At 50.2% G+C, this 141,533-nt stretch overlaps 4 protein-coding genes across 4 annotated transcripts in view; 3 read left to right on the top strand and 1 right to left on the bottom strand.

The window, feature by feature from the left end:
* The first annotated feature begins 35,901 nt into the window (after nt 1–35,901).
* FRMPD1 (FERM and PDZ domain containing 1) lies at nt 35,902–72,700 on the top strand. Its single transcript, XM_065406863.1, has 15 exons — nt 35,902–36,002; nt 42,387–42,544; nt 44,710–44,812; nt 46,381–46,426; nt 49,630–49,737; nt 53,292–53,387; nt 54,425–54,550; nt 56,888–57,007; nt 57,951–58,087; nt 59,084–59,210; nt 59,829–59,924; nt 65,034–65,216; nt 66,371–66,518; nt 67,524–68,333; nt 70,293–72,700. The coding sequence occupies exons 1-15, from the start codon at nt 35,902–35,904 to the stop codon at nt 72,698–72,700; spliced, it is 4,767 nt and encodes a 1,588-aa protein (XP_065262935.1).
* A 5,360-nt stretch (nt 72,701–78,060) lies between these two features.
* Nucleotides 78,061–93,612, bottom strand: TRMT10B (tRNA methyltransferase 10B). The gene is made up of 9 exons (XM_065406704.1): nt 93,513–93,612; nt 91,647–91,879; nt 90,536–90,644; nt 87,901–88,025; nt 86,439–86,591; nt 83,172–83,250; nt 82,048–82,115; nt 80,016–80,139; nt 78,061–78,546 (listed from the first exon to the last, which is right to left on the bottom strand). The coding sequence occupies exons 2-9, from the start codon at nt 91,839–91,841 to the stop codon at nt 78,440–78,442; spliced, it is 960 nt and encodes a 319-aa protein (XP_065262776.1). The 5' UTR covers nt 91,842–91,879; nt 93,513–93,612; the 3' UTR covers nt 78,061–78,439.
* A 7,856-nt stretch (nt 93,613–101,468) lies between these two features.
* On the top strand, nt 101,469–117,436 carry LOC135880266 (uncharacterized). Its single transcript, XM_065406502.1, has 5 exons — nt 101,469–101,566; nt 107,338–107,514; nt 109,222–109,321; nt 111,847–111,977; nt 115,559–117,436. The coding sequence occupies exons 1-5, from the start codon at nt 101,522–101,524 to the stop codon at nt 115,835–115,837; spliced, it is 732 nt and encodes a 243-aa protein (XP_065262574.1). The 5' UTR covers nt 101,469–101,521; the 3' UTR covers nt 115,838–117,436.
* Nucleotides 117,437–118,271: 835 nt separating this feature from the next.
* Nucleotides 118,272–141,533, top strand: part of DCAF10 (DDB1 and CUL4 associated factor 10) — a 27,391-nt gene continuing 4,129 nt past the window's right edge. Inside the window, exons 1-6 of the mRNA XM_065406140.1 lie at nt 118,272–118,585; nt 124,520–124,633; nt 133,891–134,088; nt 134,587–134,789; nt 136,958–137,068; nt 140,319–140,464. Coding sequence (XP_065262212.1) covers nt 118,272–118,585; nt 124,520–124,633; nt 133,891–134,088; nt 134,587–134,789; nt 136,958–137,068; nt 140,319–140,464 — 1,086 coding nt within the window. The remainder of the gene's footprint in view (nt 118,586–124,519; nt 124,634–133,890; nt 134,089–134,586; nt 134,790–136,957; nt 137,069–140,318; nt 140,465–141,533) is intronic.

Genomic DNA, 141,533 nt, shown 5'->3' on the forward strand with positions numbered 1-141,533 from the left:
GGCTGTCCCGGGGGGAGCGGGGTTGGGGGGCCCAGGCGGGAGGGAACGGGGTGTGGCCAGAGGGGCTGTGCCAGGCTGGGGGGGGCTGTCCCAGGGGGTGCCCAGGTGGGAGGGAACGGGGTGGGGCCAGGGGGGCTGTGCCAGGTTGGGGGGGGAGGCGGGAGGGAACGGGGGGGCGGGGGGTTGTGCCAAGCTGGGGGGCTGTTCCGGGGGGTGCGGGTTTGGGGGGGCAGGCGGGAGGAAAGGGGGTGGGGCCGGGGGGGCTGTCCCGGAGGGGCTGTGCCAGGTTGGGGGGCAGGCGGGAGGGAACGGGGTGGTGCCGGGGGGGCTGTCCCGGGGGGGTTGTGCCAGGTTGGGGGGGGCAGGCGGGAGGAAACGGGGGGGGCCGGGGGGGCTGTCCCGGGGGGGCTGTGCCAGGTTGGGGGGGCAGGCGGGAGGGAACGGGGGGCGGGGGGGCTGTGCCAGGCTGGGGGGCTGTCCCGGGGGGAGCGGGTTTGGGGGGGCAAGCGGGAGGGAACGGGGTGGGGCCGGGGGGGCTGTCCCGGGGGGGCTGTGCCAGGTTGGGGGGGCAGGCGGGAGGGAACGGGGGGGGCGGGGGTGCTGTCCCGGGGGGAGCGGAGTTGGGGGGGCAGGCGGGAGGGAACGGGGTGGGGCCGGGGGGGCTGTCCCGGGGGGAGCGGAGTTGGGGGGGCAGGCGGGAGGGAACGGGGTGGGGCCGGGGGGGCTGTCCCGGGAGGAACGGGGTTGGGTGGGGGGCAGGCGGGAGGGAACGGGGTGGGGCCGGGGGGGCTTCCAGGCGGGGCGGGGGGCAGGCGGGGCCCGCTGGGAGCCCCGCCCCCGGGCCGAGCTCCGCCTCCCCGGGGCACAGGCAGCACCTGCCCCGCCGCCGCCGCCCGCAGGCTCCGCTCGCCGCAGCGCTCCGGCCACCCAGGTAAGGCGGCGCCGATGGGATGTCGGCTCCGGGTGTGGCCGGGGGAGAAGCGCCGGGGCCGGGGCGGGGAGCCCGGCTGCCCCGGGCGGGGAGCGGGGTGTCCAGCCGGGGCGATCACTGCGAGCCGGCGGGGCTCCGGGTGTCCGGCGCGGTCCTTGTCCTCCCGCCGCCAGAACCAGCCCTGGCGGAGTCTGTGCCGGCGGCGCCGCCGGGGGACAGAGGAGCGAAGTCAGATGCCCCAGGGGAAACGCCGGGGCGGGGCGGGCCGGCCGGTCCTTCGGCCTCTCGGCGAGGGAGTGGGTGAATCGGGACCCATTCAGCACCCGGGGTTTGTTTTCCCTGCTCCAGACTCCGCTGGGTGACTAGAGCCAACAGACTATGTGGTTAGCTGCCCCCTGCCAGTCCGCCTGCTTCTTAACTCCCCTTCTCAGGGCCCGGGGCTGCCCTCAAAGACAGGGGCCGAGCCACTCTGCGAGGTGACCATGTGTTCCCAAATGGGGTCTTTTACCTGCTAAGTAACTTGGTAACATCATCATTCTGGCTGTGCTCTTAGGCGTAGAATGGTTAAAAAAAAATAAGGTGCGTGTCTCGCTTTCTCCAGAGCAGCCCTCTTCTGGCTCTGGGACAATACAATAATCCATACCCTCTTTTGCCAGTGTTCAGCAGGACTGCAATGTGATGTATAAATCTTGGTAAATGGACTCTCTTCCGGTAGAGCAGCGTCTCCACTAGCCTCATCATATCAGACTCCTGCTAATGTGAGAGGGAGCTGCTGGAAAAAGTTATTTCCCCTCTGAAGAGGGCTGTTTGTAAGTAGCAGAATGTATGTACTCACTGTGCAGACAGTACACAGGGCCCAATCCTGAGGCACCCAGATCCTCAAAGGTATTTATGTGCCTAACTCCCATTGAAATCATAATTTGGACAAGAGCGGCGAACAACTGCCTGAGTAGTGGTGCCCATGTTGTTTGTTAGGCTCTTGCATCTTGTGAAACTTCTAGAGTTCGTTGCTACCCAGTTTCTGTTCATATTTTGCTGTAGATCCCTCCCTCCTGCTTATTACAATTATCTCCCAATTTATTGATCTAGTCTGTTTCAGCATCTTGGCAAACAACCACTCCTGACATGCAGCAGGCTGGGTTCAAAGAGGGAGAAGGTTGTATTCAGCGTTCCGGTGGATAAATGGTGGCTTATGTATGTATTTAGAGTTTCCAAAGTGATTATTTCTGGACAAGGAAGGCATTATGGAGTATCTTCAGTCAATTCTGAGCGAAACCTGCTAATGCTTCTTGAAAAACATCTCGCAAATTGCTTTGCTGATCCTGCTACACCAAGCTTCTGTAAGTCAGTGGAAAGAACTCCCCCCGTTCTCCCCCTGATGTTAGTGAGCTTTGGGTCAGACAGAGCTGGATGCATTTATGAATGGGATGTATGATGGGGTTGCTTATGATGGTGCAGGCAGGGCTTGGCAGCTTTGGGGCTCTCTGCTAGTTTTTGTGTAACGTTCTGAAAATCTCATGCTTTAGGGCTTCAGATAGTCCCTGCAGGGACGGTTTTTTGCTCTCAGTGTATTCCGGGGTTTGAGGGGAGGGGATCTGTGTCCTTCCTCCAAAGCATCATGGCTGGAGATGGGACACTGGACAGGATGGGCCAGGACTCTGAGGGGCAGGGCCGTAGCAACAAAGAACGTGGCCCCCTCCGAACGGTGGACCCCTCCGAACATGGGGTCCGGGCGGGGCCCCTTACAATGCAGAAACTGGAATACGGTATTTATTTTGCCACTTTTAGGGGCCCCTTTCCTTGCGGGGCTCCCTCCGGTCGGAGGGTACGGAGGGCGCTCGCTACGCCTCTGCTGAGGGGGCACCAAACATTCTCTCCCTCAGGTGCTTGGCTGGTTTTCCAGGGTCTAACTGATCGCCATATGTGGGGTCGGGCAGGAATTTTCTCCGGGGTTAGCTTGGGTTTTTTTTTCACCTTCCTCTGAAGCATGGGGTGCGGGTCACTTCTGGGATTATCTCAGTATATCTCACCTAATGATTTCTCTGCCATGGCAGGGCCTTGGGCACTGGTGTACCTCAGACCCTCCTATTCTCTGTTTGTGGCACATAATAGTCTAGTATCCGCGGGGCTGTATGACTTTGGTCTAATTTTGTTTCTTGGGCTTAGTGTGCGGGTGTTGGTGGCTGGATGATCTGGTGGGCCCTTCTGGTCTTAACCTCTCTGAGACCCACAAACAGTGAAAGGGTAAAGAGTGAGATTTTTGCAGTAAGATCCAACTGTCTAACAAGAGTCCAACGTTCTCAGGTTTTGATCTGATGTCCCATCATCACGTCTCATCCAAAAATAGCCCCTGGCTGCACAGCAGCCTTCTTCTGCTGTGTCTGAGTGAAATGTTATTGACCTTGAACGTGAGACGCTTTCTTTCCAGTGAAGTGCTTTGAGTTGGATGGCTTCTGGCATGATTTCCCTCTGTCACTGGGCCACACTGAGTCCTGCCTAGGGAAAAACCTACAAGAGAACAACGAATTCCAGGAGAGGGACTTACATGATTGAAAGGGAAAATAGGAGATCAAGAACTCGCAGAGATTTTTCTCCAACATGGAGGTTGGAGTGACTGTTGCCATTTGGATGGTGTGTGCTCTGGGCTGAAGATTACTAGACTAGACCTTCTCAGCTGGGATGGTTGCTGGCTCCAGGCCTGAGACTCCCTGCGGGCTAAAGACGGTGCAGCGGGAAGGTGAGGTCTGCAGGAATGGTCATGAATAAGGTTTATAGTGCTTGAGTCGCAATGGTTAGCAAGGACACAGAGCTCTATAATGAGGATGGTGGCATCTGTTCAGTTCAGGCCTGGTAATAAAAACCTCCCGGAGGTTCCCCTTGAGTAGCTATCACCAGGGAGAGTCAAAGCAGGGTCTGCATCTCCCTTCCCACGCACACAGAATGGGCAGGGGTCTTGGGGGAACCATGAGAGGCAGTTGCCTATGGCTCGGCACTGCTTCCTGACGGCCACTGGTCCATGACTCCCTTGTTGGGGATGGGGGCTGCCTGCACCCAGAAGGAAAGCTCTCCGGCTATTACTGGCTGAGGGCCCGATCCTGTGATTGCCGCACTTGTGGCTACAGCCTGGGGATTGAATTGGGGACGGTACGTCCAGAGCTAAATGTGTGAGCTGCTGCAGATTGAGGTGAGGAGCCAGAGCTTCCTAGTCGCATCCTCTGTGGGTAACACTGGCATGTGCGTAACTTCCTGTGCAGCCCAGGGCTGAGTGGCTGCAGCAGCAGGGTCAGTCAGTGCTCCCTTAGGCAGCGCATCCTTCTGGAGTTAGTAGAAGGGCAATGCCTCGGCGAGTGGGCCTCGCCCTCCCCAGCTCTGCCCCTTCCCTGGCAGCAGGTTCCAAGCCCTGTGAAAAGGCTTCTGTGCAGGGCGGGAACTGGTGTGTGCCTCACCACAGTGCTGGGTTTACAATGGTGCCAGTGGCCGGGCCCATGCTCAGAAGGGGCCCCAGCCTGCTCTGCTTGGCTCCTCCCCACCCACCACTTACTCTTCTCGGCCTGCAAGGTTGTGCAGAGCTCTGCATTTGTCGGGGGTTTTGTGGGGGCTCTGGCCATAGGGAGTTGGGGGGGAGGTTGTTGTAGAGGTGCTGAATTTCTGATTTCCCCATGGGTGCTTGATCCTAGCTTTGTCCCAAGCCCCACCCCCACTCCATCCTTTCCCTCTAGACCTTGCCCCCCCACCTCTTCCTGCCTCTGCTCCACCCCTGCCCCGCCTCTTCCTGCCCCATTCCGCACCCTCCCCAGAGTGTCCCCACCTCTTCCTGCCCCTGCTCCTCCCCCTCCCTCCCAGCGCCTCCTGCCCGCTGCTGAACAGCTGATCAGTGGCGGGTGGGAGGCTCTGGGGACGAGGGGGAGGATCTGATCGGCAGGGCTGCCGGTGGGTGCTGAGCACACGCTTATCTTTTCTGTGGATGCACCCACGGAGTCGGCACCTATGGGGTGTTGGGCAGGGGGGTGGTGTGGCATGGCATGGGCCCACCCCCGAAGGGAAGGGGCACCCTGGCAGCATAGGGCTGGGTGGGCCACTGTGTGTCTGGCAACTTCCGGTTTGTAAATACTGCCTCACACTGGGCTGGGCAGAGCGGGGCCGCCCCTTCCATGCCATGCCCCATTGCCCCTGGCTGGCGCCTTGCTCTGGGGACTGACCTCCCTGCGCCATGCCCCATTGCCCCTGGCTGGCGCCTTGCTCTGGGGACTGACCTCCCTGCGCCATGCCCCATTGCCCCTGGCTGGCGCCTCGCTCTGGGGACTGACCTCCCTGCGCCGTGCTCCATTGCCCCTATGGGGGCCCACAAATATGTTTGACGCTGGACCCACAAAATATTAATCCGGCCCTGCCTCACCGCGTAGCATTACAAAGCAAGCACTGGAAAAGCAATCTGAGAGCCTCGCTCTCCTTTTGCTGTGTAAATGCTGTAATCCTGCTTTTCACTGTCCTCTCCGTTGGCTCCGCTGGACGATATCTAACGTGTGTGGAAGCGTTGTTGCTTTGGCCCCAGGCGGTGCTTTTGGAGCTGTTATGGTACTGGCCAAGTGCCAAAAAAGAGAGGGGTCCTGATGCTGCAGTCTTCACTTACATAACGTCCTCATTGACGTCAGTGGTGGTTGTACCCAAACGGGGACTAATGCCTACTCCACATTCCCTTTCCCAAGCCAGCAGCCCCAATGTGAAACTGACCTGACTGGGAGCAGAGTAACTCCCACTCTTAGAACCCCTGGCCAGGATCATGTGTTATAGTGATGAGCAGAGGCAGGCAATGGAGGGATTTGTGGGTGTGTGGGAAAGAGTCAAGCTAAGAACGGACGTCTCCGCACCCAGTGTCAGAGCAGCAAGGAGGCTGGGAGAAGGGGAGAGGATGCAACCATTCTCTCACTAGCTGGGAGGGCCTGGAAAAGGGGGGGGGGGGGTGAAAGAAGGCAGAAGACCTTCTAGCAGTCCCAGGCCATTTGGGCTGGGGCGGGGAGGTCCGTTTGCACAATCACAGACTGTATCAGCCAGAGGCTGATATTCATCGTTCCCTGTAGAACGCAGGCCAGGGAACTGCCCCACACTCATTCCCACAGCAGGTTTGTTAGAAAAACTTCCAGCCTTGATTTAAAAATGGTGGAGAATCCACCCTGGCCCTTGGTACATTGCTCCAGTGGCTAATTATTCTCAACGTGTAAAAACAATTTGCACCTTATCAGGGAGAGGTGCCCTTGAGCAGGATCCATCACAGCTGGGGGAAGCTGGTTGGTAGGGACGCCCCGTCCTGCATGTTTGAGCCTCTGGCGAGTCGGGGTCTGGGTAATGGTTCCAAGTGCCATACTACGGAATCTGTCTGGGATTTTGCACCCCTGGGATTCTAGCAAACTATCTGCTGGAATTCTTACTAAGCAACCTTCTAGCCAGGGGAGTGCAAATGCCGAGCTTGAAAATCACCTGCTGTAATGCTGAAAAGAGGGTGACATTTTCCAAGCTCCGGAGGAGCCAGGAGGCTGTCCGTGAAATGGCTCCACACGGAACTGCAATGTCAATGCTTTAAGGTGGGTTTAGTTTTCCCTGCCATGTTTGCTTGCCTTGTTGACAAGCAATTACATTTGACAGGAGTTTGTATGGTGGGAAATTACAACCGGCATCATTTTCCCACTCAGTGAAATCCCAGCCAAAGAGAAAGAGGCGTGGCGGAACCCGTTACAACGTATGACCCCAATCCTGTAAACCCTCATGCGTGGGAGCAAATTTACTAATCCTCTGAAACCGAACGGGACTACTCACGTGAGTAAAGCTACTCATGGGTGAAAGTGCATGCAGGATCAGGGCCTCTATCAACACACCCAGGTCAGTAGCAATGGGTGGGGCTTTGCATAGCCTTCCTTTGTGCTGCACAAATGGAAAATGGCCTGGAAATGCTGCTGATAGACCCTGTACCGAGCGGGTGCTGCCTGGCATTGCTGTATTATGCAAGGGAGGCACAAGAAAGAGAACCAACTGCAGTCAGGGAAGATTGCTAGCATGTCTCAGCAAGGAAGGTTATTAAGGAAAGATGAGTTAGGAAGGGAAAAACTCCAGAATGCTCTGCACTGCACACTCGCTGTTCTTGTCCAGACGGATATTGTTGCAGGAATTCAGGTCTCCATCACATTTGCACACTGGGATATTTTTAGAAGTGAAAGCTATTTAGAAGGAAACTTATTGATTTCCCCTCTCCTCCCCCCACCTTGAACATTTTGTTTATAATTTTCTACATTTCGTCCGTAATGGCCCCTGAGTGCAGCTATTCTCAAGTCTGCCCCTTCTCGTGTTCTCTTTGGGGTCTAAATGTATTAGCTCGCCTAGGATGTGGCTTTTGCTGAAATGGTAACTCGGTTCCAGAATTCTTAGCACACTGTGTCCCTCGCCTTGTATTGTAAAACTACTTTAGTCATTAAATACCTCAAGTCTTGACTCTGTTGTGTTGGAGTGAAAGATCTGCTGGGATGGGTCAGACGTATGAGAAGCAGAGCAAAGGCGAGAAGGTACCTGCAGACTGACTGGGCTGGAATAGGCTAATTCAGTTTCACTTAATTTCACTGAGACTTTGAGAAAGTGATGCACTTTTCAAGTGCTGCCAATCTCTCTTCTAGCCCATTAGTTGTACAGTCTTTTTCTCTGGGTTTATACTGTGCTTTTCACATTTTCCACTTCTAGTTCTGTAGACTTTTAAGGCCAGACATGAGTCTTCTGACCTCTTGCATTAGAACCGAACAGAGAATTTCACCTAGTAGATTCCTGCAAAAAGCCCAGATGACCAGTCCTGATTGAAAGGTACCAAGTGATGGAGGATCCACCACATCCCTAGGTGAGTCTATGGGTTGTTCGAATGGTTAATTACTAGGGCCCTACCAAATTCACAGCCCATTTTGGTCAATTTCATGGTCATAGGATTTTAAAAATAGTAAATGTCATGATTTCACCTATTTAAATTGGAAATTTCACGGTGTTGTAATTGTAGGGGTCCTGACCCAAAAAGGAGTTGTGGGGTCACAAGGTTATTGTAGGGGGGTTTGCAGTACTGGTACCCTGACTTCTGCGCTGCTGCTGGCAGCGGCGCTGCCTTCAGAGCTGGGCAGCTGAAGAGCAGTGGCTGCTGGCTGGGAGCCCAGCTCTGAAGGCAGAGCCGCCGCCAGCAGCAGCACAAAAGTAAGGATATAAGAAATAAGTACTTCTGTGCTGCTGCCTGCAGAGCTGGGCCCTCAGTCAGCAGCCGCCGCTCTCCGGCCACCCAGCTTTGAAGGCAGCGCAGAAATAAGGGTGGCAATACCACAATCCTCCCTAAAATAACCTTGTGACCCTCTTCAACTCCCTTTGGGTCAGGACCCCGAATATGAGAAACTCTGGTCTCTCCCATGAAATCGGTATAGTATAGGGTAAAAGCACACAAAAGACCAGATGTCACGGTCCGTGATGCATTTTTCATGGCCATGAATTTGGTAGGGGCCTATTAATTACCCTCCCTGTTTAAAACAAAAAAACAAAAACAAAAACAAAAAACTGTGCCTCATTTCCAGTTTGACCTTGGATTCCAGCTTCCAGCCAGTTCACGGTGAGTAATTCAGTATTTGGGGACATCTGCCGTAGTAACTTGTGCACGTTTCACTGTCTGCAAATGTGTGACCGTTCTGTACAGGGATCTGTAGCAGTCTAGCTTGTCGGGCACAGTGAATTCATGGGGGTCTCCAAGTAAATGCGAGTATGAAGTGCGGTGATGCCCTTACCTAAATGGCATGGTGGGGTTTGCTATAAATTGTCATGAACTGCCATATCTGATGTACTAGGTTTGCAAGTAAAAAGGTGTCTTTCTAGCTGGTAGCCCCACAAATTGGCCCTGAGCTGTGAAAGTGAAGCTGGGACCTCCCCTTCAGCATGGAAGAGGTTCTGCATGGCAGGCTAGGCTTGCTGCTACATCTGTGCAGCCCCATTGCCTTCAGTTCACGTTGCCGGTGACACGTGCAAATCCATCCAAGGCTAGACAGGTTACACCGGTGTCTCTGAGGCCACCCTTCAGCCTGCAGAGCCTGTGTTCATGGTGGAGAGGCATGAGATGGAAAGATCTCAGCTTGGCTGTCAGAGCCCAGGGTGGACTTGTAAAAATAAAACCTGTATCAGTCCTTAAACTACTGTGAGGATGGCTTGAAGATTCTGGAATCTCTTTACTGTAGTTACTCATGCGCTGTAATCTATATGCACAGAGTTTTCTCTGCTAGACCTGGGCACCAATCCTGTAAGCCTTACTCAGCAAAATGGGGGACTTGGAGTTTTGCCTGAGTAAGGGCTGCAAAACTGGACGCTAGAATAATCTGTTTTGCATCCCCCTTATGCTTGCTCAAATGATTCAAAACCCCTTTAATCGGAGAGATTTAGCATTCAGTCTGGCTGAAAATTTTCCGTCAAAACTGGGTTTATGGAAATTGGACTTTCAATTAAATTAAAGTTTTCATGTAACGTGGCTGTTTTCCACAGAAAATTGTGATTTTGGGGGGTGGAGGTCACACACACACACACACGCACACACACCCCAAAAAGCTTTTGGATTTCAGCTAGAAACCAAAATATCTGGATTTGGCTATGCTGCTGCAGTGTCTCATGGGAATTGTAGTTTGGGGGCCTCATGTTCCCATTCTCATCTATTGGTCTGGCTCCCCAGTTGGACTTCACCTCCCATGATGCACTCTGGCGATGCCACTGCCATGATGCACCACTCCCCATGCCAAGAGGGGAGACTATGGTGCATCATGGGAGATATCCATAGAGGAGAATAGGAGCATGAAGCACCCGGGATACGGCTCCCGTGAGACACTGCAATAGCATTTCTAAATCAAAATATTTCAATTCTCAGCCATAATATTTTGATTTCAGTTTTTTGCAGGAGAAGTCAGAAAAACCGATATTTTCCAGGGTGTGGGGAACGACCCTGTTTTCTGACCAGTTCTATTTAGTGTAAGTCAAACCCCCCTCTTGTCCTTTGATTAAAGCCTCACTAAAAGCAGAAGGCAAATTTACAGGCATGAGATGCAATAAAGGAAAGAAACTGTGATTGTCTTGCTACAGGCTTCTGAACCCCAAGTCTGTTCAGCGCTCCCCCTTCTGACGCTGTGCAGCAGGGTGCGTGCCCGGCCCGTGGCTGGTGGAGAAAGCATTACCCTCTCTTGTAAAGAGAAAGGGCTACAGGAAGTTCCTACCCTTGTGAGCGGGGGGGGGGGGGGGGGCTGGAGAATGAAGGAGGGGCTGAACCCAGCAGGAGACTGTCTTTTTGTTTGGTGTTTGTACAGCGCCTAGCACAATGGGGCCCAGATCTGTGGCTGGGGCTCGGAGGTGCTGCTACTCCTAATAATTGACAATAAAACAGCGTAGGGTGACTCTAATCTTTTCAGTTTCATAGGAGTTTTAAACCTTTATTCTGTAAACGTCTCCTGAAATGGCAAAACCCAAGACATGGAATATGAACTGTGAGCAGGGTTTGAATTGTTCATGATGGGCTGGTGAAAGATGAATTAATTCAGAGAGAAGAACAACTTTATCAGCCCTGCACTCTAACCCAAAACCTGACAAGTGACCAGAGAAGCGTTAAGGCAGAATAACTTCCCCCGCGCGCGGAACGTGTGACAGTCAGATGGGTTGATCTGTTGATATAATTGATAGTGAAAAAGCAGAGCAGATCACAGTTAAGATCTGGCGTTGGAGCACGAGTTTAAAGTTGGCATCTGTATTGGTTCCGGGTATCTGTTGGAGATGGAAGTGGAAGACTTACGGAGCGCATTATGGACAGCGTTGTAGACAATACGATCGTGAAAGGAATGTATGAGTCTTTTCCCCTTCACTCCTGATTTCCCTGCATTTAAGGGAAATGGATGGAGCGTGTCCTGCCAGAATCTTAACTGCCACTAAATGTAGGTTTTGTTTGCTAACGAGTCCTCAGCATAGTGCAACGTGAGCATCTGTCGGCCCAGACAGGTTTCCCGGGACCGGAATGCGGCTGTGGGCTTTGTTCCTTGTTCCTGCAGGCCTGTTGGGGACCACCACGGAGACAAGCCTCGCGGTACCTGCCAAGGGCCAGGCTCTGGCTTTCATTGTACACACCGTGCAGGCATTCAGGGACTCGCCCAGTGTGGGGTCCTTGCTTGATAACCTTGACTGTCACACACATTCTGACCAGCTCCCAGGGGCAAAACTCCCTCTGGTTTGTCTTGTGCTGAAAACAAGGACACCGTTTCAGCACTGGGCTGTGATCCAGACGCTCTCCTGCTCCTTGTGGCTAGTGAGGATGAACAGTGCTGCTCAGAATGGGCGGGGCCGGGTAACCTTCCGAGGTGCCCAGAGAGCTAGATCCTCTTAGAATACAGCGCAGTCAATGGGTTAAAGATACGGAGCCAGATCTTCAGCTGGTGTGAACTGATGTAGCACCATGGAAGTCAATAGGGCCATGCCGAGGATCCCAGCCAGGGTGCTAAATGGGCACTAGTTGCAAAGCCAAAACAAAATGGACTGAATATATAACTGGGCCGTGTTCAGTGAGGGGCCAGCACAGGGAGTACCCAGTGATGGGCTCGTGGAGGCTTCGGTTGCTTGAATAGGTGGCCACTTTCTACTAGGCGAAGCTTCCCAGGGCATGCGGCTTCTTTCCGACATACCAGCTGCGGTAATCAAGCCGGGATGTAACCAGTGTGGCTCACTGTGGCCAAGTCCGTGTCTGATGGGATGGTGCATAGGCTGCTGGCCAGGGAGCGAAGTGCCTGCTGCTTCTACTGCCATTAGGACTTCACCACTGCTGGGTATCCAGTAGCAGTGGTGAGGTCCCCACGTTGTGGAGCCACTTAGTGATCTGAGGTCAGTTGCCCTTGACGCTCGGGGATGTTAGAGGAGAGATGAGAGCCTGGCCTGGGCTCAGCGTTAGCCGGCTGCCCTTCATCCATGTGCCGATTGTGGTAGTGTCTGTAGTGAGACTCCTCTTATCTGCCTGAAGCCAGTTCCCTTCTGATGCTTTGGTTCGTGGATTCAGCCAATGGCACAACCATATTATAAACAGCGAGGGAGGGGGATCGTGTCCCTGCTCTTCCCTGCCCGTTATCAGCGCTTGTGCATTTGGGCTCCCTCCAGAATCCGCACCTGTGCATTTCGACCACTCCCCTAGTCCCAGGGGACAACAAAGAGGTTATAGTTGTCTTGGCAGGTGCACAAATCAGCAGCTGTCTGTCGCTCTCCTTGCCCCAGAGAGCGCCGCGTGCCCTTTGAGGAGTATGCAGTCGAACAAGATCGACGGGAACGGTAATTCGTGTACAAATGCCACTACTGTTCAACACCCGTCAGCTGCTGCTTTTCAAAGGCTGCCGTCTTTGAGCGGTGGCTCCGGACAGGGTGTGTTTGTGTGCGCAGTGAGTTTCTGTGCAGACATTCCGTAGATCTGCCATGGCCTCCTTAACAGATGGAATTAATAAACCGAAGTGTGTTTGGATTTCAGGCTGTTGGTTTTCACAGCCGTAAGGAGGCTACATTAACTATTCTCACAATTAGGCTAACAGCTTCATAACCCCCTTCTCTGCAATTCGCAGCTTTCTTGTCCCTGTGACCTAAGGAGCAGACGCGTTTCATCCTCAGCTGCTTGGCTTCTTCTCAATTAAATGAGCTGGGCTGGAGGACCAATGACGATTAGCCAGTTTGAAGTACAGGCTATCACAGCTGTGGCTTCCTTTCTTTCCAAACGGCTTGTCCTCGGGTACCAAAGTGATTGAAACAAGGCCATCAGCAGTGATCAGATAAGTGCCTGACGTAATAACGCAGAGGTTAAACTATGCTAAATAGACTCTAATCCTATTAGGGAGATTTGGAAATGCTATGCCCTGTGTTCCAGGGGTGGTTTTTCTTGTGGGATGAGAATCCTAAGAGACGGATAGAAACGGCTTCTACCTTCCACTCTGATTTTCACAGACTTCTGTACATGGAGACTGGACCTTATTCAAGTTCAAGAGACAGATTTTTTTTTTTTTTTTTTGCAGTGAGCAGAGAGAATAAAGAAGGGGGAAAGAGCAGCTCCTTCTCTGTGCGACGCCTGATCAAATGAGCACCGGACACCTTTTTTCCTAGGGAAGTCATTTCTGTTTCAGCTCGCCAGGCTGGCTTCTGATCTCAGTGATGCCAGTGAAAAAAACGCAGTGCAACTCTGCTGAAGTCCATGGGAGCGATTCCGGATTTTTTCGGGTGGAACTCAGGTCAGACTCTTGCCCCGTGACTTTAGATCCTTCTCCAGGCTCTGGAAAAAATAAGATCTTATTACCATTTGCACATTTCCCCCCCCCCCCCCCGACCCCAATCGTATTTTGTATTGGAGTGAGATCTGCTGTGATGAGGGGAGGTGGGGGAGGATGGCATATATTTTTTAACTCACGCTCTTGTATGTGGTGGTTTATAATCTTCTGAAATGTGAAAACATTCGCAATGCAGGCATAGTTCAAATAGCTCCTGATCTTCAAAGTAGTGCCACTCCCAGTCTTACCAGCGTCTGGCTTCGGTAGTCTGTTCCCTTACTGTTTTGTATATTTGTTCTGCAGACTTTCTTTTCATTCCTCGTGTAACACCCCTCGAATGAGTTGTCACGCAGTGGGGCCTGAACCCCAGAGATCTAGATCTAGATCTAAAACCAAGAGACTTGACCAGCTGAGCTAAAGGAGCCAGCGTTCTTAGCTCCAGGGCTGTCAATGGTCAGGAATGGGCTAGCCCCTAGAGGGGGACAAAGCCGTGCTGCTTCAAACTGGGTTACAATAATTCGGTAATGCATATGGAAACTGCCAGCTCTGATCTAAGATGCTCTGGGAGGAAGGGCGGTCTTGTGGTGAGAGCACTTGATTTGGGCTTAGGAGTTGAGTTCCGTTCTTGCGTCTACCACAGACGCCCTGTACGACTGGGGCAAGGCACTCCGTCTCCATTTCCCAGCTACAACACGAGGAGGAGAATTCCTTTCTCCCAGCCCTTGTCTATTAGACCGTAAGTTGTCTGGAGCCAGGGGATCTCTCTTACCATGGACCAGGCTGAGTGCAATGGGCCCCGATCTCAGTTGGGGCCTGCATACAATTGATGATGACGAGATGCCTCAGCCGTTTGTGACTAGGATTGATGGGAACACTGGGTTCCCAGCACAGAACAACGAAAAGCCGTATTTCCTGAACCAACTAGCTTACGTTTTGCCCCAGCATGCTGTAGATGGATGCTGGAGCTGAAGCGTTTGTCATACCAGCATGTTCACGGACACCATTTAATCCTTTCACCCACATAGCTGTAAAGCCAGGGGACTGGCTGCATCCCGTGGGAAGCGCGGGCAGGTGTGAAGTCTCCGAAGGCAGGTTTCCTCCTGGGAAGAATTAAAGGCACGCCTGTGTCAGCCTGGCACTTAACACAGACAATGGCTTAAAGGGTTTATAAGGTTATGTATCCGAGCACATTCTGGTGGCAGTCAGTGGTTAGCAGGAACTGTGCCACAGTGCCAGGTTCATGCCATCCCCTGGGCGGTGCCCGATGGTGCCTCTTACAGCCCCTTCGCAGAAAGGCCTGTAGCCGAACGACTTGTCCCCAGGAGGCTGGCAACACGGAGCCGACTTTCTAAAGCTCAGCTACGCCAGAGGTCGCTTGGTAAAGCGTGAGCCCAGGGCTGCCACTAGAACTGTAATGCTTGGTGCTAAGCCCAGGCTGCAAGATCACTGAGTTTTCTGAGCCATCCTCACCTTGCTTCCTTAGTCCCTGCTGGCCGATGGAGAATGGAAGAGTCCCCCGCAGGGTGAAGTCAGTTGGGAAGGGCTGGCCTCGCTTTACCCATTAGCCCACGATGTCTCTGAGCAGTGGGTGGTGTCCGTCAGAGAATGGCAGGCTGCCGGGCGGTCCGTAACATAGTCCGGAAGATCTCTTGTCTGCAGGCTGGTTCCCACCCCGGAGTCAATGAATTGCAGACATGGGCTCCAGCTTTGGAGGTATATCAAGCTAGACTTGGACACACCAGTCATATTATTGAAAATCTCCGTACGTTTCGCTGGGCCAGGCAGGCTTTCACTGAACAAGGGCAGAAGGCACAGAGAGGGGATTTCCTGCCTGCACGCGCCAGTCCTCTTCCCCAGGCTGCAGCTGGCTATGTAGGAGACACTCCGTGACTCTTGGCTGCTTGGGGGCAGACCGGCCAGCGGGAGAGTTAAGCAGCAGGGCAAAGAGGTAGGTGTCACTATGGCAGCGCAGGTTCTCCTGCTGGTGGCAGCATCTCCCACCCCTTGGCCAGCTTTGCGGGGGGAAGGAGACAGCTGGCGATGGGCTCCCAGCTAGCAACAGCTCTTCCGGGGGCATTGCAAGCCCAACACGCCCCTGGGCAGAGGGCTGAGTTCCTATACTTGTGACAACACCTGCTCCATCCCCTTAATCCTCCCCGCTCCGTTAGTCTCCCTTGGGCAGCGTGCCGGCTGGCGGCCCCATCACCCTGCCCAGCTGCTGGAACTCAGGAGGGACCCTTCATCCCAGCTGCTCCAGCCTTCCAAGACCGCAGCAGCTTCTGGCCTCTTGGCCCTGAGCTCGGGGTCAAGGGCCCTGCCCTCCGCGGGGGACTGCAGGCAGGGTAACTGTGAAAGAAACTTGATCTGATCTTTTCAAAGACGACCCCAGGGTGGGCTCTCGCGAGGGCTGGGTTTCTCGTCCGTTGTCGTTTACAATTTGTGTGATCATTGCACCTCCCGGCCCAGCCATGGGCCAGGACCCCACTGTGCCAGGTGCTGTACAGCCGCAGAACAAAATGATGGGCCCTGCCCTAAAGAGCTGCCATCGAAGCAGAAGAGAAGAGGCAACAGGTGGCTACACGGATGGGGGAGCACGAGGACCCAGTGAGACAATACCGGTCGGGCTGATGGGCAGCGGTCTCTGCACACCGGCAGCCAAGCCATTGCCAAGTTCTTGGGAGGTGTCCCGGCGAAGGAGGGGTTTGAAGGAGGACGAGGGGGTAGTTTTGCAGATGCTTATGGAGCCTCCTCCCGAGTGTGGGGGCAGCACAAGAGAGAGCACAAAGGGGCTGGTTTGAAATTGTAACCAGTGGTCAGTGAGCCGTGTTGCCGTGCCTTAGCCTGCCACCGCCCGGGACCCGTGTGTGCTCTTGCCTGGAACTGCAAAACAGGCAGGGTCCGTTGTGAATCTGCTCCCAGGGCGAGAGATGCTGGGGCAGTGGCTGGTACAGCTGAGGGCTTTAGTCTGTTTAGTGGAGCAGTGGAAAGTGTTCTGAAGTGCATGCAAGTAGGAGGTAGGATGGACTAGTGGTCAGGGCACTAGCATAGGGCTCGGAAGAACTGGGTTCAAGTCCCTGCTCCGCCACAGGCTCCCTGTGTGACCTTGGGTAAGTCACTTGGCCTCTCTGTGCCTCAGGTCCCAGCTGCCCAATGGAGATACTAGCCATGCCCTGTTCCCAGGGTGCTGCGAGGAGAAATACAGTAGAGTGTGAGGGCTCGCAACACTGCAGTGATGGGGGCAGAGAAGTGCCTTCCCTTGATAGGTTAAATTGGTGCAACTCACCAGAAAGGATGGGTGTCATTGGCCTGGGGACCCCAGTGTAACCTCATGATCGTAGGTGACAGGTAGCTTGGATTTAAACTTCCCAGGTGGTGCTGTTTGCATAGCTGCCTCCTGCTTTGCTCTCTGGGATCCTCAACGGTGAGTGCCAGGGCACGTCTTCATGAACAGCTCATTCGTGGCGAGCTGGGGTGTGAATCTACCCCGCACTAACTGGCCGCGTGGACCCTGCTGCCGTGTGCTACCAATTCCCTAGTGTGCTTTGATCCAGCCGGCTGTGAAACAGAAGTAGATCAGTGGGCACTAGGGCATTTTTAGTGCCTGCTGGCAGGGTCCACGTGGACAGTTAGTGCGTGGCAAGCCAGGCCATACAGCTACAGTGCACTCACCTGCCACGCACCAAGTTCATACAGACAAGCCCTCACTGGGTCTTCCTTTTGCTCCCGAATGGCCGGCCAGGAGGGAGCTGTCCATCAGCAGGTGGGGGCTTGGGGCAGCCAGGGAGGCAAACCGAAACTCTTTGTCTGCTCTCTGTGTACATGTGCTCCCATCCCCAGAGGCAGCCAGGTGATAACAAAGGCGCTCTGTGTGAACTGTTGGCTTTCCCAGGGTTGCCAACTGAAAGCCCAAGCGGATGCTGCAGGAATCAGCCTGCTGCCGCTGTTCCCACACTGGCCGCCATACGACTGTTTCCAAGTGATAAGGTGCGTGTCTCTGGGGACTGCCACGGCCAGATGGGTTGTCACAGTTCTAACAGCGCTGAGAGCCCCAGGCCTGATGCGGTACGTCACAGGCCATCAGACAGTGATTATCGCAGGCAGTGTGGTGTCTCTAGAGAGCCTGGGAAGCTTTTAAGCGGGGTGCAGCAGTTTGGACCCAAGCGGGACTGGGTTTGTTTACGTATCTTTGCTTTGATGCCCTGGTTTAATGGCTCTGGGGTGTCACGGGGAAGAGCGAGTGGGATGCAATGAAAAGATCTTTTTCCGACAAGGGAGTGCTTGAACTCCTTCGCGGAAGTGGCTTTCATAGCCAGAGATCCCCGGATTCTTAATGTGCTGGGTCCCAGCGGGGGGAGTTTCTGGCAGTGCTGCCAAAGCTGAAATTCCCCGAATTATTGTGTGTGTTAGCACCTAAGAGCCCAGGCATGGAGCAGGACCCTAGTGGGCTAGGTGCTGGAAAAACAGACAGTCCTGGCCCCAAAGAGCTGGCAATCTCTGCATTAGACAAGAGGCAACAGGTGGATACAGATAGATGGGGGAGCACAAGAAACAATGAGACCGTTCTGGGCAGCATGGTGGGCAGTGGTCTCGGCACACCTGTGGCCTAACCCTATTCTGTAGACATCATGGCAAAGGAGAATAGCAAGGTGACTCTGTGGATGGCAGAACTTGTATAGGCAGCAGGTTTAAAACAAACAAAAGGAAGTACTTCTTCCCACAACGCACAGTCAACCTGTGGAACTCGTTGCCAGGGGATGTTGTGAAGGCCAAAAGCATAACAGGGTTCAAAAAAGAATTGGACCTATCCTCCATGAACTTGTCTATCAATGGCTATTAGCCAAGGTGGTCTGGGGGTCCCTATACCTCTGACTGCCAGAAGCTGGGACTGGACGACAGAAAATAGATCATTCGATTGCCTGTTCTGTTCATTCCCTCTGGGGCACCTGGCATCGGCCACTGGGCTGGATGGACCATAAGTATGGCCGTTCCTAGGTTCTAATGGCTATGGGGAGCCTCCTCCCCAGCGTGAGGGGCAGCACACCGGTGCTCGGTTGAACATGTAGCACGTGGGTGCTGGCGGCTGGTTGGAGGTGGGAGTGGACATCTCCGTGAATGATGCCTAGCTCTGAGCTATCTACACCTGTGGAGAGCGGGGGGGAAACTGAGAGTGTTTCTGTGCCTGTATGAGGCCCCCCCCATGCACACACACCCCAAGAGCAGCTTTTGGCCAATTGTTTCAAAGTCCTGATTTTTTGCTGCAGGCGCTGGGACCCTGTCGCATGAAAAGTAGATGCTTTTTTCCTTCCAGTGGACATGCTCACCATGCATGGCTCCCCTTCCTGCCAGGGCCGGCTCCAGGCACCAGCTTAACAAGCAGAAAATCAGATTAGCCTGTCGTCATGATCCCTTCTGGCCTTAAAAATCTCTGTGGTACATGTGGTCCCATTATGGCAACACCTGAGTGCCTCACAATCTATAGTGCATTTATCCTCCCCTCACCCTGGGATGGGTGACAGGACTAGTATCCCCCTTGTACAGTGGGGAAACTGAGGCACAGAGAGGTTAAATGACTTGCCCAAGGTCACAAGTCTGTGGCAGAACAAGAACTTGAATCCAGATCTCCGGCTGGTGTCCCAGCTACCGGACCATCCTTTCTTCCATGAAAATGCGTCTCCTGTATCAAAAGCCCTGGGGTAGCAGTCTGCTTCAGTCTCATCGCAGCAAGGTACAATTGCTTGCTGTGTGTTCTCTCTGCAGTCTTGTTTTCAGATGCCAACACATTTTAATCATGTCATGGAAAAATAATGTCCAGGGTGTGCAATATAAATGATGATGGAGGAAAATAACCACAAGCATTTACGCCAGAGGTGGCCAATTAGCAGCCCTGGCATGGAAGGTTTCAGAGCAGGGGTGGTTTCACAAGTCTCTTTAGTCTGCACTTTCGTTGTGGGATCTGCGGGGGCCAGAGTAGAGGGGGCTAGCACTAAGATGCGGCAAAATTGTTTGACAATCCTGACCTTTCGCCCCTGGGAGAGTGAGAAGAGTTCTCTCTCGTGCTGTTTCTGTAGCAAGCGTAGGGAGAGCTGCTGTGATTCATGTGGCATCTTGCTAGAGGAAGAGACAGCAGAGGTTGCAGCCGTTATGGTCCCCATCAGGTTCCTGAACCTCATTTGGACCATGTGAGATAGAGAAGGTCTGGTCCCTGTAGGATCTGTCCCAGGTTTTACACAGGTCACTGCATGCGGGGATAGAACAATCCAGAAGAAAACGGTTTGCTGAAAGTCACGGTTGCCTTCATCCATAACTCAACCCCACCCACCTGGAGAGAACACGTATAATAGGATTTGATTGATGCCACACAGGTCCCCTGCTGTGAAACTTACACCACGTTATGTACATTAAAACATTACTGCTAATTACTGAACAAGAGACACAAGTCACAACATGCAGCCTGAACGTTAGGTCGGAGATCCATGGTTATGTATGTAAGCCCTGGAAAGGCAGATTAAAAACTTGTCTGGCGTTTGCATGAGCCCGTCTCCAATATGATGCTTATTTTTAAGATGAGGTTGCTGGGATGACTTTTCAGTGTGACCGTTTTTATTGAAAGGTGGTGATTCTCAAGGTATTGCGCAATCTTCGCTCCGGTGTTGCTCCTGCGACAGCTGACTCCACGCCCTGTAGGAGCCTGGGTCAGCTTTCTGGCCAGCAGCTGCGGATCCAGGGTGCAATCAAGAACTCTGTTAACCTTTATTTCGTTAATCGAGTCCCCGACTATCCGTTATAAGCCACTGGGGCTTTTTGCCTCTTAAATCTAAAAGTTTTCCGTATAATCTGGGATCGAACGCTAGCCAGCTATTAAACTGCTGCAGTTCTCGTTTCCAGGAAGGTGAATCTGGGTAAAGAGGGCAGGGCCGGCTCTGGCTTTTTTGCCGCCCCAGGCAAAAAAGCCTCCCGCCGCCCCGCTCCGCTCTCCCCGGGGGGGCCAGAGCGCCGGGAGGAGGGCGGCGAGCCCCACCGGGGCTCCGCTCTCCACGGCGGCCAGAGCGCCGGGGGGGAGGGCGGCGAGCCCGGCCGGGGCTCCGCTCTCCCCGGGGGCCAGAGCGCCGGGGGGAGGGCGGAGAGCCCGCCGGGGCTCCGCTCTCCCCGGCGGCCAGAGGCAGCGCCGGGGAGAGGGCGGCGAGCCCGCCACGGCTCCGCTCTCCCCGGCGGCGAGCCCAGTCGCCGCCCCCCTCCAGGTGCCGCCCCAAGCACCAGCTTGGTGGGCTGGTGCCTGGAGCCGGCCCTGAAAGAGGGGGTTAATTTTGTGCTAATTTTAACAATTCAGAAGTTACCAAAAAGCTGCCATAGTCCCCCTTCTTCGTTCACCTCACTGAACAAACGTAATCTAGGTAAGAGAATGAAAACGCCCCCAAGGAGGGACCATGTTAATTACACTGCTGCTCTTGAAAGATTCCTAATGCCCCCTCCCCCACCCTGCAACAAGGTGGGGGTTTTTAAATTGTTTTTAATTATTTGTCAAGGGTTAGTTATAGGAAGGCAGGCAGAGCACCGTAGGAAGTGGCAGTAATAACAGCAGAAGGAAAACAGCCCAATATCGGTTGACCACATGGCCTGTGACAATTTTTTGGGGACCAGGAAACCGCAGGTCAGGCTTCAGCTAAGCAGGATTTCAGGCTGTGGCTAAACACATGAGGAGTTTGGATGCTACCCCTTGTGTGCAGACAGGAAGTCCTGGGTAGGCCAGGGCAGAAATTAACAGCTGTTACCTTGTATGCCGAGGAAGTTATGCTGGAAGATCTTCCATTAGAAGGTATCTGAGCAGGCTAGTCCTTCAAAAACATCATAACAATCCCTAGCTCTTATAGCGCTTTACAAAGGAAGTAGGTATCATTATCCCCATTATACAGATGGGGAAACTGAGGCACAGGGAGTGGCTTGCCCAAGATCACCCAGCAGGCCAGTGGCAGAGCGAGGAGTAGAATCCCCGTTTCCTGAGTCCCAGGCCAGTGCTCTATCCACTAGACCCCACTGCCTCTGAAGAATGAGGAGGACAAACTTGGAGCTGGCTCCTCTTTCCATTGAAGTCAATAGCAAGAAGCCCGTTGACTTGGACCAGCCCCTAAGCACTCTCTCCAGGAGAACGCAGGGAGCTGAATAGTTTACAGATGCTCCTGAGGCTAAAGTGAAGAACATGAAGCTTACAGGATGGAAATGGAAAAATTCAAAGTTGTCTCAGGTGTGAACAAATTCTGCTGTGGGGAAAGACCTTGGAATTCTAGGTGAAGGTCTGACAGCTCATTAGGGGATGTCGAGACCATTCCCTGGTGCAAGGACAGGGAGCTGTATGCCCAACTTCCCTAGCCAGCTTTGAACATCTCAGTGCTAGAAAATAAATCCAACTCCAAGGATTCCTAAAAGGGAATGGAAAGTTTGTATGCGTTCAACTTCAAACACTTCTAATAATCCTACATCTACACTAGCACTTTTCCTCAGCAGCTGTCAAAATGCCTCACGGAGGAGGTTGGTGTCATTATCCCCATTTTACAGATGGGGAAACTGAGGCACATGGGGGGGCAATGACTTGCCGGAGGCCAGTGGCGGAGCCAGGATCGGAGGCCAGCTCTCTGGAGTGGCAGTCCAGAGCTCTATCTACTAGGCCATCTCCCTCCTTTACCAACTCTTGGCTTGATCCTGTAACAGTGGGCTAGATAGGCTCCTAATCAAGAAGCAATTGCTGACCTTAAATTTATACTTTGCAAACTGTTTCAAGAAATAAAACACAGCCCTAAATACTCCCCAGACTTATTCAAGACCCTTATCTACTGCACATGTGGAAAGAATCTCACTTCACTGCAGCTATACATGAAGAAAATCTCACCCTGTGATTCCATCTGACACCAGCTAGATGTGTCTGAAGATTCCTTAGTATTCACGACATCTCCCAGAATCCTCCTGTATTTCATTCCTTCCTCCCATGCGCTAGAAGATATGTGGCTGGAGGATCAGGCGTCGTTCTGTCTCCGAATGCCACTTCAAGTCCCCATTGTGGTAGCACCGTACAAAATCTGTGGCTCCGAGCCTGCAAACACACACGTACTTAACTTTACTCATGTGCGTTCAGCTAAGCGTGTGCATACATTTTAATGCCTGGAGTCTATAGGAGCAGCAGGAAGCCTGCAAATAACTTGGACTTATTTAAATAGTGACTTACTATTTGTATATCCTATTCAGGGCCGGCTCCAGAGTTTTGGCCGCCCCAAGCAGCCCCCCCCCCCCCAAAAAAGCCGCGATCGCGATCTGCAGCGGCAATTCGGCAGGAGGTCCTTCGCTCCCAGGGACCGTCCGCCGAATTGCCGCCGAATAGCTGGATGTGCCGCCCCAAGCACCTGCTTGCCAGGCTGGTGCCTGGAGCCAGCCCTGATCCTATTGCAAAGGAGCCCGTCATGGAGCAGGTCCCCGTTGTGGTAGCACTGTACAAACACAGATCAAAGACATGACAAACTCTCAAAAGCGAGCGGTTCTATTTTCTAGTTCTCAGCAATATCAAAAATGAAAAATAATTCCACCCCGCAATAGAAAATACACTGTGAGCTAGGGCTTGGAAATTCCACTCCCTTATTTGCCGCGGGCAAGCAAAGACTGATGCAGAATCCAAGCTTTCTTTTAAAAATTGCATCTAGCCCTTGTGGTTGTGCACAAAGCTGATTGAAACACAGAATTTCCATCCAGTGGGAAATTCTGACATTTCAAAATGTATTTTCCCAATTGGAGCAAAACCAAAAACATTCAACATTTCCCAGCAAATGAAGTGTTCCGAAGAAGTCAGAATGGGTACAAAATGTTTTGATATTATCAAAACATCAAACAAAACGTTGTTGAAATCAACATGTTCCTTTAACCCTTCTGAGGGGAAAAATGTTCTATCTGAAAAATTTTGGACCGGTTCTAGTTGTGAATATTCAGCTGAATGTAAACCTGTGTTGTGTGTCTGAGTCTGCAGAAAGCACCAGCGCCTTTGTGGCTGCCCATAGCTTTCTCAACCTGCAGCAGAAACACGCACTGACGCTATTCAGTGGGGTAGGAGAAAGAGGACTCAAAGCTGAGGTGAGGGAGATGCCCCCATTGCAGGAGCTGCTTGTGGTAGTGGTAGAGTATTTGAAACCTCCTTCTCCATCACAGCAACCAAGAAGCTGGAGAGGGTAGAATATTGAAGATTTTCCTGATTCCCCCACCAGCAGCCAGAGGGGTAGGATGCTCCTCATTGGCAATAGCCAGAAGAGGTCTAAGCACTTCAAACCTATCAGAGACCCGCCAGCCAGAGGCTGATAAAGATATTCCACCCTGGCATGCATCTTATCACCCTTCACTGCCGTACCACCATTTTGGAGGTTGAGGGCAATAGGGCTTCGCTCCAGGAAGTGCCTCTGGCCTGTAGATACCTGGCATTGTTTTATACAGCTGTCTGGCTGGCATTGCTCAAGCCCTGCTATCTGATTCAGCAGCAGCATTGCTTTGAAAGAGAATGACGTCTCGGGGTTTCCCATGAGACATCTGTCACTCCTTACATTGGTTCTGTGTAGCCACCTAGCCTGTGTAATGACAGACATGCCACGAGAGGTCTGCGTCCGTCCTCTTCAGAGTTTAAGCCCCTCTTGAATATTTGGCTCCTGGGAGAGCCACGGTTCCTTGGTGACATGCTCGTGGGCTGGGCTATAAAATTAGATGCAACGGAGTAAATTCTGCTCCCAGTTACACCAGTGTGATGGGGCTGTGCTGGTGTAAGTGGGGCCCAAACCTGAAACCCTGCTTTAGTCCAAGAGAAGTATGCAGGGCTGAGAGCTCTCTGGCTCCCTGGGCACCCCCAGCAGCGTTTCGGCACAGAGAGCCTGCTCTATTGGGTGCAGTAGCCGTGTGTGCTCTGGGCAAGAATACCGGCTGGCAGGGCTAGACTGGCGTTCTGGTGGGGCTCGTATCTGCACTGGGCTCCAGGTGTAGCCACCCATTCTGCAGCCTGGCATGGAGGAGGATTGGGGCTATGACCCGGACCCTTTGCGGTTGGTCGCAGTGCTGCCTAGGACCAGTCCTGGTGAGTCACTGTGTGGTTAGCTCCTGTGCTGGGGTCTCTCCTTGCCTTTTGGGCACCCCCTTAAGAGGCAGGCCACAATAAGAACGGCCAGACTAATGGCCCATCTAGCCCAGTGTCCTGTCTTCCGCCAGTGGTCAGTGCCAGACGCTTAAAGGGGAAGGAACAGAACATGCAATCATCAAGTGCGATCCATCTCCTGTCGTCCACTCCTAACTTCTGGCAATCTGAGGCAATCTGGCCCTACCTTCCTAGCTACCCTGCAACTTCAAGCCTTAAACAGGAGAGACCAGCTCAAACTGCCCATCACGGCCACGCCTGGTGTCACTGGGAGTTCAGCCACCGAGATCAGTGCCTCTGTACAAACATGACTGTCACCCACGTGTCTGACCCTGTTTAATGCCCCGGAGAAGCTGCACCAGTGCACGTCGTGCTGCACTCAGGGCCGGCTCCAGGCACCAGGCAACCAAGCACATGCTTGGGGCGGCACCTGGTAAGGGGCGGCCAATCTTGGGGTGGCGGGGGGCAGCGCGGCGTGGCATTCCGCAGGGGGGGCACTCCAGCGGCACGGCGCTCGGCGGGGGGGCAGCGTGGGGCATGGCGCTCGGGGGGGTTCTGGCGGGGGGCGGCGCGGGGGGCGGGCTCTGGCGGCGCGGCGCTCGGGGGGGGGTCTGGCGGCGCGGGGCACGGCGCTCGGGGGGGGGGGTTCTGGCGGCGCGGCGCTCGGTGGGGGGGCTCGGGGGGCGGCGCTTTTTTTTGCTGCTTGGGGCAGCATAAAAGTTAGAGCCGGCCCTGGCTGCACTGCTGCACACCACATCTGCACGAGGGGCTAGCACTGGCACAATCACGGGAGAGCGGTGGTGAAAACAGTGAGCTGTCCCCACTAGCCTGGGGTGAGCACATGAGGAGTGAGCAAAGCTCAGAGGTGAGCCTGGCAGGCAGGGATACTCTCCAGCCTCCTCCCCTCCTGCTTTGATCCCGCTAGGCCCACCTCACAATTCCCCTGAGGGCCCTACTGGCCTGGGTATCTGTCTGTCTCCCACTGTCCCCCAGTCCTTTCAGTGAAACTATAGGAACCTGCAGAGTCTGAGCTGACAGCTGGGCGCTCCAACCAGGAGGAAGTCCATTCTCCCGCCTCCTCCCTACCCATCTCTTGGGGGGGCTCCGTGCTTCTCACCTGGGCACCTACTAGCCAGGGATGGATGTGAAACCCTTCCCCACCCCCTCTGGCTGCAGCATGCTTGTCAGCTCTCTGCTCCCCCCAGACCTCCCTGGCTGCTGCAGTGGGGGTGGGCTGTCAGGGTTCCCTCCCCACTCTGAACTCTGGGGTAGAGATGTGGGGACCCACATGAAAACCCCCCTAAGCTTATTTCTACCAGCTTAGGTTTAAAACTTCCCCAAGGCACAAATTCCTTCCTTGCCCTTGGTATCGCTGCCACCACCAAGTGATTTAAACAAACATTCAGGGAGGACCACTTGGAGCCCTACCTCTCCCAAAATATCCCCCCAATCCCCTACACCCTCTTTCCTGGGGAAGCTTGAGAATAATATCCTCACCAATTGGTTACAAAGTGAGCACAGATCAAATCCCCTGGATCTTTAGGACACTGAAAATCAATCAGGTTCTTAAAAGAAGTTTAAAAAAAAAAATCACCTCTGTACAATCAGGATTGAAGACAACTTTACAGGGTAACAAAAAGATTCAAAACACATAGGATTTCCCCTCTAGGCAAAACTTTAAAGTTACAAAAATGGATAAACCTCCCTCTTAGCACAGGGAAAATTCACAAGCTAAAACAAAAGATACTCTGATGCATTTCCTTGCTATTACTTACTATTTCTGTAATATTAGATGTATCATTTCAGTAGGAGCTGGATTACTTGCTTGGTCTCTCTCTTTGTCTCCCGAGAGAACACCCACAGAGCACAAAACAAAGCTCTCCCCCCCCCGCCCCGATTTGAAAGTATCTTCTTTCCCCATTAGTCCTTCTGGTCAGGTGCCAACCAGGTTATCTGCGCTTCTTAATGCTTTACAGGTAAAGAAGGGATTTTATGCTCCCCTTAGCTGTATGTTTATGATATGGGCTCACTCTTCCAGGGCAGGTCCCCTTTAGAGCACAGCGGTATGAGCAGTTCTGTTGACCATGCTCAGGGGCGGCAAAAAAGCTAGAGCCGCCCCAAGCACGGCAGGCAGGCTGCCTTCGGCGGCATGCCTGCGGGAGGTCTGCCGGTCCCGCAGCTTCGGCGTACCCGCCGCCGAATCCACGGGACTGGCGGACCTCCCGCAGGCATGCCGCCGAAGGCAGCCTGCCTGCCGCCCTCGCAGGGACCGGCAGGGCACCCCCCGCGGCTTGCCGCCCCAGGCACGCACTTGGAGCGCTGGTGCCGCCGCTGTGTGTTCTCTTACCGTGACACCATGAGAATCCACACTTTGGGTCTTGCTCCATGCAGGGGCGGGAGGGGGGTGTCTTCTGCACCCTGTTTCTCGGTGGCGTAAGGTAACTTTCATAATTAAGGAAGGAGAAACCTAGGGTTTGCTCAAGCAGCCTCCTCGGAGAGGGCACGCAGGAATCATAGAGCCACGTGTTGTTGGACTAGAGGCAGGAATCCCTGCAATACTGCCGCTCTCTCAACTCGCCAGTTTTGAACACTATCTTAAAACTCATGAGATTTCTTTTTAAAAAAATACAGCTTGGGTGGTTCTTATTTGCCATCGGGTTCATATTGTCAAGCTTTTCTGACCGCTGTAAAATGGATTGTGCATCCGTCACGACTGGAATTAAGTAATAACCTTTTTCCCCATTAGCTGAACTATCGCATGCATTAAACAGTTTTCAAAAAGGCTGTTTTCTCTGCTGCTTCTATTCCAGCGTGTGTCCCAGAAAAGCTAGAAGTGGGCCCGTCGGAGCTAAACACGCATTTGCAGAACTTACCGTATTATCATTACTTATTTGTTTGCGATAGCACCCAGGCGACTCAGTGATAAATCAGGCCCCCATTGTGCTAGGCGCTGTACAGACACAGAACACAGCCCATGCCCCAAAGAGCTGACAGTCTAAGACAAGAGACCACAGACACAGGCACCGACTCCATGGGTGCCCAGGGGCTGGAGCACCCACAGGGAAAAATTAGCGGGTGCTCTGCACCCACCGGCAGCCAAGCTCTCCTCCTCTCCCGCCCCACCTCCTCCTCCTGCTCCCCCCCTCTCCTGAGCGCGCCGTGTCCCCGTTCCTCTGCCTATCTCCCAGCGTTGCCCGCCCGGCCGCTGCCAAACAGCTGTTTGGCAGCATTAGCACGCTTCTGGGGTGGGGGGAAGAAGCGGGAACATGGCATGCTCAAGTGAGGAAGCAGGAAAGAGGCAGGGCTGGGGCGGGGATTTGGGGAAGGAGTTGGAATGGGGGCGGGGAAGAGGCGGGGCAGGGGTGGGGCCTCATGGAAGGGGTGGAGGGGGGCAGGATGGAGCCAGGGGCCGGGGGGGGGTCGAGCACCCATGGGAAAGGGGGGAAGTCGGCACCTATGACCACAGATGGATACAGACAGATAGTGGCTCGATATTTCCTTGTGCTGCCCTACCGCTCAGCCTGTTCTCAGCACCCCAGCAGCCTAATCTGTTGTCGACTGTTGAGGCATTGTAGCAGAGGGGGGTTTTGAGGAGAGATGTGAAGGGGACACTGAGGTGGCTTTGGGAGGCTCACAGAAGATCCTCTCTAACGTAAGGAGCAGCGTGAGAGGAAGAACAAAGGTGTTTGTTGGGAAATATAACGAGTGGGTGATGGAGCCTGACATCGTGGGCTGGCCAGAGGCAGGAGTCGACAACTCGACAGTGCGCGAGGGATGATCCGTCGGGCGGGGGCAGGCTAGGAAGGCGAGAAGTTTGCGTGGGATGTGATGGACAGAGAAGGGCAATGCGGTCAAAGTGACGAGCCAGGAAAATGACACTCTTGCAGTAGTGTATCTGTCTCGCAAGGTATCATCGTGTGCAGGCAGCTTGTGGGCTAGGAGTGGGCCGACAGGCAGGGCCGGCTCTATGCACCAGCAAAGCAAGCAGGTGCTTGGGGCGGCACATTTGCAGGGGCGGCATTCGGGCCATCCTTTTTGTTTGTTTGTTTGTTTTGTTTGGGGGCCGGCCCTGCGGGCGCTCACCCAGGTAGACGCTGTCCCGGCCCCCAAGCTGATGCCGAAGTCCAGGTGGAAGAGCCGCAGCGGGTGGCCAAAGCTGGCCCCGAGACTGAGGTCCAGCAGCAGCAGCGTGGAGGGCGCCCTGGGGCCGCTGTGGTTCGTGCCGCTGGGCCCGGGCGGGCCATCCGACAGGCTCCGACACGTGGAGCACGGGACGCTTGAGCTGGGGGCCGCCCCGCAGGGCGCACGGAGCCGCCTGTAAGTGCCGCAAGGCAGCCGCCCCCCAGTGCCGCAGCTGGGGCTGGGCGAATCGGCCCGAGCTGCCTAGGGGCTGCGGCAGGGAGGCCAGGAGCAACAGCGGGGCCATAGAGGGGACCGGTGCCCAGGGCGCTGCCGGGCGGGGCCCACGTCCCGCTCTCCGGGGCTCCGTTCCCCGCTGGCCGCTCCCTCTGAGGCTGCCCTGCCCCGGCTCCTCAGCCCCCTGCCGGGGCGGTCCCCCCAGCTCTGCCCTCCCAATTCCCGGCCGGTCCTGGAGGCAGGAGTCCCGGCTGGAGGGACCCTGGGCTGAGGCGCGGCCCGGAAGCCCCGCTGCTTACCCCGACCCTGCCAGCGCCGGAGTGGGCGGAGTCAGGGGCCCCCTGGGTGCCGGGAAGGAGTCGGGTGGATGCAGCCTCCATCCCTGCTAGTGTCATGAGTGGGATGCAGATGACCCGCCCTGGGAGCGAGTTTCCAGTGACCCAGGGCTGGGGCAGCAAGGGGTGCGGGTGGGGGGGCGTGAGAGCCCAGGGGTGGGGCGGCAGGGGGGTGTGGGTGGGGGGAGGGCACTGGTGGGGAGAAAGGGGGAACCCAGAGCTGGGGCGGCAGGGGGTGCGGGTGTGGGGGGAAGAGCCCAGGACGGGGCAGCAGGGGGGGAGCCCAGGGCTGGGGTGGGGGGCAGCCAAAAATGTTTTTGCTTGGGGCGGCAAAAAACCTAGAGCCGGCCCTGCCGACAGGAAGCATAAAGTATTCATGCGGAAAGGGAATTAACTCTCCGTATGCAGGGAACCGAAGCACCATGTGCCGTAATCAACAGCACTGCTTCCTTGTTTTGAACTGCTCCCTAGGCATGTGGTTTTCTTAAATACCCACCTGCAGTGCACCGTAAGCCTCCATTAGCCTGCTCTGGCATAGCGCGGCCGGGCACTGCAGCCTTGTTTTCTGTCCAAGTTCCTGTTTGAGCTGAACTTTCTCCTCTTTCCTTTTGGAAAGTTCATAAGTGTCCATCCCATCAGTCCTAGTTTGATTCCAAGGTGGCCGCATAATAAAAGCGTAATAAAGTTGGCTGCATAAGGAATGCCCTGTTCCTCTAGAGGATTCTTGGCCATCTTTCAGAGACAGATGCAGTAACAACATGACTGGAGGCAAAATTCCAGATCCTGCTGCATCAGAAAGTCAGGCAGGCCTAGAGGCTTCACTGAGGTAGGGTGATCAGACATCCCGTTTTGGCCGGGACAGTCCCTTTTTTAACCCCTGTCCTGGCCGTGCAGCCTTTTCTGGCAACTGATCAAGTTGAAAAGAGCAAACGGGACAAATGCCGATTTTGTCAAAGAGGAGGGTGAGCGGCGATGCCGGCACGGCTCAGGCGAAGGGCAGACAGGGCGCGAGCGAGCAGCGATGCCAACTCCAGCCTCGCATCGCGGAGGCAGGCAGGGCTTGGCTGAGCAGCTCAGGCCAGCCCCATGCCAGGAACGGGGGCAGGGCTTGGGCCAGCCCCGTGTTGGGCAGGGGGGAGCCCTGAGGCTAGGCCCAGGCAGTGTCCCGTTTTCCCTTTGGGAAATATAGTCACCCTACACCAAGGATCTACTGGGGAATGGATTCTATGCCCTTTCCTTCTGTCCACCCCAATGGAGCAGGAAGTGAAATAGATTACATGGCCACTCCCTGAGGGCTGAAGAGAAGCCAAAGCAGACCACTGGGCCTGGCCCCTCTCCCTCAGAAGAAAACTTGAGCTACAAGTGGTGGGGAGAGCGTGGGTCTCGTGAGGGGTTCTATTGGGAGGGGTCCTGGGTCAGCCCTAGATTCACTAAACCTCCATGGATTTCATGTTTGGGTCTAAAACTAGCTGAATTTGCATGGTTCGGGCACAGAAGTTTCATACATCTCTCCTGGCAACCCTGCCATCATCTCTTCTGTAGCTGGAGTGATGCTAAATATTATTATTTATTTATTTGTATTGCATAGCCCCTAGGTGCCCCAGTCATGGAGCAGGACCCTATTGTGCTAGGAGCTGTACATACAAAACAAAAAGATGACCCCCACCCCACAAGGGTTTACAATCTGAGTATACAATAAGAGACAACAGGTGGATGCAACAGCTATATTCTGGTTTTCTTTCTATAGAGTAATACCAGTCTTCAGCTTTTCAGATTAAAATCTCTTTGTGGTGTCCCCTTTTATTTTTGTGGATTCAGTGGTAGCCTACAACTTTTTCTGATCTAGTGTGTGAAACGTGACTCTAAACATGGCTTAGTGGTATGCTGGAGTTCTCTTAGAAAAATGCATTTTACCTGTAAACTAACTGACTATGGACGTTGTTATAATTGTAGACTTGCAAATTCAACTTGGGATCTGAAAGTCAAGCTGAGCACTTTGTCTCATCACTAGCCAGAGATTTTGTAGCTGGAATTCTGTAAATGACTTATTAGCCAGAACCTATCTAGCTCCTGCTCTCATAGCTAATTAGTTCAGCAGGGCTAATTGAGCTAAAAAAAAAAAATCTTATTTCTGCCTGTAAAATCAGCATCTGTAATTCTGAATAGACAAGGGAATGGATCTGTTAAGAAAGTAGCCATTTTGATGTAATCCTATTTCTGACCAGAACCTTCAAAGGAGGTAAATAAAATTACAGTAAATGGAGCTGAAAAAGCATCTGTGGCATTTAGTCCTACTCTAGAGATAGGGACCGAGGCTCTTGGAAGGAATTATAATATTCATGTATATAAATATTGCTTAAATAACTGACAAATAGGAATGATTTGAGTGCAGGCAGCTTTCTGGAAGTCTTGTTTTTCTACACCAGTGGTTCCCAAACTGGGGTTCGTGAAATGTTACAGGGGGTGCTTGAGAAAAAAAATTTCCTAATGGCGGCCAGAGTTGTCCCTAGAGACTCTGGGCAGCATGGGCCCAGCAGCCTGGAGCCCCTGGACTTCCAAGAGCTAAGCAGATCAAAGCAAGCATCACTATCACACTGAGGAGATTTAAACGTCAAGCCTCCTTATAAGAAATGGAAAGGGGAGGTGGATATTTTTTGCTGTTATTAAAATTAAATAGGCAGCTAGTGTTGTTTTTAAAAGTATTATGAAGAACAAATTTTAAGCTTTGTTGTAACGTGCGTTGTTTGCCTGGACTGCTCAAGACCTGAATGCTTGTGTAGGAGGAACTCTGAGTTGGCTTCTTAAATACCTTCATGCTGTTTCACATCTGATACTCCTTGATGAAACATAGGAGCCTTGTCTTATAACAGGCTTATTCAAAGTGATACAAGCTACGAAAGTGAGATCTTGGAAGAGTGTTGCCATTTTCATAATGTAATAAAAATACTGTAATGATAAATAATAGCGAGTAATAAGCATGTCATAAAAACAAATTTTATATTTCCAAGATCACTGTTTTTATAATTTATACTCAGGTAAAGGAGAAAATCCCTGGAAATATTCATTTTTAGGAGGGGGGTCGCAAGACTTGACATTTTAGTGAAAGGGGTTCACAGGTTGTTAAAGTTTGGGAGGCACTGTTCTACACCAAAATCTCTGTGCCATCAAAAAGAAACTCCAGAGAACTGATTTGTTAAGAATTGAAGCACAGTCCCCCTGACCCTTTATAGGACTATAGCAATATAAATCTGAAAGGCACCAGTTCTTCAAACAAAAAGAGATGTGTATAGATTATTCTTTTATTGCTTGAAATTGCTAATGTAGTCTGGCTATTGATGCAATTTATTGCAATTGCACAGTAAAATGATACCGCTGCATGGCTCGGTTGTATCATGGGCCCTCATCGCCCTTTTTCAATACTGCCGTAAAAAATGAATATAAAGTGTTTGCCCAGAGACACAGGGTAATGAAATCTAGAGGGTTAGCATTGTCTTTCGAGGTTAGTCATTCTTGTTCGAAAGCTTCCACGCCCAGAATACCAGTGTTCAGTGATTTGACTAGAATGGTTTGGATGAGAGTAAGAGTGTGTGGCCGTCCCTCCCTGTCAGTCTTGGAGGGAGGCCACACCCCCTCACTGTCTTGTTCCACAAAAGGCAGTCTGGAAAAGGGGGTGGGGATTAGCTATCTTTGGCGCCCAGGCCCTCTGAGCTGGGTTGGGCAATAAGCAGTCTCTGGGGCACAAGCCCTCAGGCAGGGTAGAGCCCCAAACAGTCTAAAGGACTCTGGCCCTCAAGCAGGGAGGGCAGTAAATAGTCTAGGAGCCCAGGCCTCAGGCAAGGCAGAGTACCCAATAGGCTCGGGGGCTCTGGCCTTCAGGCAGGGCAGAGCAGTGAATAGTCTAGGGCCCAGATCCTATGGCGGGGCACCAAGCTCCAGCCCTCAGGCAGGGAAGAGCAGTACAGGATCTAGTGTCCTAGCTCTGGTGGACGGTAGACTAACGCAGGCCTCCTGACCTAAGGCGGGGAGGCTGCCATCCCAGGGATGGAGTGGTAGGGGGACCTGGGCCCACCCTACTCCACCAAGTGCTAGCCCAGAGCCCTAACAGTGGCGGAGCATTCTGCCACTGGGTCAGCAGGGATCCAGCCACAACACACTGACCTGGGTTCAGGCAGCCAGACTACAGTCAGCTGTCCCTGGGCCACTTCCTCCCCTCCGGATGTACCTAGATCCAGGGTCATCCTCCATCTCCCCAGGGTACACCACCAACGGTAGTCCCAGCAGCTCCTCGGTGTCGGTAATGGCGGGACTCTCTGGAAGCTCAGGCAAGTCCTCGGGGCAGCAGAGGTCCTCCTCGGCGTCCCACTCTGGCAGCAGTGAAGAAGTGTCTTTCTCCCTCAGCAGCTCCAGCACAACTGAGCTGTCGGGCCCGCCTTTTGTACTTCCTGTTCCTGTCCCGCCTCTCTGCTTCTGGTGGGGTGGGTGTGGCCTTCCTGGTTCTGCCCACCAGGGGGCGGGTGGTGGTCCCTTCCTGTCAGTCTCAAAGGGAGGCCACGCCCCCTCACTACAATGAGATTTTATGTTAGTCATTCAGAGAGATTAATCTAACCAAATTTACTTCTGTAGTCCAAGGATTAGCAGACATCAATCTAATTAATTATTAGTATAGTATTTAGTTTTCAGCCACCAGTTTTAACACCATTCCTCCCAGTGTGAATGAGCTTGCCAATCCTGTTCCTTGTGTAGCTGTTAATCTCCGTAGAATTCCTATGGCTACCCAGCCAGTATACATATTTAAAATGAGACAAAATTCTGTCACAGACCGGGCATGTGGCTGCTCTCTGCAGTGGACATTCCTCTCCCCAAGATGGCTGGAACCTCCTCATCCAGCCGGAAACATTCCTCCAGCCTGAAGAATGACTCCCTTCTCCTTAGCACTAGCTGAAGTCGAGGGGGGTAATGACCAGCACAATCAGGTGGTCAAAGGCAAAAGCCCAGCCAACGATGAAGAATAACCAGAAGGGTGTTCCCCTGCACCCCCTGGCCAGGTGGGCTCATCCTTCCCAGCGTTGCTGCCTATGTATCAGGATTTCTTTGAACATAAACTGTTAAAGCTGTTGTCAGGTTGGACCTACATATTTCTGCAGCTCACAGGAGCGTTGACTGAACTTAAAATTTAGAATGTGGATTTGCAGGTACCTAAAATTGTAATAATGTGGAGTCATTGCTACAGAGATGGGGGAGTGCTCTTCCAGAACTGGGACATGGCGCTGCTTCAGGGCACTGAAATCATGATTCTTTTTTGCACATCATGATTGCTGATACCAGAGAAGATTTAGACAGTGACTAGCCAGAATTAGTTTCTGTAATGAGGCGCTAGTGCCGCAGGTGGCACCCAATAACTGTACTAATAAAATTCACACAAGGTGCAGGGGATAGAATGGTAGGAAGTTCTAGATATATTAACTCTTTCTCTTGGGGTACGTCCACACTACCCGCCGGATCGGCAGGTAGCGATCGATCTATCGGGGATCGATTTATCGCGTCTCATCTAGATGCGATAAATCGGTCCCCGCCGCGCTCCCCGTCGACTCCGGAACTCCACCAGGGCGAGAGGCGGAAGCGGAGTCGACGGGGGAGCCGCGGCCGTCGATCCCGCGCTGTGAGGACGGGAAGTAAGTCGAAATAAGATACGTCGACTTCAGCCACGCTATTCTCGTAGCTGAAGTTGCGTATCTTATATCGCCCCCCACCTCCCCAGTGTAGACCAGCCCTTGGTAACACTTTGTTTTATCTAGGGCAGTTTTCAACCTGCGGCCAGTGGACCCCTGGGGTCCGCAGACTATGTCTAAGATATCCCAAGGGGTCCACACCTCCATTCAAAAATTTTTAGGGATCTGCAAATGAAAAAAGGTTGAAAACCACTGATCTACGGCACCAATTTGTGGGTTCATACAAAGTAATTGATCTCTTTCCATGTGTCCCTACATTATCAAGTAGGTCACATTTTGAGCATAGACTGCATAATACCTCTGTTTAAAAATACATGAGCAGTATTCTCAACCCCAAGCATTCGGAAAGTGAGTTGGGGTCTCCCAAGATCATGAGCTTTGAAAAATAATAAAGGCTGGGTCTTTTTTATTGTTACCGGCTGGTATTGGAGGCACTGGGGCTTTGTGTTCTCTAGCTTTTCTCTGCAACAATGAGGGCTAGAAACTTAATTTAAAACAAAATAAAAGTTGAGAGTCTTGTGTAGTCACACGAATCCAGGGGAGATGAGATTTGTGATAAAACCATGGGAGTGAGCAACTGCGTAGGGCCAAATCCTGCCTCCCAGAATATGTGACTCAAGAAGGGGCGCACATGAGATGCGCTAGGCTAAGCTTCCTGCATTCCGACAGACCCCTGTGCAAATTGTTCCTGCTAGTAGCACACATTGTGTACGGGGTGACTTGGTCAGTGCCGTACATGGCCAAACGTGCAGCCCATGCCCCTGATTCCCCTGCAGCTGGCTGGAACACCCGACCCCAGGTTCTGTGCAACAGTTCCCAGGTTCTGGCCCATTCAATGGAAATGCCTTTACAAGAAACGTCCCTGCGTTGTAGAAGGGATGTCGACACTCATGCTTCAGGGCTCCACTAGCAGCCTGGGCCTAGGGGTACACCTCCCTGTATGGGCAGGTAATCCCATAACTGTCTAGTGCAGGGTTTGTTGCATCTGGTACTGGCTTCTGTCCGAGACAGGCACTGGACCGCTGGTCTGATCCAGTCTGGTGATTCCCATGTCCCTAAGTTTGTAATAACCTCTGTCTTCTTCAGGTAAATGGAAGATCTGGAGACTAACTTATTCCAAACACGCAAAGCCCGTAGAATAGAACAAATGGTAGCAAGATGGCTCCGTCGATCTCGGGATAGCATATCCAGGTAAATACATTTTCATGAACAGGATCTTTACTATTCGGGTGCTGAACAAACTGGTTTCCAGCAAGGTAGGGAAGGTCTGAGACTTCGGGTCTGACCCCTCCCTTTGTTCCTTTCGGGGAACATGAATTCCATATGTTCTAGAACGTAACATGCATTACATTTTTAAGCAGCCCAAAGCTATTTACTGTGGGCCAGATGCTACATTTACTTGGTGGGTAGCGCCTTGCTACACAGTCCATCTCACTGTAATTCGTAGGATTATGTGTGGAATAATGAACTACCCAGCCTGGAATGCAGGTGGCCAGGTTTGGCCCTGTATCAACTGGGTTCTATTTCTCTTTGCTGTGTGCCATTTCTGTGTTATTTTAGGGTCAGATGATGGCACTCTGACTGATGTGGAGTAGCATTGTACGCAGTGAGCAGCCTGGCCTATAGCTTCTTTGATCTCACCTGAGCTTTCTTATACATCCCCTAGCTGCTGACGTGATGTGTCACATCTAACATGAGATTATTAATAGAGATGAGGGGGAGGGATAGCTCAGTGGTTTGAGCGTTGGCCTGCTAAACCCAGGGTTGTGAGTTCAATCCTTGAGGGGGCCATTTGGGGATTTAGTTGGGGATTGGTCCTGCTTTGAGCAGGGGGTTGGACTAGATGATCTCCTGAGGTCCCTTCCAACCCTAATAATCGATGATTCTATGAGCCAATAATGGATTTTTTGGTTTACTGAAAAATTGGGGGGGGGAATTGTTTTGGGTCAAACTGAAAATGAAAATGTTTAGGGATTTTCGGTGAATCAAAAAGCTGAAAAACAAAGGCATTTGGGGTCAAACTAAATGTTTGATTTGCTCTGAAACAAAATGCTTCATTTCGAATTTTGATCATTTTTTAATGTTTTTAATAACATTGATGGAAATTTGAAAACCAAGTTATTTCAAACCAAAATGTTTTGACTTTTCAGAATTTGGGGGGGCAGAGAGGATTTGACACAAACATTGGTGAAACAGAGACACATTCGCAAAACATTTCTGTGTCGATCTGTATTTTTCTCCCAAAAAAGTTTCAGCAGAAAAATGTGCCCAGCTATTTGGGTCAGGGGCCCTGTCTCTCCTCCTCTGTCTGTAAACCACCTGGCACGTCTGAGTGCTATAAAATTACAATAACGACGGATGTATTCTGCCTTTTAAAGGAATTTGTTTTCTAGATTAGTCGTGCCATAATGTGTAACATACCCAACATTTGACGTAAGAGGTCATTCCGATGTTGGGTATACCCTATCAGACTGAATGCCATCAAGATAAGAAGAAATCTGTTAGGCTCTCTCAATCCCTTAGCAAGGCAGAACTGCTCCTTGCAGTACATTTTTCCAGCTCTTTGGCCTTTCTAGTTTTAAATGCCCTACACCTGAGGGGAGGAATCTTATCTTAAAATTTCCCACTTACCATACTAATACAGCATTAAAAGAGAACAGAATTTGTTCTGTCTCCATATTCCCAGGCCTCATGGAATGTGCACCAATGGACCAATAAACCATCCGATGTCACTTAACGCTATTATAGCTTGTCCATTAAGTATTATTTGAAAAGACATAGTGTATCCTTCCTGTCTGGAAAATCTGCTCTAGCTCCCTGGGTTTCACTCTCTCCGCTACTCCCACACCACTCGACAGGGAGCCATCAGCAAAACTCTGCCTGTTTGGTAGGGAATGAGGTTGTCAGGTGGTGCGTGCAGGGAGCGGATGGCATATTCTGGATCTCTCGGCCGCGCTGGGATGGGCGCTGTCCATTCAGACTGCGCAGAATGACTTCTGGAAGCTCTCCCCAGCATGTATCCCTGCTGCAGTTACGCATGCACCGGGATGCATTAGGGAATGTAGTAGAGTATTTAACTGAAGCTAATCTTCCAGACCATTTTGCCTAAGACCCCCTCTCCAGCCTGTGTTCAGGGCAGAACAGGATGGCTGCAGGGCCTGCGGCTGGGACCTCGAGTGTCTGTCTTCTAGATCACTGCTTCCAATCTGACCCACGTCGCTCGTGGCCACAAATAGTTTCCATCCAACAGCTGTTCAGCAGGTGGCCTGAGCCTAGTGCCCCCTTGTTAATCTCCTTCCCTCATCCACCCCCAAGTCCCTCTTGCACGTGGGTCCCCTTAGTTCCTCCTCCCTTTCCCCACCACTGGGTGGATGGAGGGGATGTTCTGTGTCAGCTCCGGGGACGGGGGCTGCTTCACTCACTGGCCTAGAGCTGAGCCAGCCGCAGAGCAAACACCACCCCTGGTGTGGAGCAGGGTGTGAGTGGCTAGAGGCACGGGTCTGAAATGGCTCCCGTTCCCCAGAGTTTTCTCTGGCTGGCAGGGCTGAACTGGGGCCTCTACTCACCAGGAGCCGGGAGGCCCTTGCTCCCCGGATGGGATTCTCCTGCTAGGGGAGGAGGAGAACCAGGAAAAGGGAGTGACTGAGACACAGCTCCTGGACATAGATGGCTGAGAAGGTTCCTCCCAAGCTTTCCATTCCATCTGTATTGGTCGCTGCCACCCTCCAGACAAAGTATGCGCTGCCATGTGCATAGCAAGCCTCTTTAGGACGTACCTCTTGGGATGGGTTGTCATCCCCGGGGTGCAGTCTGGGAGCTGTGGGAACCGCTTTGCCCCCTAACCATATAGCTGGGCTGGTCTCTCTCTCACTGCTCTGCTGGTGATTCAGCCAGCCTCTCCAGACCCTGTTATCACCCAACAGGACAGCAGGTGGTGCCACACACCCAACTGAGCTACCTGAGTGCTTTACCTAAGCCACTCAAGGACAGATAGAAGACAACCGCCAATTTCCTAGCTCCCCAGCCTTGCACCCTTGCTGAAGTATAAACCCAGTATTATACCATCTTGCACTGCACAGAGATTTGTACAATGCAAGCTCATTAACATAGTTCGCTTTCCCCTTGATGTGGGGAAGATATGCAACAGCCTTTGTTTACAGAACTGAGATTTTTCCCAGACACTTCACTCAAAACACACTGGTTAAGATAAAACATAAAATAAGTTTATTAACGACAGAAAGATAGATTTTAAGTGATAGCAAACAGATCAAAGCAGATTACCTACCAAATAAACAAAAACGCAAAGACTAACATACTAGATAGATAGGGTTTGAATTAGCAATTTCTCACCCTGACCGATGATACAAGCAGCCCACCAAGTTTCCGTACACAGGCTGGAAATCCCTTTAGCCTGGGACCAGCACTTCCCCCAGTTCAGTCTTTGTTCCTCAGGTGTTTCCAGGAGTTCTCTTGTGTGGGGAGTGAGGCCAAGAGATGGTGTCACTCCCCTCCTTGTATAGCTTTTCCATATGGCGGGAACCCTTTGTTCCAAGCTCAGTTCCCAGTCTAGTCTGTGGAAAAATACAGGTATCAAAATGGAGTTCGGTGTCCTGTGGTCTGGTCACATGCCCTTGCATGCCTTGCTGAGTCGTAGCAGCCATTACTCATAGGCTGGCTGAAACGTTCACAGGAAGGCTAAGCTCTTCCATGGGCCATTGGCTTTGCTGATGGGTAGGGCCCTACCAAATTCATGGTCCATTTTGGTCAATTTCACAACCATAGGATTTTAAAAATTGTAAATTTCAGATATTTAAATCTGAGATTTCACGGTGATGTAATTGTAAGGGTCCTGACCCAAAAAGGAGTTGTCGGGGAGGGGGGTTATAAGGTTATTATGGGGACGGGGTGCAGTACTGCTACCCTTATTTCTGCGCTGCTGCTGGCAGCAGTGCTGCCTTCAGAGTTCAGCAGCTGGAGAGCGGCAGTTGCTGGCCGGGAGCCCAGCTCTGAAGGCAGAGCCACCGCCAGCAGCAGCGCAGAAGTAAGGGAGGCATGGTATGGTATTGCCCCCTTATTTCTTCACTGCAGCCTTCAGAGCTGGGCCCTTGGTCAGCAGCCGCCACTCTCCGGCCGCCCAGCTCTGAAGGCCACAGTGCAGAAGTAAGGAGGGCCTGGTATGGTATTGCTACCCTTATATCTGCGCTGCTGCCGGCGGGGCGCTGCCTTCAGAGCTGGGCGCCTGGCCAATAGCTGCTGCTCTCTGGCTGCCCAGCTGTGAAGGCAGCAGCACAGAAGTAAGGTTGTCAATACCACGGTCCCCCTAAAATAACCTGGCAACCCCACTGCAACTCCCTTTTGGGTGAGGGCCCCCCCCCAATTTGAGAAACGCTGGTCTCCCCCATTAAATCTGAATAGCATAGGTAAAAGCACACAAAAGACCAGATTTCACGGTCTGTGATGCATTTTTAATGGCCGTGAATTTGATAGGGCCCTACTGATGGGCCATCAGCATTGTCCAGCTTCTTCATTGTTGTACTTAATAGGCTAGTTTTGGGTGTTACCCAGAGTAGGCACATTGGAAATACAGACACACAGTCAATATTCATAACTTCAGATACCAAAATGATACATGCCTACAAATAGGATAATCGTATTCGGCAAATCATAACTTTTCCAATGACACCTCACATGACACCTCTTGTACAAAATGCATCATAATTATGTCATAATCATACCACTATGATGAGTATGGGGTGTAGTGTCACACCTCTGGTCTCCTGGTGATGGATGAAGAGCAGCTTTCCGGACGGACTGTCTGAGATCCATCAGTGCCTTCCAGGCACAAAGCTTCACTGGCACATCTGCAGCCCCAGCAGAGCTAGGATTCAGTCTTGAGTAGCCCCATTCCTATTCTGGAAGAGGTCCCAGAAGGCCATTCGTTTGTCTTGAGGGCTCACTCCCCAACACCATGCTCTGTGTGTGCTAGGAAGGCTGATGAGGCGATGGGAGCTGTGGTTCGCTCGGTATGCTAATGTCAGCCCGTTCACTGGCTCCATCTCATCAGAGCCAGCTAGCACACAGAAACACCCTTGCCAGTGACTGAGCTACTGACCTGGGGGCTGGCCGGATGGCCAGGGCTCATCCCAGATCAGACCAGCAACACTGGCAAAGTGGGCAAAGCGGCCCCAGGAGAGGTCAGAGCACCTGTGGCACGTGACTCAGCTTTGCCCTTGGCTCTGTGTTAGGTCCCCACTTACTCCCGGGTGCTTGGATGGAGGCAGTGGCCAAGGCCGCGTTGTTGTTTCCATCTCTCCTGGGTGAGGAACGTGCACCCTTTGGGTCTGGACATGGACTTTGCTACCCATAGGCACACCTTGGTCACCCCCAGGCCAGGCTTTGGTGGTGCATCCTGCACGGGGCACCCCTCCAGGCCCTTTTAAGATTGGGGCTTTGTCTACACAAGAAAGAGTTTGCCAGTGGAGCTATACTCCCTAGCAGAGATGCAGCTTATACCAGCAAAGACGTGCTTTTGCTGGTCTAGTTTATACCAGTTCCCTGAACAAAATAAGCTGTACCAGCAGGAGGACTCTTTTTGTAACTTCATGTACCCAGGGCCACCCGGGGGGGGGAGGGGGGGCAAGTGGGGCAATTTGCCCCGAGAATCCCTTCCCTGGCTACTCACCCAGTGGTGGTCCGGGTCTTCGGCGGCACTTCGGCGGCGGGTCTTCAGTGCTGCCAAAGACGCGGAGCGAGTGAAGGACCCGCAACCACCGCCGAAGACTCGGAGCAAGTGAAAGACCCACCGCCGAAGACTCGGAGCGAGTGAAGGACCTGCCGCTGCAGACTCGGCGCGCCGCCCGGTGAGTACAAGCGCCGCAGCGGGTGGCGCCTTTTTCTATGTCCGCTCCCCCGCTCTGCCCCAGGCCCCCTGAATCCTCTGGGCGGCCCTGCATGTACCCTAGGGCTCCTGCCAGCATAGCTCTGTCGGGCAGGGATCACACCAGACACAGGTATGCTGGAGAAGTTCATAGCGTTGACCTGGCCTAACGCATCTTTGGAATGTGAATCCACTTAGTAAGCGATGCTTCGTGGCGAGAGCATGTCACACCAGCACTCAGCAGTCTGCACTGGCTCCAGCTGGATTCGGGTTGGCGTTTCAGATGTTGTCTTTGACCTGTATAGCCCTAAACAGTTTGAGACATGGTTGCCTCCCCTCTCTCTGTAGGACACTGCTGTGTGATCAGCCATGGGGCCTGGTCTGACAGGGAGATGGATCTAGCAAGGGGTAGGACGGGCTACCGGGCAAGTCTGTTTTCTTGGGCTTTCCTTGGAGGAGAGGTGTGAGCCAGTCTGAGGCAGGACTGCTTCTGCTTCGGGGGCACCATTATTCTCAGTCTGGGATGATGTTTATTTTCAATTCCTCTTACACGTGTTCAATATTTGTAAAAGCCCCACCGCACTTTAAAAAAGCGGCGGTAACCGCATGGACAGGGTTCCATGTCCTCGTAGAAATCATCAGTGCGTCAATGTCTGCTAATCCTCAGCTTTTTCTTTCCCCCTTATCCAAATGCTCAGGGGCAGATCTTCAGTAGTGGATGTCCCATCTGACGGCCTTAATCAGCCAGTAACGCGGGTGAAGCTCACAGTCACCGTACACAAGGATTTGCTTCTCGGTCACTATGGCTTTGAGATTTCACCCAACCCTCCTCCTACTATCGCATCAGTTGCTGCAGGTAGGAATCGTCCTTTCCCCTCCTGCCCCCACCCCGGCATACGTGCCTGGGGGAAGCTGCCTGGGGGCCGTGAACAGCTGGCAGGATTCCACGCTGACGCACCCCCCAATAAGGCTGATCGGGTTATGTCCATTTCTAGCAAGGAACCGGCCTGAGATGAGAAGCTTGGATCTGGATCTGAACTTTTCCAGGACTTAGTGGTCTTTGGCTCTAGCCTTTCTCTCTTTATAATGGTGGTAGAAGCGGTGTTCCCAGGAGAGCTCCGAATGTGTAGCCTCATGCTTCCTAGAGTCAGAGAGTTTAAAGCCAGGAGGGACAACCAGATTATCCAGTCTGACCTGTCTCTGGGAGGCCACTAACGCTACCCAGCACCCGCACACCAAACCCTCTGCCCCTTGGCAGAGCTTACTGCGGAACAGTCTGCTGCTGCGGAGAGAGGCCTCTCCCCCTTCAAACCAGGGACTCAGGAGCATGTTCTGCTAATCCTCTGCTTGGACTAGCTGAATTAGTAATTTCTCACCTTAAACCATCTATAGTTCAGTACTTTGAAGCAGATTCATTGACAGGGTGCTAGAATTATCCTTAACCACAGGCATAGTGAATTCAGAGTTAAAGCGAAACTTAAAAAAAAATCTATGCTTGTTAAGGGCTGGAAATACACAGCTGCAGCACCCACATAGCTTTAATTTTGCCCTGGAGTGCCATCCTCAGGGGGGAACAAACAGTGTCTTTAAAACTGTTTCATCTAATATGGGCCCACAAACACAAATGCCGTAGTCATAATTCTGTGGCCCTTGCGTGCTGTCATCAGAGGGCAGAATTAAGGTTATTTGGTGCCCTGCAGACCTTAGCAAGTTTGGAGTTCTCCTAAGTTTAACTGTGAATCATGTACAATCGTAAGAAATACTTCTTAAATCTAAACAGACTGGGTGCACTGGGTCCTGCTGGGTTTGCTTTGAGGGTGAATCAGTGGAATGCCCTTCTTCATCCTTTCTTTCACCTCTCCCACCCTTCCCGCTCTGGTCCAGTGTTCATGGGGAGGGGCCTTGTCGCGGCAACACCGCTTTTCACTAATGCTTCCCTCCACCGTTTTTCCCAGCCCAGCCCTGCTCCTTCTCCTGCTGGCATTCCCCTGATATCCCAGGCACGGTCTCCGATGGATCCTTCCAGCTCTGGGTGCTGGATCAGCCTTTGTCAGGGGCTGGGTAGTTCGTCCAACTGAACAAAGTTGGGTGTAGGAGTCACTGTCACCGGGCCTCCCTGAGTCCCCCTCCTCCAGAGGCCTCAGCCAAGAGCAGCCAAGAAGGGCTGGGAAGGGTGAGTGAGCCCCTACCTTTAGCATCCCCCCTGAAGCCGGAGGAAGCCACATGGGAACATAGTCCCAGCTTTCATGGAGCCTGGTGTCCAACCACCCTGGGCGCAGAGCTGGGTTTGACACCGGTGGCACCAAGCTGGGTTTGTTTTAATAGCGTTTGTTCCTCTCCACCTCGCTGATCGTGCCCCAGGCTGTGCCGCTCCATGACTCTTACCCCTCCCATCTATCCCTGCCACATCTCCTTCCCCCGTCCATCTGCATTCCCCTCCTCTGCCTGTGCCCCATCTCTACCTCCCTGCCTTGCTCTCACAAATCCATGCCGCACCTCCAATCCTTCCTTTGCCACCCCTTTCCTCAGATGACCTCTCTCCCACCCCACTCACCCTGCTGTCAGCGCCACCCCATGTTAGCTCCCTTCCCCTGGTTCCTCTGCAATGCACATGCATGTTCTGGGCCTGAGCCAAAGCCCTCAGAAGTCACTGGGAGCTGTTCTGCTGACATCAGTGGGCTTTGGATTAGACCCTTTGATTTCTGCGGCAAGTCATAGACTCTGAGACCAGAAGGGACCATTGTGAATTGGTTACTAGGGTTATTAACTCTGGCTGTTAACTGTAGTTGGGGCTATTGACTGGGTTGAGTGGTGACTCAGTTTTGAGTCACCACTCAACCCAGTCAGTAGCATAAATCTTCAGTTGTGGGGGGGATGGAGAGAGAGTTTGTTCTCACCATCTGGGGCTGGAAAACCAACTGTAGATGCTCCACTGAATAGCAGTGCCTACGGTTGTGATCTGCACAAGCCATAGGGAAGCTGTTCTGAGCAAGTAGCTGACCAGCTGCTGATCTCTGCTAGGAAGCACAGCCGACGGGAAGCTGCTGCCCGGCGATCATATCCTCACGATAAACAACGAAGCTGTGGAGGACATTTCTATTGAGCAGGCAGCTGATCTGTTAAGGTAGGATCCTGTGGATGGGACTGGCCGCTCCTGGAAACCAAAAGGGCAGATGGAGATTTAAGAGCGAAGCTCTAGAACGCCAAACCCGCGGCTGCCTGGCAGCAATCACAGCCCTGGCTTTTCACAGTGGAAATTCCACTGGTCGTTTCATAGCGCGTGCATCAGCCACAAGAGTGGGCGGTTTCTCTGTGAGTCTGAACACAGCTGTGCAAGAGAAATGCTCGTTTCCTGCGAATCTCTCTCTCATGTTATGTGGGTTATGATAGTGCTGAACCCAGCCCCCCCCCGAGATCAGAGCCTCATTCTGCTGCACGCAGTCACACCGTCACTCTGTGAAGAGTGAATGTGTTAAGGTATCCCCCGTACAGTCACAGTTGCCTGTGGCTGTGGAAACTGCTTGGTGCTCCTGTCTGGGCGGCTCGTTGTCTGCAGAGACTGAACATGGGGCCTCTGGTTCTAGAAATATGATCATACAATCCTAGAATATCAGGGTTGAAAGGGACCTCAGGGGGTCATCTAGTCCAACCCCCTGCTCAAAGCAGGACCAATCCCCAGACAGATTTTTACCCCAGATCCCTAAATGGCCCCCTCAAGGATTGAACTCACAACCCTGGGTTTAGCAGGCCAATGCTCAAACCACTGAGCTATCCCTCGCCCCCAATATGAACTGCTGCTGCTGCTGCCGCCACCGCTGCCCACACTGGAGGATCAGTTACAGGTTAACCAAGGCTGTAAAACAGGCTCATCAACCTTTCTCCGTGGCCCAGCCACCACTAGAGGGGGACAGGGCTCCACACTGAGCGGGCGTGGGTTACACTCTTGATTTTAAAAACCCATTAATGGTAAATGTTGCTGGCATGCCAGCTAATGTTAACACAATTTCCTCAACAGAGCTGGTCAGAAAACAGATGAGAAATTGACATTTGGGGGGGTGAAAAATTGTTCCAAATTGAAACAAAGAGCTGAAATTTCCCATGGAACAAAAATTCCCAAAAACGTTGATTCTGGACCATGGAAATGTTTCATTTTGATAATGTCCAAACTTGATAATATGTAAAATATTAAATATAATTTACTATATTTAATGCATATGTGATAGATTCGATTTAATATAAATCAAAGTCCAAATGAAATTGATCAAAACAAAGTCAAGATGAAATGTTTTTACCTTCCTGAAACGGAACGTTTCTAAATTGTCACAACGAAACGAGAAAGTTACAGTTTTGTCAAAGTTGACACATTCCCAGAACTTTTCAGTTTTGGCGAAACTCCATCTTCCGATCTGACGGAAAACTCTTCCACCCAACGTTTTTCAACCAGCTCTACTCCTAGCAGCGAAAGCATCTTTCTATTTAAGGTAGCCTGCACTGGGTGGAACAGAGTGGAAACCCCATCAGCCTTCTCTGTGACCATTGCCAAGCCAGTGCTCCTCCCTCCCGCCCCGAGAGCTGGTAAAACAGAAACATGCAGGGGGCGGTATATGCTATACATTACTGGAATTGGTTCTTAGTCTGAAGGCAGCATTTTGTTTACTGCTACGCTCGGCTAATTGTATTTGTCTATTACAGGGAACCCGAAGACTCTCTCCTTCTTACTGTTCTGCGATGCACTTCGGTAAATTGAATTTCTCTAACCCTTTCACTAGCACTGCTCCTTTGCAACAGGACGTTGGCCCTAGGATGGGTAACAGGGCTGGGCCCACAAGTGGGGGAACGTACAGGGGCGCCTCGAGAATGACTGGCCCGTTTCAGAGCACAGCGAGGCTGGGTGTGTAGTGTTGAGTGGTATATCAAAAGAGCTGTTACTCATTCCAGCGCACACAGCTCTACACGCACCTCTTTGGGGCCTGGCGCTGCCCTTGGTGAGTTATTCCAGCAGCATTTCTTCACAGTTCTTCTGTTTGGGGGCAGTGTTGGGGGATCATCCCCCAGCCCTGCTGGCCTCAGGAGAGCTGCCAGAGGTAAGGGCCCATCTGCAGAGAGCCACAGGCCTCCGCGTTGCTGCTGAATCCCCACAGTCCGATTTCCTGGCTCCTTGGCAACGGGGCTGGGACGTCATGGGCTCTCTCCCAGTGACTGCCCCAGAGCTCCCACGCAGGTGACGGGGTCCCAGGGCAGCATTAACGTGCACTGGGGAGTCACGTGGATTTTGGGGGAGGGATGCTGCTGTGCCCACCCCCTGCAGGGCCCCAAGAGCCACGGAGACGTGTGTTGGAGAGAGCTGGTGCAGGGGACGCGGGAGTGCCTTAGAGCTGACGCTCCACGTGCTTGTCCTGGAGTTAGGAGCTGGGGCCGTGTTTGTTGTCTTGAATAGCAAGCCGGCACTTGTGCGCTCGCAGTAACGTTCCTGAACCAGAAAAGGCTGCCAAGGTCTTGCGATCTCCCTGCGTCCAGGGGGCAGAGGAAAATGTCTGTCTGAAGATCCTGGCACTTCTGAGATGAGCCTGATTTTTTTTTTTTTTTTACACCTGGGATAAGCCTAAACTCCGATCTCCCTGGGACGTGATCTTCTCTTCTTGCTACGTCCCAGTCCCTGACTGCCAGGGGCGGTCCTGCTGTCCTGCAGCGAGTGCTCGGCTGTGCAATCAGGGAGCTCCGTAGTGGGACCCTGAGGCCAGGTGCCCTGTCACTGAATGCTACTTTAAAGCTATCGCGGTGGTCAAGCTGGTTTTTGTGAACCTATTGGTTCAATTTAAAGGTTAGTCCTTGCTGTCCGGGCGCTGTGTGATCGTCCATCGCAGCCTAAGGAGACGTCTCCTTGGAAAGGTGAATTCCTGAAGTGCATGTTGCCGTTGGTTGTCTGGCCAATCTCAGATCTCGCTACTTTCAGCTGCTAAACCTCCTACCTTGTTTTCCTCTTCTACTGGGTGGTTCTGTGACTCACTCCTCCCCACCCCCCAGCCCCGAATCAGGAAGTTGGCTCTCACTCACTGTGTCCTCCTCCTTCCATTAAGGCTGAAGCTGTGTAGTACCCAGGCCTTAGGAAGAGAACTGAAGTGTTCTGTTCGAACCTTTGCGCTTATGGCTGATTCGTTTATGATGAGGAAATCTGGAAGGACGGACTGCCTCCCAGGATCGATTGACAGATGTACTAAAGCAGAGCTGCAAAGCAAGGACAAAATTGGGATTGTGCCTTTTATGGCTTCCTATGATGTATGAAGATGGCCTGAAGCGTTTGGGGGGTGGGGGTTATGTTTTTTAAAAAATCTTAGAAGTATAAAGAGTGTCAGGTCTCCTTTTCCCTGGATTTGCTGGCATCGTCACTAGAGCTCTCAGACACAGAGTGTGAGGTTTCTCGGGCCTTTCCTGAAGATGTGATGGGGACGGAGTCTTTTATCAGACTTTTTTCTCCCACGTGTTTCTCGGGTGGTTGTTACACAGGCATTAACGCAGCTTTAAGCAGGCTGAGTACACAGTCACTCCCCGCTCAGTTAATCTGGCTTCCCCTGTGTGGGATGTTAAAATCCTTCCAGGGCTTTGACTGGCCGTGGCGTCTTGCAAGAAAAATGGGACAGACAAGACCTGAGCGCTTAACTTGTAAAACCAAGCAAAGGGAAATAATCCCTTTTTGAAAGAGAGAAGTGCGGAGAAAGGGACGGGAAATGTCTCGCAGGCCTTCACGCATCAGAAAGAGGCAACTAAGGCACAAACCCATTTTTGTTTTTCCTTTGCAGGTCACTTTAAGGACTCCTGCAAATACCCAAGATCAGCGTTGGCTAGTTGGGGCAGGCACTCGCCCCTAAAAGGCCTGCTGCCTACTGAGCGGAGAGGTACTGCCCCCGATCACCAGCTACGTAACAGCTCTGCTGGGGCCTCGTCTTTCGCTTGCCCTAGGCACGCTAGAAGTGATGGTTCAGGTCTCTGGGCCTCCACAGATGCACCCTGCAGTGTGTCTGTTCTCGTTCCCTGGCAGGACGCTATACAGGTCCCATCGGGATAGAGAATTACCTTGTTCACTTGGAGAAGAGACTTTTCTCCCCTAAATGTGAATAGCTTTTCTCCAATAAACAAGATCATTCTGTAAAGCACTTACATGTAGTGGGAGTCTCATAGGAACATAGCAGCATCCTGAGAGATTGCTATGCCAGATCAGATCAGTTAGAGGGATGCTAACAGATTACGCCCCCCCTTTCACACACTCCAGTGCTCTTAGGAATTGTCACCATGTGAAAGTAAATAAGGTCAGTACTGGTGATTCAGCCTGCAAGTGAATTGTTTATCAGAGATCATATGTGGCACCTAACCAGCTCGCTAGGCTCTCCATAAGCACAAACAATCGCCTCACCCTGGGGCTTGGCTACAGAATATCTGGAACATGGATACGTATGCACCGCTGTGGGCGTGTTCCTAAATGTATGCAACTATCTAAAACCTATGTCAATTTACAGTCTGCTGATTGGCTGTTGTCGAGTAACAGGACACCTTTGTGGTCATGTGACACCTTTGACAAAACCTTTCTAGATCAGTGGTTGCCAGTCACTTCTCAGTGTGCCAGTAACACCAGCCTTATAAAAAACCCCTTCCCGGCGCCCAGTGCTTTAAGGATGAGCCTCTATGGGAGACCCTGGATGCCCCGCAGGGTGAGCCTGGATTAGGGGGCAGCCCAAATTCAATTGCAGGGTGCAGCATGACCAGTGACATGGGAGTCAACAGGCACTGGCTGGCAGCCCTGGGTGTTTCCGCTGGTTAGACTGGCCCAGGTTCCCCAAAGGACTGCGAACCCCTGTTCCGGGTCATGGAGACCTCCAGCACGTGTGTCTTGTTCTCACGCTCAGCAGCGGCAGGTCACATTACAAACACAGCGCTGTTGTTTTTCAGGGTGGTCCTAAGTCGTCATTTCTTACGGCCGAGAAGAGGGCGCGGCTGAAAACGAACCCCGTCAAAGTGCGGTTTGCCGAGGAGGTGCTGGTGAACGGACACACTCAGGTCGGTGCGGTGCTGTATGAAATCGTTCACAAGAGCTGCTCAGTGGCGGTGCTGGCCGGCTCGAAGTACGTTGAGCTAAATGGGCGAGCACATGGAGCGCAGTTAGGATGGCACAGATGCTGCTGAATTACAGAATAGAGTGAGCTCGTTCGACCTGGCATTCCCTTTGTTGTGTTTGGTCGTTTGTCTACACCGCGAGTGGCCAAGGAAAGGCCCAGGATTCAGGTTACTATATGTTGCTACCTTGAATGCACTGGAAACGGGTGCTGATTCCCGTAGTTCTTCCATGCTGAGGAAGTAACCTCGGTACCTCCTCCTGTCCCGTGGCAACCGCGATCAAGTTTAATGAGTTGTATCGTCTATTGAATTTGGCATCATATGTTTCCTTAAAGGTGTGTTGACAAGTGACCTGATGTAACTGAATTGTGTTTTGTAGCTCTGCTGTAACTTGCCTAAGGACATGTCTACGTTTAGACGGCTACAGCAGCCTAGTGCTACAGTGTTGATGCTACCTCTGCCTATGGGAGGGGGTCTCCCGTCGGCGTACGTAGTCCACATCCCCCAGAGGCGGTAGGATGGCCAATGGAAGAATTCTGCCTTCCACCTAGCACTGTCTACACCGGGGTTAGGGCAGTATAGCTACATCTCTGGGGGGGTGGGATTTTTCACACCCCCGAGACAAGTAGTTATGCTGATGTAAATTCTCAGTGTGGACCAGTCCTAAGATGTCTGCAGGACTCAGACGTCTGCCTTCCTGATATTTCATTTACAGAAGTATCCAGTCGTCCTAGCCTGGCTTGAAATATGAAACGCACTTGGGTAGCTCAGTCGTACAACAACGTTCAGTAACTGTACAATTTCAGGCAACTCGATATGTACCGAGTATGCAGCATGTCTGTATCGCCGGCTGTCTGCAGCTCAGGCCAGGGAAATGTGGCAGAAAAGGATACCGAGTTGGAACGCTTGGGGGGGCATTCCTGGCTGTTAAAGGGAAATCATGTCATGTTTCAAAAAAATCTGTTAAATAGTTATTCTTAAATTTGTCACAAGCAGGTTAGCGAAAGGACCATTTTTTGTGGCCCCAAGTTTGAAACTGGCTTCTCTCCCTTTTCCCTTCAGAAAGAAGAAGTGTGTCTGAAGTGCCCCACCCCAGCCAGGCCCTTTCTCCTTTTCCAGAGTGGCTGCCCTTGTGTCCCATTTCCTCCCGTGCCGAGCTGATCTGGCTCAGCAGAGTACAGCACTGGCTCCCGGGAGGGGGCTCGGCCAGACACACCCACCACCCCCGTGCCTCAGGTGTTGAACCCTTGTGCGAACTCTGAGGGCACCTGGTCCTGTCTCCCTTGGCACAAAGATGCTGCTGGAGAATCAATCCCTCTACAACTCTGGCTGCCCCCTGGGCATTTCCGGCCAGTTGGGCAGGACCCTGGGCACACATTGCCAGCATGCTGGCCTTTGAGCACCTCAAACTGCTGTTTAAATCCCTAGCATCCCAACTGCCTGTTCCCCGAGGTCCCTCATAAAGAGATGTTCATACTCTGCTGGCCCATTGGCCAGGAGAAAATTCTCCCCACCAATAAGGCTGCCAGTTACCTAGGACTCTCCAGACACTGGAATTGTATCCTTCCTGCCAGCTGTTGCCAGATGTGCTGTGGTTTCTGCTGCCACTGAGGAAAGGGTCAGATCTAACCAGAGCAGGATCCCGGTTCAGGAAAGCATCCCGGTTCGGTACACACTTAATCATGTGCAAACTCCTGGTCATAAATCTTAGGGACATCCAGCTTGCATTGCAATTAGTGCAAGATTTGTTTTGACAATGCCAGCAATGTGCTTCCTGAAGAGGCATTCCCAGCCCCTGCTTTCTGTGGAGTCATTTTGGAGATAGATGGCAGGAGAATCCATGAATTCCTCAGCCGTTAACCTTGTCATTTAAATGACAACTAAGCCAGTAGTCTCCTGATATGTGCAGAGGCAAAATACGGTTGCATCCTCTGTTGTGAGCAAAACAATGGTGCAGTGAGACGCACTTCAAAACTAAACCAGGCTCTGCAGTAAAATATCAACAAAACCAAAATGTGTATGGTATGTTTCTGCTTGCCTGAAAAGCAGCTCTCCCTGCAGCAGATCTATCCCTTCTACATTTCCATCCAAAAGTTGCCACTCCTTTCAGATAGAAACTGGGATGAAAGAGCAAAGCATCCATAACGGTTAGTGTAATTCCAACAACGGCCTAGCCTTCTGCTTCAGGACCGGTACCGTTATTGTCCTCTTAATGGAAGGTTGCTAACTGAGCTAAACCCCATTTGGAAAGAGCCCAAACGCTCCCTTATGCAGCTGAAATCTGAAACTCCAGTTCTAGAACAGGAATTATTGATGAGACCAAAAGCTTTCAAGCCTTCATTTTCCAGGGTAGATTTGGGTTATATCCTCAGAGCAGAGCTCTGTGTGGGAAGACAGGTCATGCAAGGGTGAACATCAGTACATATTTTAGGTGGATTTGGAAGCTGTAGACCAAATCCTAAACTGGAGTAAATCGGTGTAGTGCCTCTGTAGTCAATGGAGCAATGACTGTTTACGCCAGTTGAGGAGCTGGGCCTACATTTTTAGAATTAATTTTTAAATAGTCTGCCAAGATTCTGCCAAGAAAGACTAAAATTATCAACTTGGCTGGACTAGCAGAAAGAGAGCCTACAATAATTGCTAAGGGTGGAACATAATCATTACACATGTTGAATGTAGCGTCAGCAACAACGTGTGGTTTTTAATTTGTCCCCAAGCTCTGTATATAGATTCCAAGATGACTTGTGAGCTGATGTTACAAAACAACAGCAACGTCTTATTTCTGCCAGCAGCCTCACCGGACACTTTGGGTTAGATCCTCATCTGGTATAAACTGGCATCGTTTCACTGAAATCAATGGAGATATGTAACCCAATAGGTTTGATTTAATCAGAGAATTATAGACTATCAGGGTTGGAAGGGACCTCAGGAGGTCACCTAGTCCAACCCCCTGCTCAAAGCAGGACTAATCCCCAGACAGATTTTTACCCCAGTTCCCTAAATGGCTCCCTCAAGGATTGAACTCCCAACCCTGGGTTTAGCAGGCTAATGCTCAAACCACTGAGTTATCCCTACCCCACTCCCTGGGATTTACCCAGCTGAGGGTCTGGCCTCTTGAGGCTACTAATGTGAGACCAGAAAAACTTGGCTCGATGACAGTAGCATAAATGTGTTACCGTTCTCTGTAATAAATCATCATTCTTCGGTCCCCCAATAGGAACTGGACCAAATTCATTTTTGGTGGGACCCACTGATTTGAGTGGGATTTTTATCAGGGGTGAATTTGTCACTTGATGCCTCTTTTGTCCTTTGTCTCATAGCAAGATATAATGCTAACATGTCGTGAATGGGGCTTTATTTCAAGGTGGAGAAAGTTTTGCATTTAAATCTGTATTTGTTGCATTGCCAAAGATGAGCCCTTGATGCAGTCCCAGAATACCAAAAACCCTTGACCTACGGTGCTGATACTTGACCTCCCAGCTTGTTTTGTTGTGCAGGGGAATGCTCTTCTGTGCGTGCCGAATGTTCTCAAGGTGTACTTGGAAAATGGACAGACGAAGGCTTTCAAATTTGACACCACCACGACGGTGAAGGTATTGTGGCTTGGTTGGCTACCATTATTCCTCCATTTAATCTGTGCTACTTCACAAAAGGTAAAAATATACCAGGAATTGATTGTCCGAGACGATCTAGAGAACGTGGACCCCTGATGGGTAGATACAAAGCTTACCAGATTTGGGGGGCAGGGAGTGGAGAATGGAAATAGGCTCTGGGCTTTTACAGCCCAATTTTTTTGAAGCTGCTCAACACCTAGGTTGACATAGAGCTGCAGGTGCTCGGCAGTTCGCAAATGAAGCCGTTAGGTTTTAAAATTGCTTAGGATAAACTCTAGCGGTACAGCAGGTATGGAAGATCTGCAGGCAGGCCTGGGAACGCATTGGGACTTCACCTTCAGCAGGGCAGTGGAGCAATAAGCGTGGGAGAGTGACTGCTGTTCATGCTGCCATTCACCCAAAGGAGGGTTGCTGAAATCGGGCCGGCTGGAAGGGCAGAGGCGAAGGGATAAGGGAGGTATAGAGGGATCAGGAAACTAGAAGTCCAGAAGGAACTAATGAGGAACCTTGGCGCGAGAGAAGAGACAAGGTTAATGGCCTGGATTGGGTACCATGAGAATTTAGACTTAGAATCATAGGAGAATCATAGAAGATCAGGGTTGCGAGAGACCTCAGAGGTCATCTAGTCCAACCCCTGCTCAAAGCAGGACCAACCCCAACTAAATCATCCTTGAAGAGCTGGCGAAGATGCCAAGATCCCAAAGAGCCTGTCAAAGGAAGTATCCAAACGGTGGTAGTAAAATGAGCCTGTCGCCCCATCTGGTCTATAATGGGTTGTGGGAAAACCATCACCACTGTGCCATGGAAGCGGGAGGGAGCATCCAGGAAGGGAGTCTCTCTGATCTCAAATGCAGCCCTTCCAGCCCTTCCATGATTACCTTGCAGAGCTGTCGTTAGCATGCTGGAATCTAGAGCCTCTTCATTAACATCCAATCCCATTACGTATCCTAGTGATGCCCGGCTGTTGTGTTTAAAATGCCTGAAAGCAGATTGTCCCTTGTGTCTTCCATTGGCAGGACATAATCCTCACCTTGAAAGAGAAGCTCTCCATCCAGAGCATTGAGCACTTCGCCCTGGCCTTGGAAGAACAGTACAACATTTCTAAGCTCTACCTGCTGCACGAGGACGAGCTCATCGAGCAGGTCAGTGCTTCCTGTGGAGCTCCTGCCGTGCCTGTCTGAGCAAGGCAGCCTTTGTCATGCAACCCGCTTAGAAAAGAGCCCTGGCCCAGCGCTGACATTTCCCTGGACACATCTCCAAGGACGCCCAGGTTGTGCAGACTAAACGGGGATGGGGGAGGGAGTGTTGGGTGGCAGGAAGGGGATTTGGTGGGTTGGGGGAAGGAGGAGGTCAGTGGCTGAGTGCGAGACCCGATCACGAGCTCCCGCGTCAAACTGGGGATTCGGAGCGGCTTTGCCTCCCCAGAGACGCCGCCGTCCTAGCTCTGCCTGTCCCACGCGCGCTAACTAGTGACGGCACCGCAGCCTGGCCTTGCTGCTCTGGTGACGGAACCGAGAAACAGCACCGCCAGAGCGTAAACGTTCGTAGCACCTCGCTCCGTTCCTGCAGACGGCAGCGGGCAGCACTCGTGGCCGGCTTGTTTTGCTGACGCTTCTTCCTGCTGCCCTCGTTTCGTAGCAATAAGGCCATGTAATCTGAACCCCTTTATATCACAGGCCGTTAAGTGTCACCAAGATCCCCCTAAACTGAGCCCAAAAGCTTCAGTTAGACTAAAGCATTTCAGGCCTCAGGCCATCATGCACCCCAGGCAGAGAAGAGGAGAGGCCAAGCAGCAGCAATGGCAGGGAATACATTGTGTGTGGCGTGCCCAGATGATCCCAGCAAGTGGTCCGTGGTGCAGGCTGCAAAGGGAGGTGAAAAGCCCCCAAGGTCCCTGCTAATCTGACCTCGGGGAAAATTCCTCCTCGACCCCAGACCAGGTGATCATCTTGACCCTGGACATGTGAGCAAGACCCACCAGCTCGGCATCTAGTAAGAGGATTTCCCTAGACCACCTCCGAGCACTGGCCTGCCCTGTCCAGTGTGGCCAATCCCTGCTCCTTCAGAGGTGCCCTTTTCTGGAGGACCATTTATCTGGGACTATATAAAAAGAAATCGAGGCTGCGGTTTTCCAAAGCAGTCGGCGAGGGGTTGCCTGGCTGGGCTTCCCTTTGAAGTCAATGGGAGTTTTGCCCCGGCAGAGTTAGGCCAACCCTGAGCGCTATTTGCAAATCCCACCTCTAGCATTTCTATTTCTTGTCTTTATTTCCCAGGTACTTTATGTTCCTAACTTTGAGCTAAGAATCTGAGCAGCCCTTCCTCACTCCCGGACATCTCCCCAGTCAGGGAGACAGGCGCAAGATGTGGAGGCTCACTCGTTAAGATCCCATTACTAAATACCAGGCATACGTCTCTTTGGGCTGGTCCACACTAACCCCCCAGTTCGAACTAAGATACGCAACTTCAGCTACGTGAATAACGTAGCTGAAGTTGAAGTACCTTAGTTCGAACTTAAAGGTACTTACCAAAGGTCCACACGCGGCAGGCAGGCTCCCCCGTCGATTCCGCGTACTCCTCTCGCGGAGCAGGAGTACCAGCGTCGATGGCGAGCACGTCCGGGATCGATCCGGGATCGATTTATCGCATCTAGACAAGACGCGATAAATCGATCCCAGAAGATCGATTGCTTACCGCCGAACCCGGAGGTAAGTATAGACGTACCCTTTGGGACCTTCTCTTTCCAGCCAGTTGATGAGTCAGTTCTGGGTTTATCCAAAATAAAATATGCTAATATAATCCAGTGACTTTCAGAAGGTTTAGTTGACATTTCGGCAGCACAAATAGCATTTTAATCTTCTCTGTCTTTTTTTTGTTTTTTTTGTTTTTTTAAGTGCTTTCCTCTGTTGTCATAGTAGGGCCATGTGATCAGTCTCTGGTGTAGGGTTTGTAGCATTACGTATTCACAAGATTTATATTTATGACACTGAGACCAGGGTGCAGGTCCTTTGCCCCAACTTGTTATTGTCCCAGCTGAAATAGTGTGATTGGATTTGGACTAGTTGTTGTGCCCTTGTTGTACCCTGATCCCAATTAAACTGTAACCTCGCTGGGGCAGAGCCTATCTCTGTGCAACGGTGCAGCACCTAGGGCTCTGGGCACAGCCCAGTACAAATCAATCATCTTAATGGCTTTTCTGGGAGGTTGTGGAGTCCTTAATGAAGTTCTGCAGTGGAGTAGCCTCCACTTCATCTGACTTTACTTCTCATGTTGCTTCCCTCCCAAAGAGTCACTCGTGTCTCCTTGTCACTAGAGTGAGTGGCCGACTTGCCCCCAACCCAGACGCCGAGTGCTTTGTTCTGTAGCGTGTGAAGGGCTGCCCTGTGCCAATTCATTGCACCTGCTGGTCAAGGATGGGTTTATTCAACGAGGGATTCGAGGAGCTGCTATTGTTTAACGCAGTTTTATTTTGTTCGTTCCAGGTGGTCCAAAGGAAAGACTCCCATGATTACCGGTGTCTCTTCAGAGTCTGCTTTATCCCTAAGGATCCGTTGGACCTCCTACAAGAAGATCCAGTTACCTTTGAATACCTTTATTTGCAGGTGAAAACGGAACGTCCCATACTGTATTGATAACCCTTTGTGTCCTAAGGCCTTGCCTCCCATTTAAGGTAAAGTGTGATACACCTCTACCCTGATATAACGCGACCCGATATAACATGAACTCGGATATAACGCGGTAAAGCTGCGCTCCGGGGGGGCGGGGCTGCGCACTCCGGCGGATCAAAGCAAGTTCGATATAACGCGGTTTCACCTATAACGCGGTAAGATTTTTTGGCTCCCGAGGACAGCGTTATATCGGGGTAGAGGTGTATGTAAATCACTATTGTTAAACTGGTGCCAAAAGCTGCGTGGACATTATCTGGCTCTGAGTGGCTTAGTGATTCCTAATCTGAGCCTTGACTTGTTAATTACTTGTGCCCTTCACAGGCGCCGACTCCGTGGGTGCTCTGGGGCTGGAGCACCCACAGGGAAAAATTAGTGGGTGCTCTGCACCCATTGGCAGCCAAGCTCCCGTCACCCCCCCACACCTCATCCTCCTCCCCCGCCCCGAGCGCGCCACATCCCCGCTCCTCCGCCTACCTCCCAGTGCTTCCCCCCAGCTGCCGCCAAACAGTTGTTTGGCGGCGTGCTGGGAGGAAGGGGGAGGAGCAGGAACGTGGCGCACTCAGGGGAGGAGGCGGGGCCAGGGCGGGGATTTGGGGAAGGGGTTGGAATAGGGGCAGGGAGGGGGCAGAGTTGGGGCAGGGACTTTGTGGCAGGGGTGGGAAGGGTTGGGGCAGAGGCGGGGTCACATGGAAGGGATGGGTCCGGGGGCAGAGTGGGGGTCAAGCACCCAGGGGAAAGCGGGGAAGTCGGCGCCTATGGCGCCCTTCACATATGAATCAAAAATGGTTGAGCCAGGCAAAAGGGGACACCCAAGCAAAGTCATTCTTCCTTTTTGCCGTGCCCCCTGCACGCGTTAACCTGGCTGTGTCTGTTCCAGAGCTGCAGCGATGTGCTTCAGGAGCGATTTGCTGTCGAAATGAAGTGCAGCGTGGCCCTGCGCCTGGCAGCGCTGCATATACAAGAGCGGATTTATGCCTGCGCCCAGCCGCAGAAAGTCTCTTTCAAATATATAGAGTAAGTGGAAAATTCTCTGCCGTTCTAGCTGACCCAAGTCCCTTATATCTTTTGTACTGGGGCTGTGATAGGCACCAGAGAAATGGAAGGTGGCTAGGTCAGGGCAGTGGTAGTAGATTGGAATGTGCTTTGTCCTTGTTGTTTAATACCGATTCCATATATTGGTTATGCAGATCCTTTTAGAGATAGATGAGTAGCAGTTTGAGACGGCTGCACAAAACCAACTCTCTCATATCTCCCTCCTAAACTGCTCGCATGGTGTAACAGCTAGAAATGTCAGCCGGTGGGCCTCTATAGCGGCACTACTGTAACGTGTTAGGTAGTTATTGTTGCACGGGGCAGGATTTCATTTAAATAAAGGTTGCCTCTTGCCGGCATGTTTATTGGGAGTTCTGAGTGCAGTAGCCAAAGTCATAACTGCCCAGGAATGGCCCCCAGCAAATCTATAGCGTGCATGTCCCCTTCCTAGGCAGACACGCTTATTGCATGGGTTGTTCTGGTAAAACAACCTCACTACTAAAAATTGTAAAGGGGCCATTGTTAAGTAATAGCCTGGACGTTTGTTGCTTAATACCTGCAGCCCCAGTTGGGTTATGTGTTCACCTCTGTCACTGACTTATTATTTATAGTCAAATATGCCATGCCCCGACTAACAAAGGAATAGACAGACGCATCAAGAGAAAACTCCGTGATGTGCTTAATTAGCAAGTAATACTTATTACGCTGGAAAAATTCTCCATTGGAACAACTGGCCTCTAATCTTAGACTGGCGGGAACCGTTAACCCAAAAGACACCAAAATATAATAATCTTTTAAGCAAAGCAAAGCGCACTTTACGAACGGAATCCTCAGTCCATAGATTGAGGCCAGAAGGGACCATTATAATCACCTAGTCTGACCTGTATGACACAGGCCAGAGAAACTCAGCCAGGAATTTGTGCAACAAGCCCGTAATTTCTCTTTGAGCCATACCCATCTGCTCTGTCTTCATGGCAGGAAGGACTGGGGAATAGAAAACTTTATATCTCCGACTTTACTCCGAAACATGAAAGGCAAAGACATCAAGAAAGCCATCAGCTTTCACATGAAAAGGAACCAAATCTTACTGGACCCGAGACAAAAGGTAGAACCTATGCATGTGTGGGAGGTCACTCAATGAAAGCCATCCGGCTTGGCCACTGAGCCCAGCCTCAGTGGGACTGAGCCAAGATGGTTTTAGCACCATGCTCTACACCAGTCTTCTCCAGCTGGGGTCCTCCCAGCCTTGCTACTGCATTTTATTTGGTCTTCATGGGGGCTGCATTGCACCTCTTTATTCTTCTTGCTCAGTCCCCTCTCCTTTGGTACAGCTATTTCTCCCAGCATTAGCATTGCTTGTGCACTGCTTCTGCAGGTGTAGACCAGCCCTTGTCAACAGGGTTGTCAGAGATGGGAGCCAGAAGTCACAAAGTTGGGTCTCCTCCTAAGCAGACTATTCCCAGTGACCCCCTGGGCTGTCAGCTTTGCCTTAGTGTGCACTGGAACTGAATTCTTGCCTGCTGTGCCTAGGAGGGCAGTCATCTAGTCAGAGGTTGTTTTTTCTGTCTGTGTGTGTGTCTCAAATCCATCCAGTCCTGTGCATTGTACACGTCTGGTTAGATCCAAATAAACAAATTAGAAACCCCTTTACCCACACGCCCAACTTGTCCCAGTGGTTGGTTTGTAACTTTCTCAGCAATATTTCTTTTCTTTAAAATCCAAGCACGTCCTCTCGGCCACACAGGTGCGTCTGAGCTACCTGCAGATACTTGGAGACCTGAAAATGTATAGCGGGAAAATCTTTAATGCCACCCTAATGGTATGTGCATTCATTTGTCTGTGATTTTGGCAAACCTTTGTGTTTTCTCTGGCCATCCCTTCTGTGTGTTGTGTTAACATGCTGTGGAAAACAAACTCATGCAATGGGAGTCATTTTTAGCACTATGCTGAAACTGACCAAGCCTCGTCTTGATTAAAGCGCACTTTCTGTAAAGCAGGATGTCTAATTTTTTTAACAGCTGAGAGTCAAAAACAACCCATTAACTTGCTGCTGGGGTATATCCCCCAGATTTGTTCTGCCAGCAACACTCGCTTTATCACCCATTAGTCGTATTTGCCCTCAACCACCTTCACGCTTTCTCCCAGTTCTGCATCAGAGCAGCTCCCTGGAACAATCCGTAAAGCTTCCCCATGTCTTCCTTCACATCCCTCCCCTGCGCTCCCCTCTGCCACGCTGCCTACGGACCGCTCCCCATCGGGAGTGTTGGCGCTGCTGCTTCAACTAAACGTGCGCATTTCTCTTGGGCCCTTTCCAGCAGTCGCATTCTAAATCCTGGGTCAGAGCCTCAGCCAATGCGAACCAGCATAGCTCCTTTGAAGTCAAGACCATAAAACCATTCACCGAGGATCCTTTTATTTATGTGTTGTTAAAAAGCACAGGTGTGGCATTCAGTGTGGGTCTTGTGGATCTTCAGATGTGATTGGTCCATTGATCCATGGGCAGGTTCTAATGCCCTTTGAAGATCTGAGAATATTTTAAATGCCATTAAAAAAAATACACTGATGTTGATTTGGGCCAAGATTTAACCTCCCCTGAAAATGGATGAGTCAACAGTGTGCCCTTGTTGCCAAGAAGGCTAACGGCATATGGGGCTGCATTAGTAGGAGCATTGCCAGCAGATTGAGGGAAGTGATTATTCCCCTCTATTCGGCACTGGTGAGGCCACATCTGGAGTATTGCGTCCAGTTGTGGGCCCCCCCACTACAGAAAGGATGTGGACAAATTGGAGAGAGTCCAGTGGAGGGCAACAAAAATTATTAGGGGGCTGGGGTACATGACTTATGAGGAGAGGCTGAGGGAACTGGGCTTATTTAGTCTGCAGAAGAGAAGAGTGAGGGGGGATTTGATAGCAGCCTTCAACTACCTGAAGGGGGGTTCCAAAGAAGATGGAGCTTGGCTGTTCTCAGTGGTGGCAGATGACAGAACAAGGAGCAATGGTCTCAAGTTGCGGTGAGGGAGGTCTAGGTTGGATATCAGGAAACACTATTTCACTAGGAGGGTGGTGAAGCACTGGAATGGGTTCCCTAGGGGAGGTGGTGGAATCTCCTTCCTTAGAGGTTTTTAAGGCCCGGCTTGACAAAGCCCTGGCTGGGATCAGGGCCGGCTTTAGGCCGATTCAGCCGATTCGGCTAAATTGGGCCCCGCGCCAAGAGGGCCCCGTGCCACAGCTCTCCACCCCGCCCCCAGCTCACTTCCCCCTCCTCCCCTCCCCTGAACGCTCCGCCCCCTGCTCCTCCCCCGCCCCTGCTTCCCGCGAATCAGAGATTCGCGGGAAGCCTGAAAAGAAGCAGGGGCGGGCAGGCAGCACCTGGTAAGCTGAGTCAGGGGTGTGGGAGGGGGACGTGAGAAGCGCTCCGGGGAGGCGCGGCGCGGCCCAGTCCGGCCCCGGCCGAGCAGCTCCGGCCCCAGCAGCTCCGGCCCCAGGTCTGGCCGAGCGCGCCGGCCCGGCTCCGTCCCGGCCCCCGTGGCTCGGCTCGGCTCCGTCCCGGCCCCCGCGGCGCGGCTCGGCTCCGTCCCGGCCCCCGCGGCTCGGCTCCGTCCCGGCCCCCGCGGCTCGGCTCGGGTCCGGCCCAGGCCCCGCGGCTCAGCTCGGGCCCGGCCCAGGCCCCACAGCTTGGCTCGGGCCGGGCCCGGCCCCCGCAACTCAGCTCGGCCCCCGCAGCTTGGCTCGGGCCGGGCCCGGCCCCCGCAACTCAGCTTGGCCCCCGCGGCTCGGCTCGGGCCCGGCCCAGGCCCCCGCGGCTCGGTTCGGCTCCGGCCCAGGCCCCCGCGGCTCGGCTCGGCTCCGGCCCAGGCCCCCGCGGCTCGGCTCGGCTCGGCTCCGTCCCGGCCCCCGCGGCTCGGCTCGGGTCCGGCCCAGGCCCCGCGGCTCAGCTCGGGCCCGGCCCAGGCCCCACAGCTTGGCTCGGGCCGGGCCCGGCCCCCGCAACTCAGCTCGGCCCCCGCGGCTCAGCTCGGGCCCGGCCCAGGCCCCGCAGCTTGGCTCGGGCCGGGCCCGGCCCCCGCAACTCAGCTTGGCCCCCGCGGCTCGGTTCGGCTCCGGCCCAGGCCCCCGTGGCTCGGTTCGGCTCCGGCCCAGGCCCCCGCAGCTCGGCTCGGCTCGGGCCCGGCCCAGGCCCCCGCGGCTCGGCTCGGGCCCGGCCCAGGCCCCCGCGGCTCGGTTCGGGCCCGTGTCCGGCCCCCCGGCTCGGGTCCGGTTCGGCTCGGGCCCGGCCCCCCGGCTCAGCTCCAGCCCGGCCCTGGCTGGAGCTCCGGCCAGAGCGCAGCCCGATTCCTGGGGGCGGGGCTTGCGGCAAGCCGCGCCCCCAGGAATCGGGCCCCGCTCTTGCTAAAGCCGGCCCTGGCTGGGATGATTTAGTTGGGGTTGGTCCTGCTTTGAGCAGGGGGTTGGACTAGATGACCACCTGAGGTCCCTTCCAACCCTGATATTCTATGATTCTCTGATGTTTTCCCTTTGAAAGAAGGTCTCCTGACATAAGGCATGACACAACCTTGCCTGACACATGGGATTGAATCAAGGACCTCCAGAGCTAAGAGCAGAACTGCCACAGTTTATGCTAGAGAGCCAGGTTCTAGAGCTGGCAGTTGTGATGCTCATGTCCTCTGAGGACCAGGTGGAGACGGGGGCCTGGAATGAACACTCACCAGCAGGGCCGTCCCTAGGGGCGTGCAGGGCCCGGGACATTGGTGGCGAGTTTCTAATCTGCCAGAGGATACTCTCCCCCCCCCCCCCCTTCCCGGCTCTGCCCCCACTCCACCCTTTGCCCTCAAGGCCCCACCCCTGCCCTGCTTCTTCCCACTCCCGCTCCGCTCCCCCTCTTCCCTGCCCAGTTCCGCCCCCTCCCCCAAGTGCGCTGCGCCCTCGCTCCCCCCCCAGCACCTTCTGACCCCGCGAAACAGCTGATCCGCAGCAGGCACTGAGAGAGGGGGGAGGTGCTGATCGGCGGGGCCTGTCGACGGGCAGGAGGCACTGGGGGGAGGAGGAGGTTCCGGTAGGGGGGCTACTCCTCGACCCCCCCCCCCGCCATTCTGCTCGCCCCCCCGTTTGTCTCCTCACCCTGCTCGCCCACCCGCCTCACCTCCCTGCCTGCTTCCTGCGGGGCCCCCCAAAGCGCGGGGCCCGGGGCGGTCCCCCTGATTCGCCGTACCCAAGGGACGGCTCTGCTCACCAGTGGATTACTATTGCTCTATCTGTATTCACGCTGAGTAGGACGAGTTGAACATTTTCCATCTCTAGCCTGTCAGTGGAAAATTGGGTTTTTGATTAAATTAAATTTTTCCAGAACAGTGTCTGTTTTCTGTGGGGAAATGTCAATATTTCATAATAGATAGATAGATTATCTTGGGCAGTAGGGGACTAAAACGTTTCAGAGCACAGAACTCTTGTTCCCCTCCCCCTGACGCCAGCTCCGGGAGAGCGGAGGGTGTAGCAATGCGCCTGGGCGCTGATCACCCCAGTGTGCGCCTCTGCCATGAGATTGACGGGGCAGCCACGTTGGGAGGAAGGGGGCTCCGTCCTGGCTCTTGAGCGGCGGAATGTCTTACAAATGGATCGTTAGAATCTGGGGGGGTCACTTAAAAGGATGTAGATGCCCATGGGAGGGAGATCCCATTAATCCTCTCTCCTCGGTGAGCCACCTTGGGGCCGACGAGCCCCAGGTTCGCAGCGCTCGGTGCCGAAGCCCGCAGCCCATCTGACAACCAGCTATGGTAAATGAAGGACCGACAGAAAGATGCCCAGCATTTTATTCCCACGAGGGACAGGGGTAAATTAAAAGATGGGGACGGGAGCAGGCAAAGGAAGCCAGGATGTTAAACACATGATCTTGCAACAACAATCCCTAAAGTCCCACCAAACCCAATGGATATAATGAAAGAGCCCCACCTGCCCAAGTGTGGGCAGTGGGGCTGGAGCTCCATGTGGTGGGCTGGTGTCCCTTCCCGGGAGACCAACAACTCTCCGTCAGCTCAACGGAGGCCCTGGCAACCCCGAGCCCTGGCCATCCCCCACCGGCTCCGTGTCTCTCTCCACCACAGGTGGGTACGTCTCCACAGCAGGTGGGCAGGCCTGGCGCTGGCAGAGTGAGGGGCCGAAAAGGGAACATTCCCCCCCCCCAAAAAAAGATCTTCAGGGGGCCCCCGATTGATTGTCAGAAAGGCCAAACTATGTGCAAAGGTGTCCAGAGTTAGCCAGCAGAACAGCAGGTTGGAGAGTCTTCATCCTTTATAGAAATTCTAAATCACAGCAAAATACCGGCCACAGTCGCCACATTTTACTGTTTTAAACTCTTAAAATCCCCGATTTTCCAGGAGTCGAACTAGCCTTTGGCCTTCTGGAAGGTGGCTTGTTGTTTGAACAGCAACAGCCAGGAGCGCGCAAATACCCACTCCCCCCCGCCCACGGTACGGGAACCCTAGAACCGGCCCTGCAGCTGGGAGGATCCTCCCAGCACGGATAGGCAGCTTGCGCCAGCGTGGCCAGCTGCCCAAGTACAGTGCTGCCCGATCCTGTGGGTACGTACGCGGGCAGCTAGCCTGAGCCACCACCCGTGCCACCGCAGCCACACTGCTATTTCTAGCACGCTAGCTTGCCTCCGTCCAGCCGTGCAGGGTAGCACCCTCCCAGTGACCGTGTAGATGTACCAGGTGAGACAGGCAGCCTCCATCTCACTTCAGTCTCTGTCTCTGGGAGCTGTCTCTGGAGCTACAAACTAGTCAGGTTCGGGGGCCAGTAAAAGTTGGCCGCTTCCCCTAATTGAAACGTGCCAAGCCGTAACGCACAACTCAGGATTCTACGTCCCGCCTTGTCACGAGGTTCCTGTTTAGATTTCTATTAAGGCTGGATTCTAACCCACCTTTCTCCGGTAGCTACAGGACAGGGAATCGTATGTCGCCTTGCTGGTCGGAGCTAAGTATGGAATCAGCCAGATTATCAATAACAAGCTCAACATCATAAGCCCCCTGGCAGAGTTTGCTAACATCGGCAGGCTAGAGCTTACCGAAGAGTCTGAGAAAGCGAGCATGGTAAAAATCTACCTTCAGGATGTGAAGGTAATTGCAGCTTCCAATGAGGCGTGTGTCGGGAGAGTTGTCTTCCATCTTCTCAACGATCTGACAGTCTAATTCAGGGGTCGGCAACCTTTCAGAAGGGATGTGCCGAGTCTTCATTTATTCACTCTGATTTAAGGTTTCGCATGCCAGTAATCAGGGGTGGCTCTAGGCACCAGCGCAGCAAGCGCGTGCCTGGGGTGGCAAGCCCCCGGGGGCGTCCTGCCGGTCGCCGTGAGGGCGGCAGTCAGGCTGCCTTCGGCGGCATGTCTGCGGGAGGTCCGCCGGTCCCTCGGCTTCGGCGGCGGGCACGCCAAAGCCGCAGGACTGGAGGACCTCCCACAGGCATGCCGCCGAAGGCAGCCTGACTGCCGTGCTTGGGGCGGTGAAATACATAGAGCCGCCCCTGCCAGTCATACATTTTAACTTTTTTAGAAGGTCTCTTTCTAGAAGTCTATAATATATAACTAAACTATTGTTGTATGTAAAGTAAATAAGGTTTTAAAAATGTTTAAGAAGCTTCATTTAAAATTAAATTAAAATGCAGAGCCCCCCGGACCGGTGGCCAGGACCCAGGCAATGTGAGTGCCACTGAAAATCAGCTCACGTGCCGCCTTCGGCACACGTGCCATAGATTGCCTACACCTGGTCTAATTGAATTCTTAATGCTAGTAAAGACAGCGACGCGTTTGTTTTGCTGTTTCTGTTATCTTCATAAATGCAGTGGTGGGACTTTTTTCCTAGTTACTTTTATAGTATATCACTGGCTATCATGACCAATGTGCTTTAACACTGTCTTGTCTCCGAGTGCCTAACCATTTGACACGCTAGCAGACTGTATTTATCAGAGTTTAACTGTTCCTTGACAATTCTTTTAAGGTAAAATATTTTGAATTGGATACAATGCAAAGGGAGACAGGAGAGCCATTAGAAAAGATGCAGCCCGGTCAAGGAAAATGAGATTCCTTTTAAAAATATTTGGCTGGTCCTTCGTCAGTAGGACACTGGGCATCAAAGAAAAATCTGTTTTCCCTTCCTCCTTGTGGCCCACTCTGTAATTCACCTCTCCGTATCTGGGAGATGGAGAATGTCCTTTTATTTAGTGTACATCTCTGCAGGTCACGTAGGGGGCCTAACACATTTTTTTTTCGTTACAGTTGCTGACGCTGATGCTAGAATCAAACAGTGCCAAGGATCTCGCCTGCCTCATTGCAGGTTACTACAGGCTGTGCGTCGACTCGGGCATCACCATATTCATGTGGGGGGAGGCTAAGCAGCAGGCCCACCGCATCTCCACGGAAGAAGGTAAGAACTAGTCGCCTTTTTCAACGAAGGATGGTGAGTTGACTAATCACTTAGGAGCATCTGTCACCGTAGACACAGGTCAGGTGCAGAGTTTTCTCCTAGGAAGTTAGTCCCCTCTTGAGCCCCATCTCACGGCTCCCAACTCCTTGAAGCTATTGGAAAGACTGTTCTCTTTCTGCTTACCCTGGAAGCTACTTGGGGCAGGGACTGTGCCTTTGTTCTGTGTCTGTACAGCACCTGGCACACTGGGGTCTGGTCCATGACGGGGGCTCCTAGGCACTACTGCAATACAAAGAAATAATAGTAATGATTATCATTATAATAACAATAATAAGCCACACGTAGGAGAGGGTTCAAAGAAGAGCCACGAGAATGATTAAAGGATTAGAAAACCTGCCGTACAGTGATAGACTCAAGGAGCTCGATTTATTTAGCTTAACAAAGAGGTTAAGGGGTGACTTGATCAGTCAATAGTACCTACCCGGAGAACAAATATTGAAGAATGGGCTCTTCGATCTAGCAGAGAAAGGTCTAACACGATCCAAAGGCAGGAAGTCGAAGCTAGACAAATTCAGACTGGAAATAGGGTGTAACGTTTTAACAGTGAGAGTAATTAATGGCTGCACCAACTCACGGAGAGTTGCCCGCGATGGGGAATCCACCACAATTTGTAAATCAAGGCCGGAATTCCCGTCGGAAAGCTCTGTGTTACCGGGCAGGTCAGACTAGGTGGGCCCAGTGGGCCCTTCAGCCTGGGAATCTAGGCATTAGACTGTATTAGTGACCAGCTCCAGCACTGGTCTCTGCTTGGAGGCCGTGGCCCCGTGGGACAGACTGTGCTCCATGCTCGTTTGTTCAGAATCCGAGCAGCAGTCACAGGGGTGGGTCTCTTTCTAGGAGTGCAAGGGGACTGAATTTCTGCTGCTTCTGTGCTAGTTCGGCTGCTGTACCCAGCTGTTTGCATTGGCCAGTGCTCACAGCAGGCACGGTGTCTTTACGTTGCAGGGTACGAGTCGAGAGCCTGCAGCGACTCCGAAGACTCTTGGGAATTGGATTCCTCTGCAGAGCGCTTTTTGGACCCCCCCTGGCTGAACCCCGGCAGCATCCAACCTCTGTGTGAGGAGGAGGCAGAGCAGGAGGAGCTGCCTGAGCTGGAGCCAGAGAGCAGAAACCCGGGAGGCAGGAGTGACGTGACGGACAGTGCGTCCGAAGCCTCTGACTCGGCCAATACCGAGAGCAGAGGTTGCAAGACCAGTGGCTCGAGTGACTCGATGGACGCTCTGGAGGAGGACGACTTAGAGGCCTGCTCCTCCAGCAGGCCACAGTTCCTCCAGTTTTTCACACCCACTATTCAAGAACTCAACTGCCAAGACAAGAGCGTCTTCGCTCTGGCCAACAAGGAGGAGAGCGGTGGGGCAGAGTCTGAAGATTTCCTTTGTTTCTTGCAGTTATCCCAAGGAAGCCACCCTGTGCCTGAGCAGACAAGCCCCGAGCAAAGAGGGGAGAATGAGGCGAATGCTTCGGCTCTCAAGACCAAGCTGTCGGAAGAGAACGTGATGGAGTATTACAGTCTCTGCTCCAGCATATCCCCAGGCAGCAACGGAGAGAGAAGCATCCTCAATCATAGCCCAGGGAACGGCTCTGTGAAGGACCTGCTGGCTGAGTCGGGCCAGCAGGAGGGATTCTGCAAGGTAGATCCAACAGCAGAGGAGACTGACCTCATCCTGCACCCGCCTCCAGGCTTCGGGGACACCAGCTCCGAGGATGAATTCTACGATGCCGCGGACCGGCTGACCCCGACAGACGCCCTGGCAGGTGCGCTCAGAGAAGAGGTTATGTAATAAATCAGCTCAGTAGGGCAGGGACGCTCTTTTACCCTGGGCACCTGGCAGGACAGGACCTGATCATTCCTGGGGTACTCTGGGTGGTACGGCTGGACGAGTGATGAATAATGAACCTAGGGGTGGTCATGCGTCAGATCCATAATGCCGAGAACACGTCCCCCTTATTCAATTTCCCAAGGTTGTCCTGAAGCTCTTTGGACTCGCAAACAAGCTTTAAACGTCCCTTCTCCAAGAATGAATCCCTCGCAGGCAGAAATGCCGTGCAGAGAGAGCACCTCACTATCGGAGCTATAGGGTTGGGTGGGATTTTTCAGTAGCACCCAGGTGAGTTCGGAGCACCAGTCCCAGTGAAAGTCATGGGACCTGTGCTCCTAAGACAGTTTGGCATTCTCGAAACTCCACCCGCTATCACAAGCACACCAGAGTACAGACACATATGGAACACGCATGTTATTTAAAGGTATACGTGTCTTTAAGCCTCCGTAGTACCCATGTGAGTTTGTTGTGTTCGCTGTGCACATGATGGACTTTGCAAAGTGTGTGTGGTCCCCACGAATGCTGTGGGAGGTGCAGCTAGCCCAGAGGCTGACGGCTGTGCTCGGGGGTGGCGTGGGCTGGCAGGAATCCTGGGAGGTGTAGATACAGGAGCAGGCCAGAAGAAAAGGAAGCGGGAAAGCCGTCTAGGGAGGGAGGAGCCACTGTGTGATGGTGGGAGGCTGCCAGGAAGGAGATAGGGACCCATTCCTGCCAGGCTTGCCTAACCCCTGACACCGAGGGATGATTCTTAGACATTCTTAAAACCTAAGGAAATCCCCAAACTAAAAGTTGAAAAACGCTATCGCTTAAACTCAGCCCCAAAACCTCAGGAGAACCCACTGCAGCTTCCTCTCTCTTCCCCTCGGACAGATCACAAACTACCATTCCGTTTTACAGCCCACCAGCCCATGTCTGGACAACACAGAAATGCATAGCTACGGGCACTCACACAGCCTTCACTTCTTTTCCCCTAGTTCCAACCTGAAACCAGGCAGAAATTCCAAGATCACCTTATCCATCCATCACCCCCACCAATTAAGGCCTAGAGTAAGCCACGAAGAAGAAAAGTTTTCAAAAGAAAAATGATTCGTTAAGCAAACAGGCATGCAATTAGCACTTACACCCTGCTACAATTATACTCCCACTCCAAACGGTGTGTCAATGGGTGATACGTCCCCGGACAACAGAGTGAGCTACAGCCTTACTATCCTGGAACCTAACCATACCTTTTTCATGAATTTACCCCTTTTATAATTAACATGAAACTGCCCTTTCCCTGAATTCTAGTTCTACCACCGCCTTATGGGCTCTTTACAATCCACACTATTGAAGTTAACAGCTGCACCCCCGTCCCTCCCATGCTATCAATAGAGATCGCATTTTAACAAACAGTTCTCAAAAACACTCATTTAAAAACCCTGCAAAAACCAGCTACCACGACCAGCAGCTTGTAACAAAGCTAGACTAGCCCCTGTTCAGCAGTTAGTGTAATTAACCCTGGGTCATGTCCTTGCTAAGTCTTACTTTCCCATAACACTCTGTCTCCTATACTCTTGTATGCTTAGGCCCCAAACCTAACTTCTGCTTAGTACTTAACCTAAACCATCCTATGAGCTACCCTCTCTGTACCGAGCCACGTAGGACGCAAGTTTGTCACAGCCCCCCATTTACAGAGCTTTAGCTCAAACTATAGCAGTTCGTGCTTTTAGTGCTCAAGGGTCCCCAGTTCAATCCCCGGTGTCTCAGCCAAGATGGCCGCCATCCCCGATGCGTGGTTCTCAGCAGTCCAGGAGATCCCATGAACAACCCGTGGCCCTCTGTGTGTAGCCAGTTACACACACGTGTGTGGTACACTACCATTTCCTTACCCTTGTGTTCTCTTCTTTCCTGGCAGGCTCTAAGGCACTGACCCGTGAGGGGAAGGGCGATTCCTGCTTCCTGAAGAAGTCAAGGTGCTACAACCTGGGGGAAAGCTGCACGTCGAGACAAGCTACCAGGGAGAAGCACAGAAAGGAGAAGGAGCTGAAGCATGCCAAGAGCCTGAGAAAGAGGAGATCTTTCCTACAGACGGATTACACGTCGCAGGTTACCTTCCCGGTGGCTCCATCCCCCGCCCTGGAAAGCGCTGATCCTGCGTGCTGCTCTGAACGGGAGTCCCAGCTGCCCTCCATCTCTCTCACTCGCATGACATCCTCCTTGGACGACACCACCGGGGAACCCCCGCTGCTGGAAGCCAGGACCTTTGCCCAGCTAGAGCCTCGGAGCCAAGCCAAGAGTAAAAACCCTTCATCTGCCTTCATGGAAATGGAGCCTGACGCCACGGAAACCAACTCAGTAACCGCCTCGGTCATCCCTTCCGTTTCAGCCAGTCAGCTCCAGGGTGACCAGGAAGGGAAAGAAACTTCGGACCTAACCCCGTTGCCCAGCTGTGCGGAGAACAGCCTGGGGCCTCTTGGTTCTGCATGCGCGCGTGACAGTGGCTGCGTCAGTCCTGAAATATCCTTCCATTTGGGAGGCATCAGAAACCCAGAACAAGCAGGAGGCGCCTGGGACAGCCCCGGTGGCTGTGGTCGCCCATTTTCTGAAACCGAGGATGGCTGTATAACCCGCACGGTGCCGCAAGAGCCGCCGATGCCACAGAGTGCCGCGGAGGCTCTGGAAGCCCACCGTGAACTCGAGACTTCTGCACATCCGGGCGAAGGAGGGATACCTGCTAGTACGGAGCCAGTTCTTTCTCCATTGGGGTGCTACAGAGGCAAGCCATTGCCCCAGGCTGCAGCTTCAGACCTGGGTTCTCTATCCACTGCCGATAAAGGAGAAGCATGTGAACAGCTGGTGCCATCATCTCCCTTTGCAAGGGGAACAGCTGGTCCCACTAGCTGTGCAGTGAAGCCAGAGGCTGAAATGGTATCTGGAGAGAAAACCAACACGAACCTAAATGAAGAACCCTTAAAAAGAGTGGAAGATAAAAACCATTTGGGTTTCTCTAATGCCACGGAGCTGCTGTCAGACTTTAACGGAGCCTCGGGAATAATCACTCGCCTCTCCTGGCTTTCGTTTGGAACCAGGACAGACCAAGCAGTGCCCTGCCAGCAGGGGGGCATAGAAGATACTGACCAAGCGGTTGACCAAAGTCCCTGGACAGCAGAGCATTCCGACTCAGGTGCCCTAAGGAAGGAAACGCGTTTTTCCTCAGCTTCTCCGAAAGTGCATCCTCCTCCGGAGCTGCTTAGTGGCCAGCGCACAGAGGAGAGAGAACCCAGAGAAGATGCACTATATGTGGATGGTCGCCACGAACAGCCCCAGCCCACTCTGACACCTCTTCTCACGGAGGAGACCGCAGAGCAAAGAAAGGGCTGCCACTTCAACACATCACCGGGGCTATGTTCTCCTTCCCCCAAAGACACTGGTGGCGCCTCAGCACACAGAGAAGGAAACTTTGGTGCAGATCAATCGCTGCTTTGTGTGGCCCATGAAAAAGATGCCCCAGTGTCTACGAGCTGCAGCACAACTCGTCCTTTGGGCTTGACCAGTGTTAAGGGGACCCTCTTCCCCAAAGCTGGCACGGACAAGTGCAGCTGTCACTTGTCTTATGCCAGCTGCTTCCGGGGGCTAGACAATGACCTAGATTATGAGTATGTTGATTCTGCACACAGCACTTCCTCCAGGCCTTTAACAACCCCACCGGCTGCTGGGAGCTTGTCGTTTCTAGACCAGCCCCCTCCCAGGACCACGGACGAGAGTGTGAGTGAAAACGGCCCATGGCCAGAATCTCACCCGGAAGCGCTGGCTCAGTTGCAAGAGAGAGCAGGGAAGTCATCGGCTGACTTCTCTCCGTTCCTGGCAAATGTGGCAGAGCTCCAGGCCGTTGTGAGGCAGTTCTCAGGAAACCGAACGAAACACCCTCGAGACACATGCGCAGAACATTACTCTGAACACAAGCACGTGCTCTGCGCGGAGTCCCGCAAGCTGATGGCCAGCTGCCAGAAGGTCCTACAACCAGACAGGCCTTCTGAAGAGCTGCCCAGTGCATTGCAGGAGACCTTCCAGGACCTCATGCGACTGACGGCGCTGTGTTTCCAGTTCACAGCCTGTGGACTGTGCGGGAGACGCCACAAGGAGCTCACCGTCAATCTGAAGGACGTGGTTTGCACCTACCATCAGTTTGTCCGCGCTGCTCTCCAGACCGGGGGGAAGGACTGTCGCGATTTCAGTGCCACGCTGCTAGCACGTCAGGGCACAGCCCTCACAGCAGCAGTGTTCTGTCTAACCCAGCAGTTCAGGGCAGCGCCGGCGGTGTGAAGACAGCAGCTCCACGAGACAGACTCTTAAACTCGTGTACCGCTGACAGGAAAGTACCCAACAAACGTTTACTGTATAACCCATTAACCCAATAAAATATCTCCTGCAGAAAAGCAATGCGAGTCATTCAGCAGTCTGGCCGCACACCTCAAGGCAGGATCATGCACAAGACTCAGCCGAGTTTGGGTCAGCTGCCCTGTTTGCTCACTCGAGGACGTTCCAGTCCATCAGGGGATAATGTTGGGGGAGGTGAGTCCACAGCCCGCCCACCCGCTCTGTCTGTATAAAAAATAATGGTCTCGAACGCAGAGCGCAGTTTGTGGCTTTTTCCCCATGGCTCCAGTTTGGGGTGTGTTTCCTGGGTAGCGCGGCATGTCGTCCCATCTTACTCAGGGCCGGCTTTAGGCTGATTCTGCCGATTCCCCGGAATCGGGCCCCGCACCTAAGAGGGCCCCGCTCTCCCGGCCGGAGCGCCGCCCCGCTCCCCCGGCCGGAGCCCCACGGCCTCGCTCCCCCGGCCGGAGCGCCGGCCCGAGCCCCGCGGCCCCGCTTCCCCGGCCAGAGCGCCAACCCGAGCCCTGCAAGTCCGTGGCCCCGCAACCCCGGCTGGAGCGTGGCAATCCGAAGTGCCGCTGAAGACTAGGAGCGCCACCCAGTGAGTACAAGCCCCACGAATCAGGCCCCGCACTTGCTAAAGCCGGCCCTGATCTTACTTTACATTTCAGACATTGTAAACAGGCACTGAATGGAACATAGCGTCCGGCAGCAGGGTCAGCTCTGCATTCTCCACCCCAGAATCTCGGGGCAGCTGTCGGAGTTGCAATGGAAACTGATTTTGTAGAATCTGACTCCAGTACCTGCAGCGCTAAGTCGTTCCACTGCCAGTGGTTCCTCTGCAGCTTCCAGAGAACTTAACACCTGAAGGCAGCAGCAGCGTGGTATAACCACAAACCAGCTACCCCGACCAGTAGCTTATAACAAAGCTAGACTAGCCCCCGTTCAGCAGTTAGTATAACGTAGCAACTGCCTTGAAATCACTGAAGGCAGCAACGTACTAAGCAGAAGGCAGGACATGTTCCCGAAACTCCCCTCCCCTTCTCCCTGTAGCCACGCCCCCTGGGGCTAGGCGGGGGCAGAATGGGAGTGTGCCCACAGGGCATTAGGCACTGCGTCATCTGGACAAGCTCAGCGCAGGGTTAGACAACACTTAACACGGCTGTGGCCTCTGCTTACAAGGCTGCCTTCCATTAGACAACTCAGGCACTTACACATTCCAGCGAAAGCCTCTAACAGCAACCCCAACGTACAGATTCCACCCAGCAGCGACCTCCAGCAGGGCTGGAAGCTGAGCCATGAGACCACTTCAAAAAGCAAAGCCTCCCCCGCACCTGCAAACCCACCCAAGGGTGCAGGGGGTCATTTTGTGCGGTGGCACTGCTAGAATTTGGAGGGAGGGCCAGGAGGGAGAGTCCTGGGGGAATTCTGTACCAAAAAATTAAACATTCTGCACACAGTATTTGAAACGTCTGCAAAATTCTGCATATTTTATTTGCCAAAATAACACACTCAGACCAGTTTCAATTAGTTTGGTAATTTATTTCATAATAGGTGTCAGCAAGTATGTCTGTAACAATACGGACAATGAAAAAGATTCAGGAAATGTTTTTGACAAATAGGTGCCTTACTAGGCATATAAATACAGAACTGTATTTCTCACCGCCACCACCCGCTCCGAAGCAATGCAAAGGCTTGGGGGAGTTAGGGGTAACAGAGATGCTGAGGGAAGTAATTGCTGGGCAGGAGCCGCAGTGTGAACGTGGGGGGGGTTGTTGGGTGTGGGTGGGAGACGTAGGGAACAGGGTTTTTTGAGGGGTAGAGGGAGATTGTTAGGGACCTTCCTCCATGCAGACCCTGGATGCTCCCATTCAGTCAGGCACATCTGCCTGTCCCCATAGGCCCCCAACCCATGTGTCCTTCCACCCTCTCTAACACCTCCATGTCTCCCTGCACCCCCATTCCCATGTCCCCGTGCCCCCACGCCCCCACTCAGCTACCCCTTACCCCCATGTGTCCCCGTGCCCCCACACCCCCCACTCAGCTACCCCTTACCCCCATGTGCCCCCACTCAGCTACACCTTACCCCCATGTGTCCCTGTGTCCCTGTGCCCCCGTGCCCCCACTCAGCTACCCCTTACCCCCATGTGCCCCCACTCCGCTACCCCTTGCCCCCATGTGTCCCTGTGCCCCCATGCCCCCATGCCCCCACTCAGCTACCCCTTACCCCCATGTGCCCCCGCACCCCTACCCCATGTGTCCCTGTGCCCCCACACCCCCACTCAGCTACCCCTTACCCCATGTGCCCCCACTCAGCTACCCCTTACCCCCACGCCCCCCTGTGCCCCCACGCCCCCACTCAGCTACCCCTTACCCCCATGTGTCCCCGTGCCCCCGCGCCCCCACTCAGCTACCCCTTACCCCCATGTGTCCCCATGCCCCCGTGCCCCCACTCAGCTACCCCTTACCCCCATGTGTCCCCGCGCCCCCGCGCCCCCACTCAGCTACCCCTTACCCCCATGTGTCCCTGCACCTCTTACCCCATGTGTCCCTGCACCCCCACCTCCATGTGCCCCCGTGCCCCCAGCTACCCCTTACCCCCATGTGCCCCCGCACCCCTACCCCATGTGTCCCTGTGCCCACACACCCCCCACTCAGCTACCCCTTACCCCATGTGCCCCCGTGCCCCCACGCCCCCACACCCCCACTCAGCTACCCCTTACCCCATGTGCCCCCGTGCCCCCACACCCCCACTCAGCTACCCCTTACCCCATGTGCCCCCGTGCCCCCACACCCCCACTCAGCTACCCCTTACCCCCATGTGTCCCCACGCCCCCACTCAGCTACCTCTTACCCCATGTGCCCCCGCACCCCCACCTCCATGTGCCCCCGTGCCCCCACTCAGCTACCCCTTACCCCCATGTGCCCCCGCACCCCTACCCCATGTGTCCCTGTGCCCCCTTACCCCCACGCCCCCCTGTGCCCCCACGCCCCCACTCAGCTACCTCTTACCCCATGTGTCCCCGTGCCCCCACGCCCCCACTCAGCTACCCCTTACCCCATGTGTCCCCGTGCCCCCACTCAGCTACCCCTTACCCCATGTGTCCCTGCACCTCTTACCCCATGTGTCCCTGCACCCCCACCTCCATGTGTCCCTGTGCCCCCACGCCCCCACCCCCACTCCCACTCAGCTACCCCTTACCCCCATGTGTCCCTGTGCCCCCACTCAGCTACCCCTTACCCCCTACCCCCATGTGTCCCTGTGCCCCCACTCAGCTACCCCTTACCCCATGTGTCCCTGCACCCTCTCCCCTGTGTCCCCCTAGGGCCCCGCACCTCCACCTCCCCTCCCATTCAGCCCCTGCCCCAGTCTGTCCTCCCTCAATGTCCCTTATGAACCTGTCTGTGACACACACACCCCAGCAGACCCATATGCCCCACACTGTGTTTCCCCCTATATCCCCTGTCTCCTGACCTGGCCCCACAGGCAGGGTGCTACCTTCTCTTCCCTATCAGCAGATGGGGCTAGCCCTGAAGCAGCTGTTCTGTTCTAGTGCCACAGTGGCCCCTGGTGGGCAAAAGGCATAACTTCAGCAACTTTCCCTCAGAAGTTATTTGCTGCAGGGAAAAAGAAAATTCTTCTTGGCCCATGAATGCTGCGCATGCGCAGAATTCCCCCAGGAGTAAACATTGCAGCCAGCCACAGCACCTGCAGCTGTTTGTTATCTAGATCTTTAAATACTTTGAGCCCAACTCTCAGGTACATTAAGGCCCCATCCACATCTCCGGCCGCATAAAGGAGTCCTAGGATGTGGCTGTACAGCAGCTGTGGGTGTCATTTGCCGCTCACGTAGACATTCCTGCACTTTAGAAAATAGCAGAGAAAGGATGCCACTGGGTAGGTTTCAGAAGCGTGCCTGCCTGCCCATGAGTACTCATTTATGTGACCTGCACCGAAGCTCATGCTACAGCATCTTCACTTCCACTTTTAGCGAGCTAGGTAGAGTACAGCTAGTGCTGGTACATTGCTACAAGCTGCAAATCACACCCCCAGCTGCAGTGCACACAGCCCCCCACTGGAATGAGACTCAGGCCTTCTAAATCTAGTTTGGGTGTTCCCCCCCCACATTTAAATGGCGGGGGGGGGGGGAAGTGTGTTCAACAAAGGTAGGTGGCAACAGCACTGGATAAGCTAACGAACTTCCCTTTATGTGCACTTTATACTTAAAAATGTTTATGCTTCCTGTCTTCCTGGAATATATCCTGGCAGTATAACACACCACAGCTTACAGAAGGTGAATAGGTAAAGTGGGGCAACAGTATCGATTTAGGGCATCTTCCCTGCAAGAACTGTTTTCATCCTAGTGCTTGTTTCAAGAAAGCAGCCATCAGTGGTTCCTAGGGGGGTGGGGGGATCAAGAATAACTATTCTATTATAACATTCATTAGATAAGTATCAGAGGGGTAGCCCTGTTTGTCACTTTACAGATCGAGACTGAGTCCTGGGGCACCTTATAGACTAACAGACGTATTGGAGCATAAGCTTTCGTGGGTGAATACCCACTTCATGGGATGCATGTAGTGGAAATTTCCAAAGGCAGGTATAAATATGCAGGCAAGAATCAGGCTAGAGATAACGAGGTTAGTGCAATCAGGGAGGACGAGGCCCTCTTCTAGCAGTTGAGGTGTGAACACCAAGGGAGGAGGATATGGATAAATGGACACAAGTCAGATATTAGGAATAGCAATATACAAAAACCTGTAGGAGAACACTTCAAGCTCCCTGGACACAGAATAGCAGATTTAAAGGTAGCCATCCTGCAGCAAAAAACTTCAGGACCAGACTCCAAAGAAAAACTGCTGAGCTTCAGTTCATTTGCAAATTTGACACCATCAGCTCAGGATTAAACAAAGACTGTGAATGGCTAGCCAACTACAAAAGCAGTTTCTCCTCCCTTGGTGTTCACACCTCAACTGCTAGAAGAGGGCCTCATCCTCACTGATTGCACTAACCTCGTTATCTCTAGACTGATTCTTGCCTGCATATTTATACCTACCTCTGGAAATTTCCACCACATGCGTCTGACGAAGTGGGTATTCACCCACGAAAGCTTATGCTCCAATACGTCTGTTAGTCTATAAGGTGCCCCAGGACTCTGTCATTAATTAGATACTAAGTAGCAGAAATATGGGTACAGCATTACAAGAGAAACTTTACGAGATAAGAACGCTGTGTTTTACCTGTAAAAAGATCGTTCCAGTTAACTGCTACAGTGGTGTAGTTAACTACTTTAACCCCACATTGCTTACTTGTAATTAACAGGACTGTCAAAACCTTAAGGGATTTTTGTACATCTTCTCCCTGCCCCAAAGAGGAACTGGTAGTCCAGTGGTGCAGACAATTTCCAAAACACTAACAAAACACCGGCAAGAAGTGACAAGTTCCAGTTGGTCTGTATTTGAAGCCCAGGGCTGACCCTTGTTTTCCAGTAATACACCAATGAGGTAGAATGTATGAAACTGATGAGCTCCTTATGTCAGGTGAGCCACATTTCTCTACACAAGCTACGCTGATGCCGCTGGTTGAAATAACGAGGGAGGAGTTTGCTTCCTTTGGCCGTGCAGCCCATTAACATCACAGAATAAAGAGTCTTCTTGCGTGTTGCTAAGCAGATGCATTTTCCATCATAGAGCTGTTTCCTGGAGAACGTAGCCTTTTCCAGGAGGAACTCCAGCTTTTAACGCTTCTGGCCAGCTCTGGGTCTCATAGTAAGTTGATAAGGCATCAAAGACTGTCAAAAAGAGTGATCAAGATCAGTCTAAATACAGCAATCACTGGAAATCTGGGCTCGTTTGTCACTAGTTAGAACAAAGGCTGGAAGATTTGACAGCTGACAGCAGCCAGGCATCGATGCTATGGTTTAGAATCTGAAGGGCAGGCACCCTAGGAAACTCGATTGTGACCAGAGGTCACGTATCGGTAGCTAAAGATCAATGGCATTAGGAAATTCTACCTTCTAGCTGACAGCCATGTTGACCTCCTGACAAGCCACCACGGATCAACTACAGCTTCCCGGAAAAGCAGAACATACCAGGGCCTCTCCCCTAAGAACAGCTTCTCCAGTCACACTTCCGTGTTTCCTAACCCTGCTCTTCACGTTTTGTAACTTTAAGGTGGACACTTTCACGTTTATTAAACTTGGGCCAACTTTTCACACTTCGGTGCCTCAAGATAGCGGCGTGCTCCGGCGCGTTAGGAAAAACAATCAGGCCCCCTTCAGCAGGGGTCGACAGTGGCTGTTGTGAGCACAGCTTCCGGCACTCGTGTTTGAGAACCTTGGCATTAAGGCAAGCTGATGTGAGTGCTACTTCCTGTGCCTGCGTCTACCCCTCACTGATTAGACCATCGGAGAACTGAGTCTTCTGATGCATTCAACAAATACATGCAGACTCTAGCCACTTGCATGTAGTCCCCCCCACTACACACACACACACACACACACACACACACACACCTATCCTAGGCAGTATGTTGGATGCTCCTCTTTATTATCATCCTTTCCTCCTCACACCACACCTTCATTAAAACACATATGGACAGCACCAGGGGGTTCCCCAATATAGCAGCCTACAGAGATGCGCAAGGCAGCGCTGAACCCAGCCACTCGTCTGAGCAGCAGCAATTCACGTGTTTTGGTAAGAGGGGGAGAGGGATTTGGGGCTCAAGGGATAACGGTAACTTGTTTTCCCACTCCGCTGCAATTATTGCCCTCAGTCCTTAGACAATGTTCATGAGTCAGGGAGCCGTTCTCCAGCCTGAATACCGCACTGATGAGCAGCAGCCAGTATGTAGACGCAAACTGGCCCAGGTCTAACAGAGCTTGGCCTCGGACTAGTTCTTAGCAAATAGGTGTTTGCTTTGCCAAGCTAACAATCAGTGGCACTTCTGCTGGCAATGCCAATGTGAGTGGGCCCTGCCACTGAACTAGCTTTCCAGCAGAGTGAGGGGCCACGTACCCATATTAAGGCAGAGGGACGGGAAAGCTTCCACCCCTGCTATACCTGGGCAAAAGACAAACTGGTATCTAAGCCCCACCACACACTCAGCCATATCACCCCTTCTTTTGTTGTTCTAGTCCAATGAACTCTGGGGCCTGAACTTTCCTCCCCGTTCCCTGGCCCGGGATGGATACCATGGTGTAGAGCTCTGGCCTGTAGCTGCATTCTGGCAACCTGGCAATAACCAGCCTGGGAGCCATACCTTGATTGATTGCTAACGTCTCTGAATGGTAGTTCTTCACGTTGGCATTCTTCACCATGTACTCTGCAATGGGCAGCCGAGCGGTCTGCAAGGAGTGCTCCTGTGCCTTCTGCAAGGTCAGTTTCTGGAAGTCAAAGTAAGAGATCATGCACGCGCACGCACCCTGACCTTTTTCAGTCTGACGACCTTGTAGCACACACATTGCCCTTTGCTTAGGAGGGGCTAGGTGTGTGGGAGACAGGCCCATGCCCTCCATGGCTGGGGAAAGCCAATTAAGACAGACTGGAGCTGTCCCTGCTACATCCCTCCATTCCCCGTGGAAACTGCCACCCCAGAACAGACCGGGGCACCAGCTGTCTGCAGCGGGCAGGTCCGGAACAATGTGCCCCCCAGGGAAGTTCCTTCCCAGCCCCCAAGGGGCAGAGGTTAGCTCATCCCTGAAGCATGAACACTGATCTCCCTCCCAGAAGGTTGCGAGGGGGGCTGCCAGCCACACTTAGCAACAAGCAATGGGCAGGCCGCTGCCCAGAAGGCCATTCGGGACAATAAACTCCTGCCAGTTCCCAGCCCGTTTCTACCCTCCCTCCCCCCCCCCCCGGTGGAAGGTGAATGAGTGGAAACAGATGGACACTGGAGTCCAGACTCCTTTGATCGCTCTCCAGCTGAGGCTAGACCTGGGTTTGGCGTGGGGGACAAGTTCTGTTGCCTTGTCTGCGGCGCCTCGTGGGAATGGATTGAGTGGCTCTCGGTTTGGCTCCTTCCTCTCAGGGAAATCCCCTCAGCCAGTTCATTCCCTCCCTGAGGGCCAGTCGTGCGGGGGCTCAGGCAGGGTCCCAACCTGCCATCCCTCCTGCTCTAGGCCTGTACGAAGCCACGAGCGCAGACCGAGTCAGTCTGAGCAGCCACGGTCTGGGGAAATTCAGCTCTGTCTCCCTGGAATTGGCAGCCTCCTGGCGCTCCCAGAGCCTCCCAGACAGGAAAGGAAGGAGGCGGTAGGCCAGAAGCGATGCTTGTCGGCAGCGGAGGAATGGACGGCGCGGACGTCTGCACCAGCTACTGAGGGTGTATTTTCCACTGACACCACATGATCCGCGGGGATCCATCCTTGTTCCTGGATTCCCAGATAGCAGCAGTAACTGGCAGTTCCTGTCACTATCTACCACAGGCCAGGACCCTGCAGACATTCCTCCCAAGCATGGCTCCTGCATCCAGGTGTTTGTTGCCTCCAGGCTAGACTGCTGCATGCACTCTACACAGGGCTAGGCCTTCAAAAATAGTTCAGTCCCTAATGCCCACTGCCTTCAATGGGAGTTAGGTGCCTACATACTCTGAGGGCGTGGGCCTCACGGATGATCTTTAAATTGTGATTGGTCTGGGCCTGGCTTATTCAAGAGCTTGCCCATCGCCTACACCCCGCACATCTGTCACCCAGACCCTGGCCCAAGAGTGCCCCTCAGCTGGGAGACACATGCTGTCAGAACCTGGGTTTAGTGCCTCCAGGACAGAGGCAATGGGGAGCGTCCTCTACCTATGGACTCCACGCCCCTTGGAAGGCGACACATCTAAATCTCCAGGCAAAAAGCGAGACATTTATTCGCGTTTGGTGCCAGATGCTATGGAACTTACAACATCACACGCTTGAAACACTTTAACGCTGCGAGCCAACGGCTTTCTAAACCACTGACTTATCTGGCCTCTGGTAATTTGTGTCGCCAAAGGTGTCTGACGGTGGGACGTGTACAGCCCCAAACCTACAGAGGGATGGAGCCGTTCCCCACTGGGACTCTTTGTGGTGCAGGGTCCGTGCTAGCGCATCCAACTCAGGAGGGAGCCTCAGCGATTAGGAGAGATGGCAGGGCTGGAAGTCACCAAACTTATATTCACTATATAGTTTTGGGACCATACATTAGGAATAGTTTGCTAGTGAAGAGGAGAAAACATGCATCATATCCTGCCGGGGGCTCCACTAGTGCTGGCTGAAGGTGCCATGGGATTTTGTAAGTGTTTGGTGCAGCTTCCACTGAGCACGCACCTTCTGAATGCTTTCATCCACGAGCCCGCCGAGGACGTACACTCTGTGGGGGTCAATATCCTGCAGAGCTAGAAAGGAAACAGGGGGCTAGTTAAACAGAACACTAGGCAGGTTAGCAGTAGCCGATCTACTGCAGAGGAATGATTGGCTCAAACTGTTCTCTCTGCACAAGCTGGGTCCCGTGTGCTCCAGGAAGCTGGGGCCGTGGAGTGTGCTGCAGAAGCCACCCTGTGCCCCAGAATTGTGTGCCGTACCTTAAGCTTGTACTGGAGGATGGGGTCTAACCCTAATGGTTACAAAGGAAACCGTCAAAACATGAACATATGCCTGAGTCTGTAGAGAGCCTGAAACAACCGCTCAGAGGTGGGCTGAAAATGGAGAAATCTGAAGACGCAAATTACAATGGCAACACTTGTTAACTCTTTCACTGCTGATCACTTTGACTTGCAACTTGTGTGCTTACCCTACAATCCCAGAGAGCCAGGCCTCGCCACATGCCAAAGGCCCCAACTGAATCTACCAAAGTTTCCCCCACCCACCCTTCAACAGCTTCCATAGACCCGATACACATTTCCACTACGAAATTCTGCATCAGGCGGTCAGTTAAAAATAGAGGAGCAGCAGATAATACATTCAGTAGCAAGCCACAAAGGGGATGCTGCAGTGACTGTTTTATTTTCATGTTTAATTCAGTAAAACCCTCTCTTTTTTAAGATAGATCTGAAACAGCCACCGAATTTCCAGCCTGCTGTTCTGGAGTACTGCAAAGTGCAGGGTTCTAACCACACAGCACATGGGTCAAGACATTCAAAGGTATTTAAACGCCTAACTCCCATTGATATTAATGGGAGTTAGGCATCCAAATACCTTCAAGGATCTGGGGCTAAACCTTCATTCATTGCTGGGACATCTTGAGCATTGATTAGTGTAGCTCAGATCCAGATGGAGATCCCAGCTACACCAGTTAGGAACTGATCTGTCTGAAGTAGTTTTAAACATGGTTTAAGAAAAGCGTTCCAACCAAACCAATCTTGGGTCAATTTTATTTTTTTTAAATAAACTCTAGATTGTAACAACATGAGTGCTCTCCTGCCGCAGCTCCCCCAAACAAGCAAAGGACTCACCATTCTCCGAGTCAGGAGTGAGGTAGACAATTGTCTCCAAAGGAAATAGGTCAAGGTAACTTTCTGGAGTGGTATCCATCTGAAAAAATGCAAAGGGAGAACACACATGTGAAATAGACAAGAAGTGTCTTCAGCTAGAGTCCAATACCCTTCTGTAGCAGGATGGACAACCACTCCTGCCCTGAAGGGCTTGAAAGCAGCTCTGAAGAGAGCTGCAGCTCTGAGACCTGGGTGATTGGGGAAGTAGCCACAGCTGGGCCATGCCCCAATCAGGTCCTAGCTGGCCTGTATAAAAAGGCTGGGAGCCAGAGGCCCATGGTAGTCTCTCTCTGCATTCAGAGAGAGAAGGGCCTGGCTGCAGGGAGCTAGAGACAGGGTACCTGAGTGGAGCAGGGCTGGGGAAAGGCTGAGGAGCTGGGGAGCACCAGCCTGGAAAGCCCCAGGCTGCGGCCTAGCATTGAGCTAAAAGGTAGTGGGAGTTGCAGAGGGCAGCCCAGGGGTAGGCCAAGGCAGCAGGTCCAAACCCAATCTTGCCAGTGATGAGTAGGCTGATACTGCAGTCTGCCCCAGGGCATGGGGCTAGATGATGACTGGCAGTAGCCTTATACTGAGGTGAGGTGGGAATAGTGGGTGGGGGTTCCCTGGGGAGAGGAGACCCTAAGGCTGAGGGGTTACTGCCAGGGGCAGCACCCCAGGTAAAAGGGCACCAGGGTCCAGGGAGGGACATGGGGGCCAGAGGACATGCGGATCACCGGCCTGCAGAGGGCGCTCCGGAGCTGGAACTAGCTAATTCCTGCAAGTCACCAGCAGCAGGCGCCGCCGCAGGGGTGAGTCCACTCCTCTACACCTTCTCAGACATAAAGCATATCCGAATTGGTAAGGCCTCTGGGTCATTCAGACCCACAAGGGTAAGGTATTTTTCAGAAGAAACTAACACACATTCCACATCTATAAATACCACTAGTAATTTTCAAGTTTTGTTAAATTCTTTCCTGAGCAAAATTAGCAGATGTACTGAGGGAAAGAGATTAGCAGTAATCCTAACAAACTAACTTCACTGCCTCTGTTGAGAATTAGAATATCGTCCATGATTAGTTATTGCAAAGTCATGCATTTCCCCCTGTAACTGCCCAGTTCGTGAAGTTTATTGGAGGGAATAGAGCTCAGTTGTATCCAGGGGTCAGGTCTCCATGGTGCCAAGTGCTGTACACACACAAGACAAAAAGATGGGCCCTGCCCCAAAAACCTTAGTGGGCTTGATTCATTCCTCAGTTGCTCTGGCTTTTTCCCATGGAGACACTGACTGAGGGATCTGAGTTTTATTCCCACAGACCGGCTGTGTGACCACTTGTAGGGCAAGCCATGTAGGCTAAAATTTCTCCTCAACTGCTCCTCTGCAATTCCACCGATGGCAACGGAGTTTCCCAGGTGCCACTATCTGAAGACAGGGTTACACAGATTTAGCTAAGGTCATAGTTTGGCCTACAAAGCCTTAACTACGTCTGACCTTGGGCGCAGAGGAAAGAACCCAGCTTGACTCGGACATTCTAGGCTGAGGTTGCAGGGCTGGCTGTTAGAAAAGCCTCTTTTTATTTGTGAGCTGGACAAGTCTGATGTGAAGTCCAAGATCCAACAATCATGGAACACCCCTCTTCCTGCAGGCCATATTCCAAGTATAATCACACATGAAGCCAAACCTCAGTTAGCAATGAAAACGGAACATGTGAATTCATAGAATCATAGAATATCAGGGTTGGAAGGGACCTCAGGAGGTCATCTAGTCCAACCCCCTGCTCAAAGCAGGACCAATCCCCAGACAGATTTTTTTTTTTTTTTGCCCCAGATCCCTAAATAGCCCCCTCAAGGATTGAACTCACAAACCACTGAGCTATCCCTCCCCCTACATGACCCTTCCTAAGGTTCCCTCCAGCAACTAGTTCTGGCATGGTGGAACCCACAACAAGGCAATGATCAATTCCCCTTCAATAGCCATTCCCACCTCCCTAAGGCTTCTGTCTTAGTGGTGGTAATGGGTAGGAGAATGGATAATTGGGACTTCTGCATAGATAGACGGTTGATTAACTCTGAGCCCTCCCAGACTACTCAGTCCATCGGGGTCAAGTTTCCTCCCCAGACTCACTCAGGAAGGTGGGGCTACTCCCCCAGCCCTGGCAGGAGAGGGAACAGGGCAACTCCCTTGGCCCAGTGGAGGGAAAGGGGAGGGGTCATGCCCGGAGCAGGGAGGGAGTCTGCGCTGCTCAGCAGGCCCAACCAGGGGCTGGGCTGGTGTCGGGGGCACAGGCTGAGGCTGGCCCCAGGACGAAGCGGTTCGGAGGGTGGCACGGGCAGGGCTGATCCATACCTGGTGAGCTGGGGACCGAGGGTGTTGAAGAGTCAGAGCAGGTGGCAACAGGAGCTGGTTGTTCGTGCCGCACCTGGCAGGGTGGGCGGGATAGCGGGGAACGGAGATGCTCAGTCTCTCCGGGCCAGGTAGAGACCCGGCTGCTCTGCGGCCCGGCCGGGCCTGCTCCTTAGGCTTTGGCGGCCGGGAGGCTGCTGCCGCCACAGCCCAGAGACAAGATGGATATTGCGGGCCTCAACCTCAGTCAGTGTCGCCCCGCGGCCAGGCCGGGGGAGCCCCACACCCCGAGCCACTCCTGTCCCCTACTCACCCGAGCCTGCATCACGTCTCCTCTAGTCCCGTCCCAGGCACCCCCCGCTGATTGACACAGTGGGTCAGACCCAGAGTCCAGCTCACCCAGTATCTTGTCTCTACCAGGGGCCAGCACCAGATGCATCAAAGGAAGGTGCAAATACTACACATCTGCCCAAAAACCAGTGTCCCGCCAATGCAGCAGGGGCTGTCTTTTTGTTCGGTGTTCACACAGCACCAACCACAATGGGGCCCTGGACCACGGCTGGGGCTGCTTGGAACGTCAGCAATGCAAATAATAATAATAATTTCCATGTCATCTGCAGCAGCTCTACACCCAGTTTATGATCCCACTGAGTGTAATTCACTCTTGTTCCAGTGGCTTGGAATAAGACACTTGTCTCGAAGTTCAAACGAAGATGCACAGCTGCTGTGCTCATATGAGGGGCATACGAAAAGGTACAACGAAGAAGGGAAAGATCCTAGCTTGTTACTGCGTTTTAAAAACAGTCTTTTCGATTATATTGATAGGAGTCACAGGAGCAACATGTTTTGCTGTGTACAAGGGGGCAGTAGCCACTGTCTTGTGGAATTCACTCACGTCAGTTACTTACGAGGTAATTGGAAAACCCATCGTTCATTCGGAAGCACTCTTCAGAAATAGGACTGCCGGCCACAAATCCAGTAAGGCAAATCCAAAACGGCTTTCCAGCTTTCTTGTTGGAACCATACAGCCTCCTTATCTGAGCGGCAAGGCGACTTATTTCCTTCCAAGAGAGAACGAACATCTGCACACAAGTGGCCCAGATGGGTACGGGCTCAGAGCTAAGGGCACCACTTACTCCCACCTCAGGCCCAGCTTGGAGATCTCCCATCACAGCACGGGTCTGGCCCAGCCCAGCTTAGCGTGCAGAAGCTGAGGAGGTGGCCGAGCTCATGGACTAGCAGGTGTTTTAAACATAGGCGCCAACTTTCCCGGGCGCCGGTGGGGGCTTGCGCCCCCCCGGGCCCCGCCCCGACTCCACCCTTTCCCTGCCCCGCCCCCATTCCAACCCCTTCCCCAAAGTCCCCGTCCCAACTCCGCCCCCTCCCTGCCCCTATTGGACCCCCTTCCCCAAATCCCCGCCCCTTCCCTGAGCCCGCCGTGTTCCCCCTCCTTCCCTGCTGCGCGGGAGGGGGGAAAAATCAGGCACGCAGCGCGCTCAGGGGAGGAGGAGGCGGCGGAGCAGAGGTGAGCTGGGTGGGGGGGCATGGAGCTGCCGGTGGGTGCAGAGCACCCACCAATTTTTCCCCGTGGATGCTCCAGCCCCGGAGCACCCACGGAGTCGGCGCCTATGGTTTTAAAGGCCATTTTTCATGAGGGATGGTGGAGATTTAGGCTGGACAGGGAGAGTGGGGTAACCAAGGCTCTGTTCTGCCCTTGGCCTTTGGGTTCCCAGCCTGTGCGCTGCGTCTCTGAGAGAGAGCGTGCCAAGGGCAGGGGCACACTGCCTAGGTACAAAGCAGGCCGAGGACAGAAGGGCCAATCAGATACTTCCAGGGACCAATACATGCAGCTAGCAGAGCAGCTCTCTTGGGAAGCAGAGCTCTATGCCTAGTGGGTGGGGGCTGGGATTTTCCCCATGTAAAAGCCTTTGTTTTTTTTACAGTAACCCCTGACAGTCCAGCTCTGGGATAAAGCTTTGCAGAGCAACCCTGCTTGCTGAGAGAGATTGTTGACCAACCAGCCACCCCTTCCCCCAGCTCCCATCCCCCATACAATCTAGCTCTGAGCTCATTGGTTATTTAAAAGGAAACACCCTGGTTGTGCAGCAGACAAGCTTCAGTAGTGGAAACAAAAAAGAATCACCTGTCAAAAATGGATACATATAAATGAATTGTTCTTACCAGCCAGGCCCCAATCCCGCAAGGGGACCCGCTGGCTCGGCCCTGTGCAATGGGACCCACTGGCGCGGGGTCTCTGCTAAATACCTCCCACCGACCTAAGGGAGGTGCCTATGCTGGCAGACCTCATTGTAAGATTCCTCCCCAAGAGGCTCATGAGCACTAGGGACAGTTCGCGGTTGCAGCGCATACCTTCTTCGTCATGTGTCTGGTCATACTCAGATCTATACATAGCCAGGGGGCTGCCTCTTTGGCCGCCAGAAGCCGCTCCTTGGTGATCGCTTTTAAAACCCGTTTGCTGTGCTGGTGAGCCGCACCTGGAACGCAGAGCAGAGAGCGAGAGAGAGATGGGACGGGAAGTGTTAGGGGGAGTCAGGGGGAGGGGAAGGGAGGGAATTCAATCATTGAAATAATGCAAGCACCTGTAACATTGCCTTAAATCCTGGGCCCTAGTATTCTTGTTGGGGTCCTCAGAGGCGGACTGGCAGAGGAGCTTTTTTCCCATTTCCCTGCTTGGGTTCCCCACCCCCTCACTCCCCCAGTGGCCCCTCCCCCACAGAGCTATGTTGGTATGGGGGTGGGAGAGTCTCCGTTCCTCACATCCCCTGGTGAGGTACTTGCCGTAGAAAGAGGGACATATTAATGCTGTTGCACAAGGCACTGGCCAGACCTCTTGCGTAACACTGAATTCCGCTCACCCGTGCTCCAGGGAGACCAATTCAGCCTGGAAGAGGTGGAGAGAAGGGCTGCTAGGGTGATCCGGGGACGAGAGGAGGCTCCCAGAGCTTGGTTTGCTCCGCCCAGTGAAAGGAAAGCTGGGAGGGGATCCGATTGCTCTCTATAAACACACCGGGGGCAAACACCAGGGAGGGAGAAGAGCTACTGAAGCCAAAGGACAAGGCTGGCACATGAGCTAATGGGGATAAACTGGTCAGGAGTAAATTCAGGCTGGAAATGAGAAGAAGGTTTCTAGCCACCAGTGGGGCGAGGGTCTGGAACAACCTCCCAGCAGGAGCCATGGGGGCAGACAACCTGACTGCTTTCAAAATGGGCCTTGACAAGTCCATGAACAAGATTATCCAGTGGGGTTGCCTGGGAGAGCAGGGGACTGGACTCTCTGACCCAGAAGGGCCCTTGCAGTCCTGTGCTCCTTGGGTTCTCAGGGCTGAGCCCCGTGCCATGGAAAGAGAAGAGAAGGTTGGTCTGGCAGGCAGCTGCCTCGCCACGTGATCTCCTCCCACTGAGGGCCACAGCAGGAGCAGAAGAGGGCTGCAGTTACACAGAGGATCCAGGGATATGCAGCTTTCCTTATCCCCACTGCTTCTCACGTCTGTTCCACACCCTGAACTACTGTGACCCCCCCCCACAAAAAGGGGAGCGGTCTTTCCAGGCTGGGAAATGCTGCCTTAAAGAAACACAAAGGGGATGGTTTGTTGATTTCAATATGGACATGCTCGGTCTTAGATCTCAGGGCTTGAAACAGATTTATATCAATGGCTGGTAAATTGTCACTCCAATTTCTTGGTGGCCTCCACACTAAATGATTGTTAAGTTTCAGCTTTTCCACGAGGAGCTGCTGGCCTCAGAGAGGATTCTTGCTGCAGTCACTGCATGGAAAGACGCCTCTGAAGAAGGGCCACATACAGATTACTCCCGAGGAGAAATTTCTCAGATGGGAAAGGCGTGTCCCATTCCTAGACACTTGTACCTGAAGATGTTATCCTGCACTCACTTAAACGTGTGAGTCACTTCACGCAGATAAGGATTCCCACTGAAGTACGTGGGAACGCAGCAACATGAAGAACCCGCCTGCACAACATGAAGAATGTGTGCGCATAAGTCTTTGTAGGCCTTAAGCGGCAGGACGTTTCATTTTGGCGGTGATCAAAACAACTCCAGGTAAAATTTACGTTTTAATAAAGCACAGGCCTCAAAAAAAATCAAACAGGCTAATGTTCTAGGAGCTCATATAAGATGGGTTTGAAAAAAGGCAATATCATTGTCTTGTGTAGATTGCTCACTATTGTATCGTTGGATTTAGTTCTATATTACAAGGGGGTTGGGCTCTTTATGAATGTGCTGAACTCCAGAGGTATTTCTGGACACGATGTTTGGCGGCTGCTTATTTTGAAGCAGTCTTAAAAATGGATTCCCCGCCCCATGTGTTAAAAGCCTGATACAGTGTTGTCAATAAGCAGCAGAATCTTGGAGGAGAACTCCCTCTGAGCATCCATGGGAGTGTCCTCACCACAGGGTTAACTCAAGCCTCATCCACACACACACATCTGTGAGCGGGGTGGGGCTTTCATTTGCAATGGCCAGCAGGACCAGAGGGATAGGCAACAGGTCAAGTTAACAGTCACTCTGTGCAGCTCCAATGTTATTCTGCAGTGTTGCCGCTTTCACTAGAGCTAGGCTAACTGGAGAGGACTGAACTGAAGTGTAGATCGTTTGACTTAACTCCACGGTAAAAATAAAACATTGCCCTGGTCTACACTTGAAATTTAGGTTGACATAGCTACATCCCTCAGGGGTGTGAAAAATCCACACCCCTGAGCGACCTCACCCTCGATGTAGATGCAGCTAGGTGTGTCCTTGGGACGGTGGTGTTCCTACAGTGGTGGAAAAACCCCTTCCATCGGCGTATGCCGCATCTATACTACGATACTACAGTGCTGTTGCTATGCCCCATAGTCCCCGTAGTGTAGACTAGGCCACAGGCTAAGAGTCAGTCATTAAAACACATAGCCAGATTCACAGGTGCTGTAAGATTAGCTGGTGTACACCAGCTGAAGAGCTAACCCCATAGTTTTCAGATTGCTTGTACCTTTATCTTCAGCATGTTTAGCTTTTCTCCTCTCTTTTTCCTGTTTTCTCTTCTTCTTCTTTGCTGTAACTATTTTCTCCCAATGCCTCTGTTTCCTCAAAACATTCCTCTTAACACAAAAGAGAACAAAAGGATCTGAGAAGCTCATAAAGATGCAAAAGATTTAAAGTGCCGACCTCACCAGTTTTTCTAAAACCCAGACCTACGTTTGAGTCCACTTTCGGAAAAGGATGCCAAGTTTTTGGCTGCAGCTTTGTACACCCATAGCCCTGAACGTGTGCACACACGCTGAGCAGATCCCTACCTACCCAATTTGTGTGCACAAATTTAGTTTTTGCTTGTGCAAAATCATGGGGGCAAATCGATAGGCCGGACTGACACGCCATTAAACGTTTGGGCCTAAACAACAAAATTTAGTGGTGGATTTAAAAAAAAAATTGTTTTGAAAAGCATTTTTGTCTTTTAAACTACTCCAATAACAGTCAAGGAAACAAAGCCATAAATCAAGTCTATTTCTCTTGATAAGAGCCCTTTCCAGCTAAACTTACTTGACTTCCAGGCTGCAAGATGAAGCCTCTACCAATATTTTCTTTGCTCCTGAATGACAGTTTTTGTTTACATCTAGCTCTGTCATGCATTTACCAAAGGAACACTGTCAAAATAAACACCATACAGCTAAGAAACCACCTTCCTTACCTGAGTCACTAATGGCTCAGATCATTAGAACAGAGCTTTGAAAGATCCACTAGGCTTTCCCCCCTCCCACATTTGCGCTATTTCTCCCCTACTTTGTATATGTCTCTCAGCCTGGATGATGCAAACAGACTGGTCAGTTTCACGGCCTGGGCACCAGTATGTAGCAGGATGCGGCTGTGTTTGGGTTCCCAGTTCCACTAGCAGGAAATGTTTACATGGGTTTGTTAAACAAAACATGGGTTGTTAAAGAATATAATTTCTAGTTTTAGTCGTTACTTTTAATAGATCCAGCATCTAGCTGACCTTGTGTGTAATGCTGTTAGGCCCTGATCCTGCCATGGATCTGTACAGGCAGTGCTGTGTGCCCATACTGGCCCACTGGCAGGATCGGGGCCTTACCTTATACTGTACGTACCGAGTACCACTTCTCGCTCCCCACAGGAAGGTCCTTTGGGCTGTCACAGCCTGTGTCAATCTGCAGGAGCCGGAAGCTTTCACAGATGCTTTCCCTGTCCCCTCCATCATCCTGCCAGGCGACCTCGCATTCCCATTGTCGATCTGCTACCCCCACAGGGTCACTCTCCTCTGTGTCATGCTCTGCATGTTTCATCGTTGCCCTGTGCTCCAGCACGGTGCGGAGTGGTGGCACTGCACAGAAAGGGAAGGTGATCAGAATCCAATGGAGACTTTGCACGTTTAATTCAACAGACCAGATTGACCCTTCCTAGGTGCAACTCACGCCTGCTTGGCTCACGGCGCCTGGCAGTGGGAGGAGGAGGCGGAGAAAATCAAGCGCCATTTCCACTGCTGCCCTTCTCCAGGGCTTCTACTGGGGGAAAGCAGCTTTGGTCTGACCCCCAGGAGCCTGCCAGGGAAGGCTGCAACAGGGTATGGGGCTGCAGTCTATTCAGGCTGCACCAGCTTTTAAAGGCTCCTCCAGAAAAGGGGAGGTTCTAGGAACCTTGAGCCACCAGGGGATTCCCTGGCCCAGTGTACACAGACCCTGGAGCAAATCTGGCCCCATACATCTTTAAACCCTGCTAGCTGAAAGTGTAGGCAGTGGCATAAGTAGCCATCGAGCAGGGAAGAAAGCAAGAAGAGGTTTTGTACACTTCATGATTAATGAGCCTACAGGGTCACTAACAATGTGTGACACTCCCAAGGGACAGAGTCAGATGCAGACAGGCTGCAGCCGGATGGGATTATTAGAACAGGTGTGTGGCACTGGGACATTTCTCTTTGGAGAGGACGTAAGTAAGTAGGGCAGCAGATTGCAACTGACTAGCCGGTACAAATATAGCATCCCATAATCCAGAGGAACAAACTCATGACACACACAACCCTGCTCAGCTACATCTTCATTTTCCACATTTTTATAATAAAGCAGAAAAAAAATATTAAAAATAAAGTTCTGACTTTTTTTTACCCCAAAGCTGTGCAAACTTTTTCAAAACTGAACTGATCCTTCTTTGGAAGGGTGATGGTACTTGATCATTCTGTAGTGCTTAGGTATACCTTATCCCTTTCGGGCAGGACTGGGACAGAAATAAAAGTGAAGATGGCTTAATTGTATTTGTCTCTATTTGGCAAAAGAACTCCAAACACTCCATGCTACAAACTGCACCTGCAAAAGAGCTCGGTATATCTCAAAAGATTTTCTTTTTCACCAACAGAAGTTAGTCCAATAAAAGATATTAACTCACCCACCTTATCTCTCTAATATCCTGGGACCAACATGGCTACAACTACACTCCAAACTACAAATAGCACACACTCTGTACGCCAAAAAGGAAAAAAAAACCACCAACCCATATTGCTGTTACCCCATCCACCCTTCCCTGTCCCCTTGGTTCAACCATCTATTGCTATCCTGAAACTAAGCTTTTGAAGGCAAGCATTATCTTTTATTGTATGTCTATTCAGTGCCTAGCACTGTGATCTGGGTGTGACCTCTAGGCACTGCTGTAATAATAATGCCTGCTGAACATAGACAAGCCCATGAAATTCCCAGCATTCCCTTCTCTATTACATATAATGGTCAGATTTTGCAGGCGCAGCTAAACTGGTTTAAATCCAGAGTAACACCACCACAGCCAAAGGAGTAAGGGAGTTACTGGAGATTTACACTGGTGCAGGAAATCAGAATTGGGCCCCATGACTTTAAAATAAAAATACCCATCTGGCCTTCAGCAATTCAGTAGTTACAGTAACAGGCCATGCAGAGGCAGAGACACCATTTCATACTATTTCATTCTTTAAAGTCTGAATGTTTGCTACTCACCGGCCACACTTGGTCCCCTAGTGACAATACCCAGCGCTCAGGACACAGCCACGCTGTAACAGCACCTGCACCTTTAAGAGGCTTGCAGGCACCAAACTTCCTGTGTGATGGCTAGACATAGTCATGTGGCTCACCCTCAAGGTCACTTTCTCTGCTAAGCCAACTGCATTCTGGGAGTTGTAGTCCTAATACTCTGAATAGCTAAGAGAACAAGCACCTTGGACATCTAACATTGCTGGTTTTAAGCCATGTGAAAGAAGACAGAAAGAGCTGCTCTTGCTCCTCTCTGGCTTCTTCTTAACCTGAAAGCAAACCTTTCTCCCCTTTATTAATGTTCTAAACCCGCTTTTCCTTTGGGGAATTTGGGGTCAGAGAGTTTTTGCTTTACATTTTATTTCCATAGTTCCTATTTCTTGGTATCTATACTTAGTTCAGGTTGTCTGACACTTCCCACTGTAAGCCCCTGTTCTCAGTTGCCTATAACTTTGCCTAACTTTGCCAAACTTTAAATGTTTGTGCTGAAATCTTCCATGCCAGGTGTCTGCCTCGTGTAGGGTGACCAGACGTCCCGATATTATTGGGACAGTCCCGATTTTAGGGGACTTGTCCTGCGTCCCGACCTTACATTGGTCGGGACGTCTGGTCACCCTATATGAGGGGGACCGCGGCAAGCCGGCGCCACCGGCGCCACTCACCTTCCCTCCCTGGGCCCTGGGGCAGCGCGCAGCTGAGCTCCCGGCGCGGTGGAGCCAGCCCACGGGGGCCCCCGCCTGGCCGGCAGGAGCCTGCAGAGCGCAGCCCTGCCCCTTCCCCGGCACACAGAGGCAGGGAGGTCTCACTCCCCTGCGTGCTGCAGCGGGGCGGGGCCTGTAGACTCCCGCAGCAGGCAGCGGTCGCCGGGCAGAGAGCCCCTCTCCCCTCGACCCGACCCGACCCTAGGAAGGGGCCAGAGGGACTGGGAGGGACCTGCCTGCTGGATGCTTCCTGGGAGCCGCTCCAGGTAGGCACTGCTGGGCTCACCTGGCCCCCTGGCAGGTCCCTCTGGGGGGGCTCCCCTCAGACCCATTGCCCTCAGGCCCCACCCTGACCCTGTTCCCTCAGCCTCCCCCCCTGTCCCATTCATGCTCCCCTCAGCCCCTACCCTACTCCCCCCATCCCACTCCTGTCCCATCCCCCTCAGCCCCCCCAACTCTCCCAGTCCTGTCCCCCTCAGTTCCTCCACCCTGCTTCCCCTGGTCCATCCCCACACACCCACCGACTTCTTCGACCTCCCTCCCCCCAATCCCACTGCCTGGACTCACCCCCGTCCCACTCAGGACATGCAGGATAAAGAAGCAATGGGCTTAAATTGTAGCAAGGGAGATTTAGGTTAGACATTAGGAAAAACTTCCTAACTGTAAAGGTAGTTAAGCACTGGACAAATTACCTAGAGAGGTTATGGAATAGCAGTCATTGGAGTTTTTTAAGAGGTTAGACAAACACCTGTCAAGGATGGTCTAGTGTTGTTATTACTCAGTCCTGCCTCAGTGCAGGGGTTTGACTAGATGACCTGTTGATATCCCTTCCAGTCCTACACTGCTGTGATTCACACTGAATTGCCTTGTGCCACTGTCTAGTAGTAGTGGCACACAGTTCTCTGACATGCAGGTTTATAAAATTGTAGTTAATATACAGTTTAGAGCATAGCAGTTTTAAAGCTCTGCATGTTCAGACCAACTGAGCTGAAAATTGTGATCTTGTATTCAAAACTATTAAGGTGTGGGCTGAAATAAAATCAGCATGAATTGCTCAACAATATCAATGGAATCAGCATTGCGCTGCTATATATTGTAAAACATTACAGTGAAATCTTGCAAGTATTACATAGCACGCCGCCTTGCCCAAGTGGTAACTAAGCATAACATCTTCCTGTTTCAATATTCTTAACTTGTATCCCATAGCTCCTAGAAGTTGTTTTTTTTTCAAACACTGAACACTGCTAAGTTATGAGTTTTAACAGGTTTTTTTTTCTTTTAAACCACAGCGCTGAATGTTATTCTAAAATTGTTTTCCAAATATTCTTAAACTCCCAGTTTATCCCCTGCTGATGTTCATTGTGAAAAGTATTGCAGGTCTAATAATAATATTTGGCACTTTTGTAATTCACTGTCCAACCTGTGTTTTGTGCCCTCCTCTGGTGGATTTTTAGAGAATAACGGTATAGCTACCAGCTAAGGGAGTTATAGCTTGAACTCAAGTAGTAGAAGCTCATGCTTTTAAGTCTGGATGGCTCAGGTTCAATCTTTGGTGACTAGCTATGATGGAGGTTGCTACACTTACAATCCCCTTAATCAGAGGTTCTGAATATGCTTTGTTGTAGGCAGAGCTAGCCTATAATTAAGCAACCGAAAATTTAGAATGGGAAGTGTTGAAATGTTGGGAAGCCTTATAATTTTGCCAGTCTGGAACGAACATCCCATCTGAGGGATGGGGGCGGGGAGAGAGGAGAGTGAGACAGGACCAGGAAACTGGGACAAGGAATCCAGAGCGGTAGTGGGGGGCAGTTGAAATCAGATGAGGAGCTGGGGCGGGTTAGACAGCAATAGGATAGACATAGACTGGAGGGGACAGGAAGAAGGGTCTTTGACTACTAGAGACCACTCCATTCAGGAGCCTGGGATAGACCCAGGATTCCTGAGTTTCACAGTTCCTCTTCTGTCAGCAGATATCTGTGAAACCCAGTGGCAAAAAAAGTGTCTCATCCCCCTATAGAGCTGATCTATCACATATAGGATGACAACCTACTGCCTCTGCCATCACTTACTCCATTAGCTCAAGTGGCAGAAGTCTGTGCAGTGGATCTAAAGGTTCATCGGCAGGGTTGGAGCCATGCGAGTTTCACGATGATGCCACATGCCAGAATTTCTGGGGCAGTTCAGTTTTGATTTTTACAAAAAAACCTGGGGAAATGCATACAGAAATAGGGTGACCAGATGCCTAAATAGGGGAATCTCAAGCAGGAGTAGAGAGGTTATTTTATCTCTGTATTTGGCACTGGTGCAACCAATGCTGGAATACTGTGTCCAGTTCTGGTGTGCACAATTTAAGAAGGATATTGATAAATTGGAGAGTGTTAGAGAAGAGTCACAAGACTGATTAAAGGATTATAAAACATGTCTTATAGTGATCGACTCAAGGACCTCAATCTATTTAGCTTAACAAAAAGAAGGTTAAGAAGTGACTTGGTTATAGACTGTAAGTATCTACATGGGGAACAAATAGTTAATAATGGGCACTTCAGTCTAGCAGAGAAAGGTAGAGCATGAGCCAACGGTTGGAAGTTGCAGCTAGACAAATTCAGACTGGATATAAGGCATACCTTTTCAATGGTAAGAGTAATTAACGATTAACAATATACTAAGGGTCATGGTGTTTTTCTAAAAGCTTTTTCTAAAAGCTATCCTCTAGGAATTATTTTGGGAAAGTTCTATGTCTGTGCTATACAGGCGGTGAGACCAGGTGATCACCGGATCCCTTCTGGCTTTATAATCTCAGAACTAGGTACATCAATTCACATGCAAAATTCTCATTGAATTCAATAGGTGTCCTTGCCCTGTGGCTTGTGGTGCGGGCTGCAGCAGGGGCCGTACAACCCCTCTCGCAGCTTCCTAGGGCCCCCTCTCGCAGGTTCCTAAGGCCCCCTCTCATGGCTCTGTGCACCTGTGTCTGTCATTGTCGTCCTCCCCCCGCCCCGCTCGCCCAATGTGTCCTCTTGCGATCTGGTCACCCTAGCCTCGTGGAATTTTTTGGAAAGTTTCAGCTAAAGTGCTTTCAGTTGTTTCCAAGAATGAGATTAAATGCATTGTTTAGCCCATATTAAAATAATTCTTACAGTTGTTTCTCTGAGAAGCTCTAGTGCATCCATGTTTTGGAGCAAGGACTTGAAATCTAGCAGGGCAATTTTGCCCTAGTGTCAGGGAGTTGCCATTTGTTGTCACTATGAAAAGCCACCCAAATTTGGCCAAATTATAAGCTTCTGAAAAATTGCAGTTCACACATGCTGAGTATAGACTTGTTTGAGTTTGGCAGCTAAATTGTCCAAAGATTCCATTTGGACTGAACATGCTCCATCCCCTCAGAATTCCCACCTGTGACCAGACCATGTGCCATCCCGAGAGAGCAACTGAGCACGTTCCATCCTGGGCCTGCAGGGGCTGAGCAGGACTTTTCCTGAAACTATATGGGCAAAACTTAATTCTGGCATTTCCTAACTTTTGAGCATTTGACTTTGTAACCTTAGTGTTCTTTTAACATAGAGTGTCCTTAAATGTAACTATTTCATCTTTGTATTATGGTGGTTCATAGAGGCTTAAACTGAGATCAGGACCATGTTGCACTAGATATTACACAAACACATCGTAAGACTGTCCATGCCACTGAAGAGCCTACAGGCTAAGGGGACAAAACAAAAGCAGCATTATTATCCCCATTTTACAGATGGGGAAACTGAGGCATGGAGCAAATAAGGGCTTATCTACACAAACAACTAGACCGCAGCAGCTAACTGTCCATGTGCACGCTGCTGACACACATTAAGAAATTTGTTTGAGTGCTTTGAGCTAGTCCTGTTTCAAAGAGGAACATATGTTTTAAGTCAATATGCGTTAAGTTATCCTCACAGCAGGGAAATATACCCATTTTACAGCGAGCAAGCTGAAGGCAGACAGCAGTTAAGTGACAAGGCAGTTAGGCTCTCCACAGATGCAGCTGACTGACTCCCACAAGTCCCACTCTGTAACAGGAATGTTTTTCATGCAAGCTCAGAAGAACAGCTGACAGTCTGCAGAGTAGGAGCCGCATAGCAACTCCAAGCACAGGCCTAGAGGGACCTGAGATGACAGGTGGTTACTGTCCTGATTTTGCTAAGCAGTTTAGGATGTTGCCCCTACCTAATAATAGATCTCACAACAATAATTAGATTGATGTAGCTGTAATGGGGTGAAATATGCATGCATACAGGTCAGCATAACTGTCTTTAGAGCCCTGACACACATCATGTCATGAAGTCACACAAGTTCCTCCTCATTCTTGTCATAAATCAATTATTTTCTGGGTGTTTTGTCACAGATTAGTCCCATGTGGAGGATTCCTTCCTCTGAAATGTTGTTAAGGTAGCTCTGCGAATCCTCATCAGCATTCTTTGATGAGTGAACTGCAGGCCAACTCAGCAAGCAAACAGGGGGGAAAATACAGAGAAACAGTAAACTAAAAAGCAGACATCAGGCAGCAGTGAAATGGCAGTTACTGGTATTGCTGGCTCCTTGGAGGATCTGGGCCCAAGTCACCATATTACACAAAAACTTTGCCTGGAACCCCCAAACTAATTATACGCCTGCCTTTTCTGTAAATTTGAACAGCAGTTCTGGAGAGGACAGGCAAGCATTGATCTAGCTGGCCACACTGACTACTCCTTCTGTTTAATTAATGTATTTGACTAAGATAAAAGCCTACTGGACACAGCACATTTTCTTTGATGTCCATAACAGAAGCAAAACAGTCGTTGCCCATTAACTGCACGGCACACATTATAACAACCCAATACATAATGTCTATCCCATACATCATTAGAAACTCTTTAGTGTAAACTTTTCTACCCACAACTCACTCTTCACAAACTCGCATCAAACGGGGTTATCTCAAAGGATGTACCTGGATTTGTCGGGCATGTTGCCAGGAATAGGTTTAACTGGATTAGCACACAGTGTAAACAGATGTTAGCCTGGGTGTTTTCTCTCCAAAGGCTTGGAAATTATTCATCTAAAATCGTGTGTGTCAGGGTAAGGAAGTGATCATCAGGATTTCTTGAGATTCTTTAAAATGCTCCTGGGAAACTCATCCAAAATATTTGCTGGGCTTGGCTTCTCAATCTGACACGAGAGTGCGTGGGCTGATTCTGGGGTTCTGAAACAGTGGGGGGAGAGGGTGGTCACCAATAGGCCCCAGGGGGTTCCAATCACTCTGCCTTTCCCTGGTGCTAAATGGATATGACACCGGACTGACCATGAGACGGGAAGCAGGAACTCTTGCGTTCTAATCGTGATCTGTTAGTGAGTCGCTGCATGGCCTCGGGAAAGTCACTGAGCCACTAAACCATTTTATTATTTTACTTGGAATAAAGCGATCTCTTTTGAAGGGCCTCAAAGAATCCATGAGATTTCAGCTGTGCTCTGGGGCCTCTTTGGCCTCCTCGTTTCTGAACCCTGGGTGCAGACTCCAGTCACACAGTTCTCAACGAGCAGGGCTAGAAACTAAGCGGTTTGAAATGAAAGCTGAATTTTCCCCTAATCCCACTCCAGGCTGATTGTGGTTTCTGGCACTCTGGGCCTTAGAGGGGGATGGAAGGGAGATTCTTAGGCCCTGGCTGCCCCCAGACTTCCTGCTATCCCACTATCTTGGCAACCTTCAGGAAATAAGTATTTTGAATATGCTGTTCTCTTGTTTAGTCTCACAAAAAGAAGGCCGAGGGGGATATCATGCTCTCTAAATACACCACGGGGGGAGGTAAATACCAATGAGGATGAAGAGCTATTGAAGCTAAAGGACAAGGCTGACACAAAAACAAATGAACTGTCCATGAACAAATTCAGGCTGGAAATTACAAGGTTTCTTACCATCAGAGGAGTGAGGTTCTAGAACAGCCTCCCAATAGGAGCTGATGGAGCAAACGACTTACCATAATTAGTTTTAAGAGACAGTTGGACAAATTTGAGTGAGATTATATGACATGGTTGCTCATGATGATGTGGGACAGGGTTCAAAAGCCCTGGGGCTCACTGCGAGTTTACATTTTATGTTCCTAAAGTTCATGCTTCAGGGTTTCAGCCAGCCACTGGCAGGGGTCAGGAAGGAATTCCCCCCTCCCCCGCCCCGTGTATTCTGGGAGGGTTTATAAACTTCCTTTGAAGTATCAGGGATGACCATGGCTGAAGATGGGATATTGGACAAGGAGGGCCAGGGCTTTGAGGTGGCACTGAGTATTCTCTTTCTTAGGTGTTGGCTGGCTGGTTCTTGCTCACATGCTCAGGGTCTAACTAACTGCCATTTTCAAGCAGGTCAGACTGGCAGTGACAGGGGGGAGGGGTGTTCAGCTTCCTCTGCAGCGTGTGGGTGTGGGTGACTGGCAGAATTATCTGGGTATCTCTCATGTAGTCATTTCCCTGCCATTGCAGGGGCCTTGGGCACGGGTGCAGCTCGGTCCCTCCTGTTCTCTGTCTGTGACATGTAATAGTCTAGACTCCTGGGGGTCTCACTGACTTTGGTCTTGTTTTGGTTGTTAGATTAGTGTGTGGTGCTGGGTGGTGTTGGTGGCCTGTGACATATGGGCGGTGGGGTCAGATTAGATGATCTAGTGATCCCTTCTGGCCTTAAACTCGATGAGATTAAAGCACCGATTCATTCACCACTCACTTATTTCTTCTCCAGGGATTCCAATGTGCTTGGTGATCCTGCCACCCACCTTGGGCCCAGCTACTACTAGCCACTCGTCTTGTGGCTCCAGCCAGGAAAAGCGGGGCAAGAAAAGTCCCTTATTCAGCTGCCATCTGTGCGCCAACTCTTTGGGCTGGGCAGACTGGGGGACTGCTCCTGGCTCTGGGTGACGGCAGGCAAGTCTCCGTGCCTCAGTTTCCCCCCTGTGAAGCGCGGATGAAGACACCGGCCGCCTCTGTAAGGCGCTGTGAGCCCCGTGGGGGCCGGCAAGGAGAGCCGGGCACTGTGTGGGAGGCGCTGAGCCCCCGCTACTCCCCTGGGTTCGGGGCTGGATCCCCCGGGCCCATGCCCGGGCCGGGCTGCTGTGTCCCTGCCGGGGGTGACGCTCAGCTGTTCCGCGGGCATCGCCCTCCCCGCGCCGCGGGGGACCTCAGCGGACCCGCCCCTCTCCGGGCGCGGCGCGGCGGGCCGGGGGAGGGCCCCGCCGCCGCCGCCGCCGTGCGCGGCTGCATGTAGCCCGGGCACTTCCCGCCGCCAGCGCCATGAAGGGGCCGCTCCTGCGCCTGCTGCGGCCGCGCCGCGTTTCGGTGAGTGCGGCCCGGGGAGCAGGCGGGGCCGGGGCCGGCTGCCGCCCGAACCCCGCTGTCCTCGGGGGAAGCGGAGCGGGGCCCGCGGGAGCGGCCGGGGACAGGGGAGAGGCGTTTGCCTCGGGCTGCCCAGTTCCCCGTCCTGCGTCTGCCCAGCCCTGGCGGTGACAGCCCCGGCCGCTCCTGGGGCTCCTCCCGCCCCCGGCTGGGCATTGAACGGGCTCCGTAGACGGGCCAGATCCAATCCCCCTCCTGCGGCCAGATCCCCTCTGCCCTATGGGGCCAGATCCACCCCCCCCCCCTCCTGATGCCAGATCTCCTCTGCCCTATGGGGCCAGATCCACACCCCCTCCTGATGCCAGATCTCCTCTGCCCTATGGGGCCAGATCCACACCCCCTCCTGATGCCAGATCTCCTCTGCCCTATGGGGCCAGATCCACCCCCCCTCCTGATGCCAGATCTCCTCTGCCCTGCCCTGCAGCTTGGGCAGAAAATACAGTCATGGGGAGTGGGGGTTGCTATTGCTTGAAACCCAGGTCCGTATCACCACAGGTGGTGTTTTGCAACAAACACGTTTCCCCATGCTACTCGGGACTGCCCTCTTCATCCAGCCTTTAGCAGCTAGCACAACACCGGTCGGGGGGCTGGAGCTGGGTCTCCCCACGGGAGCGGCCGGGGACAGGGGAGAGGCATTTGCCTCGGGCTGCCCAGTTCTCTGTCCTTCGTCTGCCCAGCCCTGGCGGTGACAGCCCCGGCCGCTCCTGGGGCTCCTTCCGCCCCCGGCTGGGCATTGAACGGGCTCCATAGACGGGCCAGACCCCCCCCCCCCTCCTGCTGCCAGATCCAATCCCCTCCTGCTGCCAGATCCCCTCTGCCCATGAGTGCAGGGGACAGGACTAGATGCCCTGTCGAGGTCACCTTCCAGTCCTACGATTCTGTCAGGGCCTCAGACTTTGCAGGGTGTGCTCTGGGCTTTTGGTTAGCAATCCGCAGTTCCCTGAGAGCATACTTCTCAGGTGCCAGTGGGAGCCACAGCTGTCTAGCTGTGGGGCACCTGTGCCTTCGGGCACAGCGCACTGCTCAGAGTTGTGCCGTATCCAGCTGTTTTTAAGGATATCTTCACTGTGTGACTCAAATAAACCGCTCTTGCAATCTGCGTCTGGGAATGGGAATCTTTCCCCCGCTGCCAGAGTCAGACATCGTTTTGGGTACAAGCAAGCCCCTAGCCCTGTCTGTCCCGCTGTTTGCTGGAATGGCTGCTTTGCTGTGTTTCTGTAACTTCACTCCTTTGCCAGGCAGGGCTGGGCTATTGCCCTAGAGGAACAGTGGGCTGTTGCTTGGCTGGTCCCCATCCTTTGACCTGGCCAGCACGGATGGCTGTACCAGGAGTTCAGCCTCCTGCTGGCCTAGCCCTCAGGCTCACTGGAGCACGCATCTTCCCACCGGGCCAAGGCACAGCGGGCAGGAAAGGTCTCTTGCAATCAGTGCCAGGCTAATTGCATGGGTGGTGGGCTCCATGCCACAGCACCAGTGGATTTGATTCAGTCGGTAGGAAAAACTGCTGAAGCCAGGGAGTATACGTGATAGCCATTCTAAGTGTGTCGATTAGAGCATGACAAAGTGCCACATTTGAGGCCTATGTGTGGTGTTCCCAAATTCAGTTAATGCTGCCTACCCTCCAACAATTAATACCACCCCCATGCCATGGTGCCCCTCGAATACAGCTCCCCACTCCTCCAGTAACCCCCTCCCCTCCAGGGATTTCCTCAGCGGAGGGGCGAGGAAGGTGGGAGCAGCTGATAGTGTTCACCAGAGGGCAGTGGGAAGGCGGGAGCAGAAAGAGCCCATCAACTTTGTGCCAGGCCTGATCCCTCCTTTGCCCACCTGTCCCTCCCCTACTTGAAATCCCATGTTAGCTACTGTGCCGCTTCTCCCCCCCCCCCCCCCCCAGCCTCTTTCTGCTCCTGCGGGATGGGAGCACGGGGCCCACAACTGCTGGCTGGCAGACACTGCCTGAGACCAATATGGGCATGTTGGACTAACACAAGACAGGTATATTGTCCAACACTATGAGAAATTTCGATTTAAAAAGGACTTTGTTCAATTTATACTTTATTTTCCATTCAGTTTTTTACCCATTCCAATATGGCAGGGATATTACAGTGTACGGGTTGCAAAATTTTGCTACATTAATTCTTTGTCATCTTGGTTAAAAGAAAACAAACCGATTCCAAAGAATTAAAACCTCCCATTGACTATGCCATAATGTTTTTATTGCAGTAATTAAAAAATTGAAAATATCAGTTTTGCTCCAATGGAAATAAAAATCACACTCATCTGTTTAAGTGCATGGAATGAAATCAATTTGGCTATTTCTAAAGAACAAATCACTTCAGGCAAATTCAGCTTAGGGAATTTGTTTGAGGCTCTTCATTCAAACAAAGTAGACAACATATATTCCAGTAAACAACAATATCCAGAAACATTTTTCCTTCAGCAGCACAGCAACACAGTACTAAATGTACATTTTCTCCATGAAAAGAAAAACAAAGGTATTTGTATACAAAAAAATCCGTGTAATCTTTGGTACCAAATGTAAAGACACCTTCTTATTAAGTACATCCTCCCCAGTTGGCATGTAACAGAAACTTTTCCTTACGAATGGCTCAAAATTACCCATCTCATAGTGGTTCTGTTTAGCTGGTACTGACAACTGCAGTTAAAAAAGCAATCTGGAGGTTGAGAGGTCTGCAGGAGACATTGGGGCATTTTATATCAGTGTGGGATGAATCTGGCCATTCAGGGTATTTATGGAGGGCGAACACTGATGTTCTTTGAATGAATATTGTTTAGGGAAGTGATCTACCTACAGGGCTGGGGACCTAAAGTACTTGGCAAAGTCTGTGGCAAGATCTGAAATTCTCAGATTTGGATTCCCGGTTCCCCTTGTGGCTATGCTCTTGAGTCTCATCTCTACAGAAAAATTCTTTACCTGCACCCTGCAGTCAAGTGCAGGAGAATCATACAGCTCTTCAGCTAATTTGGTTTCATTCCTCATTCCATACTCTTTTTATTTCAATACTGCCAAATGGAATTAAAACTCTAGATCAAGAGAGGGAAAAAGGCTATGGATTTCAACTGGCAGCTTGAGGTTTTTATTTTGAAGTAGAAACTAGACATTGAACTTGAGTGCTTTGGAAAAGGCTCTCCTAGAGTTCCTGAATATAGCGATTGGTTGATTTCAGCAACAGGTGACTGCTGTACAACTATCAGTGAGTTGGTCCATTTTTCTCCTCTTGGACTTCTAAATGTTTTCAATAGTAAAAGTCTCTCTTAGTGTAACATGTCTTTTCTAACTGGCTGCAATGGCTCCACTCCTGCACACACTTATGCATGTAACTGACTCATGAAGTTAGTCCCCCTGAAGTCAGAGAGTAAAATCACTGGTCATAGGTGCTGGAACGAGGGGTATGGGGTGGGTGCTACTGCACTCCTGGCTTGAAGTAGTAATAGCAACAAAGTACACAGTTTCTGCCTTCAGCACCTCCACTGTTAAAATTGATGTAGTACCCCTGTCACTAGTGTCAGAGTTTACAAGACTGGGCCCAATAACTGCACATTGTTTAGTTTGGCTTTATTCCATAAGATGAACTGTTTGAAGGCAAGTTCAGTTACAGATTTATTTAAGTGATTTAAAAAAACCAAACCTTTAGGGAATTACACAACTTGTTCGGATAGCAATTCTCTCTCTTCCTTGTTTGCTTTTCCCCACACCAGAAGAATAGAAAAATCTGGTGAATAAAGGGCACATTTATTTTACTAACTGTTACTTCCTTTCACTTAGGACAAATCAATGATGTTTCTTAGATTTTCATCTCTTCAGATTTTTGAATTTCCCCTTTAGAATTAGCAGTTAGACCCATACATCTTATTATTTTTTATTGCCTCCAATGTGCTTATTCGGTTTTTTTAATATATGTGCAATTGGACTTTGTGATAATACTCATGTTTGGTTGACTACAGTATTTGTCTAACAATGATACTACTGCAGATATTGTTAGAATAGTTCCTCTTAGATATTTTGCCATTTACATATACTGCAGGATCTTTTTTAATCACTTTAGAGCATGGTTTCAAATCCACATCAGGATCTGACTGCTGGAGATAGCTGTTTTACCATTTCAAGCAATGCGGTCAGACTTCTTTCCCTGATTAATAACAATAATTTGTACTGCAGTGTCTGTGTCTCACTCAGAGACCAGGACTGCATTGTGCTAGGTGCTGTACAAACAGCGAACAAAGAGGTCCCTGGTGCTTACGATCTAAGCAGTATAATTGCCATTTAAAAGTGGCGGTAAGGTGACAGCCAGTGCATTTCCACAAGATTGCACAGGTGATCTGGGTTCTGGGATGGTAATATGTGAAGTTCTAGGCTGCAGGGTATGTGTGGATTATTATACCTTTCTGGGAGAAAGCAGGAACAGGGTACGTGATGTTCGGTGGTAAGAGTCGGGGGACCTAAATTCTATTCCTAGCTCTGCTACTGACTTACTATCTGACCGTAGCCAAGTTTCCTTCAACCCCGTGCTTCAGTTTCCCCATCTGTAGAATGGGGATAATGATACTGACCTTCCTGTGTAAAACACTTTGAGATGTACAGATGAAGCGTGCTACATAACAGCAAAGCATATTAGGCGCTGCTCCCAAAAAGCCTAGCTGCAGCGTTGTGCTAACCCAATGACAGGAGAGTTCTGAAGTAAGGGATGTGATCCAGTTAACTAAACTCATGCCAATGGGGTAGGAATTGCTCAGGTTTCAACAATTGATTGTACTTTGGATGGTGGTGCCGCTTTACAGTACTTAGAATTGGGATGGATTTTATTAAAAAAACTAGGAGTCCCTAGTATTATTCTTTACTGAGGGAGGTGTTTCTGGACAATTCATTGCACACACATTTATAAAGCAAGCCTCTAGAAATAATGCTGTTTTCCCCATAGTGTCAGTTAACTGCCCATACACTAACTATATCACAAGTGGGCACAGTTCTATTGATTTTTGTTGCTGTTGATACATATCTCAGGGACAGGGCATGACCAGTATTTGAACTCAGGACCACTGGCATCCAAAGCTGAGGTGCGAACCCTAGGCCACAGAGCCATTCACCGGAGGTTGGTGCATTTATGCCAATGGCAAATTTAGTTCTTTGTTGATACCATTCATTTTGGTTAATTAATTTGATGTATTTTTTCTTGTAGGGTACTGCAGTGATGGGCTTGTGTTGCGTTAGTTCTGAGAAACAGCTTTGTGACTTTAAGAGGATACCATGTAGAAGTGGAGAGGGTGAAGATAATACACCAGTGTGGTCATTGCCGCATTATTGCAATAGTGCCTGGAGGTCCCAGCTGAGATCAGGGCTCCATTGTGCTAGGAGCTCTACAAACACATCCTGAGAGACAGTCCTTGCCCTGAGCTGCTTACGGTCGAGTTAGGGTGGAAGGGGAAACTGAGGCACAAAGTGAGGCCCCGAAGAGCATGCCGCAGGTCAGTGGCAGAGCCAGGAATAGAAGCCAGGTCATTTGTCCCAGTGCCCTGCACACTAGACCATGCTGTCTCGCAATGGTCAGTTGTGTAGGTTGTCATGGTGAAGTGAGATCTAGCAGTGGGTGTGGTTTACATGAATTCTGAGGCAGTATCAGAGCAGCTAAGCAGAGAAGGGAGCCAATAACCATCCATCTGGCTAAACAAGCCTTTCCCACTCTCTCTCTCTCTAGCCTCGGCCTCTCCTTGTGTCAGGGAGCCTGTGGGGAAGGGCGCAAACGGCAGCTGTAAGCCATGCATACAGTACACAGGCAGGGAGCACCATGAGGCCGACTGGGCGCTATCCGATACCCAACAAGAAGGACCTGCCGTATGATATAGTGGAGCTCATGGAAGAAGTAGAGATGAAGGTAAGAAGAGTCTGCTGAGAAAAGCTCTTCCCAGAGGACACAACCCAGCCTCTGAGTTTGGCCAATACCAAGAGTCAGTTTCTGGATCAGCATTAGGGATGGCCCCAGCACCCTTGGAGTTCTGTGCAGTCCATCCACATGGAACAGCCTGCAGGATCAGGCCCTTTGTTAGAAATACTTGGGTGGCTCAGCATGATTATTATTCGCCTTGTTTGTTCCAGGAGGTGACTGTTGGTTCCACATGGCTTCTCGCTCAAAAGGGCAGCAAGCACCATTTCCCCACCTTCCCTGTTTGTTTTACTAGGGAAAAAGGGGATGAAGTTAAACCTGACCCAAAACTTTCTTTTCAATACTGATGATGCACTGAAAAGGCCGGCAAAATTTTTCTCCTGCTTGTTTTTCTCCTTTCCCCAAAGCATCCAAATGGGTGTACTTATTCTAAGCAACAAAACAAGGTGCAAGGCCATGGAGAATCAGGCCCCTTGTCTCCTTTTTCTCTTCCCCCTAACGCCTGTCTGCTCCTTTCTGTCCCACTCCCCCTCCGGGCACTATTTCCTGCTTCCCTGCCCTGTTCCTCTCCGCGCTGCCTCCTAGCCCTGAGCCCCCTTCTCTGCTCTCTCCATCCTGAACACCCTCACCAAGGAAGATCTTGGCTTGGCTTTCCTGGGAGCTTTGGTCCATCAGTTCTTACCTTTTTCCTGTTGGGCTAAAGTCTCTGCTCTCTGATCCTGTTATATTGCAGTGGCCCCTTGTGGAGTCTGCCAGGCTTGTTCCTCTTTTACAGGCGTCACAACTTTCTATTGAGGCTGGTGGTTTGTAGAGTCTTACCCTGCAATATCCCTCCCCCTAGTTCCTTCTGGCGTGTGCTGTACCTTTTTATTCCCCTGTTTTGGAGCTAACAAGACCCCCGGTCTGACTGCCAGGAGGAATCAGAAGCAATAACTGTGCCTCTCTGCACCTGACCAGCTATTAGTTATTTGTATTACAGTAGTGCCTGAAGCCCCAGCTGAAGTCATTATATCAGTAAAACATGGCATAGGCCAAAGTGTATTGTAACTGGGCTGTCTTGTATTGTAACTGCCCCCCTTGTGGCCCATCAAAGCACAGCCCACCCACCTGTGGGTCTCTGACAGTCAGCTGACACCCTTGCTCCAATCCAGTGTAGCATGCCTGGGCACACTGGAGTCCAACCCTTTCCAAGGTATTAGAGTCCAAGAAAACAAAGGCCAACTGTGAACTCAAAACTCAGGGTCATGCGAGGGATCTCAGCAGGACCCTGCCCTTCTGCTCAGGGTTTGCTTTGCCCGTTTCTTTTCACAGTCTCCCTGGGCCCCATTGTCACCTCCCCCAGGTAGGAGGTTGCCTCAAGCTTGGGCTGGAACCCAGCATCCCTCTCTGAAAGAGATGTAGAACTCTGCTTTCGTCCCTGGCCAGCCCTGAGCTGGCCAAGGCCGCCTCCTTTTATCACCCCACTCCCTGATTGACATTGGCTGTAGGCGTAATGGGCAGGATCAGCTGGGTCCACAGGCTGTCCCCCGATCCAGCCAGTCCCCAGTGTGGAGCATACCTGCCTCATTAACCCCATCACTACCAGCATAGGGCCAATCAGCCCCATCGTATGTATTTTCCACCTTGAGCTTTTGTAGCGTGTGCTCTATGTAGTAAGGTTACAGCCATTGACTTCTCTTCTCTTTAACCCTTGAACAGAGTGGATTTTTGCCCAATGTGTTCAGTGTGATGTCTCATCGGCCTGCGGAATTCAGAGCATTCTTCGCATATTACAATGCCATCATGAACAAAGAGAGAGGTAAACTATGCAGCAGCCTTGAAACTGCCTTTAGCTTTGTAGGTCAAAAGTTGCTAAAATGTGGTGCTTGGCTCTGAGTTCTGTATGTCCTGCAGCCAGCCTCATCTTCACCTAGAGGGTTACAGCCAGCAGAGACTACCAGATCCAGCATGCAGTGGTAATCCACACTCAGTGAGGTCTGGCTGGTCCACATAAGAGGTTTGAGTCTGCTGCTGCTTCCAGCTGAAATAATATTTGAGGCTCATGCTCTTAGTACTGACAGTCCTGGGTTCAGGACCAGCTGTCAGGCCAAGCAGGACTGCACAGTTGCTCGGTGTTCTGCTTTGTGGATTTCTAAGCCAGCAAAGTTATCCATATCCGGTGGGAGCAGTAATAATGTGATACCTTTTTGCAACAGGCTCTGGAAGCAGTAAGGGTGCAGGATACGCTTTGAGTGTTTCTCTAATGAAAATAGAGGTGCCCGTCGGCTCTTTCAGTACTGAAGGGGTGTTTTGACCAAGTGCAGTGTGCATAAAGAACTGCTCAAATCACACAGAAATCTTTAGAAAACATTGTATTAGGAACATTTCTGTATGTGTCACATTTTCAATAGGGGAGAAGTCCTCTCATTTATGTTACCTTGGAGGACATTTCCATAAAGTCAGAATCTCTTAAGACCCCTTGAAAATTTGACCCAACCTCTATTGGCTTGAAAAAACGATCCAACCCCTGTTAGCAAGAGGCAGACGCAGAAGAGTTGTGTCTTCAGAGGTGGGGATGTCACTAAGGTACAAGAGCAATGCCCTGGTGTGTGACCACACCTTTCAGAGGGCGCTGCATCTCCTACCATGGTGTTCTCCCTGGTCTTTGCTTGTGGCTTCATATTTTGCAAAAGTGGCTGGCTAGTAGCTGCCTAGTAAGCTTGAGCCCTGCCCCCCTCCTCTCAATTCTAGAAGGATCTTTATTTTTCTTTCTTCTCTACCCTCCAAGTCTCCTGTCAGCAGCTCCAGTGTCTACTGTAAAAAAAAAAAATAAAAAAAAATAAAAATCACAAAAAGTGTTTCCTTCTTCGAACACTGATCTTAAGGTTCTCTGTTTCACTGTAGAGCTTCTACCTAGAGCCTTACCTAGGCCCGCCTGCCTGCTTTAAAAGAAACTAAACCTGTAGCCTCACACCTACCTCTGCTGCTTGGGACAGTAGCCAGCAGCCTGCAATGTGAAATTGACATGATTTTCATCAGTGTCACAGCTGCCTACAGAATTCTGAAAGCAGCAGTGAAAATGAAACTGACCAGAGTTTTATTTCATCCGGCTCAGGCTTGGAAAGCTAGTAGCAGCAGCAGAAGTGGACTCAGGTACACAGCATTGTATAGGTTTTCATGGGGAAGGCTGTCTTCCCAACCATAAGGGCTAGAAAATTAATTTTAAAAAATGAAATGCTGCAAAAATTGATGACTTGTCTTGAGAATCTGACTCTGTTTGGCATTGCATATGTAAATCCCTAGATTTATATTTAACTCTATCACAGCTCAAGTCACATTCCTAGGACTTCTTTGGAGAATGATCATAGAATATCATAGACTATCAGGGTTGGAAGGGACCTCAGGAGGTCATCTAGTCCAACCCCCTGCTCGAAGCAGGAACCACTGCTTTGATGGGCTTCAGTCTGCCCAGGGTATTCAAACACCAACAATTTTTGGGAAATTCAAACTCTGGAAGCTTGGTCTAGGTGACTTGCCCAGCCTGATGGTTATAAAACATGATCTCAAGCCCATCAACTTCAGGAGAACTTCATTATTTCTATTTTGTCTCCTGCACAAAAGCAAACCTTCCCCTAGCCCCTTGGCTAATAGGGCCTGTAACATTGCATTTGCCTATAAGAACAACATTCAAATTGAAAATTAAGGGTTCAAGAATCAAGTAACTAGATGCAAACTTATTAATCATTTGACTCTGAAATAGGCACAGAAAAGTACTGATTAAGGATCTGTATACTGCAAACATTTAGGCACATGAGTATTTTTACTTAGGTGAGAAGTCGATAGGACTAATTAGCAGTTCCACTAACTACTTACATGAGTACAATTACTTTTGTTTGAAAGTTAGGGCCCTAATTATCTATGGATCAAATGTGCAGTTCTTACCCCATCAAAACTTGAATAAGAATTTTGCCTGAGTGAGGACTGCAGGATTCAACCCTCTAGCTATTAAATTACTGGCATAACTGTACTGGTCAAACGTAGGTGCTGAAACTAGGGATGTTGGGGATGTGGCAGCACCCCCTGGCTTGAAGGGGTTTCCATCATAAACAGGGTTTACAGTTTGGGTCAATGGCTCTCAGCCCTCTCCGCTATACAAATTGTTCCAGTGCCCCTGTCGTCAAGATGTCTCTCTGTATACTTTCTTGCATGCTTCAGTACATGCCAACCACTGACTCTACAGCTTCTGTTATTTCCCAGTCCCATTGATCCCTGTGTATTCTTTTGTAATAAAATGAAAAGCTTCAATAAGAAATCTCCCTTAGATTATTTATTTTTCCCCCATAGGAAGACTCAGCAAGGCGGACAAAGAACTTATTGTTGTGGCTACAAGCATTGTTAACAGATGTCCCTACTGTGTAATTGCACACGGTGCGTTACATCGGATATATTCTAAAAAGCCAGCTTTGGCGGATCAGGTTAGTGGGATTGGTTGGTTGTTTTTAAACTAAGTAATGAAAATATCAGAACAAAAGGGCATACTCTGTGCCTGCTTTGTAGGCTGTCTTGAGATGGAGAAAAAATATAATCAAAATAAAGTCTCTTCTTTTCCTGACTGCTGAAGGTTCCAATCCGACAATCTGTTCCATGCAGATGGACCCCACTGGGCCTGCGTGAAGCAGTTTGCAGGATTGGGGCCTAATACAATAGCTCTCTTTCTCCAAGCTAGTCCATTTGTTTCTCTGCCCACGACTGGGTTATCCTCTGTTAACAGCGAGCACAACAAGCTAATGCAGAATTTAGTAGAAAGCTTTAGTGGGGGCTGTTTGATCCATCCTTGACATCTGAGGAGCATTGAAGCACTCCTCAAATTGACAGTGCACCACTTTATTTGCACTCATATTTTTAGTGGCAGGAAGGTCTGAAAATTGCTTTGTGAGGACCAAATCCTGATGAGCTCTGCATAGCCCCGGTAAACAGGCTATGTGCATGGCATCTCTGGTAGGGTTCAGAAGAAACTAAAACTTCTTCCTCTTCCCACCCTGTGTGGGGGTTTCCATCAGACGATTTGTGTAGGAAATGGCCAATAACATCACTAACTTGCTCCCACCTCTGCTCTGGAGAGACCTGCTTCAAAGCAGTGATCTGCAGGGTGCTGGCTGTGTCTGGCCCCCACTGCATAGCCTCTGTGTGGCTTTTTCCTTCTTCCCATATGCTCAGCAGTACTGCTACAGTCCCAGTGCTTCTAGGGCCTGCCATATGCAGGGGGAGGCACTGAATTTGAAAGAAAAAGAGATACTTCTCTACCACAACAGCCAGGAGCAGGTCACACAGAAATGGACCAGCCCAGCTACCAGGGGAGAATTCTCCATTCTGTCAGAACTCCAGTTGGTGCTAGAATGGAGGGGCAGGGGGCAAAGCCACATTGCACTACCCCAAAACCTGATACTGGCTGGGGGCCTGCCTGATCCAGGCCAGGCCAGATTTTTCTGATGTGCTGAGCAACCTACAGCTTCCATTGACTTCAGCTGGAGTTGACACTGCACTGTTGACAGTCAGCTGCCCCTGCTCTCTCAAGTTGGGGTACCCAGAATTGGGGTTCCCAATCTGGGAAAATACTGGCCTACATTTCTCCTTTGCTGCCATTGCATGGCTTTTCAGTACTTGTCTCTCTCCTAGGAGGAAAAATTTTCTAGTGAACCTCTCTCAGTTCTTCCATGAAACAAAACATAGCTGTGACGCTGTCTACCAGGTGCCAGTTCGGGACAGGACTGCAGGCTAATTCACTCAGATGCTAATAGAAATTAAAGGCGTGTCAAAAGATATTGTAGTGCCATCCGACTGTGACGGGGTGTACCTACCCTGCACTGGGCTGGAGGGGATTAACCCCATGCTATAGGCTGAGGAAGCCACGCCCCCTCGCCCCAGCTGAGCACGCTCCGACTGGAACCACAGTACAAGAGGGAGCAGCTCAGTCTGGGTGGACTGCACAGCTGACGAGAGCAGATACGTGCTGCAGGCTTCCGCTGGGAGACTGTTGGATCCACCAGATGCTGATGCCAGCCAGGTTGGTGCCTCTGCCAAACTCCAGCCAACCACTGAGGCTGACAGAGGCAAGGCAGTGACTGCCACGGGATCGCCTGCATTGGAAGAAGGGGTAGAATGCAACCCAGGGAATGGGATGGTAGAGACAGGTAATGGAGACTGAGCAGCAAGGTATTGGTTCCCTAGGATCAGGACATGGTGGAGAAGGTTGGGCTCGGGTCCCCCTATCCCATCTGACCTGCCATGGACACTGCCAACGAACAGGGAGGTGAATTGGGCTGCCGAAGACCATTACATAGACTCTGGCCATTGGGCCATACCGCCCTGGGAAGAAGGGTGGCTACTTAGGCCTGGTCTACACTAACACCCAAATTCGAACTAAGGTACGCAACTTCAGCTACGTGAATAACGTAGCTGAAGTCGACATACCTTAGTTCGAACTTACCGCGGTTCAGACGCGGTCCACACGCGGCAGGCAGGCTCCCCGTCGACTCCGCGGTACTCCTCTCGCCGAGCTGGAGTACCGCAGTCGACGGCGAGCACTTCCGGGATCGATTTATCGCGTCCAGACCAGACGCGATAAATCGAACCCGGAAGTTCGATTGCCAGCCGTCGAACTACCGCGGTAGTGTAGACCTGGCCTTAGACTCTGGTCTGCCTTAGTGACTTGGGCTGTGAAGCCATACTGCCCTAAGGGCTGACAGGGTGTACCTCTCCCGCAACACAGGCCAATTAGTTTGGTTTAGAGGAAATGTTAATGGTATTGTCTTCACTTATCTATAACCTGTTGATTTTTGTCACATTATATTATGCATATCCCTGTAACTTCTTAACCCTAGATCAAAAGTATGTGTTAATGTTAAGAGGAGAATGTACTTGATGTGTAAACTTCATGAAAACTAATGAAGGATTGTTTGCTCTTCCATTACCTTTTACATTGTGTATATCCCTGTAATTAAATTACCCACCAAATGTGATTGGAGCCTTGGAAATGTAAATGAAGAAGAGTGCTAACTTCAAAGCAAGGGCCATTGTGTTCAACAATGGAAATTCACTGGCCTTGTGGGTGAAGACATTAATTAGATTGTCTTTTGTGAGCATGAACTATAAATACTGATTCAAAAGAATAATCCTGTCTCTGGACAGTTTGAATTCTAATAGCGTGGAATTTCTGGACAAGGAGATGGAGATCCCCAGAGTTATTCTGGGTAACCCTGAAAGACTTTGGGGAAACTAGCAGACTACTACATCTCTGCTATCATTTTGAATTACAAACTTTGATTAACATACTTTACCTGCTTTAACCTCTCACTAACTGATTTCTTTTCTTAGCTAATAAATCTTTAGTTAGTTTACTAGAGAATTGGCTGTTAGTGTTGTCTTTGGTGTGAGATCCAGAGTACCAAATTGATCTGACCCTTTGGGATTGGGAGTAACCTAATGTGATGTGGTTTTTGGTTTACATAACCTGTTATCACAAAGTCCAGTTTGTCTAAAATAAATTTTAAATTAATGGAGATATCCTATCTCATAGAACTGGAAGGGACCCCGAAAGGTCATCAAGTCCAGCCCCCTGCCTTCACTAGCAGGACCAAGTACTGATTTTGCCCCAGATCCCTAAGTGGCCCCCTCAAGGATTGAACTCACAACCCTGGGTTTAGCAGGCCAATGCTCAAACCACTGAGCTATCCCTCCCCCCCTTGTCTGGATGGCAAGATAGACTGGAGAGCTGACTGTGACTCCATAGTGAGACTGGTACAGTGATCCAGGAGTGCACATTTGTTACTGGCTTGGTGAAATCTAATTATAGAATATACCATCAATTTGGGGTATCTGCCCTGCTTTCTGACAGTCTGACCTGAGATTGGCACTCACAGTTGTGAGCCACTCCAGACAGCCTGACAATAGCCTTGATGAATGAAAGGTTCTTAAGTTTTTGACCCGGCTGCATTGTTTTATAGGCTCTGAATACGTTTCTCTGTAGCTTTTTTTTCTTTTTCTTTCTTTCTTGCAGGTTGTTGTGAATTGGAAACTGGCTGATCTAAGTGAACGGGAGCAGGCAATGCTGGAGTTTGCTCTTGCAGTCAGTCACGCTGATAACATAACTGAAGAGCACTTCCAAAAGCTGGAGGCTCAGGGTTTTGACCGGGAAGATGCTTGGGACATAGGCACAATTGCCTCCTTTTTTGCCATGTCTAATCGTATAGCTCACTTTACCGATCTGCGTCCAAACGAAGAATTCTACACCATGGGCAGAATACCTCGGGACAAGGAAAAGGCAGAAACTCCCTAATGCTGCCCACAATTTTGTGAAGACATTTCAAGCGCTTAATGCTGTGGCTAACGTTGCTAGTTACTGAATATATATAAAAGGCACAAGCTAATAGCAGATTGTTACCAGAAGAGATCAGATGGGGAAATGGCACTTTTCTCCAGCATGCAAAAAGCTGGAAAGGGTTTTCAACCGTGGGTCAGTCATAATGCTTTTAATTCCTAAAGTAGCTGCAAGATCAAAACTTTTGTCATAAACCTTGTTTAGATTGTGATAAACTGGCTGGGTAACATATCATGATTTATAAACAAGCTGCATAGCAACTTTTTCATCACATCTGTAATATTAGAGTAAATACCAGATGGGTTTTTGTGTGTGAGTGTGTGTGTGTGTGTGTGTGTATATAGTATAGTACCCTTGTCAGACAGTGAAGGGCTGTAATAATTTCTCATGGCACTTTTGCTAATGATCAGAGATTAATGTATAAATAAGGGTTGGGGAGAAGGGAATGTCCTTCTCAGCCCTATTAATTACTCTTATGTGATCCTGCAGTGAAAGCATAATGCTGCTGCTGTAATAGCACAATCATTCCAAAACATCCCACTGGTGTCAGTGGAAAGTCTCTGCTAGGCTTCATTGGAAGTTGGATCAGGCCCTTAGTGCCAGACTGAGCAGAGCTGTGCAGTGCAGATGTGACAGTGGGAAGTTTTTACTCAATCACAGGTCCCATATCAGCAATAGCAGGCCTGTACAAAGTCACTGACAGTGAAATATTGTTTTTCTTTTTTCTTCAAATGCTCAGATGAAGAAATTCTCTTGACTGAATGCTGTTGGGCTGAGTGGTGAAGGAATCAAGTGTTTGTATGTATGATACAGTGTTGCCAACTCTTGCAATTTTATCAAAGGTCTTGTTGTATATGGTGTTTTTCTTAAAGCCCGACCTGCTGGAGTGAGGTGATTTTGGGTGAGAATCTCAGATTCCATTGTTTAAAAAAGAAAGTTTCTAGCCCTCACTGTTGCAGAGAAAAGCTTGAAAACATGACTCATGTGCACCCTAAAGGCTTAAAAACCTCATGACAAAGAACCCCCCAGTTTACTTTGTCAAATCTCTTGATTTCTATGCCAGTCTCATAAGGTTTTACGGCCTGACCTACGATTTTTGAACACTTTGGGTTGGCAACATTGCAAGTAACTTTCCTCTTGTGGGGAGGGATAGCTCAGTGGTTTGAGCATTGGCCTGCTAAACCTAGCATTGTGAGTTCAATTCCTGAGGGGGCCATTTAGGGATCTGGGACAAAAATCTGTATGGGGATTGGGCCTGCTTTGAGCAGGGGGTTGGACTAGATGACCTCCTGAGGTCCCTTCCAACCCTGATATTCTATGATTCTCTATCCGATCTATTTCTCACAACTTTTCTAAAAGGGATCATGGACAAACTCCATCCACTCTCCAGTAGTTAAGAAACGTGATTTTCTTGCTTGAGTTGTTTTCAACACAAAACCATGTCTGGGAAATGTAATTGTCTTACCTTGTGTGTATTTTAAACTAAATGTAACCTTAAGGTTCTCGACTCAACTTTTAATCACATAGGTCAAAAAATATAACCCTTTTTTGAAAATGGTTGGACTGTGTGAAATGTGATCTTTTCTCCTTTGTGGGTGACTAGCTGAAAAAGCCCCCCATTTTAGCGATAAAAGGTTTGTAAGTGAGAAGCTGCAGGCTAGATACAACATTCATGGAAGTCAGTGAGTGCCTTTCAACTGACTTCAGTGGGCTTTGAAGAGTGAAGTTGTTGCCTAGGAACCCAGTCCAAGTCACTGAGGTGGGGGACTCTGTAAATAGCAAAGGAGGGAGAAATCTTTCCCTTGAGCTGTGGATGAGGGCTGAAGCTAACCTGCAGCCCTAGAGCTTCTCCACACCCCCTCCTACAGCTAGGGAAAAGGAGCAGAAGATCTCAGCCGATCTTCCAGCTGGCACTACCCTGCCCCCAACACCCCTTTGCCCGGGTGACAACCTGTAGGGAGCTTCTAGTGAGCTGGGCGCTGCCGTGCAGGGAGTGTGCACACGTGTGTGCATTTCTAGTCGTGCCTCCCCTCCTCGCCCCCACCTCCCGCAGGATTTGCTCAGGTGTTGATGAAGAAGGGGCGGTAACCCTACAAGATCCCTGACTTCCCTCCCTGGCCCCACCCCAGTCCCACCCTCTTTCCCCCAGCTTCACTCCGGTTTGTGTGTAGACGGGACTCTCCCGAGTCCGCCCTGGGTAGGGGGAGCGAGCTGGGCGGGGCGGGGCGATGGCGGAGGGGGACCGGAAGGGGCGGGGCTTGTGGGTGGCCCCGCCTCGTGGGGGGCGGAGCCTGGCCGCGCGCTGGCGGTTTCCGGCCGGCGGGTCGGGCAGCACCGGAAGCGGCGCTCGGGGGCCGGGCGCTGTGATGCGAGCGGCCGGGCGCGGCGCGGGATGAGCTCTGCGCGCGGGGAGGCGGCCGGCCCCTCGGGCCCGTCCCCCGGCATGGAGCCGCCCAGCGCCAAGGAGCCGCCGGGGGAGCCGCCGCCGCCGCCCGCCTCCCCACAGGCCCCGGGGGCGGCGGCGGGCGGGGGCCTGTTCGGGTGGCTGCGGGGCCGCTGCCTGGGCCGGGGGCTCTACGTGGACCCGGCCCGCGACAATTTCCGGGCCATGACCGGGCTGTACAGCTCCATCCAGCCCGCCGACTCCGTGTACCTCAGCACCCGCACGCACGGCGCCGTCTTCAACCTGGAGTACTCGCCGGACGGGTAAGGCCCGGCCCGGCCGCCTGGCCCGGCCCGAGCCTCCCGGCCCCCCCGCCCACGTCCCTTCTCCTCACCCCCGGCCCCAGATACCCCCTCCCCAGACCTGTCCTGACACACACACACACACACACCCCTCTCCAGCCCGATCCTCAGCCCCCCACCGCCACACACACACACACTGTGCCTGGCCCCATCCCGCCCCCACCCCTGGTCTGAACCCCCCCCCCCCCCACGCCCCAATCCTTCCCTACATCTCCCTATGCTCAGTCCCCCTCCTTCCACCTCGACAGGGATCCCGTCACCTCCCCTCTCCAGGGAGCCCCCACCCCAAGATCAGTAAGAGACTGTGACCCATCTGGATACGCACCCTTCTGCAGAAAGACTCCTTCCCATTCAAGTGGGGGACTGTGGCGGGGGACCCTGCTGGGGCATAGTCAGGTATCTCCCACCCCCTCACCTGGACAGATAGGAGACTGCTGAGACCCACCTGAGATACTCCCACCCTGACATTCCCTTGGGGTACAACAGAGCTCTCTACCCACCGTGGGCAACCAGTGGAGATGATCTGCTTCCTGGGGGAGCCCACAGAGACATTCCCATTCCTGGGACAGAGGGATCTTGGCTCTGATGGGGATGGAGGGTGTCTGCCATGTGGCGAATCAGGTGCTGATGGGCCTCTCTCTGCACTCCCGTGTGGGCCTGCTTGGGTTTGGGATGATGCTTAGGTCACACTATATGCCAGAGGACTGAAGGGTGGGTAACACTGTTGTACTCTGCTGCAACAATAGCTATCATGATCACAGGATGGACATTAATTGCCTCGGGGGGGCAGTAATAGAGGGCCAAAATCCACTCAAACAGCACTTAGAGGAGCAGAATGTTTTTCAGAGGTTGAACTGTCTCTCCAACCAGTTGGAGGCTTAATACAATTACAATTAATAGTCTGAGGATCTCAAGGAAATTGATTGAGGTCAGTAAGTATCACTAGCCCTTTTCCCCAGTGGGGAAATTGAAGGAGAGTGAATTGCACAAGGTCACACAATAAAGCTGTGAACAGAACTTGAGTTTTCCACCTCCTAATCCTCTGTCCCATCTGCTGGACTTACACGATAGCGGAGGATAAAGGTACTGGTAGATACAACTTAAGATCTTTGGGGAAAGTCACTAACAAGAAGCTGCTAAAATTGGCGACTGCAAGATGACAGGAGATATCCTATGAATGGTTAAACTGGGTAACAGGCTGCAAAAAGTAGGAATAAACAGCCAGTTCTCTGTAAATAAAATGTTTAGTAATGGGGTCCCTCAGGGACTAGCACCAGTGGTCAATACTGGACCTTAAAGAGGAGTAGATGGTGAGGTGGCAAAAGTTGCTGACAAATGATTTGTTAGTCAAGTTTTAGGAAGGGGTTGTGAACAATTCCTCCCAACGTAGCTGCACAGAGTAACTGGGCAGTATGATTCATAGATTCTTAGATTCATAGATTCTAGGACTGGAAGGGACCTCGAGAGGTCATCGAGTCCAGTCCCCTGCCCGCATGGCAGGACCAAATACTGTCTAGACCATCCCTGATAGACATTTATCTAACCTACTCTTAAATATCTCCAGAGATGGATGGCAGATGCAAGTCATAGAAAACAATTCAGTATTCAGTGGGCTTAGGTGTTCGGCTGTATTTAGGAGGAAATAAAGAATAATACGGAAAACATTATGTAAACTTGATGGTATGTCCTCGCCTTGAATAGTGCATTCAGTCTCTCTCCTAAACCTCTCGAAAGCAATGAATGGGAAAGGCCAATTGGATAATAAGGGAACAAAGAGGGTGCCCATTAAAACTATGAAATCAACTACTGAAACCAATATATTTAAAATATATCTAATTCTGTGTAACTTGCTATGTTAGGTTATTAGATTAAACAGTGATTAGACATGTATATAAACAATAGCATTTGTGGATATGCTATTTTAAAAGAAAGCAACAAAGTATCCTTTCAGGGCATATATAATCTATTAACGATTTGGGGTAGGAAAAAAAGTCTTCCTCATCGACCGTGGTGTAGTAAAGTAGATACTGGGACTAGACTGACTCTTGGTCTGTCTTTGAATGACAATAACTGTATTCCTACTCCTAGGCAGAGTGTTAAAAGTTAAATCGTGTATTGTTTCCTGATTTGACAAACCTGTTCCAGTTTCATTTGCTGTTCTGAAAGTTTAACCAGTACAAATCCAATGTCAGTGTGTGAGTGCATTATTATAGTGTATGCTTTGTTATTTGGCTGAAGAGAGAATGAATCTATAGGTCTCCTGCTCATTGATGTGTGAGAGAATAAGGAACTGAGCAGATGCCATTAGAGATGCTGTCGAGATTTGGAGGCCAAAAAGTTTTGACCACTTCTTGCTTGCAAGCAAAGTCCTTGTTGTTCAGTGTGGTAATTTCACCAGATCTTTTAAAAAGATTTCTACACTAACAAAGTGAGGTGTATTCATGTTGCCGGTTGGGAAATTCAGTAAGGAAGTAAATCTGTGTAATGTTTTCAAGAGTTGATTTTAAAAAAAGCTACACTGCCAAGGCCTAACTATACAATGACACCGTGTATTGGGGCCAAAGCTTTTGTGTTAAGGTTGAATCCTGTTTGCCTTACATATGCAAATAGTACCACTGACTTTAGTGGAACTTGTGAATAAGTAAGATGAGCACAATTTGGCCCAGGGAGTGGCATGGTATGTAAACTGTTAGAATTCTGTTGTAAAACTAACAGCTGGTCACAAGCTACTGGAGAAAACTTTGAACCTCTTTGATTGAACCATCGCTTTAATGACAACCTGCACCATGTTTGAATCAATGGGCATCTGGGTTACAAGTTCTAGTTCAAGGTCTGTGACTTGCTGTGTTCACTTTTGTGCCAAAAAGATAGTGCTAGGCTGGGGGAGACGAGCGTCAGTTCTAAGGTGTTACCTTGGGAGACCCACCAGGACTACAAACAAATGACTTGAGCCACAGGAAAGCTGTGGATCTCCACTGTCCAGCAATGTAAAGTATTTGGTTAGAACTGCAGCAGTCCTATGACAGTGGATTACGCAGTCATGATCTGATTACTATCTTGTTGCTTTTTCCACTTCCATTGACTCTAGTAGAAGATATATTACCAACAGCGAGCACTCAGTAACAATAGTAGGAAGCATTTATGGAGGATTAAACTAGTGCTGTTTTGTGTGATGAGATAAGTTTTCTTACACTGGGACTCCTGCACTGGCATAGCTACAGTGAAACATCACTGCAAACCCCTAGTGTAGATGTGCTGCACGGCTGTAAAAAGTCACTTGCCAGTGTAGCTACCTCAGTACAAAAGTACCCATTGTAGACAAGGCCTAAGCTACCTTTCCACATCCGATGATCCTGGGCTGATTTTGGAACCAAATTGACACTTGGTGCAAGTCAGCAGGCACAGGCCTACTGTGACTTAGGCTAGCTAGAACATTCCCCATGGGATCATTCTGCTGGTTGAGGATTTGGTGGAGCACATTTTCTTCTTGGCTGAAATACCCCATTGCTTCAAGAATCCTTTTATGCTGGGGAAATCCTTAGCTTCCCATTTAGGGCAGCTCTAACATCAGTTTGTGTAGCTCTCTTGATGCAAAGTAAGCTTAGTAATGCTCATCATCTGGCTCAGTGACACTCAACTGATTTTAAAACCATAAGTGTCTTTTGGTAGAGAAATGGGATACCCTTGACTAATGCAGAACCAGACTTCCCCAAAAGATTATGGCCGTCTTATGCTTATGTGCCTCTCTGGGATTTTTATAAATTGTCTTGCTGCCATTTGCTTTCCTGGTGGTATCTGTGAACATGCCCTGAAAAGGATCTTAGATTCTCAGATTCTGAGAACAACTTTTGACAATTGTTAATGTCAGCGAACAGGTACACCTAGGCCAGTCTTCACTGCATTTACAGCAGGATAATTAACATGTGCTAGCTAGCTCTCTGTAAAACCCTAGTGGAGACAAGGCTTTGTAGTTTTTATCGCAAGGTGGGTCTTAGTGAGGTGAACGGGATGTTGATCTTGCCTACGTACATTGTAGTAAAAGCTACCTGCGCCGTACCTCCACTAGGATTGTACCATGAGATAGTTTTAACCTGCTGTAAATAACTACCTTTTGGCTGTGAAGACACCCTTAGCCACAGCTAGTGACAAGTGACACATTTGCAAATAATCGTTCCTCTAACTTCTACCTGTGTTTTAAATCTTTAAGATTTAGTAACCCACATCAGCTTTATTTTCTTCTAAAGTTTTAGCAATAAATGGTTGAGTCCTAAAATAGCTAAGTAGTTTAAAGTTCTTAATGATTGCCAAATTCTGCTCCAAAAGTATGGGCTTTTTTTTCCTTATGCAGAATAATTGAGAAGTTTTAACAGAGCTCCTGGAATGGTCAGATTATCCTTAAATGGCACTCTACTTGAATTTTTAAAAATTAGTCAGGTTAAAGGAATTCTGCTTTCAGACAGAGCACTCTTTAAATAGTATATCCTGAATGTTTTCTTTCCACTGACTTCAGTAGGCTTTGGATCAGGCCCCAAGTGAGCAGCTACCCAACTCAAAATTATTATAGAGAAAGGGATGAGCTGTTATGACTGAGAGCAAATTAATTTGACTTTCAGAAACAGCTGCCTGAAATGAAGTAATTATCTGGTTTGGTTAGTATTGGTAAATGTCAAATATTTACTGGTTGATTGCTGATTACAGAACACCTTCATGTGTATTAGTTTGAAATGATCCAAACACATACATTACAACTGGCAGGGTGGTGACACATGACCCAGATTCTAGAGTTCTCACCTGTGTTCCAAATGTACTTATTAAGTACTACTACTGTCCATTGCATGTGTATTAGAGGTTTCTGTCTGAGGATCTCAACACATAAATTAATAAAGCTTCCCAGTACCCTTCCGAGAGGCATGTATTCCCATTGTATAGCTAGAGGAAGATTGTTAAATGCCCATGGTCACACAGGAAATCTGTGATAGAGGTGAGGAATATAACCCATATCTTCACTACTACTCTTCATCCTTCTTTTCCTGTCCTTATTACAGACAATAATCCTTAACCAATCAGTGCACACTTTCCCACCTAGGAACTCCTAGGTTAGAATATAAAGTACTGTACTGATGGGGCAAAGTACCCTTAAAGAACACTGTAAAACTGTACTAAAATATACCTAATTGTCATCAAATGATATGAGGTAACATATCAGTTCAATAGCTATAAAAGAACCACACTGCATATAAAACACTCTGAATTAAAAAGATCATGTGATCTGTCCAGTGAATACACCAGCTGTGCATCAATGTATGCCAACAGCCAGGCTGTAGAGGAGATGGAATCTTTCTGAATAGGTAGTCGAGGAATTGATTTGGTAAGTGAGTAAGCAGTAGACCAGGGGTCGGCAACCTTTCAGAAGTGGTGTGCCGAGTCTTCATTTATTCACTCTGATTTAAGGTTTTGCATGCCGGTCATACATTTGAATGTTTTTAGAAGGTCTCTTTCTAGAAGTCTATAATATATAACTAAACTATTGTTGTATGTAAAGTAAATAAGGTTTATGAAGCTTCATTTAAAATTAAATTAAAATGCAGAGCCCCCCGGACCGGTGGCTAGGACCCGGGCAGTGAGAGTGCCACTGAAAATCAGCTCGCGTGCCGCCTTTGGCACGTGTGCCATAGGTTGCCTACCCCTGCAGTAGACCAATTTCCACTGTACAATCATGAAGTAGGAAGGGTTTGAGAAAAGGTAACTGTACAAAGCCAATGGGAACAGTAGCCATCTGTGGAATGTGCACATTTAGCAATAGAACAGAGATGAATCAATGACAACAGCTGTAATGGTTACTTTGCAGCCTTCATTTCTCTTTACTAACTGCAAGATACCTCTTTTGCTTTTCAGGTCAGTGCTAACTGTTGCTTGTGAACAGACTGAGGTCCTGCTTTTTGACCCCATATCTTCAAAGCACATCAAAACTCTCTCTGAAGCTCATGAGGACTGTGTGAATAATATCAGGTTAGTATCATGGGAAACAAAACCAAACTTTGAGTAAATAGAACTCCAACATTTTTCCTAACTGTACGTGTTAATGTGTTCATGATGCTGTAGTGATATACAGATCAGTCCTCTGCTATTCTGTGCTTTTTGTCTTGTCAACAGACAATGTAGTATAACTGTACCAGTTACCATACTGCAGTTTGTGAGTGGGGAGAAAGTTGATGGACAAGGTTACAATTAAGTAAACACGCAACGCAATACTGAACATGTACATACAACGCACCTTTGTCCCTTTATACTTGCTTCAACCTGAGATTTAGCTAGAAGGAGGAATGTTACTGGAGGCAATGTAGTATAGTGGATGAGGGCCTGCACTGTGCATCAGGAGACCTGGGTTCTAGTCCCAGCTCTGCCACTGCTTTACTGTGTGATCTTGAGCAAGTCACTTCACCTCTTTGTGCCTATTTCCCCTTCAACACTTCGTCTGTTTTTACTGTGAGTAAGCACCTTCTTCCATCCTTCCTAGAGGTGGGGATCGGACAACTCCCACCCTGAGGTGGCTTTGAAAGATGGGCCAGCATGACACATGGTGGGAAAAGGGCAAGGATTGAGCTTCTCAACATGGCATTGACCTTCCTGCTAGAGCCCTTCACTCTTGTCTTTTATTTGCCTCTAGTTTATAGGTATTTGGTGTATTGTCAACTCCGCTTTTGCTTTGAGATCCCACCCGCTGTAAATGCTCATTCTGATACCCTGCCCTCCTTTATATTGTAAATTTCCAAACCTGGGATTCCTAAAATATTCTATTCCTGAAAAGTGACTGAGTAAAGATGGCTAATGAGGTTGTGGGTTCTGTATCACAATGATTTTCTTATCAGATGTGCTCAGTTTACAACTAAACCTGGGGTGATTTAACCTGCCAGCCCTACAAATGCAACATGAGCTCAGAGTCGAGCTGAATTCTTTCCTCTTCACACAGCAATAAACCAGACCAAGTACGCCCTCAGTGTAGAACCCAGTTACCTAAGAGATCTATGGATGATGATGCGACAGAAGTAATTTTTTTAATGTGTAAAGATAACTGACTGGAACCGAGTTGATCTGCAAGGAAGGTTAGAATTAAGCTCCCTCGCCCATAGCTATGTTGGCCGGATAGAGCTAACCAGGGTCCTTTCCAGTGTATTTAGTCATGTCCTCCTTGAGTGAAAAGGTGCCATTTTTCATAGTTACTGAGCAATGTAGAACTGGTTTCTATTTTGAAAAATACAACATGTTGCCGGTGTTTTATCACCATTCGTTTTCAGTGGCTTGGGGTTCTTGCCTTGCTGCAACCTCAGGAACTTTCTCTCCCCTTAAAGCCAATCCCTGCTGCACTGTCTTTTTTTACTCTGGATCTGTTTAATCATTTCAAGCACCTCCCTTACAACAGCACAAACAGTCTGGTCATTTTCCTCTGTGCTGAAGCAAAGCAAGCTCATAGATTTTAATGCCAGAAGAGATCACTGTGATCATCTAGGTGGACTTGCATTGTGTAGGTCATAGAACGTCACCCAGTGAGCCCAACAAACTTGTGGTTTGAAGCAGAGTGCATATTTTTAGGAAGAATCTTGATTTAAAGACTTCCAGTGATGGAGAATCTGCCACTTCCCTTTTTAAGCTGTCCCATTGATTAATTACTCTTACTGTTTAAAAAAAACAATCACACCTTATTTCCAGTTTGAATTTTTCTAGCTTCAGCTTCCAGCCCCGGGCTCTTGTTCTGCTAGATTAAAGAACCTTCTGGTATTGGCTGTCTCCTCCCTGTGTATACTTGTAGACTGTGATTTAGTCAAGTCATGGGTCTGATCCAGGAGTTTTGTCTGAAGACCAGAGATTATCAGGATAAAGAAGTATCACCTGATAGCATTACATGCTTAATTTGATGACTGTAATAATCTGACTAGACCATCCATAGTCTTGCACCGCTCCCGTTTCAAAGTCGTCTTACTTGACAGAAGGTAAAGTGCCTGACTCTTTTTTTCCAATGTGTCTCCTCACTAAATAATGGAGAGCCACCATACTCCTTTGCAGCAGACATTGGGTGGTGTGTATAGACTGACGCAAGTGTGTAGTACATATGCCTCGTTTCGTGCATAGGTTAGTCGGTGTGCAGAGAATGAAGTTCGGGGACAGCATATTGAATGGTCAGGATACTCAGAGTGGGTAAAGATCATGGTTTTCTTAAAGATTTTTTTAATCATTTCTTTTTTAAATATATTTTTACGTTCAATTTTTTTTATTTACATGTTAGTTCTTTACTTCCTGTTTTGTAGTCTTAAATTACTAAAGCTGGTATACTCATTTTAGTTAGCATCCTTTCAGACTTCACAGAGACCTTTTTTTCTTCTAAGAACTTTTGCACTTAATCTTTGTCCGTGCTGAAAAAGAAAAATCTGGGGCCTCACTGGCATGTTTACTCTGTGACCAACCCAAAATCAGACATAAAACTGATATGCAAATGCCTGTAAATATAGCACAGGCTAACACCACCTTCCTATATATTGAACTTCCATAAGCCAAGAAAGCTGAAATGCTTTGACCAGGTTATGCTACTTCATCAGAGTTTGCAACCTGAAGTCAATGGGATTTAGGATTTTTGGAAAAATCCCACTTTTACGTGCCTAAATATAGGTTTAGGAGCCTAGGCCCTGCTTTTGGAAACTGGCCAGTGTATTAGTTAATAACTGTTAAATGGGTCGGAAGTCTAAATAACTTTTTCACTGTTAACGTGGAGCAATTTTGTTTTCAAGTGACAGATTTTGACACTAATGCTTTCAATAATGATATCCCTGATGCTGCGGGCACTTGCGCACATGCGTAGCTTTAAGTACATTGATAGTCCCACTGAAGCCGTTGGGACAAGTCATGTGGGTAAAGTTATCTTCAGCATTTGCAGGATCCAGACCTTCACTTTCAATATTCTGTGTTTTTTGCCTCCAGCAATTTTGTGACATTGCAGTGATACTGTACCAATAGTGGCATTTAGAAAAACAGCACTTATAAATTAGTTCACTTTAAATTTTAAAGTTGCAGTAGCACAAATTTTTAAATTAGTTTTACAAAGCCTCAAACCTGATTTAAATCGACGACTTTTTAGAAAAAATCCAGTGGCTTAAATCACCTTGACTTTATATTATTCCACCCTGAGAATAACTAAATATTGAATTGCCATGTTCACTGCTCAGTCCAGCCTGTGCACTGAGTGAGGCAGGGGTCCTGCGCAGGAAAAGTGTGCGGATGTCATTAAAGACCGTATCATAATTCAGATGAACAAAGGGGTGGAGTTCCAACTGTGCAGGCATTCCATGGCTCTTGGGTGCTTCACTACACAACTCCATCTTTTAGTGCAGACGTTTTGGTATGGAATTAAGATTTTAAATTGCTTTTTGTAGAGGGAAGTGATAAGGAGGGGATGAAATTGTAGGACCAAGTAGGGAGATGTTGGAGGAGGATGGGGAGAAAGGCCAAGAAACTAGAAGAATGAGGTTAGCAGAAGTTAGTGATTGGAGAAAGGTGGGAGGAAGGTAGACCTGACCTCCTATGATGGCAAAGCCTAGGAGCAAATTGCACAGGTCTGTCTCACTCCTGTTACCGTTTTTTTTTTTAAATCTGCGTTCAATCCTGTACAGAGCTCCCTCTGCTGGCTCTTGTAGCCACGGTGAGCAATATTCCCAGAGTTTTACTGTCTTCATGCTGGTCCCTGCAATAGGCAGTGAAGGAAACTACAGACAAAACCAGAAGGGACTGAAGTGTTCGCGTTCAAGATTCTGGGGATATTACGAACACTCTGGATAAATAAAAAGAAACAAAGCCAAAACCTCTGTAGTGTCTTTAAACATTTTCATGAGTCGCAGTAAAAAGGAAATACTAAGCTAGGAGGATAAAAGTGATATTTCACTATATCATGATCAACTCTTCGCTGGACTGACTCTCCGGTATTGTTGAAGGGCATCTTTATAAGCTTCTCTGCCAATTTTCGGCCAGATTTTCAGAAATTCTTGTAATCAAGGTAGTAATGCAATTACCCTGGGTGTCAGAGTACAACCATGGCCCAGCCCAGATTTAGTTAGTTGTGTGGCAGCGCTTCTGAAAATTTGACTCCTGTTAACTTTCTTCAGTCACCAAAACTTTGAAACAATCTGCTTGGTCAGTAATATTAATAGGTCACAATGAGGTGAGGTCTCCTTGTGCTTGGGTCAAAATCCCTTACTAATTTACTTGGCTATTTAAGTGACAGTGGTGTGCTGTATAAAACCCCAAGGAGTTTGTGACTTAGCCAGAAAATATTTCAGGCATAAAATGCACTGGCTAGCTCAGCTAGGTGAGTCCCTTTTACAGTGGGATAGGGTTTAATAATGGGCTAATATTGGTAGGCTTCACAGAAAATGTGTTCTGTGGGTTTTTTTTTAAAGGAGGGATTTGAATGGAGAGAAGCTAGTGATTTTGTCCAGCATGGGAGGAAGAGTCAAAGGAAGTGGTAAGGAGGGAGGGGAAAAAAGAGTAAAGAACAGTACCATGTCATCTCAATTCAGTGAAACCTACTAGAATCTCAAGTGTGAAGACGAGGATTCCTGTATCTTTCAGCACTCTGCCTGCTGACAAAAGTGGAGCTGTTCTGAAACCAAAGTGAAGGCTGGAGGTCTAAATGAAATCTGACAGCCTTGAGAATATTCCTCTAATAAAGAGGCTCCCCGATGGGAGTCTCTTACTAACGGTGGTCTGAAAGCTGGCTGGTCACGTGATGCTAATTTCTAGCTTCCACCTGCTAAACTGTACTAAAATGCAGTTAAAAATACAGTCAATCCTTTCCTAGCATCTTCCACACGAGCAATTGCTTTAGTTGCCCCAGGGATGACAGGCTATATAGTACAGTGTTGGGTGCTTATATATATATATATATATATATATATATATATATATATATATATATATATGTAAAGAAATAAATGACTATTTTAATAGTATTTGTTTCACCATTAGTTAAGAAATTTATTTTATTCCCCTGCCCAAAAAGTATTTGGGGGCGGGGGGAGATCAGTGTCACCAGTGCTACCTGAGACACATTTTGAGCCCCTTTCCTGTTTTAGTGGCAAGCCTTATAAATCCAATAAACGCTTACCGCACATCTTCCATGGCAGTTTGGCTTGCAGTGGCTTCATTCCATATGTCTATTAAAAGGCCAGCCGTTATGCTGCAATCTGCTAAAGATGTGGTAGCAAGTAGTGGGACACGGAGGGACTGGGGTGGTCATTGCATTCAAAACACATGTACAGCGCTATGGCCACAAGTGCTAATGGATGTATAAACAGACCCATCTCAAATGGGAGCAGGGGGTGGCAATACATCTGTGTTTGGCATTGGCGTGACCATTGCTGGAATGCTGTATCCCGCTCTGGTGTCCACAATTCAAGAAGGCTGTTGATAAATTGGAGAAGGTGCAGAGAAGAGCCACAAGAATGATTTACAGAATGGAAAACATCTTGTAGTGAGAGACTCAAAAAGCTCAATCTATTCTGCTTAATAAAGAGTAGGTTAAGGGGTGACTTGATTAGTGTGTAAGTACCTAGGTGGGTAACAGAAATTTGATAATGGACTCTTCAGGCTAGCACACAAAGGTATAACAAGATCCAATAGCTGGAAGTTGAAGCTAAACAACTTCAGATGGGATATAAGGCGTACGTTTTAACAATGAGGGTAATTAAACATTGGGACAACTTATCAAGCATTGTGGTGGATTCTCCATCACTGGAAATCTCTAAAATCAAGTCTGGATGCTTTTCTAAAATATATGGCTGGTTCAAACAGGAATTAATTCAGGAAAGGCCTGTGGCATGTTCAGACTAGGTGATCACAATGGTCCCTTCTGGCCTGATAATCTATGAAAACCACCAATGGGACATCCCTGAGACAGTCTTTAAGACGTGGTCTATGCTATGAAAAAATATTGCCCTCCCCTGCTCTATTTCCATAGATCTTGTTAGCTGCTCTCTTTAGTTTGTCCCTGGCAATGGAATATTCATAGATTCTAGGACTGGAAGGGACCTCGAGAGGTCATCGAGTCCAGTCCCCTGCCCGCATGGCAGGACCAAATACTGTCTAGACCATCCCTGATAGACATTTATCTAACCTACTCTTAAATATCTCCAGAGATGGAGATTCCACAACCTCCCTAGGCAATTTATTCCAGTGTTTAACCACCCTGACAGTTAGGAACTTTTTCCTAATGTCCAACCTAGACCTCCCTTGCTGCAGTGTAAGCCCATTGCTTCTTGTTCTATCCTCAGAGGCTTAGGTGAACAAGTTTTCTCCCTCCTCCTTATGACACCCTTTTAGATACCTGAAAACTGCTATCATGTCCCCTCTTAGTCTTCTCTTTTCCAAACTAAACAAACCCAATTCTTTCAGCCTTCCTTCATAGGTCATGTTCTCAAGACCTTTAATCATTCTTGTTGCTCTTCTCTGGACCCTTTCCAATTTCTCCACATCTTTCTTGAAATGTGGTGCCCAGAACTGGACACAATACTCCAGCTGAGGCCTAACCAGAGCAGAGTAGAGCGGAAGAATGACTTCTCGTGTCTTGCTCACAACACACCTGTTAATACATCCCAGAATCATGTTTGCTTTTTTTGCAACAGCATCACACTGTTGACTCATATTTAGCTTGTGGTCCACTATAACCCCTAGATCCCTTTCTGCCGTACTCCTTCCTAGACAGTCTCTTCCCATTCTGTATGTGTGAAACTGATTTTTTCTTCCTAAGTGGAGCACTTTGCATTTGTCTTTGTTAAACTTCATCCTGTTTAACTCAGACCATTTCTCCAATTTGTCCAGATCATTTTGAATTATGACCCTGTCCTCCAAAGCAGTTGCAATCCCTCCCAGTTTGGTATCATCCGCAAACTTAATAAGCGTACTTTCTATGCCAATATCTAAGTCGTTAATGAAGATATTGAACAGAGCCGGTCCCAAAACAGACCCCTGCGGAACCCCACTCGTTATGCCTTTCCAGCAGGATTGGGAACCATTAATAACAACTCTCTGAGTACGGTTATCCAGCCAGTTATGCACCCACCTTATAGTAGCCCCATCTAAATTGTATTTGCCTAGTTTGTCGATAAGAATATCATGCGAGACCGTATCAAATGCCTTACTAAAGTCTAGGTATACCACATCCACAGCTTCTCCCTTATCCACAAGACTCGTTATCCTATCAAAGAAAGCTATCAGATTGGTTTGACATGATTTGTTCTTTACAAATCCATGCTGGCTGTTCCCTATCACCTTACCACCTTCCAAGTGTTTGCAGATGATTTCCTTAATTACTTGCTCCATTATCTTCCCTGGCACAGAAGTTAAACTAACTGGTCTGTAGTTTCCTGGGTTGTTTTTATTTCCCTTTTTATAGATGGGCACTATATTTGCCCTTTTCCAGTCTTCTGGAATCTCTCCCGTCTCCCATGATTTTCCAAAGATAATAGCTAGAGCCTCAGATACCTCCTCTATTAGCTCCTTGAGTATTCTAGGATGCATTTCATCAGGCCCTGGTGACTTGCAGGCATCTAACTTTTCTAAGTGATTTTGAACTTGTTCTTTTTTTATTTTATCTGCTAAACCTACCCCCTTCCCATTAGCATTCACTATGTTAGGCATTCCTTCAGACTTCTCGGTGAAGACCGAAACAAAGAAGTCATTAAGCATCTCTGCCATTTCCAAGTTTCCTGTTACTGTTTCTCCCTCTTCACTAAGCAGTGGGCCTACCCTGTCTTTGGTCTTCCTCTTGCTTCTAATGTATTGATAAAAAGTCTTCTTGTTCCCCTTTATTCCCGTAGCTAGTTTGAGCTCATTTTGTGCCTTTGCCTTTCTAATCTTGCCCCTGCATTCCTGTGTTGTTTGCCTATATTCATCCTTTGTAATCTGTCCTAGTTTCCATTTTTTGTATGACTCCTTTTTATTTTTTAGATCATGCAAGATCTCGTGGTTAAGCCAAGGTGGTCTTTTGCCACATTTTCTATCTTTCCTAACCAGCGGAATAGCTTGCTTTTGGGCCCTTAATAGTGTCCCTTTGAAAAACTGCCAACTCTCCTCAGTTGTTTTTCCCCTCAGTCTTGATTCCCATGGGACCTTACCTATCAGCTCTCTGAGCTTACCAAAATCCGCCTTCCTGAAATCCATTGTCTCTATTTTGCTGTTCTCCCTTCTACCCTTCCTTAGAATTGCAAACTCTATGATTTCATGATCACTTTCACCCAAGCTGCCTTCTACTTTCAAATTCTCAACGAGTTCCTCCCTATTTGTTAAAATCAAGTCTAGAACAGCTTCCCCCCTAGTAGCTTTTTCAACCTTCTGAAATAAAAAGTTGTCTGCAATGCAGTCCAAGAATTTGTTGGATAGTCTGTGCCCCGCTGTGTTATTTTCCCAACATATATCCGGATAGTTGAAGTCCCCCATCACCACCAAATCTTGGGCTTTGGATGATTTTGTTAGTTGTTTAAAAAAAGCCTCATCCACCTCTTCCACCTGGTTAGGTGGCCTGTAGTAGACTCCTAGCATGACATCACCCTTGTTTTTTACCCCTTTTAGCCTAACCCAGAGACTCTCAACACTTCCATCTCCTATGTCCATCTCTACCTCAGTCCAAGTGTGTACATTTTTAATATATAAGGCAACACCTCCTCCCTTTTCCCCCTGTCTATCCTTCCTGAGCAAGCTGTATCCATCCACACCAACATTCCAATCATGTGTATTATCCCACCAAGTTTCAGTGATGCCAACAATGTCATAGTTGTATTTATTTATTAGCACTTCCAGTTCTTCCTGCTTATTACCCATACTTCTCGCATTTGTATATAGGCATCTAAAATACTGGTTTGATCTTTCCTCCCAGTTTTGTCCTGACCCTCCTTTCTCTCTGCCAATATAGCCCACACTCCCTCTCGTTTCCGACCCATCTCCCAGGTCTCCATGTTCCCCACTTACCTGCGGGCTTTGCTCACCTGTCCCCGTCGAACCTAGTTTAGTTATGAAACTGATACTTACGTTTTTGCCACAAAAAGAGTGGTAAGAGTCACATCACTAAACTGTCTGCTACTGCAAACTATCAGTCCTTTGTGTGTAGCTTTATTTTTATAAATCATAATTCCCAGTTCAGGAATAACTAAGTCTGAAACGCCTTAGACACACAAGGCAGACAAGACTGTGCTTGCTTTACAATATTTAACTGTCTGTCAACTTCACAGGTTTCTGGATAATCGACTGTTTGCAACTTGCTCTGATGACACTACGATAGCACTTTGGGATCTGAGAAAGCTAAACACAAAAGTGTGCACTTTACATGGTCACACGAGCTGGGTGAAGAACATTGAATATGACACCAATACCAGACTACTAGTAACATCAGGGTTTGATGGCAATGTGATCATTTGGGACACCAACAGGTATGTGAATATGGATTATGTATGGTCATTAAATATATGAACTGTGGTAGGGCTCTTTTAAAATAGATACATTCATCTTGGATGAAACTCTATTGCTCTGAATGGAAACTTAATACATTCTTAAATTCTGTCACTGATTGCTCATCAGCCAATGGTGACAATCAAGAATTAGGACTGCCTTATTGGGATGAAGATCTAACAACTCAAAGGAGGCTGTGTAGGTCAGATTGAAACAAAGCTGAAAATGTGCTATATCAGTCTAGAAATTCAAGTGTGCACGTTGCGGATTCCCACCCTCCATATAAAGTCCAGTTTAAATGAGATCCAAGAGAGAGTGTACAAATGGTGAATGAGTCAATGGGGGGACACAGAGTGCTCAGCACTTTGAAAATCAGCTCATGTGTTTGTGAATTGACCTGTGGATTTCAGAATCTAACTTTAGGCTCCTGTTTTTGTCAATCTTGACCCTAATCATCTCTCTCATTTCGCACTGTCCAGGTGCACCGAAGAAGGATGTCCTCACAAGAAGTTTTTTCACACCCGTTTTCTCATGCGGATGAGACTGACACCAGACTGTTCAAAAATGTTGATCTCCACTTCCTCTGGGTATCTTCTGATTTTGCACGACCTTGATTTAACCAAGTCCTTAGAGGTTGGCAGCTATCCAATATTAAGAGCCAGAAGAACTACATCAAGTTCAGGTGAATTCTTGTTAGTAAAAATCTGTACTCTGTGATCCATTGATAGAGGTATTTGTATACTGTTCCCTTAGGCCTGGTTTACACTGCGGGGGGGATCGACCTAAGATACGCAACTTCAGCTATGAGAATAGCGTAGCTGAAGTTGACATATCTTAGGTTGACTTACCTCGCGTCCTCACGGCATGGGGTTGACTGCCGCCGCTCCCCCGTCGACTCCACTTCTGCCTCTCGCCGCGGTGGAGCACAGGAGTCGACGGCAGAGCGATCGGGGATCACTAGACGCGATAGATCGATCACTACCCGCCGATCTGGCGGGTAGCGTAGATGTGCCCTTAGAGGCGTGGTTAAGAAGATTCTAGCAGGAAAGTGGCACTACGATAGCTATTTTACCTTGTTCAGGAGTGACTCTGGCCTGTAGTTAAACTGACCGAAGTCCCCATATAGACAGCACCAGATGAGTCAAACAACAAAATTTTTCCACTGGCCAAGCTTGCCTCTTGCGGAGGAGGCTTGCCAGTGCTGATGGGGGAATCCCTCCCATTGGTGTAGGTCAGTGGTTCCCAAACTTTAACAGCCCGCGAACCCCTTTCACTAAATTGTGAAATCTCGTGAACCCCCTCCTAAAAATGAATATTTTCAGGGATTTAAGTTTAAATTTCCTCAGTGTGATGGATGCCCCAACTGCCGGCCCTGCTCTTCCTGGGGCTCGGGCTGGGGTTCGGGCTGCCGGCTCCCCCGCTGACGGGGGCAGGGCTCGGGCTGCCAGCCCCAACTGCCCGGCCCCGCTCTTCCTGGGGCTCGGGCTGCCAGCCCCCCGTGGAGCGCTGGGGTTTGGGCTGCCGGCTCCCCTGCTGACAGGGGCAGGGCTCGGGCTGCTGGCCCCAACTGCCCAGCCCCGCTCTCCCTGGGGCTCGGGCTGCCAGCCCTGCATGGGGAGCGCTGGGGTTCGGGCTGCTGGCTCCCTTGCTGACCACCGGGACTCGGGCTGCCAGCCCCAACTACCCGGCCCCGCTCTCCCTGGGGCTTGGGGTGTCTGCCCTGCAACCGGGTCCCACCTGCTGTCTCCAATACCCAGGGTCCTCTGTCCGCCATTAGTGATTTTTTTTCTGGCGAACCCCCTGTAACGTTCTGCGAACCCCAATTTGGGAACCACTGGTGTAGGTAATGTCTACGCTGAAGCATTGCTAGCATTTTAAGTGTAGATAAGCCTGAATAGGATACACCAGAGTGCTCAAACGTGAAATAACTAATGTGGGAGACTATTTCCTATTGGTCTGTAACATGGGTGCTGTGGAATACTTGGTAGCAGGATTCAGAGAACTCAGCAACAGGAAATTCTGTGGTTCATTTTGCCACATTGCAAGAACTTAACAAAATAGTCCCCAAAATTAAAAATGTACTCTGCACCTCCCTTCCTGTTTGGTGCCAGTCATTTTTGTCTTAGCAGAGCTACTATAGGCTGCCCAGTGATCAAGACAAGGTAAGCTACTAAACATGCAGTGCTGCTCTGAAAAGGGACTTTATAAATGGCATAATGGGGCTTCATGTTATTTCCTGGCAAATTTGCTGTAGTTACTAGCGAATGGAGCAGATTTTTTTCTAATTGCGATCTGCCATTCATACAGACCCTGAATCCAAGTTGAATTTTGTTGTTTGACTCATCAGCCCCAGTGGCAAAGATGCTGCAGGTCAGGCCCTGACCCGAGTTACACCTGTGCAGCCTCAGTCTAAATGGAGTTGCACAGGTGTGACTGAGGGACTGTTTTACCTTTCAGCATCCATTACTGCAGAAGCATGAGCAGGAGAGAGCCCAACTCCTGACTTTTAGACCCCAGGTTGAGTTTGTAGTGCTGGCAGTTAGTTTACTTGTATCAGACGCAAACATGGACCCATAATGGTACTTCTAGGGTTGTTTTTCAGAGCAGAGCCACACTTCAAATTGAAAAGAGTGCACTGAACGCTAGCTCATTTTGGGTTAGAAATAGTGGTTTGGTGCTCAATTGTTTGTGGTTTAAGGCATTTCTTGGGAAAGCACTGTCTTCATTAGAGAGACCTATTTGATCAGGGCTGTGCTGGTTTACATTCAGAGGAGGTTAAAATGAGATACATACAAAGCAAAAGAGCTTCTCCCATCTGTCAGATTTACATGGCTGCTACTCTGGTTTCAGACACGACAGCTACCAGTTCATCTGGTCCTAGAACTGTGGGTTCACCATGTCACCAGAATGATTCCGGTCCATTGTCCGAGAAACACATGTCCCGACCCTCCCAACGAGAAGGTATGTTAAGACTAGAATAAAACGCATAGGTTCTTATGTGTAAGTGGGTCCAGTGTGTAGCCAAAACGTAAAAGTGAATAAATAGTGTGTACTTTTTAAAGTTTTATATACTTTCCTACATCTTATTGCTTACGCTATTTTAAAAATCTCACTAGGTTTTCCACAAATTCAGTACTGTACATCATCACAGTATATACAATGGTGATGTCCGGAGTTCTAATTTTGTTGCTTTCAGATTTCAAAAGAGAAACAAGACACTTGTTTTACATTTTACATTAATGCATAATATGCGGACAAATGGATGAGAGTCCAGGGGGGAGAAACAAAAAAAAAAGAGGTTTAGAAAACATGACATATGAGGAAAGGTTAGGGTTGAAAGAATTGGCATGTTTAGCCTAGAGAAGAAAAGGCTGAGGGAGAACATAAGTCTTCAAGTATGTAAAAGGTTGTTATAAAGATCAGTTGTTCTCCACTGAAGGAAAGACAAGAAGTAATTGACTTAATCTGCAGCAAGTAAGATTTAGGTTAGACATTAGGAAAAACTTCCTAACTCTAAGGATATGTAAGCATGGAACCATGGGAGGTTATTGAATTCCAGTCCTTGGGGATTTTTAAGAACAAGTTAGCAAAAACCTGTCACAGATGATCTGCCTCAGTGCAGGGGACTGGACTAGATGACCTATTGAGGTCCCTTCCAGTCCTACATTTCTATGATTCTATGACATAAGCACCGTTATGCATATGATGAAATCACAATTATTTTTTGATTGTGCAGTATTTCTCAGTGCTGCTTATTCATTTGAGTAGTTGGGGCATTTATGCCATGATTGCTAGAGGAAGAAATACAGCTTCTTTTAGTAAATGGAAGCAGTTTTGAAAGAATTTACACTTGGAAAAGTGATTGTGTAAAAATAACACCTTACTCAGTAGAACTACTCCCCGCTGCTTGTATGTTCAGTTTCTTCTGTTTGCTTTAGTGACAGAAAAAAACCCATTTACTGCTTCTCTTAACTATGCTGAGCTAACCCGGTGGAGTGAGACAGATTCTATTTGTCCTTGGGCATCAACAGAATTGGCCATGAAATTCCAGTTACAGGGCAAGCTGTAGACCTATACAAACCTATTAAAGTGGGAGAGACGTAGGGTGGCTTCATGCTTCGCACACTGGACTGGGACTCAGGAGAATCACTGCTCTGCCAGAGACAGTGTGTGACCTTGGGCAAGTCACTAAATCTTTGTGTGTAGGGCTGGAGGGGCCTTGAGAGGTCATCTAGTCCAGCCTCCTTTCCCCACTCCCATCCCACACTGAGGCAGAACCAGGTATCCCTGGCAGGTGTTTGTCCAACCTGCTCTTAAAAGCTCCCGTGATGGGGATTCCACAGCTTCCCTTGGTACCCTATGCCAGTGCTTAACTATCTTTAATTAGAAAGTTTCTCCTAATACTGTATCTAACCTAAATCATCTTTGCTGCAGGTTAAGCCCGGTACTTCTTGTCCTACCTTCAGTGGACATGGAGAACGTCTTCTCTATAACAGCCCTTAACATGTTTGAAGAGTGTTATCAGGTCACCCTTCAGTCTCCTTGACTCATGACTAAACATGCCCTGTTTTTAACCCTTTCCTCAGGTTTTCTAAGCCTTTGATCATTTTTGTTGCTCTCCTATGAACTATCTCCACTTTGTCCATATGTTTCCTAACGGGTGGGGACTAGAATTGGACGCAGTGAGGCCTTCCCAGTGCCAAGTAGAGTGGGACAATCCTCTCCTGTGTCTTACAAAACTCCTGTTGTTGCACCCCAGAATGATAGTCGCCTTTTTCACAACTGTATCAATTGTTTACTCGTGTTCACTTTGTGATCCACTGTAACCCCTGATCCCTTTCAGCGGTACTGCCATCTAGCCAGTTATTCCACTTTTTGTATTCACGCATTTGATTTTTTTCCCCCTAAATGTAGGATTTTTTTACTTCACTGAATTTCATCTTGTTGCTTTCAGACCAATTCTCGAATTTGTCACGGTCATTTTGAATTCTAATCCTGTCCTCCAAAGTGCTTACAACCCCTTCCAGCTCAGTGTTATCTGCAAATTTTATAAGCATACTCTCCACTCCATTATTCAAGTCATTAATGAAAATGTTGAATGGTACCAGGCCTAGGACTGACCTCTCTGGAATCCCATTAGAGTTACCCCCCAACTTGACAGAGCAGTTATCAATGGCTTGCGTTGAGTATGGTCTTTCAAACAGTTATGCATGCACCTTATAATAAATTCATCTAGACCACATTTCCCTAGTTTGCTTATTAAAATGTCATGTGGGACAGTATCAAAAGCCTTGCTGAAATCAAGATCTACCACGTTTGCTGCTTATCCCTATCTAGTAGGCCAGTTACCCTATTGTGAAAGGAAATTAGGTTGGTTTGGCATGATTTGTTTTTGACAAATCCATATTAGCTGTTACTTATTACCCTGTTATTCCTCTAGGTGTTTACGAATGGATTGTTTAATAATTTGTTCCATTGTCCTTTCCATATATCAGTTCACCTGTAAAATAGGGATAGTGTTGAGGATAAAGTCACTAATGACTGTGCAGTGCTCAGATGTTACGGTGATGTGAGGGTTGGTTATATGAGTACCTAAATGTGAAGGCAGAATCTGCCTGCAGAACCTTTTAGTGGTGAGCAACAAAAAGGAAAGAACCCAGCTTGAGATTCAGATGCCCGGGTGAGTTTGCACGGCTCGCAATAATATAAACATTGTTTACTTGTGAACTCAGCAAGGTTGATACAGGAAGTCACTCCTTCCAATGCCCATTTTAGTGGTTACTGTGGAACTGTGCTCTTTAAAAATATCTTGCAATAACAATGAAAAGCTGAACGTATGTGTGATATCCTCTATCTTTGCATATTAATGTCATCTGAGCTGGGTTCACACAGACTTCTTCTTAAAAGATACGTTGTCAGAGCAGAATCAGGACTGGTGTTCTCTTGCTGCTCTGCCACTGACTAATTGTACCCTTCAGCAAGTTAAGTAAACTGAGGCAGAAATTATGTATCTGTGGAACTGGTATAAATACTACTTAGGGTGGTTAAATTTTGTGTTAAAGCACTTAATCTCTTACAGTGTGATGTAAGTTTCAAAAATGTATTTTTCATTTGATTGTGTTTTGCTATGTAGAGTTGGTCAATAGTGAAAAGAGATGGGAACTGTTATGTAGTGATACTGTGTGACTTGTGGTTGGTATCTCTCTCCTAGGTGGATCTCCACGAAATAGTCTTGAGGTTTTAACACCAGAAGTTCCTGGAGAAAGGGACCGTGGTAATTGCATTACATCGCTGCAGCTCCATCCCAAAGGATGGGCTACTCTTCTTCGGTGCTCAAGTAATACAGATGACCAGGAGGTAAAACAAACAAACAAAAACCATGGCACGTACTTAAAAACTTGGCACTTAGAATAAGAAGTGTCAAATCCTAGAACTGCATATCAAATTCCTTAATTGCAGGTGAACATGGATTTTGCATCTCCATGATTGACAGTGTATTGACTTTTTTTTGGTTGCAATACACTGTTTTGGATTGAATTAGAAATAGGGTGACTAGTTGGTATTCAATTTATGCCATTTTCCTAACCTTTGCATTGGTATCTTTAGGAATGATAGGAAGCTAATAGTAATATGGGGAATCACTTGCTTTTCCTGACCACCATAGCATGCCTGTCTCCAGGAGATTTGCAGTTTGAATGTTTGTCCCATTCCATTTGTCGCCTGGCATGCAGGTGAGCGCAGTGATTGGGTAGGCAGCCTACATTTCAGTCTGAATGTGACCAGTAAGGTCACACTCAAGAAAGAGGAGTTTGAGCTGAGAATTTCTCACTCTGACAATCTGGAAGAAAGAGTGTACAGTTTCTCAGGGTAACAGGGACTTCAGGCTGTGCTATCATCAGTATGAGTAGCCTGCCACGATGTGCAGTAGGTAAACAAAAGCTGCACCTGAGCGCCCCAAAGGGCTTCAACTGAGCTACTTAAAGACAGGCAAAGGTGAACTGTGAAAACACTTGGAGCCAGGAAAAAATGTGCTGCCCTTGGGTGAGATAGCAAACAGCGCAATGGTGCATATCCAGAATTATCAAGTGTTCTTAAGTCAGATCATAGCCTACCACCTCTTCTTGTCATTCCTGATATTTTGCAGGGAAGAAGCATGTGCTAGCAAGTTGAATCACTGACAGACATTACATGTGTGCTACATGCAGGACATCAGGAACTCAACACCACAGACCAGGATGACCAAGATTTGTTTTTAAATGCAGGTTTTGCCTTCAGGCTTTTGGTGGAGAAAACCACTCCTGCAAATCCTGTTTGTCTAAAGATCCTGAGAGGCTTCAGATTGCACCATTGATCTGAATAATTGTGCGGACATTAAAACCTTAAGGACTGTTCATAATAGTGTGGGGTGTTTATATACGTGATACAG

The sequence above is a fragment of the Emys orbicularis genome, chromosome 6 (genome assembly GCF_028017835.1).
Source record: "Emys orbicularis isolate rEmyOrb1 chromosome 6, rEmyOrb1.hap1, whole genome shotgun sequence".
Taxonomy (NCBI): Eukaryota; Metazoa; Chordata; order Testudines; family Emydidae; genus Emys; species Emys orbicularis.

Excerpts from the sequence above, each read along its gene's own strand:
- FRMPD1 (XM_065406863.1), top strand. The coding sequence starts at position 35,902 with ATGGAAGATCTGGAGACTAACTTATTCCAAACACGCAAAGCCCGTAGA. Across the intron at positions 58,088-59,083 it reads GTCTCTTTCAAATATATAGA|GAAGGACTGGGGAATAGAAA; the intron begins GTAAGTGGAAAA and ends TCTTCATGGCAG. Across the intron at positions 59,211-59,828 it reads TACTGGACCCGAGACAAAAG|CACGTCCTCTCGGCCACACA; the intron begins GTAGAACCTATG and ends TTAAAATCCAAG.
- TRMT10B (XM_065406704.1), bottom strand. The coding sequence starts at position 91,841 with ATGAAACATGCAGAGCATGACACAGAGGAGAGTGACCCTGTGGGGGTA. Across the intron at positions 90,645-91,646 it reads GGAGCGAGAAGTGGTACTCG|AGGAATGTTTTGAGGAAACA; the intron begins GTACGTACAGTA and ends TTTTGTGTTAAG. Across the intron at positions 86,592-87,900 it reads CCAGACACATGACGAAGAAG|GAAATAAGTCGCCTTGCCGC; the intron begins GTATGCGCTGCA and ends CTCTCTTGGAAG.
- LOC135880266 (XM_065406502.1), top strand. The coding sequence starts at position 101,522 with ATGAAGGGGCCGCTCCTGCGCCTGCTGCGGCCGCGCCGCGTTTCG. Across the intron at positions 107,515-109,221 it reads TGGAAGAAGTAGAGATGAAG|AGTGGATTTTTGCCCAATGT; the intron begins GTAAGAAGAGTC and ends ACCCTTGAACAG. Across the intron at positions 109,322-111,846 it reads CATCATGAACAAAGAGAGAG|GAAGACTCAGCAAGGCGGAC; the intron begins GTAAACTATGCA and ends TTTCCCCCATAG.